Genomic DNA, 144,179 nt, shown 5'->3' on the forward strand with positions numbered 1-144,179 from the left:
GAAGCCTGCCAATCACATGGAGAGCAGCAGGAACCCCGGGTGTTCAGTGGTGTCAGAGCCCAGTACGAGGCTCACTCACCCTCCGCCAAGGGCCACCATTCAGGTGGAGGACAGCTCTGTCAAGACCTTCCAGATGGCTCCTGAGAGAATGCGGGAAACTTCCAGTGATACCTTATTCTGCTCAGGAAAATAAGAACCACCAATTTAAACATGTAAGCAGACACCCCAATATCCTTCCATATGCCTCAAAACCATCTCAAGTATGATAGCACCCGAGATATTCTCAGCATCAGTACCCTGCTTGTGTCCTTCAGAACAGTCACGATAATATGTAATTATTTGGTTTGCTTGTTTTTGTCTTTCCTCCAAAATGAGGTTATCTTTTCATTGCCGTTTCCCCAGCAACTGGCAAAATGCCCAGAGCAGAGCTGGATCATCAGTAAGGGTGGGGGGAAGGGCATATTTCTGAGATGGCATTTACTTATTACCAGGGACTAAAGCGATTTGGAACGGTCTTCAGTGTCTGGGAAACTGACTCAAAAGTTTTACAGTAATGCTGATGAAATAAGTGTTGTATTGATATCTAAGTAAATATATGCTATGGTCAGTTCTTTAAAAAACAGTAATAATGCAAAATGTGATTTTTTTTCTGACAACTTTTATTAAAAATTATAGGTATGATTTGCTATTATCTTTTAGGACTTGGCAGTTTTCTTTACTCAATGGCATCACAGAAGGAAGAAATATACATAATAAGCATAAATCAGATAGTTTTAAATCAGATAGTTTAATATTTGGGGATCTTTGTACAACTCTCCCAGCATCTCTAATCCATTAACTGAAACCTCTCACTAGACAATGTGCAGGTTCCGAACAATTTAAAGTCACACCAACATAGCGTGGAGCTAAATGATCACCCTGGTGGGAAGGGAAGCAGCTGTAATCCTGTGCTTTAGGAGCTGGTCCGAGGGGCTGCCTTTCGGGCAGCTCCCTGCAGGGTGAGTGCACCAGCCTGGAACAAACAGGTGGGTGCATTAGAGCTCTGATGTCATGCTTACCTGGGCAGGTCACGGAGGCTCTCTGGGTCTGAGCTTCCTCGTTTGTAAAAAGGGGCCGACAGACGCCACTACCTGACATGAGGAGGAAAACACGTGTGTCTCATGCTCAGTGGAGCCAAGGTACACGACGCAAGTTTCAGGTGGTTGGTGCTGCCGTGACACCGCCATAGACCGGGAGGGTTAGGACAACAAACATTTATTGCTGGCAGTTCTGTAGGTTGGAAAGGCTGAGACCAAGGTGCAGATTTGGTCATCTTCTCCCTATAACCTCACCTGGCAGAAGGGATGCTCAAGCTCTCTGGGGCCTCTTTCCTTCATAAAAGGCGCTCATCCCAATCACAAGGGGTCCACCCTCATGACCTCATCCCCTCCCAATCTCACCGCCTTAGGTTTCAACACATGAACTTTACAGGGACACAGACATGCAGACCAAAGCAGGGCTCCCCACCTGACTCCCTTCTAGAACATCTGAACCAAGCTGTGTGCCTTCAGTGATTTGGAAGCATCAGGGCTGCTCGGCTCCGATGGGAAGACAAACTGCTGCCTCTAGAACAGCACTCCTTCTCTGGTGCTTTTATTCCATCAGTGAGTCTTTTTCTTTTTAATCTGAACTTTGTACTTTCCTCTTCTCCTGCCTCTGCATCTTCAGAAACCTCATCACTGATCCCACCACAGGTCTTGGGACACCAGACACATGCACTTTGATCTTGGGTTTCAGTGTGGACACTTGGCAGGTACTTGAATCCTTGACCTCCTTTCATAAAGGGCCACATTTAAACCACTGCCCATCTATTCTTTTCTGTAGTGAGATATATTTAAAACATACTGTTAGTGCTTTCTCAAATATAGTCTCCAAACATCAGGCCCATGACCTAAGTTTTCAGACTCTAAAGCCCTGTCTTTGGTTTGGAGGAATTTTTCAGAAGGTCCAAGTCCTCTTTGAGTCTGCTCCCTCTGATGATTTCCTTCAGGTTTTTTTTTTTTTATATTTATTTATTTGGCTGCACTGGGTCTTAGTTGTGGATTTTTTTTTTTTTTTTTTTTAGTTGTGGCATGTGGGATCTAGCTCCCTGACCAGGGATTGAACCTGGGCCCCATGCATTGAGAGCAGAGTCTTAGCCACTGGACCACCGGGGAAGTCCCATGACTCCCTTCATTTTATGACATGAGTGCCAATTCTTGTAACCACCCTCCTGTCCTCCTTAGCTCTGCTCGAAAGGGAGAAGAGGAGGTGGGCATATGGGCAGGAAGCATGGCTACCGATGGTTCTTTTAAGGCTGATTACTAGCAAGGAAGGAAGGAGTAATTCCAGAGAAAGAGCCCTGGGAACTCTGAGCAACATTCTGCACATTTTATCAATGGGAACACCCAAATTACACTCTCCTCCCACTTTACCTCTTACTTTAAAAATAAGCTGTTTCTCCCACACATCCAATGGTTCTGTGAAATATGTTGTGTCTCTTCCGTACTTGTTTCCTGAACTTGGAATGCTTTCTCCCTAGCAACTTTCAGCCACCATCTACTGAAATCTAGGTCATCTTTGAAGACTCAGATTGAACGAGCTTTTCTTAGTCACCTTGCTAGAAGGACTCTCTCTCCCTGGACTCTTACGGTTCTTGTCAACGTCATGCTCCCACCACAAACCATCCTATGCGGGAGTCATCTGTGTGTATGTTTGATCCCAGTCCAGAAACGGCTCCTCTGGGGACTGGCATTTCTCACACATCCCTGTGTGCCCAATACCCCTCAATCCTCTGACCAGCTCTCCCAGTGAACCAGCTGGTCAACACAAAACACACATGCGGGAGACACATGGGATGGTGAGCACGGGCAGGAGTGTGGATGCCCACTGACCACCACGTCACCAGTCACGAGGTCCCACTCTGCCCGTTCCTACAACTTCTGTCCCGGAGCCCAAGATGTCTTCATAAGCTGGGTGCAACATCCCACACCAACTATGGCAAAAGTCAGCCTGGGAACTTTCTCGCTTTGGTTAAGTGCCATAAGTATGTTGGGAAAGAGAGAAAATGAAGCTCATAAAAATACCAAGGACAACATGGATGAGTTTTAAATCTATGCCTGGAATGAGAATTAGTGAGAGCAGAGAGCAAACTAAGGCAAACACTATTCTGCTGCCATCTCCATCGAGGGCACTATTCTCCAAATTGATGCTGAAGAGGAGAAGCTATTAGTATTTGAAATCCTGGACTGATAAGGGAAGAGTGTGAGACATCTGTTTAAAATCAGTTCACGTGAAATATACCCATGTCTGTGGATGGATCACAGAACTACCGGCAGGAATGATGCGACAGACCAGAGGTTGAAGAACCTGCTGTTTTCCCAAGAGGGAATAAAGCAGATTCCAGAAATTCCAAAATAGTGGTGTAATGTAAAACTTGCACAAAATTTGGAATAATAGTCATACTCCTAACAATTGCTGGTTTCTTTTCAACTTTTAAAAATTAGAAAAAAAAATGTTTTTATTTGGCTGCATCAGATCTTCATTGCGGGCATGCAGACCTATTGGAATCTTCCTACACCAGGGATTGAACCCATGTCCCCTGCATTGTAAGGCAGATTCTTTACCACTGAGCCACCAGGGAAGTCTACTTTTCAACTCTTTTGATTCAACAAAGTATCCTACCCAAGAACTTCCTCTCCTTTGTGATAGGATTGTCAGAACAACTAGTCAAGGAACTAACAGTAAAACAACAGCTGATCTTTAGAGTGATCAGTGGTATGGACTGAAGGTAACAGATAATACAGCGTTCACGCTTTGCTGGATTTGGCTCCAAGAGCTTTGTATACTTTGTTCATCTATTTGACCCTTGTAATGAGCCTGTAGGGTAGGTACTGACATCATCCAGATTGGGTAGATGGGAACACTGAGGCCAGGTTAAAGCAATTTGCCTAAAGGTCATAGTGATAGGATTCCAACCAGCAGTGTGGCCTCCAAGCTGTGCTTCCCACATTAGGCTACACTGCCTTACCTGTAAATGGCAAGGCTGCTCAGAAGGGGAAGTGGGAATCCTCCCTTTTCCATACAGGTGTGTGAACTTGCCCTTCCACTTCCATACAGACAAGAGAAAAGGGTGGAAACCATCTGGCCTGCTCTGCCCTCTGACCCACTCACTTCTCTAAAAGGAGGAGGGTGACTTTCTGGTTGCCAAAGTTGGAGATACTATTGAGCATCGTAGGCATCCGGACACAAAACTTGACACAGAAAGGGAGCTTGTAGCTAAAGCTGGGTAAATTCCAGAGCTGATATTCAAAATATCTTAATCATCAGTTCATCACCAGACCAACAGACTAGGGCAGCCACAACAGCAGCGAGCTGGAGCTGACCGTGGTATGTCAACAGGGTATTCGGAGAGCCCTGGTGCTGTCTGTGTGTCCCCAGCCAGCCTCCTCAGTGACAGATAAGCTATGCTGATTTCCATCAGTCTGGTTTTGATGTCTTTTCAATTTGTTCTGGTCTCAGAGGGGAAGGACAAGGATGTAAGTAATCATCACCACCAAACCCCAACAGTCCTCTGCACTTTTCAAGTGATATTCCCAATACTAAAGTCAGTTTTTGATGACATTTTGAAGGTGATATTAACAAACCAGAACATACTCAAAGCCAGGGTCAGGCCTGCACTAGGAACCGTGTGGTATGAAGTGGAGGAAGGGACAAGGGGCTGTTCATTTCCTCACTTCTATCGTGGGTATGGACGGACCCAGTAAGTCAGACTGGGGAAGGCGTGGGGGGTGGCGGGGTGCGGTGCGGGGCAGGACCTGGGATGTGAAATGGTCTTTGGCAAAGAAACTGACAGAGGTGGACCCTTGTTACTCTAGACTAGGGGTCACAGAACTGCAGCCATAGGTCTTCTGTTTTGCAAATAAAGTTCTACTGGAACACAGCCAGGGCCAACCATTTACATATTATCTGTGTAATTACCTGTGTAATAGGCTGCTTTTGAGCTCTACCAAAGGTGGTTGAGCGGTGTGGACAGCAAAGCCTAAAACAGGCAGTAGCTAACTCTTTACAGAAAAAAATGTGCAAACCTCTGGTCTAGATCTAGGGAAGTAATTCTAACGGCTTGGGGAGAGGAAGGGGGAGAGGAGGGAAGAAAAAGGAGTGGGCTCAGAGCTGGGGTCTTTAGTATGGAAACCAGGGAAGGCTTAGAGGAAGGAAGTGGGGTGCAGCCACCACCATGCCTAACGACGTGGGGATCCCTCCTAATAAGAGCTGAGCCACAGTATAACCTTCCAAACTGAATTATTTACATCATTTTTTCGGGTGACTTCCTAGATGGTGAAGAAAACAGACTTTTCTCCAGTCTTTCAGAATTAGTAGCATATTAACAATGTAAAACCAAGCACAGGTAATCAAAAATGTTTTAATGATTAATTTTAGAGATTATTTAACATTGTGGGTATATCCAGATGAGCTTAAGCACACTTTGACAGCACACTATTGAATGTTATAGTTTCTGTGTTGAAATATGTAAAGACATTCTCAAACTAGTACCTAGGAAGACATACATTTACAAATATACACATTCTAGATTTGATAAGGTAAATGTAAACAGATGCCGTGACTCCTTCCAAACAGAAAACCCACAAGACTAATTAAGAGAACCCAACTGGCTCCCTGTAACATGAATGTGCAAAATTAAAGCATGATAAACTGATATTTACATAAATATCAAACCATTCATTTATACATTGTCAATGACCTTCTCAGATGTGTCACGAGTGGTTCAATGAATGTTTTTTTCCTCCAGTGGAGAAGGTATTCAGAGGCTAAATTTCAACACTTTAAAATGACACACACACAACAGTCTTTATCTGTTTGACCACTGCTTCTAGGGTATGAGACATGATTTTAGGATAAGCAGTCTTATTTTTAAACAAGCATTTCTAAACAAATCTTTAGTCGGAGCAGGAAAAAAAAAACCTTACAGGTGCTATTAGATTCACATTAACCAAATCATCTCTACTCAGTTCTCCAGTTCTCTCATGCTGCAGCTATCTGCTTAATTTTACCTTGAATTTTTCTAAGGTCCTTCCCACCCCAGCCCTCCCCATTCATTATGGTAAGCTAGGCACATTTTCAAAGGAAGTTTGTGTCAAAACAGATAGATAGCAGTATAGAAATCAATCCAAATTTGGACCCTGGCAACCAGTCCCCCCACTGCTCATCTATGGGCCTCTGTCAAATGGTTAACTGTTTAGTCATGTCTCTTGAAAAGTATACATCTTCTCTAAGTGGAAAGCAAAATGGGCTTTGTTTCCTGTATAAAAACACTTACACTTTGGAAATTTAAAATGGCCTACTCATCCTACACACTTCCTGAAATCTTGAAGACAAAGAATATATATTTAAGTTTCATCAAGACTGCTTTAGCTCCTCCCTCCCTTTTTACATTATTAACAGTGGCACTCAAAATAAAAAAATAAGATCTGTTAAAAAGTTAAACTGACTGTTCCACTAGATCTGAACCTGCCTGATTTAAAGCCACATTACAAAAACTGAAGGTGCCGATTTCACACGGACAAGTCACCTGAAGTTCTGTGTCACACGTTAAGTTTCATAATCACGGTTGTTGACTTTTCTGAACGGAGCTATTAGAAATGAATAAAAACTTGAAACATACCCTAATTGAACTAATAAGCTTTGGGCCCTGCTTTTTCAATTTTAAGGCATGTGTGTTTCTCTACTGTAACAACATTATACAAATTTACAATCACATGCATGATCTACAGTAAAAAAAAAAAAAAAGAAAAGTTTGGATTACAGTGTTATTAAATTGTGAATCACAATTCAGCACCTATCATGTTATAACTAATAAGGCAACAGCAGTGTCGTGTACTACAATAACACGCCCTCCACAGTCTAGCGCAGGGGTCGGTGAGAGCCCAGAAATGTTAAAAAATCTTACGTCTAATTGGATAATCTGTCTACGTTTTCTAGGGGTTTGGAACTGATGGAAGAGGTCCTACGTGAGTCACACTATTGTAGGCTGACTAGTTACAGCAGCTGTTAACGAGCATCGGGCACAACTCAGATGTGCTTACAATCAGATGATGCGGTTCAGAGGCTGCCAACCCTCGGACCTCAGTCCTTCCGCTGCTTCCGCTGTTTCACATTGTTCTCCAGGGAAGAAAAGCTGCTGGTGTGGCCGTTCACGGCGGCCACAGAGCCGTTCTGGTGGTCCTTTTGGTGCTCTCTCCTCCGGGAGACCCCCTTCTTGTTATAGGTCTGCAACACATAAGGGCAGATGGGGGCCACAGCAGGGATGGGGGTTGGGGTGGGGCCCAGCCACATCCCTAATGCCGGGGTTAGAGCCTCTGGGGACCGGTGTTACCATATTAAGAAACAATGTCTGTGGTCAAGTGATCTGGAAAATGTGTTTTTTTTTTTTTTTTTTTGCCACTGGTTTCAATCATTCTTTCATTTTCTGAGGTTCAGCCTGGGTATGTTCACTGAATTATGGGCAGAGGTATGGATGCTATTTGACAATTAGATTGAAAATACAATTTACACTTCACTCGGCTCTGCCCTGCTGTCTCCTGCTGTCACTCACATCCTCTGCCTTCAAAACTGTCTCATGGCTTCAGCAACTGTCTTGGCCCCTTACTTACAAAGCACTCTGCCATGAATGGCAGTCAAAACAGGTGTGACTTCAGCTTCATTGGGCCCCATCTTTTCTTTAACCTGCCTTGTATCTGTCACTGCCCTGAAGTGTAGCATGAGCTACCAGCCAGGCAGGAGGAAGATGCAACTCAGAGCCGCCACCCCAGATATGTCTGGGAAAAGTCTGTCTGGAGGGGGCGCAGGGAGGGGCAAGTGTGCTGGGCACCCCTCGGCCGGGCATGGAAGGGGGTGGTGCTGCTGCATGTGAGCTGGCTTTCCTGCCTCTGCTCAGGGCCTCTTATTTTGCTCCTGTTCAGCCCCTGTGCCTGCCCGGAGCCAGGCCCTGCTGAGCAGACACACACGAGACCCAGGGGTAATGAGATGTAGGAGAGCCAACAGCGACCACACAAGGTCAGGGTATCAACCCTAAACAGACCCTTCTGTGGGCAGAAACCTATACCACATCACGCACTTTGGAATGATTTGCGCCCCCAAGCCTGAGCAGTGGGGAGAGGAAGTGTAAGAAAACTGGGGAAAAGGGCTGATTTCTATCTGTAGCTGGGTACTGTAATGGAAAATTATTCAGATATTTAATTTAGCCCTGGGGTTTAGGGCAGTGGGGCTGAGAGACTGAGATTGAGACTCACTATGCCATGTCTGCAGCAGCCCCAGGGAAGCAGAACGGGACAGCTCTGCTTTCCCACAGGGACCCGGAGCCTCTTGTGCCAAAGCCCCAGAACTCCAAGGTCTGGCCAGACTTCAGCACCTTCCACAGTGGCAGTGACCCCACCTCCACCCCGCTCCCGCCAAAGCAGGGGCTCCTCAATAAAGGAATGAATGAGGGCCTTGGCTGCAAGGACCCCAAATCCCAACCACCACAGAAGAGTGAGATTTACCTGAATGTAGAAGTTTGTGAAGAGGGCGATCAGAGAAATCATGTATCCGATCTGGAAATACAACCAACCGAGAGGGAAGGTGCACGGCCAGACGACCCCACAGCTGGTCTGGATGATGGTCAGCACGAACTGAAGCTGGGTGGGGAGCAGACATAGCTGAATATGCGGCCATGGCCCACGGTCAAGGTGTCTGCCAAATGGGTGCTCTACCCTGCACCCCTGAGTTTGGGGATGAACACTTACTAACCTTTCTGTAGGTACAGAGGTCATTTCAAAATCAGGAGGCATACGCTAAACGTATCCCAAACCTGTTATGCATCTGTATTTGTCTTACGTATACACTCCTCCCTTTCCAACTGCTTAAGTCACCTTCTCTAAAGCTCGGGGAATAGCCAGCAACACTTTCATTGTATATTTGGAAGTGCTAGGAGTAGATTTACAACATACACACATCAAAATCCTTATGTTGTACATTGTAAACTTATACCGTATTATATGTGAATTAGCTTTCAATGAAGCTGGAAGGAGGAAAAAAGGAAACATGTTTAAAAAACCCAACACACACACACGTCAGGAATGCAGTACAGGGGATGTTTATTCTTCACAAAGGAAGGATGGGCATGGGGTGTATGTTTAGAGGGACCAGGAACCTCACTGCAGGATGTGCAATCTCATGGGACCCTTTCCCCATCCTTATCCGTGGACCTTCTGATTTGGTGAAGGCTGGGGTTGGGAGACAGACTTACTCTCTTCCTAGGATATAATGCTAATTCCGTAGATTGTTTCTGACTGGTACATCTTGGGAAGCAGGGAAACAGCGAGAAGGGGTTAAGATAAGCAACAGCTGCTGGACGGGCATCTTTAAGGGGTGACAGTGAAGGACCAGGCTCTGCCCACTGGATTTCGGGCCACCTTTCAGTGTTTCTATGCAGGGAACTGTTTTTTTTTTTGTTGTTGTTTCCTTTTTTTAAGGTAAGTATTCTAGACTGAGAAATAACTGTAGTGGCGCATAGAATAAATACTGGCAAACTGGCTGCAATCTTCCACTTCAAAGGGCAGAGGTCAACAGGAGACCAGCTCTCCAGCCTGCTCTAACTGTGGCTTCAGCAGAACCACACTCCGGGCAGCAAGTCAACCCTGGCATCACTTCTCATGTGTAAGGAGGAGGCTGATGAACAGTGACCCTTCCTCACAGGTGGGTGAGGGGACATAACAAGCACTGTCCAGAAGCCGGCAAAGAGGTGCTAATGAAACACCACACACATAAGCAGCTCAGAAGGTCTTCTCAAATTTTCTTTTTTCCCCAGATGGTTATTTTTCAATATTGAAGAATGACAACTGACACAGAGGGATCTGAATCAGCTTGGTTTCCTTAGAAAAGAATGTGTTAAGAAGGCAAGACCAGGGCTAAGAGTTTAATATCTAATGTCAACAAGTCAGCTAGCCCTAGACTATCGCCTCCGCATCCTCCTCTATAAAGTAGGGATAGTAACATGAAATTAGGCTACTAGAACAATTCCTGTAAAACTGCTCGCTTGACATGAGCACGTGGTAAGCTCAAGGAAGGTCAGCATTTGAACAGTAATGATAGTATTATTAATCAGTTTATGAAAGAAATCACAAGAGGAGAGGAAAAGGCTGTATAGTATACTGACAACCAAGGAAAGCTTTAACAAGGACGGCGGGAAATGACCATCAAGTACAAACAGCTGCTGGGACATGGGCCCAGGAAGGGGGCTGTCACCCGGGGCACCGCAGTGCCATCCCCGCCACCACACGGGCTGAACGGTCACCCAGCACCTGCATCCTTGCTGCCTAGTAACCTACTAGCACCCTGGGCTCGTCTGGTGGGCTACAGTCCACAGGGTTGCAAAAAGTCAATTCATGACTGAATCGACTTAGCAAACCCTGGACTTGTGCTCCTCCCAGCAAATCCTGGCACTCCGGAAACACAGGTACACAGATTGCACCTTGGATTTAGATTATAATTAGAAAACACGCACACACATGGATGTTCTGTGCACAAAGAAGAAAGAGCTGAACTTAAAGTCAGAGAATTAAGTTTAGTCTTTGTTCTCCAATTCAACCAGCTGCCTGCCCACCGGCGTGGTGTCTCCATCGACTGAAATGGATGGAATTCCCCGCTCTGCTTACTTCAAGGTGTTTAACTGGATCGAGAGAGAGGGAGGATGTGAAGGGCACCTCTCAGGAGCTAGTCAACAACACTGAAGCCAGGAGGTCAGCAAGGGGAGCCCAGGAAAAGCTGGGTGTACCCCAGGCAGCAAGTCCTGGCGGGAAGAGGCCGCATTACTCACCAGCTGCCCCTGCGTGATGTACTTCTTCCACCAGAGGTACGGCCGCATGGACGGGATGGACGACAGGCCGTAGTACGAATACATGAGGACGTGGATGAAGCTGTTAAGTGTGGCGCCAAAGTAAGCTGTAGGAACAGAGGGAATTGGCGAGGAGGATACATCAGTGTTCCGTATGTGACAGGTAACAAAACCCAAGATTCTTTTTAAATTCAAAAATGAAAAAAAAAAAAAAAAAGAATGTTTTTGAACAGGCAAACACTGCACCAGCAAGCTGGCACTGCATGGGCGTGTGATCAGAAATCAATTTCCATCTGGGCTGGCAGCCTTCAAGAGGCTTTAAGCCCAGGGTCAGCTACCAGGTGGGCATTCAGCCAGGAGTCAGGAACCACCCACCCCGCTGTGGCAGCTAAAGGCTTTGCCGCCAGGCTCCCACCTACTCCCAGAGGATGCTGCCCAAGTGCCTCCGATATGGCAGTGAAGCCTTGGGGAAAGATAGCCGCAAAGGGTGGGATGCTCAAAGCTGGCCGTCTCTACACATTTGCTGAGGTCTGGGGAGGAGGGCTGTGGTGCAGAGGCCATATATTCTTATCAGTAAGAGAGAGTCTAGAGCCCAGTTCCTTAGAGATGAGACACCCGTTATTTACGTCACAATTTGTCATTTCCAGTAGAACCACCCGGTCTTTTTTCAGACTCTCCGTCCTCTGCCCCCATGGCCAGCAACCAAGCAAAGCAACCAGCTTTCCCCTCCCTCTGTGGTCAGGCTGGGCTATGACAGTAACTGGGGGTGTGACCTTCGACGAGTCACATCCATTCTCTGCTTGTTTCTCATTTGTCATCCTGTGGGATCTGACAGTTAAAGCCTTCTTCCAGTGGGGCTTTCCAGGTAGCTCCTGGTAAAGAATCTGTCTGCAATGCAGGAGACCCAGGTTCAGTCCCTGGGCCAGGAAGATCGCCCTGGGAAAGGGAACGGCTACCCGCTCCAGTATTCTTGCCTGGGAAACTCCACGGACAGAGGAACCTGGCAGGCTACAGTCCTTGGGGTTACAAGCAGTTGGATAAAACTGGGTGACTAACACACTTTAAAATGTGGGCAGGTGCCATTTCTATTAGAAAGTTAGGGCAGGTAACCTACAGCCAGGAGGCGTGAGCTCTACCAACCCTTCTACTGTCTCAGGGTTCTCCCTAAGTGGAAGGAGCTGTACTTGGAAAGCCCTTGCTGGTTCTAGATTCCTCTGACTATGTGCATCCTGGTGGGCTAAGTTAATCAAGGGTGGTGCTATCCTGCGGGAAAACACGTGAGCAGACTGAGAGGATCAAGTTTGTCGGTGATGGATATCAGGAACTCTGACTGGGCCATATTAGCCCTCCTGGGCTGAACTCGACGGGGACAAATTAATCATAGGCAACTATGGGACACTTCCAGATCACAAGCTTTCCACATCCTTCTTAGAGAATTTACTTCAAATGTTGGTGTTTGTCCCAGAAGCTGCCCAGCTAAACACGTTTCAGAAACGTGAGGGTCACTATGTCAGAGGATGTGCAGACACCCTGAGGTACTGCAGCAAAAGTTTGTTCTCTGGAACCCACTCCTTGGCGCGATTCCATCTTCCTAGTCTGTCCCTGCCGTGTCAAACACCTTCCAAATGTGTACACAAACAAGGATGAACATCCTGGAACAGAGAATTCTGTCCAGATTTGTTCAAGTGCCCCATGCTGGGAATCTGGTCTTTCCTCATCCTGCCACATCAGCAAAGGATGTGCCTCAAATCAGAGAAAGGATCTGTCGGCTTGCTGAGTGCACAGGCCACGCGGAGTGTCATTAAAGGCAATCTGGACACCACAGTCAAAGGCCTGACCTAGAAACCTGCAGAAGCAGCACCTTTCCTTTCAGAGCCTTAGTTTCAACTCAGCCTCTCTGCTCACACCTGTCCCCAGAGCCGTTCAGACTCACAGTGGCCGCAGGGGACCCAGTTCATCACGAACCACCAGATGTTCAGCATGCTGGCGTGGTGGTACACGTGCAGGACTGTGATCTGGTGGTTGTTCTTGCGGAGGATGAAGAAGAAGGTATCCATGAACTCGATGAGCTTGGAGAAGTAGTACCACCACAGCACGCGGATGATCTAGGACGAAGGGGCCGTCAGTGTCTCTCGTTGGGTTGTGCGCCCACCCTAGGACCTCACCGCCCCACTGGCCCCGCTGAAGCTAGTCTCTCTGCAGGGCCTTTGACCAGAACACCTGGGGGGTTGGGGGGGTTGTGAAGGCAGGGCAAGCTCTACAAGGGCTTCACGCCCTTCACGACTTTTAACAAATTCCTGTAGGCTGCCTGTTCCCTCTGGAGCCATCAGGGGGAGGAAAACCATGAGAAAGGCACTTCCGATTTCAGGAGCTGGTGTGGAGCACGTGACAGGACACACGGCAGAATCGGAAAGAAATCTAGATATCCAGTGCTGTGCCTTGCCCAGTTAAATGCCATACAGGGGGTTCTTCACGGGGGCTCTGAGGAAGTGACTGCCAGGCTGAGGGTAGACTGCAGCCTTTTATTAAAAACAAAACCCTGAAAAATACTCCAATGTGGAAGCTGGACTCTACAGATCACACTCAGGTGATGATTAAAGACGTCACCCCGATGAACCTGTTTGTGTAAACAGAGAGCAAATACTGGTAAGCGCATGCACGCTGTCTTCCCTGGAAGTTGTTAACAGGACTCACTTTTGCAGACAGGGAGATTTTAGTTCCCCTCCTATACTTTCCAGGCTGCTTAATTTCCCTTACCACAGGCACACACTGCTTTTAAAATTCTTTCTAAAATATGTCCACAGGGATTACCTGGACGGCCATCTTGTCTCTTGTATAATTTCTTTATTAAGAAAACTAAGAGCCAGTACCTTCATGTCGGCTTCTCCTCCACTGCGTGTGCCCTGACAGAAGAAGTTGTACTGGCCTTCCCATATTCCCGTCACTAACTGGGGAAAAAAGGAAAAAAGAGAGAAAAAGCCAATCACCAACAAAATCAAAACCAGAAGATGCCCTATTCAATTAGACTTCATAGTTTGAGAGTCTGTGCAGACTGTGGGCTGTGCGGAGTCAAGGGTGCTCTGGGCAAGAAAATCGAGCTGACAGGAGGGTGAGCCGGGGCGAGTCCACTAGGGACTCAGTTTCCTGAGGGCGGGCCCAGAGCCCCGGCAGCCGCCTCCACAGGCCCTGCTTGGCCAGGCCGCCTTTCTTCAGAACCCTCCGTCACAAGCACCTCCCCGGTCCTGAGGCCCAAGGGATCCAAACATCTGTGGGCTCCTCTCTGATCAGATCAGGGTCTTGCCCTGCCACAGCCTCGGGGGAAACCACTGGCTTTCTCAAACCTGAATGTGTAGGCCCAGAATGAAGTCAAGGGCATGTCGAAAGGCAGATGGGATGGGCGTCCAGCAGGTCTGGGGTGGGGCCCAAGAATTCCTATTTCTCGTAGGTTCCCAGGTGAACCTCAGGCTGGTCTGGAGCCCTCACTTAAGAGAAGCACTGCTGCCAGCCTGGGGCAACTGAGCCCAGCCTCAGCCTCTTCCCTGTTTCCTGCGTCACCTGCAGATCCATGGCTCAGACCTCCGAGAACTGAGCTGTGCCCACAGAGAGGATCCTGACCTGGGAGGGGCAGAGTGCAGGGTCACCAGCTCTCCGTGGGGGCCTCAGCTGCCACACCAGGTCATTCATTACCTGCTGGGGGAGACCTAAGGGCCTGTTCCAGAGGGAACGTGTGATCCGAGCCCCTGTGCATGTCCACACTGTCTACCCACTACATTCCAGCCAGCCAGCCACCCATGAGATGTGCCTCTTTCTCCACGTAGGCTGCAGCTCACCACCTCCTTCTGAAGCTTTGGCATCCTCAAGTGTTCCTGGCGGCCCTCCCTCTGGTGGTCAACAGGGCAGGGGAGGAGAAATTAGAGGTGGTCTACCTCATGCCTGAGCTCATCCGTGGATCCCACATGAGGAACCGGCCCCGGGGCCTCAGTGTGTGGTTCTTAGCATGTTCCCCAGTCCAGCTGCATGAGCATCACAAGGGAACTCAAGTGACATGCAAGTGCCAGGGCCCCAGCTGGACTGTCAGAACCAAAACCCCAGAGAATCTAACACTGTGGTTTATAAAATGTGGTTCCCACCCAACAGCAGCCTCTCCCAGGAGTGCCCAGGAATTTGCTAGAAATATAGAATCTTGGGCCCAACCCTAGACCTACCAAATCAGACATTGTTGGGTGTGAAATTCCATGGTGTAAAAACAGGCTGTTTAGGTGATTTTCAATGCAACTGATATTTCACAACCACTGGCTTTAAACAGTGGTTCCCATCCCAGCTGTATGATAGGCTCACCGGGGGAACTTTTAAAAATGACTAATGCCTGGCCTCCTCCAGGCCGCTGTGGGGCCTTTCACAACACACTCAAGGCAACTGGGATGTGCAACTAGGAGTGGGAGCCACTGGTTCCACGCTGAGTCCAGGAAGAAACAGTTCGCCTACCAGTGTTGTGAGAAAGAGCAACTGAGACACAAGAGAATCTCAAGGTTCTCCCACAGAGCATTACTGGGGCGGGGGTTGCATACAGGGAACATCAGCTGATCACAAGGGCCTGAGGACAAACAGTTCAACTTCCATCCAGTCTGACCTCAGAGATAGAAGCTAGCAGTGGTTGTAGCCACTGTGCTCACTCTTAACACCCTGCCTCAATCTGACTTTCCTTCTACTAACTTCCTTTCTGTTATTTTTGCTTTGCACTGTCACCTTCTGCACCTGAAAAAAGCACAAGTTATATGGCCAAAGACAAGCACAGTGATTCAGAACACATCATTTTATAATGAAAATAATCCAGGAGTAGGGAGCAGAATTTAGCAAGTCACCTAAATCCCCCTAGCCCTTGATCATGTCTTACTCTAAGAGGAGGAGGGTGGATTGAATTATTTTCAAAGGTTCTGTTTTAATTTTTTACAGTACTACGTTAAGATTTTTTGAAAACAGAGGTCACATGTAAGCTATACTCTACTATCTTCGAAAAACCAGACCCACAGAGAATTTATTGGAAGGTGTAGTATCTTTCTGGTCTTTCCCTTCCTAAAGTCATATCAGTTAAGCATACTGCATACAGACCTATTACAAGTCCCAGCAATTATGAAATAAAGCCTGAGTTTAAAGCAGAGACAGAGAGAGAGTGTGTGTGTGTAGCACTTATGCTAGGCTGGAAACCTGAAGGGAGACAGAACTCAGCGTTCTTTGCTGCCCTTCCTTCTATCCTATGAGGGAACTGATAAATTATCTTCTGCGCTGGAGGGTACGGAAAAAGAACTTTTTGGAACTCCACTGGATTAAAGGATGGAGACAAAGAAGCCCAGGTCACAGATGTGATCCTCTCCCAGGTGGGATACGTTCTCCAAGGGCAAAATCTGTTTCTCTTCTATAAAAGTGCACCACATCCCCACCTCCGCCGCACCTTGAGCCCAGTGGGCTGTTTCCTGAATTGATGTTTCTGATCACAGGAGCAGCGAATAGAGACAGCGTAGAAACTTCAAAGCGAACTCAACACCACTTCTGGGCATCTGCTTTAAGTACATGCACTTCTTCCCCCTGACAGTAAGAAGGGGCAAATGTTTTCAAATACACCAGAAGAGAATGTAAAGTCTTTGTTCACAGAAGCCTTCTCTTAAAAACAGAAACTTGAAGGACCTCCCTGGTGGTCTAGTGGTTAAGACTCCTCCTTTCAAAGCTGGGGACGTGGTTCAATCCCTGGTCCAGGAATTAAGATCCCGCCTGCTGTGGGGCAACTAAGCCCCCAAGTCACAATGAAGAGCTCTCCCAGCCAAAGAAATTTTAAGGAACAATAATAATAAGTTAGTTAGTGCTTGGGCTCAGTAGTGTCCGACTCTTGGCAACCCCAAGGTCTGTAGCCTGCTAGGCTCCCCTGTCCATCGGGTTATCCAGGCAAGAATACTGGAGTGGGTTGCCATTTCCTCCTCCAGGGGATCTTCCCGACCCAGGTATCAAACTTGAGTCTCCTGAATTGGCAGATTCTTTCAATGCACCACCTGGGAAGCCCTCCAAATAAAGGTAGACTTAAAGAAAAAAGAAACTTGTAGTTCTTTCATATCATCAATGGCAGTGTGGGCGGGGGCACGTGCACTTAAATACCATAAAACAGGAAACCAATAAAACTTTATTTACAAAAACAGACAGCAGTTCTTTAGGTCTTTGTTTCCTCACTCCTCAAATAGGATAAAGACTGTCTCCTGTTCCGCCTGTCATGGGAAGTTAATGAGATGAAGTGTGGAAGGCTTATATCACCCAGCCTGGTAGAAAAGATAACCACAGTAACTGCTGGAAACCATTCCTTTATCCTTTTCAACTGCAATGCTCTCTGTCTCCAGCTCTCAAAATGTTCTCTATCCTTCAAAGGTCTGCTAAAATTCTATTTTCTTCATGACTGCTCCCATGAGCACTCCAGCTCAAGCCTGGTCTCCTGCCTTGGGCCTACCCTTCCAAGACTTATACTTATCTGCTCATGTGATCTTTAAGCCCTGTGTCACTGGCTCTGTCTTACGCTCTGCTGTCTTAAGCTCTTGGCGGCACTGGCTGCAGCTCCCTCAGCCACAAAATCCAGCACAGGGGGTACTCATACATAGGAGATGCTGAACAAATATCTGCTCAACTAACCACAGAGTTCAAGGTGCTGCTTCTTGTTCCTTAAATCTAGACCTGATGCTTTATTTGCAGGAAAAAAAAAAGTCTTCTGTTCACAAGGTGAAAATCAGTCCTTCAACTAAACAGAAAATTAACAAGGAAACACAAACCTTAAATGACACAATGGACCACCTAGACCTAATTGATATCTATAGGACATTTCACCCCAAAACAATCAACTTCACCTTTTTCTCAAGTGCACACGGAACATTCTCCAGAATAGATCACATCCTGGGCCATAAATCTGGTCTTGGAAAATTCAAAAAAATTGAAATCATTCCAGTCATCTTTTCTGACCACAGTGCAGTAAGATTAGATCTCAATTACAGGAAAAAAATTGTTAAAACTTCAAACATATGGAGGCTAAATAACACTCTTCTGAATAACCAACAAATCATAGAAGAAATCAAAAAAGAAATCAAAATATGTATAGAAATGAATGAAAATGAAAACACAACAACCCAAAACCTGTGGGACACTGTAAAAGCAGTGCTAAGGGGAAGGTTCATAACATTACAGGCTTACATCAAGAAACAAGAAAAAAACCAAATAAATAACCTAACTCTACACCTAAAGCAATTAGAGAAGGAAGAAATGAAGAACCCCAGGGTTAGCAGAAGGAAACAAATCTTAAAAATTAGGGCAGAAATAAATGCAAAAGAAACTAAAGAGACCATAGCAAAAATCAACAAAGCTAAAAGCTGGTTTTTTGAAAAAATAAACAAAATTGACAAACCATTAGCAAAACTCATTAAGAAACAAAGAGAGAAGAACCAAATTAACAAAATTAGAAATGAAAATGGAGAGATCACAACAGACAACACTGAAATACAAAGGATCATAAGAGACTACTACCAGCAGCTCTATGCCAATAAAATGGACAACTTGGATGAAATGGACAAATTCTTAGAAAAGTATAACTTTCCAAAACTGAATCAGGAAGAAATAGAAGATCTTAACAGAACCATCACAAGCAAGGAAATCGAAACTGTAATCAAAAATCTTCCAGCAAACAAAAGCCCAGGACCAGATGGCTTCACAGCTGAATTCTACCAAAAATTTAGAGAAGAGCTAACACCTATCTTACTCAAACTCTTCCAGAAAATTGCAGAAGAAGGTAAGCTTCCAAACTCATTCTATGAGGCCACCATCACCCTAATTCCAAAACCAGACAAAGATGCCACAAAAAAAGAAAACTACAGGCCAATATCACTGATGAACATAGATGCAAAAATCCTTAACAAAATTCTAGCAAACAGAATCCAACAACATATTAAAAAAATCATACACCATGACCAAGTGGGCTTTATCCCAGGAATGCAAGGATTCTTTAATATCCGCAAATCAATCAATGTAATACACCACATTAACAAATTGAAAGATAAAAACCATATGATTATCTCAATAGATGCAGAGAAAGCCTTTGACAAAATTCAACACTCATTTATGATTAAAACTCTCCAAAAAGCAGGAATAGAAGGAACATACCTCAACATAATAAAAGCTATATATGACAAACCCACAGCAAGCATCACCCTCAATGGTGAAAAATTGAAAGCATTTCCCCTGAAATCAGGAACAAGACAAGGGTGCCCACTCTCACCACTACTATTCAACATAGTGTTGGAAGTTCTGGCCACAGCAATCAGAGCAGAAAAAGAAGTAAAAGGAATCCAGATAGGAAAAGAAGAAGTGAAACTCTCACTGTTTGCAGATGACATGATCCTCTACATAGAAAACCCTAAAGACTCTACCAGAAAATTACTAGAGCTAATCAATGAATATAGTAAAGTTGCAGGATATAAAATTAACACACAGAAATCCCTTGCATTCCTATATACTAACAATGAAAAAACAGAAAGAGAAATTAAGGAAACAATACCATTCACCATTGCAACAAAAAGAATAAAATACTTAGGAGTATATCTACCTAAAGAAACAAAAGACCTATACATAGAAAACTATAAAACACTGATGAAAGAAATCAAAGAGGACACAAACAGATGGAGAAACATACCGTGTTCATGGATTGGAAGAATCAATATTGTCAAAATGGCTATTCTACCCAAAGCTGTCTATAGATTCAATGCAATCCCTATCAAGCTACCAACGGTATTTTTCACAGAACTAGACCAAAGAATTTCACAATTTGTATGGAAATACAAAAAACCTCGAATAGCCAAAGTAGTCTTGAGAAAGAAGAATGGAACTGGAGGAATCAACCTGCCTGACTTCAGACTCTACTACAAAGCCACAGTCATCAAGACAGTATGGTACTGGCACAAAGACAGAAATATAGATCAATGGAACAGAATAGAAAGCCCAGAGATAAATCCACGAACCTATGGACACCTTATCTTGAACAAAGGAGGCAAGGATATACAATGGAAAAAAGACAACCTCTTTAACAAGTGGTGCTGGGAAAACTGGTCAACCACTTGTAAAAGAATGAAACTAGAACACTTTCTAACACCATACACAAAAATAAACTCAAAATGGATTAAAGATCTAAATGTAAGACCAGAAACTATAAAACTCCTAGAGGAGAACATAGGCAAAACACTCTCCGACATAAACCACAGCAAGATCCTCTATGACCCACCTCCCAGAATATTGGAAATAAAAGCAAAACTAAACAAATGGGACCTAATGAAACTTAAAAGCTTTTGCACTACAAAGGAAACTATAAGTAAGGTGAAAAGACAGCCCTCAGATTGGGAGAAAATAATAGCAAATGAAGAAACAGACAAAGGATTAATCTCAAAAATATACAAGCAACTCCTGAAGCTCAATTCCAGAAAAATAAATCACCCAACCAAAAAATGGGCCAAAGAACTAAACAGACATTTCTCCAAAGAAGACATACAGATGGCTAACAAACACATGAAAAGATGCTCAACATCACTCATTATTAGAGAAATGCAAATCAAAACCACAATGAGGTACCATTACACGCCAGTCAGGATGGCTGCTATCCAAAAGTCTACAAGCAATAAATGCTGGAGAGGGTGTGGAGAAAAGGGAACCCTCTTACACTGTTGGTGGGAATGCAAACTAGTACAGCCGCTATGGAAAACAGTGTGGAGATTTCTTAAAAAACTGGAAATAGAACTGCCATATGACCCAGCAATCCCACTTCTGGGCATACACACTGAGGAAACCAGATCTGAAAGAGACACGTGCACCCCAATGTTCATCGCAGCACTGTTTATAATAGCCAGGACATGGAAGCAACCTAGATGCCCATCAGCAGATGAATGGATAAGGAAGCTGTGGTACATATACACCATGGAATATTACTCAGCCGTTAAAAAGAATTCATTTGAACCAGTCCTAATGAGATGGATGAAGCTGGAGCCCTTATATAGAGTGAAGTAAGCCAGAAAGATAAAGAACATTACAGCATACTAACACATATATATGGAATTTAGAAAGATGGTAACGATAACCCTATATGCAAAACAGAAAAAGAGACACAGAAATACAGAACAGACTTTTGAACTCTGTGGGAGAATGTGAGGGTGTGATATTTCAAAAGAACAGCATGTATACTATCTATGGTGAAACAGATCACCAGCCCAGGTGGGATGCATGAGACAAGTGCTCCAGCCTGGTGCACTGGGAGGACTCGGGGGAATCGGGTGGAGAGGGAGGTGGGAGCGGGGATCGGGATGGGGAATACGTGTAAATCCATGGCTGATTCATATCAATGTATGACAAAACCCACTGAAATATTGTGAAGTGATTGGCCTCCAACTAATAAAAAAAAAAAAAAAAGATTTAAAAAAAAAAAAAAGAAAATCAGTCCTCATCAGATGTCCTACTGGGGACATGGAAAGTTTAAATTCTTGAATATCCCTGGCTTCAAAAGAGATAGGACAAAAAAGCAGCGGTGGGGGACAGGGGGCAGGATAACTTAACACATGGGGATCGAGCACCGGAGTTTGAGTTGACTTGTCTAAGCATCTCTGCCACCTTTTGTAAAAGTGGCCGGTATCAGGATCCTGGTCTCTCTGTTCCCATCAGAAGAAAACAGTGTGTCTGAGTAACAGCCCAGAGGCTCTCAGAGCCAAGGCCTGGCCTCCCCTCCAGCCTGCGAGGAGTGCTTCGGAGGAGACAATGCTCTCTCCAGGCCTGGCTTCCTCCCAAGAGTGGCTCTGGTCTGTCCCTGAAGGTTCAGCACACTGCAGCCTGGGGGAGGACCCAGGGGGCGGGGCCAGCGGTGTGGCACCGGGAGTGAGGGCAGCGGGGCTCAACCTTGACTTCTGAGAATCACCCTGAGAGGGCAAGGCTGTGCTCCAATGGAGAAGCAGGCCACAGCGAGCAGCTGGCCAGCACCCTCTGCAGCCCTTGATTCCGCCAGCCACTCCAAGAGCAACCGAGGCAGCTCCAGGCACCCTACACCTGGCTTTTCCCAATTAACCAAGACACACACAGCACTGCGGAGAAGCATCGCGCCCCTTCTCTGGAGTAAAGCAAACTTCAATCAGGCTAGGAGCATGTGCAGAGCGATAATTAAAGCCCAGCTAGAAGCTTTCTTCTCTCCTTATGAAGCAAATTCAATAAGCAAAGTGGTTTCATGCATCTTTTCAAAGAAGAAAACTGAGGGGAACATCACCACTGGGTCTGGATGATGCAGTTCATGGAGTGAACCATCACGAGTTGATTTTCTAGGAGAGAGATGACTTTTCTCATCTAATACCACAATTTAACCACAAACGGGGCACATACCCTGTAGTACGATAACCACTTCCATGGCACTTACTGAAATACTACCACAGCATCTCAAGAACACAAGGTCATCCGAAACACTTTAAGCAGAAAACTGTCATCCTGTGTGGCCCTCATCAGTCACTCACTTGACATCCCAAGATCTCAGAGCAACAAGATGATCCCTTTTGAAAAGGGGCTAATGGTTTTAGTGATGAGAGTTTGATGAGCTGTGTGGTTATATCCATCTGAGCAGAAATGAAATGAAACGTAATGAGAACAGACACTAGCCATGCTGAAATTCAACCATCCCAGGACCCGAGGGACTTTGCTAAAACGAGCAACACCACCGATAGTGTGTGAGGCTGACGTCTTCACAGATTTGACTGCCCCTGTGGGCGTGTACAAGTGTGTACTTGTTAGACCTGGAACAAGTTCATGTTTTTACTAAGGAAACAGATGAATACCGAAGTGTGTGGTCTGAAGTCACACAGCTTCTCATGGCGCTGGTGGGATCAGCACCTGAGAAATCCTGACTCTGGGTTCAAATGTGATCTCCAACAGCACTTCCAAGCTCCTCTGACCTTCTTTGTCTGTTCTGAGTTCTTAATGAAAACACAACAGAGATACGCTAACCATGAATAATTTTATGAAAAAGCAGACCTTTCACTGGATCTTTACCTTCAGCAGATGCTTGGTTTAAAATGAACCATAAGACCTAGAGACTGTCATACTGAGTAAAGTAAGTCAGACAGAAGGAGAAATATCATATGACATCCCTTACATGTGGAATCTAAAATGAAATGATACAAATCAACTTAGAAAGAGACTCACAGACTTAGAGAATGAACTTAGGCTTGCTGGAGGGGGGAAGGAGGGGGGTGGGGAAGAGATAGTCAGGGAGTTTGGGATGGACATACACACACTGCTATATTTAAAATGGATAACCACAACGACCTCCGGTACAGCACATGGAACTCTGCTCAATGTTACGTGGCAGCCTAGACGGAAAGGGAGTTTGGGGAAGAATGGATGCATGCATATGGATGGCTGAGTCCCTTCGCTGTTCATCCGAAACTATCACAACATTGTTAATCAACTCTACCCCAATACAAAAAGTCTAAAAAAATTAAAAAAATAAAATGAACCATCAGCTACTCCCAACGGAAAAGTACCTTTTCTCTAGGGTTTAGCTAGTCAATCTTGACAGTGCTATTATAGAAAAGGGTCAAATCAAAGCATGTGGGTGTGAATTTCACATCTCTCCTGTCCAGAGCAGAAGGATGCCCACTAAGATAATTTCATACCCATGACCTCCAAATGTGCTTTTTTCCACTTAGGACCAGAAACACCCCTGGGTTACAGCTGATTGCAATACTCTTGGTTACGTCATAAGGACAGGCTCTGGGCACTAGAGGCGGCTTCAGAACAAAGCACGAAGAAACAGCTTGTCCCCAGACCAGCCTGACACAGGTATGTCTGGCACTCATCCTTCAGCCTCGGGCCCTGTTTTATGCTGCAGTTTCTTTCTCTCACTGTTCAGTCTCCTGAGTGGTGGTTTCTGGTAGGCTGCTTCCACATGTCCCACAAAAAACACTCATTATTTTATGGGGCTGCTGGTGGCTGGGAGAGAAAACCCAAGCTGAGACAGTGTTCTGAGAAGGTGATGCACAATGGCATGAATCTCAGACTCGAACCCCAGGTCCACCCAGGACTTTGCCTCTGCAGGATGGGGTCAGTAACCGTGTGATGAACACTGAGTGAGTGGGACCAGTACCAGGCACAAGGCAGGTACTGTATATGTCTTTGCTGTGATTCCAGACAAGCGTCTGCTCTTCCTGCCCAAATACTAGAAGGCTCATGACTAGGTCTGCTCCTGCTGTATACAGAAGCCCCAGCAGAGCATCCTCTGTGTAATTTAAAGAGGGATCTCCAGCTTACCTACTGACTCCTGCTTTGCAAACTGAGTCTGCTTTAGCTGAGCATTTGTAGACTGGTACCCTGTTATACTTTATTTTTAGGGCTCCAAAATCACTCCAGATGGTGACTGCAGCCATGAAATTAAAAGACGCTCACTGCTTGGAAGGAAAGTTATGACCAACCTAGATAGCATATTAAAAAGCAGAGACATTATTTTGCCAACAAAGGTCCGTCTAGTCAAGGCTATGGTTTTTCCAGTGGTCATGTATAGATGTGAGAGTTGTACTGTGAAGAAAGCTGAGTGCCGAAAAATTGATGCTTTTGAACTATGGTGTTGGAGAAGACCCTTGAGAGTCCCTTGGACTGCAAGGAGATCCAACCAGTCCATCCTAAAGGAGATAAGTCCTGGGTGTTCACTGGAAGGACTAATGCTGAAGCTGACACTCCAATACTTTGGCCACCCCATGTGAAGAGTCGACTCATTGGAAAAGACCCTGATGCTCGGAGGCGCTGGGGGCAGGAGGAGAAGGGGACGACAGAGGATGGGATGGCTGGATAGCATCACCGACTCAATGGACATGAGTTTGAGTGGACTCTGGGAGTTGGTGATGGACAGGGAGGCCTGGCGTGCTGCAATTCATGGGGTCGCCAAGAGTCAGACACTGACTGAGCGACTGAACTGAACTGAACCTTGTTATACCGGGCTTCCCTGGTGGGTCAACAGTAAAGAATCTGCCTGCAATGCAGGAGATGTGGGTTCGATCCCTGGGTCAGGAAGATCCCTTGGAGAAGGAAATGGCAACCCTAGAGAAGGAAATGACAACCCACTCCAGGATTCATGGAAATCCAAGGACAGAGGAGCCTGCCGGGCTACAGTCCATGGGGTTGCAGAGAGATGGAAATGACTGGGTGCCTGAACAGCCTACCACCATCTTGTTAACACCAGCTGCAAGGCCGGGTTACCAAGGTCTAAGAAGAGTCTAGCCTGGCTCTGGACCAACGCCAAAGCTTCGTTTCTACTGAAAGGCCTTCCCTCCCTGTCCCCTGGGTGTGCGGCTCAGGCAGAGGCTGTCTGGGCTGCATCCTTCTCTCTGAGTGCCCACTGCAGGCGTTCTCTAGGGCAGTGCCAGGTGAATGCATGGGCAAGTAACTGAGGCAATGCTTCCCCCCGAGAGAGGTTTCTTTCTGAGCAAGGAATTTCAGCTGTCAGGGAACTGTGTGTGAGAAGTGTTTGAGGCAACAGTCAGGTCTTTCTTGTAAGTATTAATATCACCAACATTTCAGCCTCTCTATACCTCTGTTCAATAGGCAAAAGCAGAAGAGTACTAAATGTCTTTTTCAAAATATTTTTGTAAACAAAATCATTTTAAAATAAAATGCAATAATTACTTGCCCAGGTCTTTTAAGTGTTTTTCCAAATCTGGTTTTTCCCACAATAACCTATCTATTTTAGGAAAGCCTGAAGGGAAAGAAAAACAAGGTTGTTTAGAATATAATGTTTCCAGAGCAACTGCTCTGCAGCTCTATTGAGGACCTTCAAAGCCAGAGGCGGGGAGGCAGGGCTGCCAGGTGCCTGGGGAGACGTGTCGACAGCACTGCCTCCAAAATTACAGACAGGCTGGAAAATAAAACACCTGTCCCATCAAATGCTCGATGTCTTTCATCTTCCCTGTAAAGAAGTCTCGGACGTTTTGATGAGAAGATTCAAATTAAAAAATGACTTCTGTTCTCGCAGTGCAGCCAACTGGACTAAAGCACAACCATCACCCCCACTGTGAGCACAACGCACAAATGCTATGGGGACCAGCAGAGGAGCTCCAGCACCACTGATGCCTAACTGCAAGGGGAGTCTAGTGTCAGCGGCTCAGTCGTGTCTGAATCTTTGCGATCCCATGGACTGCGGCCCGCCAGGCTCCTCCGTCCATGGAATTCTCCAGTCAAGAATACTGGAGTGAGTAGCCATTCCCTTCTCCAGGGCATCTTGCCAATTCAAGGATGGAACCTGCGTCTCCCACATTGCAGGCAGGTTCTTTACCGTCTGAGCCACCAGGGAAGCCCTGATATAAAGGTGCTGCTTCCCTGAGAAAGAACTCAGAAAAGAGGAAGTGAGCTTATGTTCAAGTCCTTTTAAAAAAATCTCTCTTCTCTGGAGCAGATACATTTACCTGAGATGACCCCACCGATATCAGCTTCAGATGCTTACACAGGACACCCAACAAACCGTCCAGTTTTTGTTTTTAAAAAGAAGGTCAACATAGATATAATAATTGTCCCAGAGGCATGACCTCACAGATACAGCTGAAAGAACACTTTTTAAAGACTATTTTTAAAAGCAATACCAGCAAATGGTTAAGTTTGAGACCCAGTCACCTCCAACCACGGATAAAAAAGAAAAGTTTCCAGGTTATGGAGTGCAAAAAAGAACAAGCAGTGAATTTTTAGAGATATAAGATGCATAGTAACTGAAGCTAGAAATGGATGAAATAGCAGATTAGACATGGTTGAGAGTACAAGTGAATTAGAGGAATGCAGAAGAGAAAGAAAGATGCAAAAACTCGAGAGAGAGTACACAGGTGTGAGAACGTCCAGCACACGTCTAACAGGAGCTCCAGATGGAGCTGATGGAGGAGGAGGAGAAGTATGGAGAAGACAATGCCTGAGGACTTTCCAAAATTAAGAAATATATGAATCCTTGGCTTGGATGCACACCATCCTGAGACAAGTAAGAGTGAACTACTATTTAGATACATTTTGTTTTTATTCTTAAACACAAGTTTAACACAAGTTTAACAAAAATGGGACTGCGGCAGACTTCTCTGGAATAAATGTGCAATGTGCTGGGGGAAAATAACTGCTAACTTAGAATTCTATGTCCTGCTAAAATATATTCAAGTATATATACACAGACATGATACTCAGGGACTAAGAGTTTACCTTTCACAGAAAAGGAACTACTTCAGAAGAAAACTGAAGCTCAAAGCAAAGAAGAGGTTTCACAGATGAACCGTGTACCAAAAAACAAACAAAAAAATCAGTAAGCACGGACTGTAATGATGACTGTTTAGGGTCTCAGAAAGAGGTGGAATGAAACCCTGACAACAATATCATGGATGATGGGGGCTCAAAGCCCAAATCATCTATGATCCTTGCATTGTTCAGGAGTAGACACAGCAATTCACTTTAGAATTTATTAAGTCAAAGGTGCATGTTGAAAAGTTACAAATAACTACTAAATAGTAAGTAACTTTTAAATCAGCAAAATGAAAAAAAAGTTCAACAGAAAGCAGGAAAGAAAGCAAAAGAGCAAAGAAAACTTACACACAGAAGGTGAGAGAAATCATTCTAAAAATAATAATGAGCATACTAAGTGAAAATGGATTAAAATTTCCCTACTACAAGTGTCAAGATTCAATCATTAACTCCTAAGTGTATGCCTGGCGAAAATCACTCACTCCACTCATATAGGCACAGGGGACACATTCAAGAACATTCAATGCAGCATTGTTTTTTTTTGGGGGGGAGGTTTCTGATCAGAGAGAAAAAAAGTACTTTTTAGTTCCTTCTTAACTGCAAAAGCCCTTTACCTCAAATGCCAACATATAATTTCTAGCTAGTAAAGCACGTGAGAACCGCAGCCTAGGAGAATAAATAGAAAATAACAAAACTCTGCTTATGTACTATATCAAAAAAATACAAAATGCAAAATAAGAATGAAGTTTCTGTGAAGGAGAAAGATAGTGTTGGGAGATGATTCTTCAAGGATCTCAACTCAACATTGTTAAACCGGAAACAACCTACATGTCCGCCCAAAGAAGAATGGATCAAGTGACTTAATAAATTCTAACAGTTAAGTAACAAAGAGGAGTTAAAACTAATGAATGAAATCCCTAAGAGTCAACATATATTCTCAAAACATAATGCTGACTGAAAAAAGCTACTTGAAAAAGAGTATATATAAAGCCATATACCACTCATGTAAGTTTAAAAAAAAACTGTCTCCAAATATCCTATAAGTTGTCACATATATACATACATATGTGGAAAATGTACAGAAACATAGCCAGGAAAGAAACATGCACTTTGGAAGAAAGTTACATCTGTGAAGGGGCTACACTTCTGATACCTTTTTGTTATGTTTTCTTTTTAAACAAAAAATTCAAACCCGTAATGTCAATATTTGTTAGGTACTTAGATAAATATTTCTGTGATTTTATTTTCCATATTCTGAAGTAGTTTCAAACTTACAATTATAAGTAGATTGAAAAAGGAAAGAAAAAAAATTAGTTGTGAATCTATGCCAATTCAGATCACCGATCCAGTTAGCGACCAATCATTTTCTAAAATTACATTTTAAATGTTCTGAATCTTTCATTCATGTCATTGAATTTTCTCACACTACTTCACCAACACACAGTTCTCACTGCAAGGGAATAAACACTCAAAAAACAATCGTGCTTTTAGTCTGTGATTTATCTTTGTTACAGTATTAATAAAACATGGTTCCAACATTTGCTTTTTTCTGTCTCAATGCTTGGAGCCATGCTAACAACGGGACACAAAAGATGCGGAAGGAACACTGTGACCACAGTCAGTGAGGTGCATGTGAAGGACAGGCTGGAGGGCACATCCCCAGGACACCGTGATGGGGAGAAGGCGTCGGGCTCCTTGGGACCATGAGGAGGCAGGAGAGTCTGGGATCACTGCTTCAGAGCCAAGCCCTCAAGAGGACACAGAGGAACTGACCTTGAGACAGGTCCTCAGAAATGAGACAGGGACTGTCAAACTGAGGCGGGCTTGGGTCTGAAGAAACTGGGAGTTTCTAGGGGGCAGAGACCCAAAGAAAGGAAGAACCTGGTCTTGGGGGTTTGAGTGGACAGGATACAGGAAGGCAGCCAGCAGTTCTCTTCATTCAAGTTCAAGGTCTACGCGCTGACTCTGCTTCCCACTGCTAGTGCCGAGTCCGATTCCTGCACGGGACGCTCCCCTCTGGACTGTGACAAACCAAGCAATTAGATCCTCCCTGCGTTGGTGACAAGAGCCCAGAGCCCAGGGGAGCATGGCAGACACGCCAGCAAAGTCCCAGGTCAGGACAGAGCAGCCACCTGAGGGTCTGAGATGTTAACTAAGGAGTTATTCTGCTGGCTGAGAACAACAGGGGAAACCCGCGTCCAGTGCAGCCCTGAATAACGAGAGAAAAGTCACAGTCTGGCAGGTGGGGATTCTCTGATCTTGTGGATGAGGGAGGAGAAAGACATATGGATGATCTGAAAACACAGTGGGGCTTTCATTCAGATGAAACATGCCCTGCCCCTCGGGGGTAGGGTGGGTAGAAAGGCTTGCAAGATTTTTATGTCTGCTGTGAGCACACAGTTTTACAAAGCTGCGTAAGTAATGCAAAATTAGTTGTTTCTCTTTTGTAACTTGACACTTTATTTTCAAGCCTTTACCACTGACTGTGATCTCAGACAACACCTAATCCCAATCTAAAACATATCGTTGTTCAAACATACAATACTTCTAATTCAGAGATCTGTGACCTTTTTCCTGGAAATGAACATCAAGTTCATGAGGTAATTAGAAGTAAAGCCATAGGTATACCTATGGCTGATTAATGTTGATGCTTGGCAGAAACAAACACAATTATCCTTCAATTAAAAATAAATAAATTTAATTATTAAAAAAAAAAGGCAAGCCATGTCTCTCCTTTTGATTTTCTTTCTACCAAATGCATAAACTATATCTTAAACTGAATTTCACGGTTTTAAGATAGTCATTTGGTTATTTTCCTTCTTCAGGTCATTTTAAAGCTTCAATGACTCCCCTTTCATTTTCTTTTTATCTCCCTCTTTCAAATAAGATTTCTCTTGTCTACTTGCAACAGTTAACTTTATTTATATTAACCCAGAACTTTGCCAAGCAGGTATGAATTCATACCACAGGATTAAACAAACAAAAATATCAATGGTTACATATTTATTTTTAAAATTCTTTACAGACTCAAATACACAGATAAGCAGGAGAGTAAATAAAGACTAATGGTCATGACCACACCAATGGTGTGACCACAGGCAATGGCTCCAACTCTTGTCACATTTCCCTGAAGTGAGGGGCCAGCTGGGATCCCTTTTATTTGTTCGGTTATAAAACTCCATAATTGTCCTATGTTTCAGTATTCACTGGACTAAGTGCTAAAAAAAAGAAAAAAGGGAAAAACCAGTAGCTACGATCAAATTTAAAAGTTGACAAAAGATATGTTATCAGGATATTCCTGAAGGGTTTATGTAAGTACAGGAAAAAAAAAAGTCAGACAAAATCCAAAGTAAATATCATCTAATGTGGATACTAGGGTTAATTTTCAACTTGAGAATATCTGCTCTGGCTCTATTTTTATAAACTTGATTTAAGGATTATTGTTCCCTTATCCATTACCTCTCTATGTATTCTAAGTTGTGAGCTAAACACATTTAACCTCTTTTGTATATTTCCTACATCTCCACATTCAGAGCTTAGATACTGCTCAACATTTTCTAATGTTCCCACCAAGCTGTCTCGGAGGAAAAACTGGTCCTTCCTATTACAACGCTCTTATTAACAGATCCCCAAATTCAGTCACATGCACTTGGCATGTGACCCAGCACTTTCTTCCCCTCTTTACCAGCCAATTAGCTGTTTGAGAGGTTAAATTATGAAGTTGTGATTATATCTCTAGGGTTTGAGAAATATATAAGGCAGATAACTTAAGTTCTATAAGATTTAGCAGTCTTAAATACTTTTTCTCTAGAATATTGCTATGTGTAATAATTAACTCTATAAGAGCCTTCATAAGGAAATGGCTCTCTTATCTATCAAGTATGGGAAAGCATGCGGTTCGCTCTGAGACACCTGACTGCTCACTGCGGCTTTGTTCCTGGAACAGAGAGATGAGCACAGGGCTGGGCCCAGGCCTGTCACTGCCCCTGCCTCCAGGCCCGCAATCTCCATCTCGGAGGCTAATTAAACTGCTTTCGTTCTAGAACAGGACAGAAAAGAAGCAAAAAAAGGGAGTTGTAAGCATTTCACAGACTGTTGGCATAAAAGCAATGAGAATAGCATCTATAAACTCTTCATCATAAAACCTTTACCTTGCCTTATGAAATTCACGTGGGGGGACCTGACCCAGGCCTTCCTCTGTGGCAGCGTCTCTAACCATCAGACACTTTGCTTCCCCCTAGCTCCTGCATCACAGACCCCCGCCCATCCCCACACAGTCAGGCAGACCCCCCATCACAGCTCGAGGCTAGTGGGGAAATCACTGCAAGATTCATATTAATTTCTCTCCTTTTCCTCTCCTTGGAGAATTAAAGTCACCATGAAAGGTTAAAAATCTAAACAGGAGTACTTGTAAGTGTTTGTTTTATGTATGTCATCATTCTCCGCCCCAAAGATTTAGTAGTCGTTTTGTGCTGTAAACCTAAACAGTGTAGTTCTGCTTCTAAAATGCATATAAATCGTGCTTATCCCAGAGAGAGCTTTCCTCTCCTTCTACTTTAAAGCCTCACTGTGCTGTCAAAACAGCAGGCTTAAGTGCTGATTCTGATGTTATCTCTCACTCTTACTTAAGCCTTTGAGATCATCAAATTTGGTTTTCAACATCTTTGTTTTATAGAAGCAACAATCTGGCCTGAACTTACACAGACCATTCAAACCCTAAACACCAACTTCACTATCTACTCTTCTCAGCTCTTTATAAAAATAACTTATCCAATCTCTAAGCTGTTGACAGTGATCAGATCAAGATGGAGAGAGGCGGGCTGACCACAATTACACCAGACGCAGACTCTCCCCACTTCCTCCCCCCATTGCCTCCCAATAAGAATCAGGCATTTACTAAATGCTTCCTAATAAAATGCTCACAGATCTGTTTTTGTGCATTCTCTTCAATTTCTACTCTGTATTTTGCTTGCATGAGAGCGTTTCTGAAAATGTTTAATTCTGAGTATAACACAAAACATACATAACAAAAGAATCAGTAGCAAAGGCTTCTATTTTAGATATTTCAGAAGGCACATCTGTACAAATAACTCTAGTGTTTTGAAAAACTGATTTTAGAACATCCTCAAAACGCATTCCTGTACCTGTCCTCCCCTCCACCACCCCACCGCTGGCCTTCTCCAGTTAGGACTGAGATTCAGGCAGTGACACAGCTACCCTGAAGCAAGAGGAAGCCGTGCCGGCCTCTGCCTTACCTCACAGAACATATAGAGAGACAGCAGAGTGAGTCCGAGGTTGTACACCACTAAAATCCCCCGGCAGGAGAACGGTTGCCTCGTCTTCATATATTTTGGTCCCAGCCACACGATTAGCAAGTACAGAATGGAGCAGACCAAGGTGGGGACATAATTGTCCAGAAGAAACCATCCTTTTACTCGAGTATCTGGAAAGTTGTAAAAGAAAAAACATTCAGTGATAATAAGGTAGATATAAAAATAATAAACAATGTGCTTTGAATATGAAAAAATTCTCTCTAACCGCAATGTTCCCAAGCCAAAAAAGCAACTCGAAGAGGAACTGAGTCTTCAGTATGTAAGCTCAAGGTGAGGCTCTCATTCATGTTCTAAACAATAATGTGCATATTATCAGGGGCTTTGCTAAATGACTCATAAAATCTGTTCTTAAGAATCTTAAAGAAAATGAGAAAGCTCAATTTTTCACTAACTGGATTGATTAACCAGGCTTGCTAAATTACGCATGGGTCAAGGAAACCCTAGAAATGGCAATCTTTGAGCTCCGAAGCTCTCCATGTCAGCCCACTGTCAGCCAGTCTGCCTAGCATGTGCGGACTCAGAAAACGTGCCACTTGGCCAGCTCAGAGATCGTCCCTGATTCAATAGGCCTCGTTTGCGGAGTGCGATGGTCAACAGCAGCAGGGGCGATAACTTTTTAAAAAGTTAGTGAAGCAGCAATGACCAGATAAGAGAAGAGCAGAAGTGTGAGAGAGACCTACTTTATTGACTCAAGGACATTACTGATGCAGAGGGACCTCCTACCTCCCTTTCTTTCCCCTCCCCTCGGCAGGAAGGAGGAGGAAAAGGACAGTGGACCAGCCCCTTCTTTGACCTCCTGGCTCCGTCATCTCGCTACTCTCTCTCCAGGGCTCTTTCCCTTGACCTTGCAGGACAAGCACAGCCTAAGTAGAACATACGTCCACTTGGGGAACCACTGTCAGTCTCCTTTCTTGCAGACACCCTAAGTTCTCCCAGTGTCTCTTTTTCTTGGCTTCAGAGGGAGACTCCCTCCACCCTCTCCCCACTGATGCTAGGGTGATGATGATGGTGGTTTCACTGATAAGTGCTTCTCAGAAGCCCTGTGGGGAAGCGGCTGCCCCAGCAAACTCATCAGTAACAAGAGGATTCTTAACACCTTTTGTTCTCAGCTCTGGGCCTTAAGCTGTCAATTCTGAGAACACAAGTTTCTACTTAGCAACTAACATCAGACCCTTATGTATGTTTATGTGTACATAACACAAACACAGTGAATGCACCTATGAAAACCCCCCATTTCCTTTTATTTAAAGCTATTTTGCATCTTGCAAATTTAATTTTAATTAAATTTAATTTTCTAACAGATCTTCATTTTCCTACGTCACCAAGTATCCAAGTACTTCCTGGGTGGCTGGTCCCAACCCCAGGTGGTAAATCCTTAGGGAGCTAGTCAATCATGAAGCCCTAACTCACCCCTGGGGTACTGGTTCAGATAAGAGCATGTGGAGCACTGTGGCCACTGAGCTTGAAGTGCTTTGGGGAAGAGTCTTCTGGTTCTTAAGACCATGCAAAGGATCAGACTTTTTCCACCTCCTCTGTTGGTGCAGCCTGGAGCTTCAGCAGCCAATCTGCAACCACAAGAGATTGGGGGACCTGACCTGAGCACAGAGCTGCTCACACACTGAGGATGTAAGGCAGGAAATGATAAGAACAGGGTCCTTGGGTAACATCATAGAGCCCCTAAAATAACTCAGATCACATAATGTTGCTCTTGCTGTTGTTTGGTTGCTAAGTTGTGTCTGACTCTCTGCGATCCCATGGGCTGCAGTGTGTCAGGCTTCCCTGTCCTTACAACAGCTCAAACTCATGTCCACTGAGTCTGTGATGTCATTCAACCGTCTCATCTTGTCATCCCCTTCCCCTCCTGCCCTCAATCATTCCCAGCATCAGGGTCTTTTCCAATGAGTTGGCTCTTTGTATCAGGTGGTCAAAGTGTTGGAGCTTCAGCTTCAGTCCTTCCAATGTAAGCTAATAATTTTTATTACTGTTTCAGCCATTTAAAATTGGAATTTTGATCCCACAACACTGAAAGAAGGCATCATACCAACATGAGCACAGACGATTGGATCTGGCTTGTTCTTTTCCAGGGCCCACACACAGTAACTGAGCTTGTTCCCTATGGAACAAGTTTTGACAAGCAATGCCGCTAAGCAGCCTCTTTATACATATCTCTGCTGAGTCAAACGGCATGTGCATTTTAATTTCAACAGAAAACAAAACTGCCCTCCAGAGAGGTTACCCTGTTAAGACTTTCTCCACTTCCTATTATCACAGATGGCAAAAGCCTTATTGCATCTCTGCCTTACTAACAGATGAAGTTCCTTTTATTGTTTTCTTTGTATTTTAAAAACCATGAGTAAAATGGAGACTCTATCTGTTTAAAAGCCTCTGGGAGTTTTCCTATGAATTTTTCTGTGAACCTCCCAAGTTCCCTCTTTACAGGTGAGACGTTAGAGATGACATTAGAAGAAGGTGTAATATTTGGAGCTGACTTACTTGTTCTAAAGGACAATGAAAGATGAGGAGAGTAAGAAGTGAGCTCAGGCACATATACTTATCCAGTGATGTGACATATCATAAAAAGACGTTAGAAAGCCCTTAGAACTGTAAAACAGGAAGGGTTTTAAACCCCTATTGCAGCAGTGCATTTTGAAAATCGGATTCAGCTAGAGACTCACGAGAACTGAGCAACCTGTGCCACCAACAGTGGTGAAATCTGTGGCATGCTCAGGCTATAAGCTTGCAACATAATCCGACCTCCACTGAAGTCAGCAGAGGGTCCCAGCACCTGTGTCTCTGCCCCAGCTGTCAGGGGACCTTGCACCTGTTCACGACCTCAGGACTCCAAGCCCCTGGTATCTAATCACTGGAAAATGCGCATGGTTTCTAGACTGTCTTCATGCAATATTCACAAGTTGCCTATAACAAGGAGTGGGAGGAAGGATGGGAGAGCAAGACTCAAAACCACCTTACCTCGGGGGCCGAGCCATGCCCGGAAATAGGTGCTAAGCGATGCATCGAAGTGCTCCATTTTAAAACCTATTAAGAAAAAGAGACATTGATTAATCTCTACTCATAATGCCTTCTGTAGTTTTTTTTTTTTCCCCATAAAACATGAACAAATTCTTTTCAGAGAAGACACTCTGGACAAGATTAAGTTCCTCATGTTCAAACAACTTCTTTTTTAAACTCACAAAACTCACAAAGTGCTAAGTTCTCATTTGAAAAGCAAAAGGAAAGACACAATCCCGTGAATTCACTTTATAAATAAGTGAAGCGCCAGTTTTCTGTGCTTCTTTTCTCAGCTCCATAAAAATTCTCTCTGTGAAGCTGAAGTCTCAGAAGGGAGAAGGACAGAACCGGATAGAAAGCGGGCAGAAGGGGGAAAGTCCATCAGGGCAAACAGGACTACCATGGGGAGAAAATGGTTCCTCTGCCGGGTGTTTTTATTAATTACTGTCCTAACATACTTCATGTCCACAGCAAAAAATGCAAACATTTAAAATGAAAAGAGGCAGTAAGAAAAATTTCATCATTCTGGTCCAACACAATCCCTCAGACCCACTGTTAGAAGGAGCTTACTGGTACCATTTCTTAGGTATACTTCTGGAGGTTTCTCTCCTCTATGCACAAAAGATGACACAGGCTGAATCAGAGCTTCTGTAATTGTTGGTTGCAACCCATTAAAATTGATACATGATCAAGTCAACTTTGCATTAAAAATAACAAACTGATCATAATAATCAAAGTGCTCTCTCCTTAGGGAGAATGAATAAATACTGCCATGAATCTTCAGTGTTACTGTACCTTTATTTATGGGTATGATGTAAACTACATTCTTACGGAGGTAAGCACAAAAAGAAAAAAGTTGGAAAAACGCGTACACTGAGTACTGCAAGTATTACGACATCTTGGAGATTGTCTCTAACCACAGTGGTTAGAGACCTACCTCCATCCTCAAAGATTTTATAGCTCCCTACTACTTATCCCCCATTTGAGATTTACATTTACAAGTTAGCGACGCATCTTTTCATCTGTGCCATTTATTTACTATATGTTCTATATGAAAGTCAGGAGGCACATGTTTAATTGTCTTGGTCATTACTATCACAGAAATAACCACAAGTATTTTTCCTTCCAAGGGCAAAGGCAAAATAGGTTTCATCAACTAGCAGTTTAATGCAACGTCTCTCCCTTGGCTGGCCACGCTGAAGCCTATGTCTTATCCTTTGTCTAATTTCATGGATTAACTAGTTTGGAATTACCTAATGGATTCTAGTAGTTACAACAACTGAATCAACCCAGCCTGGCTGTGAGAGGCATGGGCATAGCCATCAATGACATCTTGAAAGCCACAGCTACTTGGGTTCTGTTCCAACATCTGTCCTTCCCTGGGGGTTGACTCAGGAGGTCACGGACTCCCTTCAGCCAATAAGCCACCAGCTCCCCACACACCGAAATGCCAACAATTAGACATGCCACCTTTGCCCCTCAGCAGTTACACAACCAGACAGAAGCACGACAGGCTGGCAGGGGGTTAAGCGGTTTCATGTGGGCTTTTTATCAGACAACCTGGGTTTGAAACCCATTTTCTCCACTTACCAGTAACATGATCTGGGACCACAGGAGTTATTTAACCTCCTAGCTGCTGCTGTCTAGTCGCTCAGTTGTGTCTGACTCTCTTGCAACCCCACAGACTGTCGCCCTCCAGGCTCCTCTGTCCATGGAATTCTCCAGGCAAGAATACTGGAGTGGGTTGCCATTTCCTCCTCCAGGGGATCTTCCTGACCCAAAGACTGAGCTTGCATCTCCTGCACTGGCAGGAGGATTCTTTACTGCTGAGACACCACAGAAAGTCCCTCCCATGTTCCTACCTGCCACATGTGGGAAATAATAATTGCCCCTTGGGGGCAAAAATTCCAGGCTGGGGCAGGAACACACACGTGTAAAATACGTAAAGTAAATGTTGGCATGGAAAAAGAAAGCACAGTAAAGGGGATGGGATCGTGGAGCAAAAATTTCCTTTGGAAAATGAAGTTGCCACTTGCAGAAGGTAACCACAGAGCAAAGAGAAAGGGCACTCCAGTTCAAGGGCCGGCTGGGGGCAGTGGCCAGGAGACATCTGTCCCCCACCCCCCCCCCCACCCCCCGCCCACCAGGGTTCACAGAAATCAACCCCAAGGCGTGGGCAGCACGTGGCCAGAGGCTGGCCGGAGAGGCGGCACCTTAGCTGTGCTCATAGCCTGTCCCCACATCCCCCTGCAGCCAGCTCCCCAGCTGCCCAGCCACTGCAGAGCAGGACAAAAGGTCCCAGCGAGTGAACTCCTCCCGCCGGGTGGCCCGCCCCGCTGGGTGAACTGGGCACTTGCTGAGCGGCCTGTGGGCTGAGCTGTATTCTTTTGTACTTTTCTAAAAGAAGAGGAGAGGCGCGGGGCCCTGCCAAGCCCTTGACACTCTGCCTGGTGATCGGGGATCACGGGAACGGCATGACCCACTTTGCACAATGTCCAAGTGCATGGCCGGGTCTGCGGCCCGCCTACCCACAGCAGATTCCCATCTTCTCAGCCACCCGTGGGCCGGGAACGTCACTTCACCACCAGAGTCATCCTACTGGCGGCTCGGGGCGAGCTCGGCCACGCAGGCACCCAGCTGCTCTGGACAATCGTACTGGCAGGGACCAAGCCCAGGCACTGGGCCACGCGAGAGGAGCTCTGGTCCCGAGCTCAGCAAAGAATAAGCCATTCTTTGATGTGACTGGTTCCCCACACTGAGACGGGAAAAGGGGATGCCAGCCCTCCCAGGAGGCTGGCCATGCTGACACCGGGCCAAGCATCACCTCCCCACCCTCTTTAACCAGGAGTCTCTGGCACCCCCCCAACCTACGGGGGCTTCCAGAACCACAGGTCATGATGGGGAGGGGTCGGATCCATTAAAGAAAAAAAAAAAATCTAACCACGACAGTATCCCCAAGTTCTTCACCAGGTCAAGGGCCACACACACAAAACGAGGACAAGGAAAACACACTAAGGGTCGAAACAGAGGCGGGTACATTAGAACAGATTTTGAAGAATCCCTCTTACGCACATTTTCCAAAAGACACTGTCTGTTGAACGTCACCCCCCACTATCAAATTCTAGTGTTTCTGGTAACCATTTGGCTGTATTACAATTGTGTCTCACTAAGAAAACAAATTACTAACTAGGGCTAGGAATTACTCTGTATTAAAAAGAGGATGCGAGAGTTCATTGCACCCTCACCTAAATCAAGGATTAGTTCTGTGGCCCCGGGCAAGTTCCTGGCACACCTGCTAAGTATTTCAGGATTGAGATTAGCCTTAATAAGGGCCTAACTTCAAGAGATGTGTCGAAACTGCCAGAGCTCAGAATATTAAAAAACCTGGAATAGACAGCAGAGTACAAAAGGCCAAAACCCGAACCCCCTAAAGAGAACCGGGCTCCTGTGGACAATCCATTTGTCCAGGAGTCAGCTCTGCCCAGGAGACGTGCCAGGTGAGTCACCTGCATGACGCTGAACAAGCATTCTTTTTTCACTATGATCTAGAATCACACAGAATTTGCTGGAGGCTTGAAATAAGATATTACAACAAGTTTCCCAGCAAACCAGTCCCGCCTCTCCCTTCCCACTTGGCCCTGGAGAGGGACAACAAACTGCAAGCAAACAGGCGGAGCGGGTGGTCACAAGGGAAGGTGGCTGGGTTAAAGAGAGCTGCTTCCATCACAATTCTCGAGATGAAGTTATGAGTTTCAGTTAGAATGCAAATGCTAATCATCTTGGCCATTTATACCTGGAGCAGGAAAAAGCGAGAAAGCTGCTGAGCACATGAAAAGTACCATGATCTTAAGGCAAATCTGCTTTAAAAGTTACCAAGATTTTTAAAAAATTACTATAGTAAAGGAGGTTAATTTTCATAAACCCACAGCTAGGCTTCTTGCTGACACTAAAGCTTAGCAGTGAAGATTTATTTTCAGGGTCAAGGCTTGGTTTCTCTTGCTGCCAAGGCAGAGGTAGCAGGGAGCAGCCAGTCTGCTTTGAAAGCCCCCTTTCCTGTAAAAATCAGTCAAGTCACACTGCTCCCAGTTTAAAAGTGTGTTTACAGCAAACACTTAACTACTGTTAACTTCCTCATCATGCCCTGTTCTATTTGTTTACTCATTTAGAATCTCACCGTCGGGCTAAAAATGAGTCAGCTAAGCCAAGCTTCCAGCTCCCAGGGGTCAGGAGAAGTCTCCCTCCACTTTCTGTTCTCTGACCCATTCACCCCCTTAACAGTCCACTCCTGTCAAGCAGGCAGGGGAATGCTGTTCAGATCGCTGCCAACGCCACAGAACATTAAATGGTGCTTTAATTTGGTAGTTACAACACTGTTTCTTGAATTTCCAAAGGTTTTTCTCAGCTGGAGAAAATCAGCTTAGGAGTGAGAGGAGGAAGCTAACCACACCTGCTCAGAAATGTTCAAATATAAAGCTATCCTAAAGACCCTCTGGGGGAAAAACATCCAAGTACTTCCAGATAGGCAAGCAATTTGATGACAGAATCCCTTCACAAAGCCAGCATTTAAATAGATGTTAACTCCAGATTACATCTTGGCTTGGAAGAAATTGTCTGCCACATCAACAGTGGCCTCCTCACTCTGACAACTCCGGAATCTATGCCTTTTCTCCTTCCCCCACAGACTTCTCATACTTTCTTACCCTTGTTCTAAGGGCATGCCCAACTCCTGTTAATGCTCTGATGGAGTCGTTTTCTCTGACTGTACACGTCAGAGAGGACATGGCTCTGTCTGGGCTTCAGACAAGTCGCTGCAAAGCTGGGGCACCGCCAATTCCGGCTGCAGTCAGCACCGTGGTTAAAGGCTGAGGCCCTCGTTCTGGTGTAATGGACAATCGACGGGAAACTAAGTGCTGCCACACTCAAGTATTCCCTTACACAAAAATCAGACAGGTTAGGGACTTCCCCGGTGGTCCAGTGGTTAAGAATCTGCCTTCCAATGCCAGGGCCACGGGTTTGATTCCTGGTCAGGGAACTAAAATCCCACATGCCACGGGGCAGCTAGAGAAGCCTGCAAGGAAAAATCCCGACTGCGGCAACTAAGACCCATCTAAGTCACATAAGTAAATAAATATAAAAACTTTTTTTTCAATTAAAAAAAATTAGGTTAAAAGGGAAGCCCCCTCCATTGTCTCCAGCTCCTTGACTGTCCACCAGTTAACTGAAAAGCACTATTCTAATCACTGCCAGAGAAGGACATTCCATTCTTTTAAAGCGGTGGAGGATCACCCAGTGGCTCTTTCTTAAAGGAATCATCTGTGGTCCTTCCTCCCCGTTCTGTTTATGCTCTTTCCAAGGCCCAGGTTAGATGTCAAATGACTTCCCCTTGGCCTCTGGTAGCTTCTGGGGTATTCTTGTTCACAGCTAAAGAATACAACATATCATCAAAGTTCTTCTCCTACTGAAGACCCCACACACCAACCCACTTACCCCACAAGCATCTGGAGAAGGGTTCACTGTAGAAAATTACTCTTGGATGACTTAATTTTCATTTGAAATCAGGAGAATAAGACAGGTGACATCTGGCTTGGGTTGAAGCACACTGTCATTTCGAAGACGACAAAGCAAATCTAGACCCAGAAAGCCCCTTGCCTGTGGATGCAGACCGGGCTGCTGTGGATGGATGGAGAGCTCTGCTCCCCCAAAGAGCTTAGAAAACAGAAACTCGTCAATTCGCACAAGGCTGCGGGGAGACAAGGCAAAAGGTCAAGTGTCGGGATCAAGTCGTCCGGTGACTGGTTTTATTTCTGTGCTCGCAGTGATGCAGAGAACGACTCCCCTTCATACCACCAGTCATTGGAAAGGCAGCTGACTCACTAAGTTAACAAATGTTTAACAAGCACCTACTGTGTGCCAGGCAGTGTATGCTTGCTAGGAAAACGGCAGAGATGGACATCCCTCTGCCCTCCTGAAACAAAGTGGTAAGCAGTGTATTCACCCATGATGCTTGGATAAGAGACCCTAGAAATTTCTGGTGGCTCAGATGATAAAGAATCTGCCTGCCAATGCAAGAGACCTGGGTTTGATCCCTAGGCTGGGAAGATCCCCTGGAGAAGGGAATAGCAACCCACTCTAGTATTCTTGCCTGGAGAATTCCATGGACAGAGGAGCCTAGAGGGCTAGTCCATGGGGTTGCAAAGAGTCGGACACAACTGAGCGACTAAGATATAAGACCTATTTGGGAAGTCAGTAGGAAAATGGTGGCAATTCACCTTGGCATCATTTTCAAATACCCAGCATTACTTTCACTATCTTAATCAGTGATAAAATTACAGGCTTATGTTTAAAGTGCTGTGACTGTCAGTCACGCTGTAATTATGTGCTCATTTGTTCACAATCCCCATTAAACTCCAAGCTCTTCAAGGGCAGAACCTCTGGCCTTCTCGTTTGTATCTTCAGAGCCTGGAGCTATGCCTGACAAACTGCTAATTCCTGGCTGAAAACATGAATGAACAAACCCACATCTCAGAATCACCCAGAAGCTTTAAAAAACAAAATTTTCAGGGACCCACTTCTAGAAAATGATTCAGCAGTCAAGGGACTGAGAAATTTTTTTTTTTTTTGAAGTTCCTTAGGTAATTTTGATGAGTAACCTTCTCTGGGAACCACTTCTGTGTATATAAACTGGGCTTTTGGACACTAATGAAATCTGCAGCAGACAGTATCCATATTACGTATCACAATGACAGTCTAGACTAGGGCAGTAGTCAAGGACAAAATGTTTTTGATTCTTACAAATTAAGTTACAACTCCCTGTTTGTTCTAGCTCTACCAGCAGGAGCAGGGGATGGGGTGGGGAGGTCATCTCTAAGCCCATTTAGTTAGAGATCAGTTATATTTTTAAAACATAGTATCACATAGCATATATACCATACAGTCAGCACGTATCCGTGTCCACTCTGGAGTGCTGTTATAAAGAATACTCCCCAGTAGTAGCTGGCTGTTGCTGTTGTTCAGTTGCTAAGTCATGTCCGACTCTCTGTGACCCCATGGACTGTAGCCCATCAGGCTCCTTTGTCCATGGGATTTCCCAGGCAAGAATACTAGAGTGGGTTGTCATTTCCTCCTCCAGGGGATCATCCTGATCCAGGGATTGAACCCAACTCTCCTGCACTGGCAGGCAGATTCTTTACCACTTAGCCTCCAGGGAAGCCCGTAACCAGCACTTCCCAGGCTGACAGGTGTGAATGGCGGCCAGGTCTGCAAAGCTCAGCCAGGGAGCATCTGCCATGCTCCCTGTGACCCCCAGCAGCTGTTCTTGGCACAGGATGGATTCAGTAACCACGTGCCTGGTCACACTGATCTGGGTAATACAAAGGTCCCACCGAGTGGCTTCCAATGCCAGAATTCATGGCACATACCTGCCCACAGCCAACTAGACGTCCTGCCTGGAAGGACGCAAGGTGGACAATGGGAAGAATCTGGACCCTGGCCAAGTGGCAGGCTCAGACTCTGTTACTGTCAGTCCTCAGTCCTATACTGAGACACTTCCGATCGGTTTCACTTCCTGGATTAGAAGACTGAGATGTCTTCACGTGAACTTGGCATCTGCGGAAGGCAGCCCCTAAGATGGTCCCCAGCGATCCTCCCCTGCACTGGACCAGGGCCGTGGGCGTGACCAGTGGAACACAGCAAAAGGGATGGGGTGTCCCTTCTGGGATGAGGTTATAAGAGCCACTGTGACTGGCATCATGGTCAGTGTGTGTCTAAGATGACTAGCTGCTTCAGGGGATGCCAGCTGCCCTGTCGTGAGCCATTCTACTCAGGGCGGGGGGCATGCACAAAGAAACTGAGGCCTCTGCCAATGACCGCCTCGTAAGTAAGGAAGCAGACCCTCTGGACTGGGCCTGCCGGTGACTGCGGCCCCACAGCCAACTCATCACAGAGCCTGAACCAGAACCAGCCAGCTGAGCTTCTCGGGGCCTCCTGACCCTCAGAGACTGCGTGGGATAATAAATGTCTGCTGTTTTAAGCTGCTGCATTCTGCAGTAACCTATTACTTAGCAATAGAGTAAACGAACAGGTCAGTGGGGGTTACAGGCGGTGTTTCAAAGCCAACTCCCCTTTCCCTTGCTGATTTTCCTTCTGGTTACCACACTCAACCGAGGCACTGATTAGAAACTTGGCCCTAAAACACACTCACACACCTTGATTTAACTAGAACTGGGAAGGAAATGAAAAGGCTTGTATACTCTAAAGCATAGAATCTGGTTATGAAAAGAGTATAAAACTTTCATTGCTAGTCTGAAGCTTGACAGACAAGGGATCTAACATTTATTATCTATTACACACCCAGATTTTCAAAGACTCAGTGGAGACTTATCCCCATTTTCTACATGAGGAAATTAAAGTTCAGAGACTTTGAGTAACCTGGCCAAACAACAAACAGATCTATTTAGTTATTTGTAGGTTTATATGACTTAAAGCGGCCAAGTGTCCTAGTTTATTGGAACTTGGTTTCCTGGGACTCGATATGAGGGGAGAAAAAAAAAAGGCACTTAGGATAAGAGTTGGTTACTCTACTATGTATGAATCTTGTGCTCTCTGCAAACCACCACACAGCTGATTTTTTTTTTAAAGTACTTTTTAAAAGCTATCATTTTGACAGCTTGTGATCTGCAATGAATTTTGAAATGTAACCAATGAAAATGAAAACCACAAGCCTTTCTAGCCTTTAATCTCACAGGATCCAAGAAAGACTTTTTCCCCCACAAAAAAGTCAAACAATTGTTGTTATGATAAAAGCCAGCAAGGAGAATTTTCAGCCTGAGATTTTGCAATTGGGTCCACAGAGGATGAGTAGGCAACCGCTCGCCCCATCCAGCCTCCTGGGCCCTTGCAGATATGCAACCAAGTCAGGTGCTCTGGCATGAGCTGTAGGCAGGGCCACAGTCTCCTCTTTCTCTATACAGCCCAGAGAGAGCCTGCTGACACCACTGGGAAGTCCTGTATTAGCAATGCCCAAGGGATCTCCCTACGTGGTAGGTCAGGGGCCCACCTATCAGCAAGGTAGTACCATCCCAATAGCTCTGGCCCTTTCACCTTTAAAAAGATCCACATAATACCCACCAGAATGCTGTGATCATAAACACAATTGTTGGTGAGGACATGGAGAAACTGGAACACTCATACATCATTTGGGACTGTCAAATCATACATCTGCTGTGGAAAATAGCTTGGTAGGTCCTAAAAAAGTGAAACACAGCGCTACCATATGACCCAGTAATTCTATTCCTAGGTATAAGCGCAGAAGAAATGAAGACAGATGTCCACATAAAACCCTGCACACAAATATTCACAGCAGCGATATTTATCATAGCCTCCCCCAAAAGGTGAAACCCCAATTTCCACCAACTGATGAATAAACAAAAAGCAGTATTGTATGTTTTTCAGCCGTAAAAAGGAATGAAGTATTGATACATGCTGCAGCACAGATGAACCTTGAAAACATCATGCTAAATTACACAAGTCGGACACAAAAGGTCACATGTTATACGATTCCATTTTGTAGGCAATGTCCAGAATCGGCAAATCCATACAGACACAAAGTACATTAGTGGTTGCCAGGGGCTGGGGAGGGGAGGATGGGAAATAATTGCCCCTGTTGGGGTTTTTGAGGTAATGAAAATGCTCTGGAATTAGATGCACTTAAAATTAAAAATAAACATTAAAAAAACCAGAGATACTTTTTTAAAAAGCCGTAAAATTCTGCATTCTCAAGCTCACTTGTAGAAATCCTTATACTAATAAAATAACAGCAGAAGTGCATTAGGATTTACTTATATGATTGTCATCAGTGATATCAGCAGCAGAAAAATTGGGGGGGGGGTTTAAATATCCATCTAAAAGAAATTTGCTAAATTATGGGACAGGCACACAATTAAACAGTATGCTGTTATTAAAATGAAGCTCCTGGGCATTTATCCCAGAGAAAAGCCTGACACTCCCACAAAAGCCTGTACATGAATGCTCAGAGCAGCTTTATCTGTAACAGCACCAAATCAGAAACACCCAAGGTGGTCCTCAAAAGGTAATTAACAAACCCTGGGTACATGGCATCACTGAATACTTCTCAGCAACAAAAAGAACCCATTTCTGATACATGTAACAACCCAGATGAATCCCCAGAAAGTTAACGTGAGTGGAAAAAAGCCAACACACTTATACAACATTTTGAAATGACAAAATTACAGAGATGGAAAAGAGATAAGTGGTTGCCAAGGGTTAGAGATGGAGTGAAGGCAGGAAAGAAGGGGATGTGGCTATAAAAGGGCAACATGGACGGATGGAAACATTCTACTTTTCTCTAACAATGTCAGCAACAGGTTGTGGTACCAAACTACAGTTCTGCATCATGTTACCAGGGAGGAGAAATTAAGTAAAGGGTACTTGGGATCTAGGATCTGTGTGTTATTTCTTATAACTGCTTATCAACCTGAAATTACCTCAAAATAACTAATTACATTTTTTAAAAAAGATCCACAAAAGTGAGGGAAAAAAAAAAACCCAATAAACAAGGGTAAGCAACCAACGTTTCAAAAAATTCAAACACCTCCCTCGCACCTCCTACTGACACAGAGTTGTGACTTTCTGGCATCCTAAGAGTTTCTGCCAGAAGGGAACAGTGTGAACTATGACCTCATTTATGAAAACTTAACCTTTTACCTAAATGTTGGAGTTCCCACTATTTTAATTTTCATATCTGTCTAATTTAGCTTTCCAATATGATTTACCCAAACTACTCGGGTGATGGGAGTACTCTTTGAGCAGTTTAATGTTTTAATTTTTTTTGGGCAGTGCCTCTAGGCATATGGGATCTTCCTTCCCTGACCAGGGATTGAACCTATGCCCCCCTGCCGTGGATGCATGCAGTCTTAACTACTGGACTGCCAGGGAAGTCCCCAGTCTAATGTTTTGACTAACTTCAAGGGACCATACCTCTCACACAGGCTTGTTTTCAGAGAGTAAGAAAATCATTAAGCATACCAAATAAAATCTTCCCGAATAAAATCAAAGCTTTGATTATTCGGGGGCATTCTGTGATCCTGAAGGGTTCCAGAGTCAGAATTCTGAACGCCCCATCCCATCTAACAGAACCATGGATGAGCAGGCACAGATAACTGGGATACATCTGTAAATCTATTATGCTTGTCTGGTTTTAAATAAGAACTTCATGTCCTCCGTTATTTCTGTGCCACTTTCTATTCTCCTACACAGAACATAGAAAACTTTAGGTAGCAATAGTTTTGAGCTGTCACATTCTAGATGTTTTTTTATAAAAATATAAAGAAAAGCTTATTCCATCATGAAAAATAAAAACTGCTTTCTTCTGTCTTTGGGGCCATTTTCTTGTCAATCCAATGAAAAACACAGAGGTGAAGAAGCACTTTTATAAAGTGGAGGAGTTCTACCATTCTGGGATTCCAGTTCCCTGGGTGTGTTGCAGTGTAGGTGGCAAGTCGTGTTCTGCAGGGGGCCCTGGTGCCCCTGGATGGGAAGGAGGCTTCAACACCCACAGCTGCCCAGAGCAGAGACACTGGCCAGCAAGGGCTGTGGGGACTTTTGTAACCCTCTCTGGAAATTCTCCAGCAAGATTAGATCTCTTCTGAGCAAAGCTTTTCTCCTTTTCACCAAGTGCTACTTTCAACGACTGTGCCACTGTGTTTAAAACCCCCTTGATGACCATTAAGGGTGAAATACAGAGAATGAGGCCCTAAGGTGATTCCATTTTAGTGGAACTCCAAGTATTTCAGCAAGTCACATGAGTGTAACTGAATATTCCGACTGGCTGAGAACAAGATTTTCCCTTCATTTCAATTCTCCCCAAGTAACAGCATTCAACTCCAAGCTGTCATAAAAGCCATTTTGCTGTAACAAAATGAAGATTCAGAAGCCAGTGATTGAATTAGCATGAAGTCAATTAGGTGCCCACCTACAGCCAGAACATGGAAAGAGAGGCACTAACAGGTCTGAAAGTGAAAATGAAGGACACAGTTAAGGAGGAGAAAAACATACTTACGCATAGAACTTGCAAGACATCTTTCCAGGAGAGCTCAATCAGGAAATTTCAAGAAAAGAATTTAGGCGGTAAAATGGCACACATTACTATTTAGCAACAGGGCTTTCGTGGGCATCAAATGTGTTTAAGGAATCACAGTAAAGGCAGAGATAGGCAATGTGGTCCTTTGATCAGAAATCAAGCTATCGTCCAGCTGGGATTCAACATTCTTAGCTCATTTAAAAACACAGATGTTCCAAGACAAGACATTTAACTGGGGGGGCGGGGGGAGGACAGATATAAAAGAATACATGATATCCTACTTTGATCTGGGAAGATTATCACATGTTCCTAGAAAGAACCAAATAAATGCACTTGAAGAAAATTAATAGGACTACAGAAGCAGTGACATGTAAATGTATTATGGCTTTCTCCAATGATGATCTTCATATACATGAACAATTTAATATATGCCCTCAGGTTGGAGAAGGGAAGGGAGTGTGTCTTGATCAGCTCAGACTGCTGTAACAAAAATACTATAGACAGGTGGTTTAAACAACAGACCTTTTAATTCTCACAGTTTGAGGGGCTGGCAAGACCAAGGTCAAGGTTCATTGAAACCTTCCCAAAGGCCTCACCTCCAAAGATCATCAGACTGAGAGCTAGGGTTTCAATATATGAACCATGGAAGGGAGGGCGGGGGTGGAAGGAAGACATACAAACATTCAGTCTATAATAACAAAGAGGTGGTTTTAAGAGATAAAGGGAATGGCTGTTTACAGAGTCTAAAGAAAATTGCTACTTTTAAAAAACCTAGCCTCTAAAGTGAATCATTTTCATTCATTCACTCCCTCAAGTTATCAAAACACATAATCTCTACTTTACAAAAGGGCTGTGTTCCAGATAGTTGCTGTTCTCCCGTGCATCCTCAGTTGTGTCCAGCTCTCTGAGACCCCATGGACTGTAGCCTGCCAGGCTCCACTGTTCATGGAACTTTCCAGGCAGGAAAACTGAAGTGGGTTGCCATTTCCTTCTCCAAGGGATCTTCCCAATCCAGGGATCAGTCTGTCTTTTACGTCCTCTGAATAGGCAGGCGGATTCTTTACCACTGTGCCACGCTGGGAAGCCCTGTGTTCCTGATGCTAATTTATAAACTAGTCAACTGGCCTTTGGAAAATTCTATTTTCTGTATTCTATTTTCCATAGAAATTGTGATATTTGTAGCTCTAGACCTTTTGGGGATTCCACGCCAATTGTAAAAATACAATTAAAGCAAAAGTTAAAAAAAAAATAAGGAAAAGGTGACCTTCTCTCTATCCCCAGATGACAGACAGTTTGGGTAAAACTGACAGTCTCCCACATTCTAGGAACCCTCAATTTCCAAATTAGGAACCCTCGCTGTAAATGGCTGACAGATCTCCAGCTGAGCCCTAGACTAATACTGAACTCATAATGAAGTGCCAGCTATTCCTACAAGAAAAGAATCTCGTGTAATGTTTGTCGTGTGAGTTACTACCTTCCAGGTTCTGACACTTTCACAGTACAGTGCGATCTTCAGTGAGTTGTACAGACTTCAGTTTCTTGATCCATAACATGTGTGATAATGCCTTCATCCCACAGGATTCTTGTGAGATTTTATGAGACCCTTGGGGGCAATGCATGGGCACCTCAATTCAACTCCAAGCTGTCAAGACACACGTGGCAGCTGTCTTTATGATCATCAAACAGACATTCCCAGCATTGTGGGAGGCACTGGGACACGGATCATAGGACAGTAGAGCCGCCTCCAGAGAAGTCAGAGTCTCACCAGGGAGACAGAAGTGGTAACAAGCTGGAACAAGCTGGAGGAGAGGCCCTGACAAAGGATGTGCAGCGTCTACGCAGGGACCGGTGGGTCACAGGGGCACGTGTGAGGTTTGCCAGTGGGAAATGGGATGGGAGGAGGAGAGAGGAAAGTGAAAACCTATGTTGGAGAAGCAGGTAAGAGCGCTAGTGTTTGCTTTTACACTGGGGGTGGGTGGAAGGCTGGAAAGAGGGTAATTATCAAGGCTGTCAGAAGACTGTCCATGCAGGAGATGGAGGGCACTGTGAGGCCACAGCAGGGGAGGGAATCAGGCAGGGGCCATAGGAGAGATGTCGGGAAAGCGAGGTGAGGGAGAGGAGGAAACCCACGGGTTCTGACTCTGCAACCCACAGGCACGATAGTCAATGAGTCAGGGAGCATAGCATCATGGGGAGGGGAGAAGGGAGATAGGGAAAGTTCTGAGGATGTTAAGAAATGTACTGCCAGCTACTAATTTTATTCACCACAGACCCATCGTGCCTGCTGAGTCAGGAGGCAGGCCGTGCATTGAGAGTTACGGAGTGCAAACTAGTGAATGTTCTCTGTAACGACATGTTCTCTTGTAGGGAAAAATCTGTGAGATGAACTGGGCACTGAGTCTGTCATGTTAAGTATAAGAAGCTCAAGGTTAAATAAGCTAGGACCTAAGCTACACATGTGTTTAGGGATTTGTGCTCTTGCTAAGAAAACACCAAGCCAGCTACACTCTAACATAAATTACACACTTCAGGGAGGTTGAAATATTTAGCAAATTGCTATTTCACTCCACTAAATGGTGTGCTAATGACGGCTATGAAAAAAGTTTTCCAAAGTTACTCCCCCATCCCATCTCTCCAAAAGAATCTGAAAGCCACTTAGGACAGCCCAGCCCACCTTTAAAATGATTTTTCTTATTTTCAAGTCCTTTTCTCTGAAGAGCAGCATGATGATGCTAATGGCAACTAGCAGTCCTTACTACGTGCCAGTCATTCTGCTATAATTGTACAAGGATGGCCTCACTTGACCTCCACCAGCCCTTTCCACATCCCCTTCTCACAGGGGAGTACACTGGGGCAGAGGGCACTTAAGTCCTTTATCCAAGGTCATGTCCATAGCAGGCAGACTGACTCCAGAGCCTGTTCTCTTAACCACTCACTCTAGTTCCTATGTTACAGTAAAAATAAAACAGGGATGTTTATTACAGAAACTTGAAAAAATAGAAGAGGGCTTTTTTGGGGGGGGGAGGGGGAGGGGTTCATTTTAAAGTAGAAAGAAAAAGTCTTTGAGAGTGTGGCAAAATCTATGATCCTCTTTCTGCTGTTTACAAACAGTGATCTTAGGCAAGTCAACCTCTGAAAGCCTCAATCGGCTCACCTGGAGTATTCCCTTCAAATGGAAGTAAAAATAATACCTAATTGGATGAAATGGTTAGTGTGTAGCATTTAACACAGAGCTGTGGTGTTGGAGAAGACTCTCGAGAGTCTCTTGGACTGCAAGGAGATCCAACCAGTCCATCCTAAAGCAAATCAGTCCTGAATATTCATTGGAAGGACTGATGCTGAAGCTGAAACTCCAATACTCTGGCCACCTGATGCAAAGAACTGACTCATTTGAAAAGACCCTGATGCTGGGAAAGATTGAAGGCGGGATGAGAAGGGGATGACAGAGGATGAGATAGTTGGATGGCATTACTGACTTGATGGACATGAGTTTGACTAAGCTCTGGGAGCTGGTGATGGACAGGGAAGCCTGGTGTGCTGTGATCCATGGGGTCTCAAAGAGTTGGACATGACTGAGCGACTAAACTGATACTAACACTATATAATAAATATAGAAATGAAATATATTTCAGTTTTTTGTGTGCTTAAACAAAGCATATACTTGTATAATCTTGCATTTCAACACTGCAGCAATTACTTTCTTCATAAACCTAATCTGAGCTTTGGAGTAAGTAATATTTACATAAATGTCTTCATTATTCTGTTATTAATCATTTAGTCTGTTTCCAAATCTTTAGCATTCTTAAATAAGGTTGTGATGAACATCTTTGCACATAAAACTTTAATTGTGTATTATTTTCTTGAATGAGATTCCCAGAAGTTGGCCAATTATGTCAAAGAGTCTTCATATAATATATCTTGCAAAATTTCTTTCCAAAACATTTTCACCTATTAATGTTCCCACCTGCAGGGAATTTGTGAGTAGTCTATAAAACTGCATCCTGGCCAGGACTGGGTAATGTTATGAAGGAAAAAGAGGTGTTATTTCCCAGTCTGATACAACATGTTCTATGTTATTAAAAATATAAATCATACAGAAAGCCCAATAGCTGAATAAACATAAAATATATGTATGTAGTCATTTCTGGCTAATGGTTATAAAAGAAAAATGAATAATAAATTCTGTGTATCATCTATTTTCTGAAAGATTGATTTGTGAATATAAACTGGTATTTAATTGGTCACTTAAAGTTTTTCTGGGCTTCCCTGGTAGCTCAGTTGGTAAAGAATCTGCCTGTAGTGCAAGGGACCCAGGTTCGATCCCTGGGTTGGGAAGATTCCCTGGAGAAGGAAATGGCAACCCACTCCAGTATTCTTGCCTGGAAAATCCCATGGACAGAGGAGCCTGGTGGGCTGCAGTCCATGGGGTTGCTAAGAGTTGGGCACGACGACTAACTCACACAGGTTATTAGTAAATGGAACTGTCTGCATTCCACAAAGATCCTCCCGTAAGCCCAGGAATTCAGTCTAGCTAACAATTTTTAAACCAGAGAAGCATGCATCTTACACACACAATAGTGATCTTGCATTTAAAAAAGTACACACCAAGTGTTTAAGTTTCTATTTTGCCTAGGAACATGGGCTGTTTCTTAAAAAACAGAATCTACAAACCCAGTCACAAAGGACCCCCACAAAACACCGGTAAACCCAGTTCTAGTAACAGAGGCTCATAAAACTAGCTTTTAAAAAGCTAAGTGTTTTCTGTGTTTAAGAACTTTAAGTAAGATGATGCTTCCAAGTGGTTTTTAACTGTGTAATAACATCCTGGAGAGGACAGGCCACTGTTTGCTCATTAGTAGCCACGCCAGCCAAATTCAGTTTATGTCATTAGTATTATTGTCAGTAAAAAGCATCATAAAACAGCTTTTTTTTTTTTTCCGAATCCCATGTGGAGGCACTGCAGTCAGAAAAATAGTTTGACTTGCTCAGAGAGAAAGTGCCCATGCATTTCACAGGATACAAATGAGAAGCCCCAAGGAGTCCTCTCACCCATACCCAGAACAAAAAAGTTGAACCCAAAGCTTCAATTGAGAATCAACCAACTGTTACCTGCATCATAAAAATCCTCCCGACGATAAGTGGGCCACCCTTGGGGGAAAGGAAGCCCCAGTGAAAGAAAGCCTCGATCCACAAAATGTCAGGCGGGCACTGGGATAAGCCACCCCAGGTCTAATAGGATGAAACAGCGTTAACTCTGGCCTGATTCGTTCCAGGATCAAACAAACCTTGGATCATCACAGGCTGCAATGCCTCACTAATGAGTTAAGAGGATTTTGTTACAAAAATCGTGATATTCTTCCTTTAGAGAATCCCTGCCATCAGGGTGGTTAAGATCATTAAATATAAAAAACACAATGATGACCATGAGAATAGTAACTAAGACTGAACACTCAGTGTGTTTAAGTGTCACTCCAGGCACCCTGACATGCACCACTTTTTTCAAATCTTTCGTAACCTTGCAAAGGGTCTTTTGCCCATTTTACAGAGGAGGGAATGGAGGCTCACACCCTGGAAGGTACTATACACGATGACAGAGCCTGTACTTGCTTCAGAGGATACAAACTAAGCTCTTAACTACTTCTCAAACTAAAATCAGACTAAGTTCAACTTTGCCAGGAAAATACAAAAACGCATCCCAAAGCCACCTACAAATATGTGTAACACACTGCTGGGTTCTAAGTTAACAAACTAAGGTTTTGTAAGGAATGATTTATGCTCAAGGCATCCTAACTACCAAGACAGACGTGTGCAAAGCAGAATATCCCTGGGCCCATGGTTACAACACACTTGATTTTGTTTTTCTTCCCCATTCAAATGAACCAGAAAGAAGTTTGGCGTCCTGCACGCAGCATCAGTGCGGTCCTATTAAATCTCATGTAGCAAGCCTGCTTAGAAATGATAGAAGAGCAAATAAAGGTGATAACGTAATTTCAGTGAGTCTATGACTGAAAGAAAATCTCACATGGAAACTTCTGGTTTGAGTCCCCTGCGGGATAAAATGATATGGAATGTGAAATGTGTCTACCATGTGCAGCCCTGGTAGAGCCAAGATGAGTAATGAATCCTCAAATTTCTTTAAAATATTTTTCCAGGAGTCAGGTACAGATGTGAGCTGGACCATAAAGAAGGCTGAGCAATGAAGAATTGATGCTTTTGAACTGTGGTATTGGAGAAGACTCTTGAGAGTCCCTTGGACTGCAAGGAGAGCCAACCAGTCCTAAAGGAGATCAGTCCTAGGTGTTCATTGGAAGGACTGATGCTGAAGCTCCAATACTTTGGCCACCTGATGTAAAGAGCTGACTCAATGGAAAAGACTCTGATGCTGGGAAAGGTTGAGGGCAACAGGAGAGGGGGGCGACAGAGGATGAGATGGTTGGACGGCATCACCGACTCAATGGACATGAATCTGAGCAAACTCTGGGAGATAGTGAAGGACAGGGAAGCCTGGCGTGCTGCAGTTCATGGGGATGCAAAGAACTGGACAAAACTTAATGACTGTGTATGCTTAGTTGCTTAGTCATGTCCGACTCTTGTAATCCCACAGACTATAACCTGCCAGGCTCCTGCATCCACGGGATTCTCCAGACAAGAATACTGGAGTGGGTTTCCATTTCCCTCTCCAGGGGATCTCCCTGACCCAGGAATCGAACCCAGGTCTCCTGCATTGCAGGCAGATTCTTTACTGACTGAGCTAAAAGGGAAGCCTGACTTAGTGACTGGAGGACGACAAACAACAACAACGGAACATATAATCAGTTACAGATCTATCTCTAGATATTACATCAACTGATGTAATGAAAAATATACATTTTTTTTAGAATCCACAACTGTCCAGTCTATTAGAACAAGGATATACAGGTAAAAGATATAAAAAATAAAGACACCTACAGCAATGCGTTTGGGATAATGATCTAGTCTTAGGCCAAAAGAAAAAGCTGAGGAATGCTCTATCATCAGATCAGCATATTTCCATCTACAAAGAGGATCAAGAAACAGTAGAAATAGCTTGAGGTTTGACACAGAAGAACTTTCAGAGATGTGCAAACAGCAGAGATGGCCTGTGGGGACATTGCATAAATAAGCACTCTCCCTCAAAGGCTGGAAGTACAGATTAACCTGAGACCAAGGATTATTTTTTGGACACTAATAACCCCACTCTCTTGAAAAAGATAGAAAGGCACTGTGCTAAAGGTTGCCAGGTCTCCTGACTCTGTTCTGCCCCCAGGCCCAGTTTCCAAGGTAAAGATCCCAGCAGCGGGTTGATTTCTGTCAGGAAGGTTGGTGCCCAGCTGGTCCTTCAGGATGCCGTGTGCGTCACACTCTGTTTACTCCTGACCACCCTCAGGGGTTTAGGGTCCTGTCCAAGAACAAAACCATGTATGGAGAAAAACTACAGCACTGGAGAATCATTTGGGTATTACTCTTCAGAACAAATTCTAGGTTAAGATAGCTATTACTGTGTCACAAACCAGGCACATGATACTTACATCCAAGTGTCAAACTATCTATTCCAGTGCCCACATCTCATCTATCACGGGAACTGAGGATAGGAGCCCGCTGTGGATGCACAAGCGTCCCAACCGTTTACATACACTCTTCTTGTTGGAGTGGACTGGGAGGAATCTACAACTGTCCAGTCTATCTGGAATCACATGCATGTAGAAAATTAAGACCACAAGGAACCTGGTAAAAGAAAAGCAGCGAACACAGAGTGGGGGAGGGAGAGATCTGGGGCTGGGGCACCCAGGGAGACCTCCCCGGAGGAGTGGAGCTGGGGCCCATCCTTAAAAGAGCAGTGGGAGTGGTCAGGCCAAGGGATTTGGGAAAAGGGCTTCCCTGGTAGCTCAGATGGTAAAGAATCTGCCTGCAATGCAGGAGACCTGGGTTCGATCCCTGAGTCGGGAAGATCCCCGGGAGAAGGGATATGGCAACCCACTCCAGTATTCTTGCCTGGAAAATTCCATGGACAGACCATGGGGTTGCAAAGAGTTGGACACAACTGAGTGACCAACGCTTCACCCCACTTCATGCCAAAGGAAGGACACAATCCAAGAGCAGAGGGAAAAGGGGGCTGCCACGCCCTGAGAAGGATGAAGCGGTCACATGGGCTATGATTCCACCTTCACCAGAAAGCTGACAGCAATGATTTAAAGCATTCTGAAACATGTGAACGCTCCGTAAATGTTAAATGAATTGATTCTCAGCGGAATGGGGGCAGACTTCATACAGGTGGCATGGGGCCAGGTTATTAACGGTTAACAAGTCAAAGACCTAAGAGGCCGAATGTGGATGGCTGTTTGAGGCTGAAACACAGCATGCAAGGAGGCGTGGAAGGATACAGGGGGTGAGCGCGGTGCACGTGGGCAACAGCACCATCTCTAAGTGTGCTGATGCTTCCCCCGCACCTCACACACATCCACCTCTCCCAGCCACACCACCACCCCTGACCGTGTTCTTCCTCCGGGTTCCCCAGATGGCCAGTCTCACCTATCACCCTGTTCCCGCCGTCTGCCGCCCCCCATTTCCGCCCTGCACCAGAGCCACCAAAACCGACAGCCCCACTACTGCCTGAAGCCTCTCAACGACGGTGCTCCTTGTTCTGTGCTCCTTGTTCTCTGCAGACAACCCACACCCCTCATTTGCTTAGGGCCCCTCCATCACTGGCTCACCCCGGCTCCCAGCCCAAGCCTGCCCTCCCTGCCCTGCCCACAGCCCGACCACACCCGCCTCCTGCCACCTTCTCCTTTCTGCATGCGGGCCCTGCGCAGGGCAAGTTCCCTCTGCCTCGTGCCCCTCATCCCCCTGCCCTCACCTCTGCGTAAAGGTCCTCAGAGAAATCTCCCCTGACTCCTCTCCCCCAAAGCCCCAGGCTTGGTGAGGTTCCTCTGTTTACACTCGAATCACATCCCAGATACGATCAGCCCTCGAGGGCAAGGTTCACATGGACGGACAGCTTGGCGCTGGGCCCATCACAAGGCGGGGTGGATGAGTGGTGCACGGTCGCTGGGCTGGAGAGCAGACTGGGGACAAGATGGGGAAGATTTGAAAGTCCTCTGACCTTTATGTCATTGGGCAATGACAGCCTGGTCCCACGTGGCCTCGCTGGCAACACCGCAGTCTCCATCACTGCTCCCAGCACCACCCAGGGCAGCTGACTCAGCTTTAAGACCTTCATCAAAGGGCAGCAGCAAAAAAGGCTGGGTCTACTTTCCACCCCCCTGCTTCTGGATGTGTGAGAAGCCCCCAGGCCAGCAGGACTGCTTCATCACCTAGCTCAGCAGGACGACATGGCTTCCACCGCACTGGCTCGGAAGCTCGGTCTGTCCACTGGTTCACGCAGCAGGCGGGACGGTGCCCCTGGTCTGTATGCGAAAGACGGTCCCTCGCTACAGATGGGCTCTGACTCAGAGCCCCAAATTTATCCCAGTTAGAAACAGGACACTCCTCCCCCTCTTAAGGGAGGTTCCTCCCCACCCACTCTTCCCCCTTTACCCCCCTGGCAGCCAATTCACTCCTGGCAATTACCATCACCAGATCCAGAACTTCGATGCCTGCCCCCTCCATCCCAGCGCTGGCTCCTGGGGTGCATCTTCAGTCAACTATCCCACAGATACTCTTGCTGCCACATCCTCCCCTGTGGAGCCTTCATCCTGGACAAATCTAACTAGCTGAACTGACATGTTCTACTGAGATTCAGGCTTGTCAGTATGAATTCCCTGAAACTCTCTCTCTCCTTCAAATGTCAAGGTGCTTGTTACCTGCTACACGTGGATGAAACTCCACACATTATGCCAAGTGAAAGAAAACAAGATGCCAAAGGCTACATATTGTATGATTCTCTTTATACAAAATATGCAGACTTTGTTGTTCAGTTGTGCAATTGTGTCCAACTCTTTGCAACCCCATGCACTGTAGCACGCCAGGCTTCCCTGTCCTTAGAGGAGCTCAAACTCATGTCCATCGAGTCAGTGATGCCATCCAACCAATTCATCCTCTGTCGTCCCCTTCTCCTCCTGCCTTCAATCTTTCCCAGCATCAGGGTCTAAAGATAGAAAGATCAGTGTTGCCCAAAGGTTGGGGGTGGGGAAGGGCAGGGCAGAGAATGGCTGATGGGCACAGGGTCTCCTCTGGGGGGTGAAAATGATCTGGGATTAGACAGAGGTGGCTGGGGTACCACAGTGTGGGTGAACTACATGCCACTGAATTGTCCACTTTAAAATGGTTCATTTCAGGGACTTTCCTGGCTGTCCAGTAGTTAAGACTGTGAGCTTCCACTGCAGGGGGCACAATGCAGGCTTGATCTCTGATCGGGAACTAAGATCCCGCATGCCATGCTGTGAGGCCAAAAAATCTTTTCAAAAAAGTTTATTTCCTATTATATGATTTTTGCTTCAAAAAAAAAAAAAGCTACTTTTCCCCTCCCAATCCATAAAGGGAGGCTCAGCATCTCCTACTTGCCTGCCTCCTTCAAGAACTGACTGCTCAACTCTACTTCCCCCTTTATCTTCAATTTTTTATTAGCTGATAAGTCTGTTCAAGTCTCCCCAACCTAAAATCCTTCTCTCAACTCTATTCTACCCTTGAACATCACCTAGAACTGTCTTAAGATTTCATAAAAAGCAGTCAACTTCAAACAGCCTTCACTTTCTTAGTTCTGTTTCTGGTGGTAAAACAGTCTACAGATGCTGAAATCTACATGCTACAAACACTTCTAAAAGTGACAGGTAAGATATACACAAAACTCCTATAAAAATGCATGGGTGAACTTGCAAGAAACTCTGAGGTCAAGATGGAGGCAGGCATGAGTCAGTAAAAGGAAGCTCTCAGATTCCCTGGGAGTTGTATCCTCTGGGGAGACGGGAGCCACACAGGGCTATTTAAAGGTAAATTAAAAGGAAGTGGAAAAACTCTGTTGCATTAGCCATATTCCAAGTGCTATAGTAACTACTACCCATGACTGGTGACTACTATATTGGACAATGCAAAACATATCCCACAGAAACACCTGAGCACGTGGAAGCGAGCGGCTCATTGTGCACGGCACCTGATTCAAGACATCACAGAAACTGAGGTTATAAACAGCCTGAAGGAAGTCCCCAGAGTAAAGGACAGGGCAGGCGGATGCCGTGTTGACAGTTCCCAAAAGCAGAACGCTACATGGTCAGACATACAAAAAGGCCAGAAGGACCTTCTGGTAACACAAGAAAACAATGAAGCTTAAATGGTTACACAGAACAAGGTGGAGATGTGGGGATGTGATGCTTGGCTTCCCTGATGGCTCAGAGGGTAAGCAAAATCATTGTTAAAATCAACAGTAATTAAAAAAAAAAAAAAGTTAAGAAGTATCTATCAAACAGACATGAACAAAAAAGAAATTAGCTATTTTGAAAACGATTCTAAAAGACAGCCAATCGGAAGGCCCAAATACAATAATGTACAGAGGGCAAAGAGAATGAGATTTAAAAAACAAAGTGAACATCTAAAAAGGTATTTACACCACACTGAGACCTTCTTAAGTTACTCCTTTCTGTTCTGGATTTTAATTTTAAAAACTGACAATCTGGCATTTATGCAAGCAACCAGCATTGCCAGAGGACATAAATTTACTTTTAAATATTACCCTAAGGGTGGTACTTACAGACCTTAAAATGACCAAAACCAGTATACCCGATGAAGTTCACATGTGAAGGTGACCTTCAGAGATCCTCCTGTGACGTAAATCAAGAAATTTACTTAGGCAAACGGACTCAGGAGGCTAGAGTTGATGAAATAACACCCTCCACCCCAAGGATGTTTTCATAGCCAAGTAGAAGGTTGGCTCTTATTTTAAAATAAAGTAAATAGGGTCTAGGTAGAACAGGGGTTCTCGGGTCCTTCTCAAGGGTTCTGTAAGATCAAGAATATTTTTGTAATGTTACCAAGAGATGACTTTTTCAATCTCATCTCATCATTAAGTGACCTAGAAGCTACAGGACGTGTGATATCTCAGCAGACTGAATGCAGAAGCAGAGAAGAGGAGCCAGCTGTCTTTCATTAAGCCAGACACCAAAGTGATGGGCAAAAACCTCAAACTGTTTTCACTAAAGTTTTGAAAAAAAAAATTTTTTTTTCATGAAAATATAGATCATGTTACCATGTAATAGCAATGGCTATTTTTAGATGTTGCTAATTATTTTAAAAATCAATGTCTAATAGGATGAATGTCAACAGGTAAAACCCACATAAACAAAAGCTCTCTGAGGTTCTCACCTTTTAAAAGTGCAAGTCCTAAGAACAAAAAGTCTGAGAGCTGCTGTATTAAAAATTGCAAACATAATTTCTCCTCCTCTGTAAGGTTTCATCCCTAAACTGGCATTATAAATTTGGCTTCTCAACTTATATGCAAAATTCCCAAATACCTCAAAAAGCACCAGTGAGCAACAATGAATAAAATGTACAATATATATAATTAACAGCACTCTGTGAAGTAAGTTCTTACCGATTTCTCAGTAAATCAGACTGTATATAGCAGGCTGGGCTGATTTTCACATTAGCATTGGGCTAAAACCTCTGAATGTTTCTTTAGCATGATACTAACTTTCCTTTCCAATGAAGATACTCTTCATGGAAACTCACTCACCAAAACCTAAAGTTTTAAGTAATAAATAAGACCTGCGCATCCCGTGGTGAAGTCACATTAGGTAGAATGTATTAACTCATCAGCCCATATACAGATGCTAAAGAGCTTAAGTACTAACACACGTATCATACATATATGAGAGAAAGAGAAAGCTCAGAATCAGCATTTTTCTGCCACAACAAAACACCTTTTAAAAAACCACACTTTCCATTTGCCTATCACCTCAGTTGTCCAATTGTCACTGGGTCTTCAGTTCTCTGATTCATGATGCTAACGGGCTCAACGGAGCTTTACGCAGGAGGTTTCCCAGCCTACTCAAGGGAGCTTGTCTTTCCTGTCCGGGGTTCACTTTCTTCTTCCTCTAAACCGTGTGTCAGTGGCAGGTACGTCCCTGACATCACCTGGGGAATGCAATTACCAACAGGAAAGCAGGGTCCCCACTGAATGGAGAAAAGCAGGTCAGCAGAGACAGAATGAATAAGAGTAAGAGGGAGAAATTTACAGGCCACACCCTTCCCTCCAAAATAAGAATCTGAGAGTGACATTACAGAGCTCCAAGCATGACTGCCATCGTTTATTCCTTTGACAGAGAGCAGTGCTAACCTGAGAATGAAATCCATGTGCCACTGAACACTCAGTTGCTATAAAGGTGCATCACGCCCTCCCATCTGTCTGTGAAGAAACCCAGGGCTTTCAGACTAGAGCTCAGGGCATTCAATTCACCTCAGGTCAAGGCCACAGAACAGCTATTTGCAGGTTTCTCTATAAAATGTTTTTCTATTTGCTTTCTGAGATTGGAATACATCAGAGAAAATGACTGCACGCCAAGCTGACCATCTCATTAAGGGAAACAATTTGATTTCAAGAGAAAAGAAACATCATGACTGTTTCGAGGGGACAGTAGCTGAAATGTCAAGAAGCGGCTCTGGGGATGGGACCAACACGTCCTCTCCCACCTCCTGATCAACACTGCTTAACTCTGCTGTACTTGGTTACACTTCCTGGATACTGTGGGGGCTCTGTCTTACCAGGGTACCAACTGATGTGAAAGACAACGCACGAGGTAGCACCCACAAGTCTTATTTAACCAAATCAACCGGCAAAGGGAAGAAGAGAAAGTTGAGTTGGTTAACTTAGAATGAATGGGATCTTCATTCTAAGAAGAAGGAAATAATCTTATTTCCTTTTCTGGAGAATGAAATGGAACTCCTTGAAAGTAAACTAATTTTCTTCACATGTGGTTTATGGACATTATGCATGGTAACTCACTTCAGTCGTGTCTGACTCTCTGTGACCCTGTGAACTGCAGCCCGCCAGGCTCCTCTGTCTATGGGATTCTCCCGGCAAGAATACTGGAGTAGGAAGCCATGCCCTTCTGCAGGGCATCTTCCCGACCCAGGGATTAAACCCGTGTCTCTTACGTCTCCTGCACTGGCAGGTGGATTCTTTATGACTAGCGCCACCATTATCGGTCAACTCATCTTATAGGCTTTAAATTTTTATCAAAGTTAAATTTAGTACAATCTTCACTGAAAACGTGTAAATGCAAATGACATGGTGCAACTGCCACCAAGTAGAAGGTCAGTGATCAGAGAGGGAAGACAGCAGCAACAGACAAGTAGGAAGGCAATGAGTGTGGTGCTACAGACAAACACCTCCATCGCCGATACACTTGTCACTTCAATCACTGCAACCAAGTTCATTATAAAGAACGAAGGAATTCAGAAACCAAGGACTTTCAAGACGTAACCAAGTCTAAAACAAGTGTATATATAGTTCAGTGGCAAACTGATATTTAAAAAAACAAATTTTATTATCTAGCAAGTACCATCCATTTCCCTTTTGCTAGGACAAGCCAAGTGTTGTTTAGGCTCCATCCTCCCCAGCTCAGTAGGTGAGATCTGATAGGGTCAGGACCCGGGGTGTGTATGTGTGGTGGGGGGTAGTGACCACTAATGACTGGCTGGCTGACAGACCAACGGGAGCCACAGAGGCTTCTGGGAAGATGACATGCAACACAAGGTGAACTATGCAAGGGTCGTGAGATTATGTTATTTCTAGTTTTTTAAAACAATAATTTAGTATTGACTTATTTTTATTTGCTAAAATTTTTTTAAAGGTTCATAGAATTCAAGTGGCAGAAAAAAAAATGTAGACAAAAAACACTAAGAAAAAACTTCTTAATGTTAAGGAATGTGACCTATTAAATCCTTCAAAAGAGCTGCTGAGTTTCTTCACCATAAAAAAATTTAAAGAAAAGGAACAGATAAGTCATGACCAATGACACACAGTCCTGTATCCCCAACCCCACACTCAAGCGCTGTTTCCACGCGCTTGTGCCACCGACATATACATGGTGCGTCTGCACCTCAGACCCAACAAGCCAAGCCTCCCTGCCTCCTGACTCCATCCAGGTGATTCTGCTCTTGTCCAGTCACCTTCCAGGAACCCAGTCCTGAAAGCACGCTCCCCCCTGCATGGATCCCAAGCCAGCCCTGTGACTCCAGTCACCCTACCCCCATCCTGTCCTATCACCTCTTTGCCAGAACCTCCCTTTGCCTATCAACTCCCTGGCCTCCAGAACCTCCCCGCATCCAATCCATCTAATCCTTACATCTTTCACACTGATCTCTTAAAGCTCAACTCATTCACTCAGCACACACTTACTGACCGTGTCTCTAGTAACCAAGGTAACCAAGGACCACAAACTTAGTGGCTTGTTGTTGTATTAGTTGCTCAGTCATGTCCAATTGTGTGACCCCATGGACTGCAGCCCACCAGGCTCCTCTGTCCACAGAATTCTCCAGGCAAGAATACTGCAGCAGGTTGCTGTTCCTTTCTCCAGGGGATCTTCATGACCCAAGGATCGAACCTAGGTCTCCCGCACTGCAGGCAGATTCTTTACCGTCTGAGCCACCAAGGAAGCCCCAGAAGTTCTTTTAACAACACAAGTGTATCTCATAGGTCAGAAGTCCAAAACGGGTCTCGCTGGACTAAAATCAAGGCATGGGCCTGACTGATTTTTGGAGGCTTTATGGGAGAATCCTTCTCCTGGCCTTTTCCAGCTTCTACAGGCTGCCTTCTATCACTCCACTCACAGTCACCTCCTCCGTCCTCAAGGTCAGCAACATTGGGCCCAGACTCCTCACACCCCATCCTTCTCACTCTTTCCAACCCCCCTCCTCCACATTTAAGGACCCTTGAAAAGTGAAAGTTGCTCAGTCATGTCCTACTCTTTGCGACCCCATGGACTACATAGTCCAAGGAATTCTCTAGGCCAGAATACTGGAGTGGGTAATCTTTCCCTTCTCCAGGGGATCTTCCCAACCCAGGGACCAAATCCAGGTCTCCTGCCTTGCAGGTGGATTCTTTACCAGCTGAGCCATGAGGGAAGCCCCTTCAGGACCCTTGGGGGTTGGTTATACTGAGCCCACCTGGAAAACCTAGGACACTCCATCTGCAGCCTTAATTCTCCACACAGTCACAAGTGATGGGAAACTGGGACACATCTTTGAGGGACTTTATTCTGCTGCCCACAAGCACCTGATATGAGGACCTGGGCATGGCCAACATGAAACGCAGACTTTGCCGTCAAGCTCCAGTCAGTCCTTTAATACCAAATGTTAATTGGCCCCCAGTGCTTAAAGAGTTAAGCCTAAACCACTTAATCTTACAGGGAAGCCTTCCTTGATTTCGAAACACTCCCGCGGGATTTACTTTATCTCCCTGAAGTCCCCTCGTACTGATCTCAACCTGCAGAACTGGGAGCGCCCAGCTCACCCACTTCTGCCCACAGCCACCCCAGGGCCTGCACCGCGCTCGCCCCGGCAGACGCTCTCCGCGCTCCAGCTCACACACCACCTGCCCTCTCCGACGCCCAACAAAGCCCTGTGGCCCCAGCTGGCCATTCGGCAGGGACACAAAGAGTTCAGGCAGGGGGGGTGCCCCAGCGCTGCCGCCAGCTGACTGTGCGGCCCGGCCCCGCCATCTGATCTCTCCGCCTTGCTTTCATCAGCTGTCCGGTGAAAAGCAGCCCAAACTATTTCTAAATCTGCTCCCAGTTCTAGGAAATCCTCCATCCCGAAAGCCACTATCCAATCAAGGTCAGCATCACATCATCTGAACTACTGCACTCCCTCCTGATGGAGGGTCCCTGCCTCTGGTCTTGGCATTGCTTCCCACTTCCCAAAACGCATCTTTCCAGGTTACGCCTCTCAAAACCAGTTAAAGGCTCTTAGGACAATGCTCAGATCCCTCAATGTGGCCTCAGGCCCCTGCATCCTCCTTTGCTTCTCCTTATAATCAGTTCCTCATGTGCTACCTGCCTCCTCCTTCACAGCCTCTGCCTGAACGCCCGCTTCCGCTCTCCAGCAGGCAGATGTCTGCTCAGTCTCCCGGCACCCTTCCCCGGCCCCCTGGGTCTGATTTAGGGGGTCCCTTTCTGTCTGCCCACAGCACCCCACACTGCGCTGTCAGTGCTCGTCACTATGGTACCAGCATCTGTTCCCTGTCAGTCTCTTCCACAGACTCCGACTTCCATGTGGGTGGCACAGTCACTCTTGTCCACCCTAGTACAGGCCGGGGGGCGGTCACCAGGATTCCGGGTACAGCAGCAGGACTCTGAGCTGCCCACAGCCACTCAGAACCAAGATGAGATTTCTCAGTCTGTCTGCAGATTCGTGAGGCTGCATGTTTAAAGTCCTGGCTAACGGAGACATAAGCGACACTGTCGAGGGTTGGTTTCTGGGAACGTCCCTTAAGAGAAAACACGACTGAATCCTCAGCCCCTTCTACTGTGTCTCCTTCTCCATCCTGCTGCCTCTGAGCCCGACACACAGTGAGCTAGGAGCCTGCAGCTGGTCATCCTTGTACCCTTTCCCCAGCCCTTTGTGCAAAATACAACTAACACCTTGTTTTGAGATGCCATCAGTGGAGCCATTATTCTGGGGTCTCTGTCACTTGCACTCAAACCTAGTGGCAACACACAGCCCTCCCCACAGCACCAACAATGATCTACTGCGCCAGCTTCACACCTCGCCTCTCCCACTGGGTTACGATCTGTCAGTAGGTGTACTGTCGTGTGTCTCTGCAGGATCCAAGCACTAGAGCAGAGGGCAGCAGAGAACATGATGGGGAGTAAGTGCATATGGCCAGTGAATCAGTGACCACGTGGCAACTGAAGCAGACAGGCTCCGTCCAACCTACATGGGCCACCTTAACTTGGCTCAGTGTTGAGGCCAACCAAAATTAGGTTAAAAAGAGAGTGTCAGTTTCGACCATTATTTGACCAGGGAATAGCCGAAAGGTTAGACACCGGCGTGCGTTCTCTTCCTTCTCTGGACACAGTGCCACAATAAATCCCTGGTTCATTCCACCTAAAAGCTCTACCAGGTAACATGCAAATAAAATAAGCAAGGCCCTTTAACACAGCACGTTGAAACAGCAACCTCTGCTCCTGGCAGACGGCCGGGGGACGTCTAGCAATTTGCTCTATTCCCTCAGGCTGGTTGGGGGAACAGCAACCCTAAGCGGGGACTCCAGCCCCCTAAGGCTGCTGTCTCCCAGGGCCGGCTTCCCCGGGTGGGCTCCTCATCTGTACAGTGTTACAAACTCTCAAACTCCTCAGGCTATTGAGGCATACTCACCCTTCACAAAGCCATAAGCACAGATTCCAGAACTGATTATACCCAGAAGGTACACAGAGAAAGAAACATTTATGCAAATAATTGCCAGATACCTACCACATGCCAGACAGCACACAGGTACCAAGGATACACATGGAACATGCCAGACCTGGAGCAGAGAGGGGAGGAAAGCACTCGTTGTCCTCCCCTGATGAGGAGGAGGCTGACGCACACAGAGGTCAGCTGGCTATAACCAAGGTTACAAGAGTCAGAAGGGGTAGGAACAGGTAACTGAGTAAACAGCATCAGAGGTTTCAGGGTGTGTGAGTCTGACTTACAAGGAACAGGGCCTTTTCTGCTGTTTTGTTGGCTTTGCTTTCGTGTGTTTTTGTCAGTGGGGAGCAATCGAGGAAGCAGTGCTGAGCAGAGATGGAGCTGACAGGGCAGGTGGCGAGAAGTGAGTCTGTGGGGTGTTCAGAGTAGGAAGTGCAGGCAGGAAGTGAAGCGGGATCAAGGATGGCCCTAAGGGAAAGTAAACGAAGCTTTCAGTATGGAGTGTGTGGATCCCACTGACGTGTCAGAAGATCTCCGTGACAGCCAGGTTGGGACCTGAACACAGAGGCAGAAAGGAGTCAGGGGAAGCCAGCTGCCAAGGGCTGGCGTGCTGTGAAGGCAGGGCGGCAGCGGACACAGCAGAGCCCGAATGGACAACACTTGGTGACTGACAGAGGAAAGGAGGAAGGATGTGGTTGATAGGAGAAGGACCCTGGCACCGATGGCCTGGGCAAACTGGTGATGGGGATGCTCCGGGTCGTGCCGGCAGACGGGAGACAGGTTTGGAGGGTGACCAAGTGAATCAGCTGATGAGAAGTTGGAGCTTCTGATGAATCTGGAGCTCAGAAGACAGAAGTGGATTAGAAATAAATGTCTGAGATGGACAGCAGGTGGGCAGGTGGATACGTGAATCCGTGGACAAGGAAATCACCCACTGAGATTGGGTTTCCAACAGTACTTTGCAATGATTCACCTACATTTTGAATTTTGGAAGTCCTTTATAACATGCCAGTCTCATTTGTAAAAAGATGGTAAACTCAAGCATGGAGCTCCGTACCAGGGCCGGATGTAGGGCACTCACCATCACTCTGTATTCAGAGCCACCTTCCTCTGGGGTTACTGAGCCTCTTCCAAACTACCATGTCTTGCAAAGCAAACAGGAAGGAGCTGTCATAACAAGCACAGTACATAAAGCATTCTCCGGGACATGAGGTCCCGAAACACTGTATTTAAGGGCTTATTTGGAGAAGCTCTGACCTGTTTCACAAGGCAACCACCTTCTTGGATGAAGCAGACTTGCAGACAATCAACGGCTGCACTGATGAGGACAGGCAATCCTCTGCAAGTCTCTAACTGGTCCCTTAAAGACCCAGTTTCAGGAGACTGAGCTCTACTTCAACCCCATTTCTAACATACAAATCAGACTGCAATTGCAAGTGGCCGGGAGATAAAACATTTAAGAGGCTTTTAAGCAACATCATCTGCTGTGAGCAGCTGCTTGTAATTCTAAATCTGACTGCAGCCTCTTAACTGATGTGATTCCTTGAATATTCAAAATAAATTATCATGTTCTCCAAGATAATCCATTACAAAATATACAAAGGCAGTGTTACAGCCTCAGCTGAAATGAAAAGAGAATGGAGGGACATAATTAACAGAGATAAGTTATGCACCCCCTAGAGAGAAAAGGTCTTAGATTTTAAATTCAAACAGTGTAACGTAAGTAAGGATATGACAGGAAAACACATTTCTTTTTTATAAAAAAAAAAATTCAATCTAAACCCCCACATTTTATAATTGCTCAGGTGCGGGGTGCGAGGGGGGTGATAAGAGGAACAGGCAGAGTTAAAATGTATTTAAAAAAGGAAAAAACCTACTATCATGTGGCATATTTAAAAGCAAACACAACCCAGTAATTATCTATCATCTCCTCTACAGCCAATGGTTATTTTACCACCTGGTTACATTCCATGCTAATATATAAACCATTCTGAATTCTGTGATCCTCGTATTTTAGGGATTATGGTACTTAGAGCCATCATAATATTGTCAGACCTAGGGACCCACACCCAGAAAGAAAACTAAGAAGTCCTAAAAGAGAAAGAATCCCAGGAGAACTAAAGGGGTGGGGAAGGTGTTAGTCTCAACAACCTGAACAAGCAGCCTTTAAATCAGGCCCGTGTCAGAACGACCTAGATGTTCTCAAAACACACACCATGTACATCTCTACCCAAGGGAAAGCAGGAGGCTCCCTAGAGGATGAGGGTGCCCTTCCCTCCCAGCCCACACCGCTCAGGTCTTACACAACTTGTAGATCAAACCCAGGTGGGCCTGGGGCCAGACAAGGAAACTGATGCTGGACACCTTCGACCAGGCTGGATCTGAACCCTGCCTCTGCCACCTGCTAGCTGGGAGGCCTTGAACAAGTCACCTAACTTTCTGTGCCTTAGTTTCCTCATCTGTAAAACTGGGGGTACCTACCTCATGGGGGGGCTTTGGTGGTGAAGTACCTTAGAAAAGTACCTAACATGTAGTATATTTAGCACCCACAGATCAGCCTCATCTTCCTCCTAAGTCCCAAAGTATTACACTGCTCAACTGCAGCATCACTTATTCTTCTGAAGAACATTATTCAGCTGACTCAATCTTCTATTATAAACAATGCTTCAGTGAACGTCCTAGTCAATAGAGAGATTTTTTTTTTAATGATGCTCACCAAATTCAGTCAGTCCCCTACTTAACTTTTATGTATAATACTGATAGTCTCAACAGCCCCTCCGCCCCAAAGTAGGCACAGAAGTCTCAGAGGTGCAGCGATTGGCCCACCAATGCCTGCCAAGTTCCCAGGGCACAGCTGGACCCCTGGTTCCATGCAGCTACTAACCTGAAAGGCCTCTTCTCCAGTCCCCTTCCTACTGCTCTGCTAACTTTTAAAAGATGTAGTACTTTTAATAAATGCACTTTAGATCCATAGTAAACATTTGGAAGTTTTGTAAGAGGTAAACTCAAGCTTTCACAAAGGTACACATCAGCTCAAACACAGGGTAGACACAAGTGTCAACAGCTCCTATAAATATTAAGGTAATGTACTTTTTCTGCCAAAGCCTGAAGCAGAGGTACCCTAAATGCTACCCACAAGGGACATTAGCACATGGCGAAACTTCCCAGTGAAGCAAATGAATAATTACTGAATTCGGTGTCATGAGAACTATTCTTTGGGGAAGGAGAAATTCACAACAATTACTTTGTAGGAGCATGTGCCGTGCCAAGACAAAAGGAACAGGTACTCCAGGATTCAGGATAACTCAGATAAGGACCAGAGTGGCCAACTCTCCAGTGTGGCTCTAATTAGGCCTGTTTAGTATACACGTATCAGAGGTTAGGTCTGACAGGGTGAAAGTGTTGACAACAGGGGAAGAATTGTAACATAGAGATGGAACCTGTAACCAGCATATGCTCACAAGAGGGCGTGAACTTAGTATTAGGACTGTCATTTGAAGCTGCAGTTGTTTCAAGAAAATGGTTATTCTAACCAGAGAAAGCATGAGAGTCCCAGCACTAGAGATCTTAAGTGAAAAACTGTTCTCTAAACCCCAGTCAGCAAGAAGACATCAAACGAAAGGTACTGAAGTCTAACAAGATACAAGGAACACTGAGGTTATCACACACCACTGCGCTCAAATGGGACCAGAAGGGACGCGGGCAGGGAGGACAGGATTCAGTCTTCCTAAAAACTCCGCAAGTATGACTATTTTCAATCCAGGGGCCACACAATTTTAAAAGCAAATGTATTCGAGTCAAATACAAGTATCCTCATGGAGGAAACATTCCAGAAGGAACCAAGCAGCTTGGTAATGGTAACATTTATGGGTTGAAATCAGGGTGGGATGAGAAGGCGCGTCTATGACACAAACCCCAACATGAGGAGGATCTACCTTTCTGAACAACTAACTCTGCTAGGCCGGAATAACTCCAGCGGTTACGTTTAACTTCTTAAAGAGAAAACTGTAATTTCCACCCCTGATTTCTGACATCTACCTTTCAAAGACCTAAAGGATTTCAACTTTCATTCTCTATCCCTGATCAAACAGAAGCAAAGGATTTGCTCTCTGCAAAAGCGAAAATAAAAAATTTTTGTTCTGAAAGGATCCTGAAATTCACCTTGGTATAACTGTTTAGTTTTAAAGTAAAGGGCCAACACCCAGAGTTGATTTAAGGTTGATGGCCAGTTTAGGATAACAAACCAGGGCAGCCAGGTTCTATACAAGGATGAGGCACCCTAACCAAACCACTGTGCCTTCCAAACCTCTCAGATTACTTCCGTTACAATAAACAAAGGAATATGCATGTGCTTTACTATAATCCTGTATTACAATGTTTATTTTATGTGAGTTTAGGTAATTCAGTGGATGAGAGGACCCAGAGGTCTTGGTTCTTACTCTGCCAGCAACTGACTCCACAAGTTCACCAATACTGAGACTTTCCTTTTCTCATCCACAAGCACGTTGATTTCAGCAATATTAAAATGGGAAAGAGGGCTCGTGTGATTTTACCATGTCACTGATTACAAGCTTTATCACTAGCCAGGTATGTTAAAATGTGAAAAACTGTCTGAAAATTGATGAGATGTGGTGGAAACACGTCCTTCGAATGTAGCAGACAGACACTGGCTGCAAAGAGGAATGGGGACCAGAGGGGGAGAAAGGGCCTGTCTGGATGGATCAGGGGCCCTTGAGATGCTTCCACTGCAGAACAAAGCCTCCTCTCCCTCCCTCTATGACACTGCAGTTCTTCTAACCCCCAAGCCTGAGAGCACCGTTCCTCTTGCTGGCCCTCAATCCGGCTGGTCTTCAAGTTGCATAGATCTTCTCCTAGAGACAGTCTCAAAAGATTAGCGCGCTCCAGCCTGTGCTTGTGGCCATGGCTCCAGCCGAGGCCTCACCGCTGCCCCGGCCTACTCCAACAGCCTCCAAGTCCGCCCTCATATCCCCTGTGTCCATCCTCACCAATCCATCCCACGCATTCTGACAATACTCATGTCCCTGGAGCACAACATTCACGATACACTCCTTCCAGTCCCAAAGCCTCAGTGGTCTTGTGACATCTCAGGAAAGACAATAGGCTAGGAGGGCAAGACCACCCAGGCTAGAATGCTTTGTGACCTTGGGCAAGCATCTAAACTTCTGAGCCTCCATTTCCTCACCTGTAAAGTGAGAATGCTTAGAGTACCAACTAATAGTACTTGAGAAAAATCCATGTAAAGGCTCAGTGCAGAGTCTGACACGTAGTAATAGTTTAATAAAAGTTAGCCCTTATTATCAACAACTTGTCCTTCTAACCTTTCTTTCCACTTCTGCCTGTCAGCTTCATGCATCTGGGCTACTTGCTTTAATGTCCAATGGTGCACTTGTCTGCTCTCTAAACTTTCTCTCCTAGAATGCCCGTCCTCTGTGCACCTGTAAGATTCCTCTATGAAGGGTAAGGTGAAATTCAAATGTGGATTCCATTCTGTTTCATTTAACTGAATCCTCTCTTTGATGGGGCCTGACATCCTTAGAGGCCCTTATAGTTGATACTGGCAAACACCACTATATCCACAGAGAAATTCCCTGAAGGTGTAGTTTAGCAGCCAGGTAGGTGAGGTGAAACTTAAATCCACATCCTCAGTTTGGGATGGGATCCAGGATATCAGATTTCCACTCTTCTAGTTATTACTTCAAGTAACCAAGGCCTAAATCAAGGCCAAGGACCCTCTCTGGAAAGTGGTGGAAGTTCCCATATGTGAATATGGTAACAGGGGGTTCTAGACTGTAACTGGCAGTCATCTTGCAAGATCAGCCAATGGACATAACAAACATCTGAGAAGACTTCAGAGAAACAGAACATAAGTTTTGCCTCTGGGACTTTTCAGGTCGGGTGGTCATTTAAGCCCATCTGGCACTGGGTTCTCTGTCTCTTGCATCCTAACCAACTGGGCAGTGTGAGGTGTTGATAACCTGGCAAGTTCTGCCATAAAGCTTTCCCAGATACAGTAAGACAAGTCCCTCCCCCCCTCAGAAATCTGCTTCTGATCCCCTTCTAGTCTAAGGTGCAGATTAAGTACAGTGTAAAAGGATTAAAGTATAAGCCACTTCAGAAAGCCCTTTGGAGTCAGAAACTGTGTTGTTCAGCTTTGTATACAACCCCAAGACACACACACAGCACACACTCAGTAACTGACAAGCCAATAAATTAATAGAGTGAATCAAATGTGGGCTAAAAGGAAAGAACAGACTTTACAGATGTGAAAGATGGCAAATTGTTAACCTTGGATGGCTTGAAGATGAACCTTTAGTCATGAGGTTAGATTTTTAAGTTACAGAGTAACAGAGTTACATAAAGGGCAGGGCCCACTGAACAAATCCAAGCAGCACAAGGACAGAGGAAGGGGCAGCTAAGTTGCAGGAGACAGATCTACATGATTTGGACAAGTCACCTGGCATCTCTGGGCCTCAGTTCTCAATTCTTTATAAAACAGGTAGGGGATATCACTTCCCACAGGGAGGCTGTAAGAATTATCTATGGAAAGCAACTATTAATAGGAAGGTGCCCACATCAGTAATACCTGAAACTGAATGTATGCAAAGACAAACCCATTGGGTAACTAATGGAAACAGTAACTGTTCCCATCAGTAACATAAGAGTTGGTAGGCACAAAGGAGGGCTTAAAAATAATTAGAATTTTTCTTAGGGGAGAGGGACAGGATGTGGCTGAGTGAGGGGCTGAGTAAAAAGTAGAACCATCATTCATACTCTCTACTATCTACTTAGGCATCAAAGTCACCCTAGAAGATGGTAAACAGCTTTGCTGTGATTTCTGTAATTCAAGTTGGAAATAAGACACCCCAGGACTGATACTCACTTCTACAAACAGAAGGACAATCAACAGTTATGCTGAGAGAAAACAAGGAGGTAGTAGCAAAGAGATCCTTGCAAACATCCCCAAATTAAAAATTCTGACACCTCCCCCCCCACGCCCCAAAGAAAAAGCTCAGTTGATCCCAGGGAAAGGGATAACTCACCTCATTTTCAACTGCGGCTTTGCTGGAATACGTGTCTGTGAAAACCCAGTTTTAAATATTTTCTCAGTTATTTGAGATTCTCCAGCTTTATTCCGGGCCACATCTGCTAAACCTCACTTCCCCTTCCCCAAGAAGAAAAATAAGTGAAGAAGAAACATTTATCAAACCACTATTTGGCAAGCCCCCATCCTGGGCACTTTCAACTGTATCATATCATGGAATCCCTAACAGTTCTGCAACATGAAACCCGTGGACAGAAACGATTTCGAAATTGAGTCAAGAAGCTGAGGACAGAATCTGAAGTAATGTTGAATAATGAAGTAATGAAGTACTGTTCTTGAAAAAAAAATCTGACCATCAAATCTTAATACATTCTCTACTTTCACTTTCAGCTAAGTTCTGTTCTATATTCTGTAAAACTAGCCATCAGTAACCATCAGTAACATTCCTCCTTTCGTTTTCAGTTAGAAACAAACAAACAAAAAAAAAAATGCGAAAAACAATCTGTCCAGAAAAACTTCCTGCCGATGAAAAGTTATAATCTAGGGTAAGAATGTAAAAGGGACATGAGTGACATTTCTCTTTCAAGTACTGAGATTTCCCTGGAGAATCGCGAACAGCATCCAAGCGGACAGAAAAAGTGATGCTCTTGTCCCCTCACCGCGGATGGAAAGTTATAGGGTTCATCCACAGCCACCGAACGCCAGACAGGTTGTGTCCGTATCTCTAGATTCTGCCCCAAGTGCTGTTGGCTGAGAGGTGCAAGCAAAACAAGTGCAAACCAACAGGTTATCTACTGAGTGGTTAGGGAAACAAAACCTAAGTTACAAAACCTAACAAGCAACACGAGCTCTTCCGTGCCACCCCATAAAGAAAGCACTTCCTGCCACCGGTCCCGCTATTAAAGAATTAAGGCTCACTCTCCCGTCGCAACCCTAGGTTCCGCAGCCCAGCTCGTAGGTCATGCACTGGATTCTTCCATTCGGGACTCCCCACCCCCACCCCAAAGTGGGCCAAGTGCATCATCCAAATTTGCAATCAAGAAGCCAAGAGCTGAGCTCAACTACAGTCGTGAGCAGGGGAAACCATCACCCTAAAAGTGCAAGGGCACGGAACGGTTGGTTGCAAGACACAGTTCTGAAGAGCAAGTCTTGCTCCAGGCACGACTCCCTCTACCCCGAGGCGGGCTTGTGAACGCTGGGGTAGGGTGGGGGGCGAATCTTATCTGCGTTTAAACTGTAAAAGAGGACTTTTCCTTGCTACTCGCAGCAGACACAACCCGGCCGCGAGCCGCTCCAGCCCGCGACCCCACCGCTCTCGCGCCCCGATTCCCTCAAGAGCAGCCCAGGTGGTTCCCGAGTCCCCGCCCCCGCGCTTCCCCACCGGCCTCATCCTCTCCGAGGACCGCTGGCTATCTGGTTTTAATAAAAACCGAAGCGTTCCCAGGCTAGCAGGCTCGCCTCCGGGGCGGGGGCAGAGGCGGGAGGGCAAGAGAGAAAACGAAAGGCCCGAGGGGACCGACCCGCGCCGCGACCCCCCGGCCCCGCGGTGGTTCTCCCGGCTCACGCGGGTTTTGTTCTCCGAGGAAGCGCGATCGCTCTCGGGGCTCTTCCCTGGACCTCCGGCCGCGCGTTCCTCTAGTCCGGGCGGGTGAACCCGAGCGCAGAGCCCACCCGCCCTGCCTCCCGTAGACGAACCGGGTGCGTTCCCGCCGCGCCAGTCAGTGGGCACATCGCCTGCCGGCGGCTTCCACCGCTGAACAGGTGAGACAGCATCGCGCCGAAACGGCCGAGATGCCTGCCGTCGCGCCCTGAGACCCGGGTCCGGCGGGCTCCTTCGCCACGCGGTCGCAGCGCGGGCCGGGCCGGCAGTAGCTCGTGCGCACCGGTTCAGAACCCAACCGCCGGGTTGCATCCCTCGGTCCCGGCCGCGAGCCGGCGCGGGTGTCATGGCCGAGCGGCGGCCGGCCGAAGTTTTCCGGAGCCGCCCGCTTACCTCTTAGGCCGAGCGCAGCGGCGGCTCGGAGAAGCGGCTAGGCGGCGGTGGCGGCGGAGCCCGGGGACCAGCCGAGCGGGGAGGAGGCTTGAGAGAGGTATCGGCCAGCAGGAGCAGCGGCGATGGGAAGAGGAAGGCGCCGGGTATCTACAATCAGAACGTGGGCTGACCGTGACGTCACAATGGCGCGGCCAGCCAATCGCCGTCCGGAGGCCGAATCTAGCGCTATGATGTCATGCGGCCCGGGAGCCAATCGTGAGACAATAGAACTTTCGTGATTGTAAATTCCAGAATCCGATGCAGTGGAGAGCCGTGGTCCGGGTTGGTCCCCTCTGGTTCACGTGTCTCTGGGTGATTTTATCCGCTTTCTTCCTAATAAGCCTGCGTGGAACGCAGAGCCTGCGCAATAGCACCGGTGAAGTTCCTGATGCCCTGAACTCTGCTTCTCTCAGTGCCAGGCGTGGCAGGGTTGTGTGGCTGCGTTTGGACGGCAGACGCCCACTGTGGTGCTGTCTCCTGGCGGGTTCTGGAAGGGAGCTAGTTCTTGATTTCAGGTGAAAGGGTTAAATGCCTCCGGAGAGTACCAGAGCTAACGAAATAGGTCAGCAACAAAAAAAGCGCTGGAAACTGATGCTATAGCTTAACTCCCTGTTGGTAGATTTACCGTGATTTTTGTTAGGGATTCTGATTTTCCCTTAGTGATCACTGCCAACTCCATTTCTCCTCAAGACTTTTTGTAGGAAATAAGGTGATGGAGTAAGTGACATCGTTTCAACTAGACAAATACAAGCACAAAAGACAAAGTGCTTTGTGTTCAGGGCATGAGTAGATCCTTGCTGTTTTTCATTGATATTTGGATAATTTAAGGCCTTCATCATCCTAGTATCCTATGCTTTCTTCATATCAGGTCTCAGAAATTAAACCTTTCTCCCAGTGCACTCTAATTGTACTTCTGTTACCCAGTGCCCATGGGTCCAACACAGCCACCTATTTAATGCAGACAAATTTATTTTACATACTTAACAATGTGATGTTTATCATGTGCCAGGTGTGTTCCAGGCACTGGGCCATTGCCCATTGCCTTAAGAATTTTTGTTCGAAGTATATACAAATTAGATAATGTAAACATACACAAATAACTGAATTTTTAAATATCTGATTGCCATTCTACTCCACCAACACTGACTGCAGTTTTCGATATTATGCTTGGTGTAAAAAACTGCAAGAATTCCCTCCCCATGTAAAATGATACAGTCAGGAAACAACTACTGTGTAGAATGGTAAACTGCCTTGACAGAAGCCAAGATACATAAATTGATGAATAACTTTCTGTCAAGGGGCATGTGAAAAAGCATCTGTCAGAGGCATAGAAGAGTTGAGCAAAGATGCCTCCCTTACTCTTTACTCTTCTGCTGGAAGTTCAAGGCCAGAGCTGGTTCAACTCTGTCACCCTATCCAAATCTATCTTTCCAGGTTTTAAAACTTTCAAATGTAACTTGATATTCCAAAAATCTCAAGTTTTATACCACACAGAATTGTTTTTATTGTTTACCTATCAAAATGTTTTAAACCCATACTATCAAAATATCTGTTGTTGTTGGTTAGTCCTTCAGTTGTGTTCAACTCTTTGCGACCCCATGGACTATAGCATGCCAGGCTCCTCTGTCCATGGAATTCTCCAGGCAAGAATACTGGAGTAGGTTGCCATTTCCTTCTCTAGGGGATCTTCCTGAACCAGGAATTGAACCCAGGTCTCCTGCATTGCAGGCAGATTCTTTACTATCTGAGCCACCAAATCTGTATTTATTTTTAATTATGGACTTATATGGGCTTCCCGGGTGGTGCTAGTGGTAAAGAATCCACCTGCCAATGCAGGAGACATAAGAGGCCTGAGTTCGATCTGTGGGGTTGGAAAGATCCCTTGGAGAAGGGCATGGCAACCCACTCCAGTATTCTTGCCTGGAGAATCCCATGGATGGAGGAGCCTGATGTGCTTACAGTCCATAGGGTTGCACCGAGTCAGACACAACTGAAGAGATTTAGCATGCATGCACATGGACTTATGTAACTGTCATCATACATTAAATATTAAATATTTTTTTCTCATTTTAAGATAAAAGTAAATATAAAGTTTATTGTAATTTTATTCCTATCTCCCAAAGGATGTTTTTTCACATGCTTTTGACAGACGCTTTAGTTATTATCTGTGTATCTCGGTTTCCATTAGGGCGTTTTTCACTCTGCATTGTAATTTCCTGACTGTCACATCGTGTTCAGTCTGTAGGGTGCTTGTACCTCCACTTTGAAGACCCCTACTTTAGATTGTAAAGTCTATTGGAAGGGAGTTTACTGTGTGTTGAATTTTGATCATTATTTATTCTCAGATATTACAGTCCTGATAAATAATAAGAGCTTAGTAAATATGTTTTAATAAGTATGTGAGCTCTTATCCTTGCCTCACTATCATCACATTGGTACTTCCATTTCCTGCTCCAGAACTCGAAAACTCTCTCAGATATATATGTCCCAAGACTGTTGACTCCTCTCAAACTTAAGCTAGTAAGGTCGTGCTCTTATTCTCTCCCCATCCAGAGACTTAGGGTTCCCAATACATGTATAATTCAGGGAGGAACTTCTGCCCCCACCTAACTCATCTCACACCCTGCAGTGTAAACTGGCTGCCATGACCTCAGTATGAGTTACTCCATCTGGTTGCACCATCATATTCGTGGATAAAGTTGTAAGAAATGGCTCTCCAACTTAACTGTGGCTATTTTTTTTTTTTTTCCAAAATCAAAAGAATGGCTAGGATTCCATGCCAGAGTTCAAGAAAAGTATGTTAGTGTCAGAATCAACTTCCTTGCCAAGTTGGGTCCTACACGCTGTGGTGAAGTCATTCCAAACCTAACAAGCAACCTGTCAAAAGTGAACCCAAGTAGGTGCCATACAAAGCCCTGTAACTCCTGCTTGATTCCATAAAGCATCCATGGTAATCCCCCAAAAAGTGATCGTTGAATTACCTTCATGTAATAGTTGACTATTTTATTCCTTCTCCTCTTCCTCCTCCTGCTTTTCTTCTGGCAACATTTTCCCTTCAGTGATCCCAGACCTCCTCCAACCATACACTTCCATTTGTATCAGAAGGTTGCTTCAGTATTGAGAAATATTGGAAATGTTTTTCTATTGTTACAGTATCTGAAGTTGAATTAGGAAATACGATTGAAAGTTTCACCAGCATTCCATTTGAAGGAGTGTTGTTTGATTTAAAGATGAAATACTATATGTGCTGAGAAGGTATTTGCACAACTCAGTGAAACCTGTCCTTCGTAATAAAATATAAGCCCCTGTTTGCCTCTGGACATTTGAATTCTGATTAAAATATAGGCCAGGTATAAACTAGTTAACTGGTAGCTCAGATGGTAAAGAATCTGCCTGTAATGCAGGAGACCCAGGTTTGATTCCTGGTTTGGGAAGATCCCCTGAGGGTGGACATGGCAACCCACTCCAGTATTCTTGCCTGGAGAATTTCATAAACAGAGGAACCTGGAAGGTACGGTCCATGGCGTCCCAAAGAATCAGACATGGCTGAGTGACTAATACTTTCACTTTCGCAAGCTAGTTTATAGCTAAGGGTGACGCTATTCAATCTCTGCCTTTTGTTTTTCTTGCCTGTGATTCTACTTTTTTCTTCTTTTCTAATTTGTGTTTTCTGTTATCTTGTTGCTGGGGTTCCCATTGGCCTGCTTTGTCTTTGCTGGAGAGAGAGATTAAAAGGCAGTTTCGTTTCCTTCTCAGACCTTGGAATTAGTTCTATGCTTCCATTGTTACTTTGCTGCCACTCCTCTTTATTGCTGGTCGACATGTACCCAGATTTATCTCTAGTCCTCTCATCTTGATGGATGTGAGCTACTGGAGGGCTCTGCCCATGCCTGGCTACCATGTTGCTACCCAACAGCTAGCAGAACCTCTGGCAAATAGCAGACGCTCATAAATATCTGCCAAATGTAAACAATTTAAACTATTTCTGGATTCTCTGGTCTTGTCTTCTCCACTTCATTTTAGAGTATTTAGTTCTCTCTCTAGGAGCAACTGGATAATGAAAGAAAGGATCTGTGTCCTCATCTTTATCTTTACTTCCCAGGTGATGTTATCACTGCCCCTTTAATGGCTTTAGATTCCATCTATAATCTACTAACTCTCAAATGTATTTTATCCAGCCTGGACCTTTCCCTTGAATTCCAGACTTATATTCTTAACTGCCTATTAATGACTCCTTCTCTTGGGTGTCTGTTTAAAAGGTATCTCAAACTGAGAATAATAAAAAAATGAGCTCTTGGTTTTTCCCCAGACTTGCTCCCCCTGGGGTGTTCTCAAAACAAACACCTTAGAGTTATGTGTAACTCCTCTCTCTCTTTCACATCTTATCTCCATGCATCAGCAAAATCCTGCCCAGAATAATCTAACCCAGAAATCTCCGAGTCTTGCATCCTGGCTTCATTCTGATCTCTATAAGTGTCCTCTTTTTGGGGAGTTCTCCTTGATCACTCTCTAAATTTGTAACATCTCCCTCTTTGCCTCCCCCATTATGGAAGCTTTTCCTCTTTTTTTTTCCTCTCCCTAGCACTTATTGTCAGACATAGCATAGGTTCACTTTTAATATTTATTTATCTTCATGCCATTAACTTACTGAGAGCACAGACTGTTCTCTTCACCACTGCTTGAAACCTCAGCACTTGGAACACTGCTTGGCACCTGGTAGGACCTCAGGTAATACTTACACTTATTCAGTGGATAAATTGAGGAACAAATGAATAGAAAACTGAAATGCAGATCCATAAGATATGTTTGTACTAGGTACCACTTGGCCAAAAATGAAGTCTAAGAAAAAAAATACCAAGTACAATAATTTAAAAAATTACTCTTGATGGGTATTATTTTTCTGTTCTGTTTTTTCCTGCCACCTTTCTGAAATGTTAAAATCTGAAAAGTTAGGGATTTCCCTGGTGGTCCAGTGGTTAAGAATCTGCTTGCCAGTGCAGGGGACATGGGTTCAATCCCTGGTCCTGGAAGATCCCACATGACGCGGAACAGCTAAGCCTGTGCGTGCACCCCAACTATTGAGCCTGTGCTCTAGAGCCCGTGAGCCGCAGCTACTGAAGCCCACGTGTCGACAGCCAGTGCTCCACGATAAGAGAAGCCACTGTGATGAGAAGCACGAGCACCACAACTAGAGAGTAGCCCCCGGGGCTCTCCACAACTAGAGAAAAGCCCACACGCAGCAATGAAAACCCAGTGCAGCCAGAAATAAGTAAATAAATAAAATTTTAAAAAATCTGAAAAGTTAACACATTCTAAGAGGATACCTAACCTTTTAAAAGCACTGTTTTAAAAGAGGATAAAAGACTGTAACTCTGGTTATGATGAAAAAGGCATACCATTGTCTTAAATTGGTATGAATTTGGGATGTCTTAACTGTGGTGTTGGAGATTCTTGAGAGTCCCTTGGACTGCAAGGAGATCAAAGCAGTCTCTCCTAAAGGTAATCAGTCCTGAATATTCATTGGAAGGACTGATGCTGAAGCTGAAGCTCTAATACTTTGGCCACCTGATGCAAAGAACTGACTCATTGGAAAAGAGCCTAATGCTAGGAAAGATTGAAGCCAGGAGAAGAAGGGGACAGCAGAGGATGAGATGGTTGGATGGCATCACTGACTCAATGGAAATGAGTTTGAGTAAGGTCGGGGTGATGGTGATGGTGATTGGTGATGGACAGGGAAGTCTGGCGTGCTGCAGTCCATGGGGACACAGAGTCAGACACGACTGAGCGACTGAACTGACTGATTGATTCTTCTATAAATGTATCAGTTATCTTGAATATCAAGTACTTTCTCTTGAAATAGAGACTGTTATGGTAATCATTTAGATGATGAGTCAAATTGGGCACCAGTTCTTTCTCTTTTTACTACTCATACATTTCTAAAACCTTTTCCATTTACACTCTCCTTTTATCCTTTCAGCACCATAATGTGATGAGAAAATTGGGCCAGAAAAGACTTAAGTGACACACCCAAGGTTACAAAGGCAGTTAGTGCAGAAGTAAGATTGAATTCAGGTCTCAGTCCTCAACCTCTTTACAAGCTCAGCTATGCTAAAGACATGATCTTATACCAGGAAAGCTTCTCAATGTGTCTTTTACTTTTCTGGTTATCGAAAGAGAAATGTCTTAATTGATATATTTCATTCTACAACATATGAAAGAGCTAAAGAATTCTAGAAAGTAGACAAAAGCAGATGATAATCACACTTCTAGGTAAAAACTATGTGCAACTGGCAAAGAGCAGTGATGTGGTTCTGTTGTTAAGAGCATGTTTGTGTGGACTATGTCCTACTTGAGCAGTGGGTTCTAGAAGTGTTCTAGACGGCTTGGATGTTGGTGATATAGTACAGAATATGCTTTGCTCTAATTCTGACATTTATAAAACAAGTTTCCCAAACATTAGGCATAATTGGTTTAATTATCCTAGGTTATGCACTGTGTTAGTTTTATGCATAACATATCATAAAATTTATTCCTCTTGTGTACCCACAGAGCTAGATGTGTTCTTACATGTCAAAAACTGGCAATGCCATTTCATTTCACAATCTCAAATTTCCTCAAGAATCAATATGGCATCTTAAGTCTCAAATTAAATCTACAAGTGTATGTTGCTGTGCAGTTATGTCTGCAAACTATTGCTTGGCGTCTGGTGGTGAAGCACATTAAAAAATTTTTTTTTCATATATTCCCTAATGTCCAGTTTACTCAGTCGACTCCCTTTCGGGTTTAATGGTTTTGTAGTATTGTCTTCTGATCTGAATGTTTAAATGATGCATTGACTTGCATCAGATGTATTTCAATAGAATGAATACATCCTATTGTCAGATTGATACCCTATACACATAAAGTTATTTAAAGTCTAGAAAATTAGAAGTACAATAATATCTTGTTATTTGTGTATTTTTCTGATCAGTAAGATTAATTTCTACATAGTCTTAATCTGTATCTAATCTTTTCATTTTTCTCTGCAACTTCCTGCACCCTTTTTACTTTCTGATGTGACCTAGGACAAAATGTTTCTTTCCTATTCTCCCTGTAATCAGAGCATTCTGTACGGGCCTTTGTTTTATCACTTATAATGTTAATATTGTAATCATTTGCTTATACTTCTCTTCTTTAAAGCCAGAAGATGTGTCATTTATTTTTGTTCCTCTAGCATTATGCTATGCCAGAAACATAATAGATATTCAATGAATGTTTACTGAACAAGGTTTCCAAAGACTGTTTACTTTCTTATTGATAAAGACATCAAATAAAACAGAGTAGGCTGTTTCAGGATACGCATGAGAGACTTTGGGAAGGCCCAAGTTTATTTCGGCAGTTAAATGTTCTTTCATAATGTAGTACGCAGCTTCTGAAAGTGCCTCCAGTAATCTCTGGCACCTGATATTCATGTCTATGGACTAGACCTAGTAACTTGCTCCTAACAGAAAGAACATGGCAAAAATGAAGGAATGATATTTCCAAGATTAGATAGGAAAAAAGTGACTTCTGGGATTTCCACAGTTGTCTGGTGGCTAAGACTCCAAGCTCCCAGTGCAGGGGGCCCGGGTTTGATCCCTGGTCAGGAAACTAAATCCCACATTCCACAACTAAGAGCTTGCATGCCAAAGCCAAATGATTCCATATGCTGCAAGGAAGATCAAAGCTTCTGTGAGCTGCAACTTTGATCCAGCACCACCAAATAAATAAATATAGCTTCTTGACTTGCAGGCTTTTTTGAAACAAGTACCGTGTTGGAAATGCTCACATAACAAGAAACTAAGGGTGGCCTCTAGCCAATAGACAACTAGGAACTCGAATCCTCAATGTGACAGTCTACAAGGAACAGAATCCTGACACCAACCACTTGGGTGAGCTTGGAAGTGGATCCTTACCCACTGAAGCCTTGAGATGATTACAGGCCCTGAGGGCATCTTTTATCCTGACTTGTGGGCATCTTGGGTATAGTCTGTGAGAAGCCCTGGAGCAGAGAACCCACCTAAGTAAGCAACACACTGATTTCTCATCTATAGAAGCTTTGATTTAAAAATGTGAGAATTCCCTGGCAGTCCAGTGGTTGGGACTTGGCGCTTTCACTGCCATATTGTTGTTTTTGTTCAGTTGCTAAGTCATGTCCAACTCTTTGTGACCCCATGAATTGCAGTACGCCAGGCTTCCCTGTCCTTCTCTATTGTCCAGAGTTTGCTCAAACTCACATCCATTGAGTCGATGATGCTATCCAACAATTTCATCCTCTGTAACCCCCTTTTCCTCTTTGCCTCACTGCTCTGGTCTGGGTTCAATCCCTGGTTGGGGAACTAAGATCCCTCAAGCCAAGTGGCTTGACAGAAAAGAAAAAAGAAAAAAAACCCAAAAAACTGTTGTTTCAAGCCACTGTTTTGAGATAATTGTTACAAACCAATAGATATGCATCCTATGGGGGTGCTAGTGGTAAAGAATCTGCCTGCCAATGCAGGAGACACGAGACACAGGTAGGGAAGATCCCCTGGAGGAGGGCATGGCAACCCACTCCAATATTCATGTCTGGAGACTCCCCATGGACAGAGGAGTCTGGCGGGCTACAGTCCATGGGGTTGCAAAGGAGTCAGACACGACTGAATCAACTGAGCACGTACACATGAAGATAACATCAGTAGTTTACTTTTAAAAACAGAAATCAGAGACAGAAGAATTGAAATAAAATCTATTTACCTTACTTGTCAGAACAATCTAGGTATGCCTAGTATTTTGATAACTAGGTCAATATTCCAGCTGCAAGAACTTGCCTTTCCCATTATGGTTTTCTGTTATCACACAAAACAATTTTACACATTTGGGGAGAGGCTGCCACATTTGAAAAGGAGGAGATAGCGATCAAGACAGGCCATCCTGGAAACAAATTAAACTGCTACTGCACTGAATGAGGGCTTACTGGAAAGAGACCCTCATTTTCGTTCTGACATCAATAAACATTTTTTCAAGTCAGGGGGTTAGTCAAGTGCCTCCAATTTTTATTTATTACTTTGAATTAGTTTTTATTCCAATACCAAAGAAAGGCAATGCCAAGGAATGTTCAAACTACAGTGCAATTGCACTCATTTCACATACTAGCAAGATAATGTTCAAAATCCATCAAGTTAGGGTTCAACAGTACCTGAACTGAGACTTTCCAGATGTACTAGATGGATTTAGAAAAGGCAGAGGAACCAGAGATCAAATTGCCAACATCTGTTGGATCATAGAAAAAGCAAGGGAACTGCAAAAAACCCTAACTACTTCTGCCTCATTGGCTACGCTAAAGCCTTTGACTGTGTGGATCACAACAAACTGTGGAAAATTCTTATGGGATGGGAATACCAGACCACCATACAAGTTTCTCTGAAACTTGTATGCAGGTCAAGAAGCAACAGTTAGAACCAGACATGGAACAAGGGACTGGTTCAAAATTGGGAAAGGAATATGTCAAGGCTGTATATTGTCACCTTGCTTATTGAACTTATATGCAGAATACATCATGTGAAATGCTGGGATGGATGACTCAGAAGATGCAATCAAGATTGCTGGGAGAAATATCAACAACCTCAGATGTGCAAATGATACCACTCTAATGAAAGAAAGCAAAGAGGAACAAAAGAATCTCTTGATGAAAGTGAAACAGGAGAGTGAAAAAACTGGCTTAAAACTCAACATTCAGAAAACTAAGATTATGGCATCCAGTCCCATCACTTCAAGGCAAATAGTTGGGGAAAATGTGGAAATAGTGACAGATTTTATTTTCTTGGGCTCCAAAATCACTGCAGATAGTGACTGCAACCATGAAATTAAAAGACACTTGCTCCTTGGAAGAAAAGCTATAAGAAACCTAGACAGCATATTAAAAAGCAGAGACATCATCTTGCTGACAAAAGTCTGTTTAGTCAAAGCTATGGTTTTCCAGTAGTCATGTACAGATGTGCGAGCTGGACCATAAAGAAAGCTGAGTGTGGAAGAATTGATGTATTCGAATTGTGGCGTTAGAGAAGACTCTTGAGAGTCCCCTGGACAGCAAGAAGATCAAACCAGTCAATCCTAAAGGAATCAATCCTGAATATCCACTGGAAGGACTGATGCTGAAGCTGAAACTCCAATACTTTGGCCACCGGATGTGAAGAGTCAACTCATTGGAAAAGACCTTGATGCTGGGAAAGACTGAGGACAAGAGGAGAAGAAGGGGGAGACAGAGGAGGAGATGGTTGAATGGCATCACCGGCTCAGTGGACGTGAGTTTGAGCAAATTCTGGGAGACAGTGAAGGACAGGGAAGCCTGGTGTGGTGCAGTTCATGGGGTTGCAGAGTTGGACACGACTTAGCCACTGAACAACAACTTTGAATTGAGGCATTACAGGTTACTATCAAAACACAAACACAAACACAAACATTATATGGTAAGAATAGTGTATTGTACTTTCATTCACTAATGAGTGTACCCATTCAGTTTACTGGATCAGCCAATTAAGAAGTAACTAAGCTCTGAAAGCATGAAAGCCTGGAAAGTTGGGTTGTAGTTAAATAAATCAGGAAAAATTCCCATAGATTAGGGGTTAGGGGGTGCTATAGCACAAGAAAGAAAAAAATGAATATTCAAGGTACATTCATGAATAGCCTGTTCACTTTTTAAGTTAACTAGGGCATTTTGCAGGGTATCTGAAAGTCACTGGATACTACGTTGATACTTATTGTTTTTAGAGGACATGGTGTGTGCCAAAAACTGAGATAATAAAACTACAATACTTGGTTAAAAATAAAAGATGATGTACCTTAAGAAGTGCTTAAAAAGGTGCCACAGAAATTCAGATATTGGAGAGAATGACAAAAGGGTCTTGAGGCAGCAGAGCCTTTGCAAAGGCTGTAGTTAAAAGACTGCCCATCTCTCCCTTTCCCGTCTCAACTTAAAAAACCCTTTTTTTCAGATTGGTCTCTCCTATTACCCCGGCTAAAATCAGTCCCGTCTCAGGAGTCGCTCTTGCCTTGGCCATTAGTTTACGCTGAGTTCACAGCACTTTACACAACCTGCGATCGTTCTGCTTACTAATTTTATCCCTTCCTTCCCAACTAGCCTTTAAACTTCGGCATGGCAGAAACAAGTCCGCCTTGTTCACTGGGGTGTGCCGGGCATAAAGTATGTGCTCCATAGACACTTGCGGGATGACCCAGTGTAAAATGTGAAGTCAAAACAAGGTATTGGTGGAGGGATGGAAAAACGCTGCGTGTCCGGACATGGATTCCTAACGTAGCCCTTCCTCCGAAGAGCTCCGAGCCATCTTTACACAACGTGCTCCGAGCCTCCAGGAGGGATCCTCGGGGGTGGACAGGCGCTGTGTCGCCAGTCAGAGGGGCGGGCGCGGCTTTTCCTCCCCCACCCCAACATCCCGCCCCCGAGTCTGGACCGCACCCCTCCTGATCCTCCATCACTTCCGGGCCCCCGCACCCTCACCCGGCCCGGGGACCAGAGCCCGTCCCGGACCCCTCCTCCACTCGCAGGGCGTGGGGACCGTTAACTGCCCGCAGCCGCGCAGGGCGGTGCCGCCCCCGCCCGGCGCCCTCCGCAGCACCAGCCCAGCTCGACCGCCGCGGTCACCCCATTCATCCAGCGGCCGTGCCCGCCAATCACCGCGCGCCCATGGCGCCGCATCTGGCGGTGGGCGGGGCCGCGCCCGGTGCGCGCTCTCGTCCTCTCCCCGCCAGGGCTCGCGCAGGCCGGGGTCACTCCCCGGCAGTGGCCAGCCTCCGCCCCTCGGTGACCCTGCGGGGACTTGGGTGGGGGTGAGGAGGCTCGGGGTGACGGGGCGGAGAGCGGCGCAGCCTGGAAGGCGGGGTCTTGGGTTCTGAGGGTAGTCAGGGCCTCGGAGGAAGAATGGAAAGTGGTCCTCATCTCGCAGCAGCCAGCCCCTCAAGAGAAACCCTAAGATCCCTTCTTAGGAGTTGAACATGGACATCCTGGATGAAAGCCAGGGGTCCTAGCCCCCGGACCTCCAGGTCTGGAGGCTAGAAACAAAGTGGGCAGCTCTCTCCTCGCCTCCTCGTCCCCCCGCACCCCCCCCGCCAAAGCAAAAAATGTTTCAAAGAGGCAAACACTGCAGACACACGTACAAAGTTTATTGTTAGGGACACAGCACAACATATGGGAAACCACACAGACAAGCAGTTTATTTAAGTCAGAAGCAAGACAGAAATATATACTCCGAGAAACAGGGTGTGGGCATCCTCTCTGGTGAGGAGGAACATAGTAAAGAGATGATTTTCATTTTTATTTTAAAGGATTTCATTTTCCCAGTTAGACATTTGAAAAAAAAAAACTTTTTTTTTTTGGCTGAGACACATGGTTTGCAAGATCTTAGTCCCTGTCCAGGGATGGAACGGTGCCCCCTGCAGTGGGAGCTCAGAGTCTTAACTAGTGGATCTTCAGGGTAGTCCCGTAAAGAGGTGAGGCAATGGCACCCCACTCCAGTACTCTTGCCTGGAAAATCCCATGGATGGAGGAACCTGGTAGTCTGTGGTCCATGGGGTTGCTAACAGTCGACTGAGCGACTTCACATTCACTTTTCACTTTCATGCATTGGAGAAGGAAATGGCAACCCACTCCAGTGTTCTTGCCTGGAGAATCCCAGGGACCGGGGAGCCTGGTGGACTGCCGTCTATGGGGTCGCACAGAGTTGGACAGGACTGAAGTGACTTAGCAGCAGTAGCAAAATAAAGAGGTAGTTTAAATCCCTCATATAGCATAATCCTTCTGGGTCTTTGTTTACCTTTGACCAATTATCTCATTTCTTTTTCACACGTGACCAGTCTTAGGACACTTGCCAGCATGTGTGTGCATCTTTTTGCTAAGATGGATCCCACTACAGAAGCCTGTGAAGGTATGTCCACCATTATTATGGGGTGGTGTCCTCTCGCATATTAATCCCCATGGAGCTTTACCACAGATGTGCACCTAAGGAAGTTTTCCTTGACCTCAGGAGTGGTAATCTTATCTCTTTACTTCAGCAGAGCTCGGCTTCTGCCACTCTCTTTGTTCTTGGAGTATCTGGGTGAGAACAAAGTTTGTTTTACTCCACTTGACAAAACACCAGCTGTCCGACCCAGGGTCCCATTTGTTTCCTACTTCAGTCCTGACTGCAGTGGCCCCATGCCCCTTGGACCCAGAGAGCCCTGAGGAACATCCAGACTGGCACAGAGGATGCTCCCAGTCCTGAGATGGGCCATTGGGTAGAATTGCATGGGGTGGGAGAAAACGGGAAGATGAATGAACAAGAAAACGTGTCTTTGGGCAGCTCAACCCAAGTGTGATGCTAGGGAAGGGCTGGCGGAGAAGCTTGAAGTCCTTAGGCATCTTTCACAATCATCTTTTATAACCCAGGAATTAGCCTGCATCGTAGACTTTGCTAATGCTTGTCCAGGCGGCTGAAAGCAGGGGTAACACAAAAGGCTGCTTCTGTTCAGGTAAAGTTACGTTTATTTTTGTATCTTCAAAAATTGATGATGTTGACAATATCTCTCCTAGTATGTTTCATAAATGGGCTTTTGGTTTTCTTCTGAACTATCTACCGTAATGTCTTATTCACCATTAGGTGAAGGATTAAGAGGAAAACTAGTGGCTTTTCTGTTGGTGACAAAGGTCACTCTCTCCTCCCTCTCACCCAAAACCTTAAGGCACAGAAAGCAGTTTGTCCACAAATGCTACTAGATAGTTTCACTTCTCACCTAATCCCCCTAACCAGTCTGTAGTGATAGATATTATCACCTGCTTTAGACATCAAAACAGGCTCAGATATTAATCTGGCTAAAGTCAGTTTGTATGTCACAAAGTCTGGGCTCTTTCCACACTTCTTCACCCCCAGATGATGGAATCCACAATAAATGGAAGGTAGAAAGGAATCTAACGCTTCTGGTGCCCTTAGCTAAGGTTGGCACATCTAGTCCAGTGCTGGCACTTCTTAGAGTTGGATTTTCATTGCTTGCAAACTCTGTGAAGTACAGAGTTTCTGTGCCAGAACTTCGAAATGTAGGAGGAGAGTTCCTTGAAGCTCTGCTGAAATACTAGGTCACATGTGAGCTGATGCCTTTTACGATCCTAGCCTGACTTGAAACAAAAGCCCTTTTTATAATTAAGTATTGCCATCTCGGATGTGGGAGGACTGCCCAGATCTTGCTCAGGACCTTCAGTCTTTGTGGCAACCGGAGTACAGAAAAGTTGGATCAAAGAGTTAATTAGGTCACAGAATGCTTTTTGGAGAAAATGGCAAACTATGATTCAATTTTGACCTCAATCTGATTTAACAATTGTCAGGGTGGGGGCTGATTGCTCCACATTCCAGGCTATGGATACACAAAAATTGGGTGAGAAGTTTTTCTTGTCAACTGGGAAAGGTTGCAATTAGAGTGAGGTGCGTTAATGAGCTGAGTGTATGAATGAAAAACAGTAAACATAGGCAGTACACACAATGACAATAGATAAATATGAGGCAAGAATTACAGTTCAGCTTTGACCAAGCATTGTAGGGCAAAAGGTTGAAGAAGAAGAGAAGGATTCTTTAGGCTCCAAGCTGAAGAGTCAGGAATTTTCTTCACCAAACAGTCAGGGCGGGCTTTAAAGAAATGCCAGGAACTTGCCTGGTGGTCCAGTGGTTCACCTTCCAATGCAGGGGGATCAGGGAGCTAAGAACTAACATTATACATGTCTCATGCCCCAAAGATCAAAACATAGAACAGAAGCAGTATAGTAACAAATTCAATAAAGACTTTAATAATGGTCTGCATCCAAAAAAATCTTAAAAAAATAGAAAGAAATGCCAGTCCAACAGTTTAACTTATATGCAGCCTAATTCTTAAACACTTTTTTTTTTTTTTAACAGCTTTCCTATTGCATTTGGTACAAAATCTCAAATCTTTACTTTGATATAAATAGCTGTACAAGCTGGGTCCTGCTTACCTGCCCATCCGCCCCACTGTCTTCACTGGGTTGAGCTTACCTCCCCATCAGGGCCACAGAGTCTGTACTTGCACCGTACTCACCTCTGTTTCACGGAGCTGGAACTTTCTCTCCACCCTAGGCCTTTATACTAGGGTGGAGTACTGACCCCCTACCTGTCACCTTACTACCTTGCCCTCTTCTCTTCCCTGTTCCCAACTCATCTGTCCTTCCTTCTCAGATTCAGTTTCTTCCTCTGAGAAGCTTCTTTTCTACATAAAGTCCACTATTATAACTCCTTTCAGATCTTTTTTTTTTCTCCAGGTATTTATCAAAACTTTTAAGATATTGTTTTTCATGTGACTCTCTTGACATCTGCTTGTCCTGTCATCACACCTTTTTTTTTTCCCCCCATAAAGTTTATAACTATAGCTTGTTTTTGGTGTCTGCTGGCCCCACCTGTTTTTGGGCTCTGTGCAGACATGGAGAAAATTTGTTTCTCATTATATCCAGTGGTTAGCACAATGGTTGGCCCATTGTCAGTGCTCAATAAATATTTCTCGAGTTAATGATCAGGGTCAGTTGTTGGGAAATAGTGGGAAGGAGGCTGGGTAAGGTTGGATGGAGCAGACTAAGTGGGTCAAAGAGAGGCGTTTCTACTCAGTTGATTAGACCTGCGACTGGTCAGTATAGGAGCCATTGGCCACATGTGGGTATTGAGCACTTGAAATGTGACTGAGGAACTGAATTTTAAATTCTATTTCATTTTAATTAATTTACATGTTCTTAAGTATATTTTGGGCTTCCCAGGTGGCGCTAGTGGTAAAGAACCTGCCTGCCAGTACAGGAGATGTAAAGTGATGCATGTTTGATCTCTGGGTCCAGAAGATCCCCGGGAGGAGGTCATAGCTAACCACTGGAGAATCCCTTAGACAGAGGAGCCTGGCGGGCTACAGCCCATAAGTTTGCAAAGAGTCGGATACCACTGAAGTGACTTAACACACACACAAAGTATATTTAGAACAATGTGGGTATGTGAATCTTACTTTTTCAGCTATAAATTTTATGAAATGTAAACAGAGATCAGTTTTTGCTGAAAATTTTATCATCTGAATTGAGAAGTACCCTAAATACCCTGGATTTTGAAAACTCACACACACAAAAATACTGTAAAGTATCTCCTTTTTTCCTATTGATTACATGTTGAAATCATAATATTTTGGATATATTAGGTTAAGTAAAATATATTTTTAGAATTGGTTTCACTAATTCTGGAATATGCCTAAAGAATTGAAAATGGGACCAGACAGATATTTGTATACCAATGTTCATAGCAGTGTTATTCATAATAATCAAAAGATGGTCACACCCAAGTTTCCATCAACAGATGACTCAATAACCAAAATGTGATGTATGTAATGAAATATTATTCAGCCTCAAAGAGGCATAATGTTCTGACACAGGGTACTACAGAGATGAACCTTGAAAACATTATACTAAGTGAAATAAGCCAGCCATAAAGGGAAAAATATTATATGATTTCATTCACATGAGTAGTCAAATTTATAGAGACAGAAAGTAGAATGAAGATTATAGGGGTCTAGGGAAGAGGGAGATGGGCAGTTAGTATTTAATGAGTACAGAATTTCTGTTTGGGATGATGAAAACCTTCTGGAAATGGACAGTGATGATGGTTGCACAATATTGTGTACTTTAATGCCACTGAACTGTACATTAAAAAGTGGTTAAAGTTTGAATTTTATGTATACTTTACCACAGTGAATTTTGAAAAATTGATTTTCCTTTTTAAAAATATGGCTTCTAAAACAATTATCCGCCAATTAAAATTAAATTTAAAAACACACACACACACACAGAATATGACTTCTAGAAAATTTAAAAATTATATAAGTGGCTTTCTCCTTATGTTCTATTAGATGGCACTAGGTGAAACAATTGGGAGCCCCTGGGGGAGGATGAGTAAATTTCTGCGATGAAGGTTTCACTAATGTCCATGACACCAGGACGTCTGTTTTACAGGGAGGGCAGGAGGGTAGCAGATACTGATGAACCCAAGAATTTAGAATTTGGTGGAATATGCTATGTATAAAAAGGCGTATGAGGAAAAGCCTGGGTGGAAGGAGAGCGTGCACAGTAAGATTCAATATAGGTGGGGCTTCGTTTGTGGCTGAAATGAGAACCTTCTGCAGATAGTATTTCCTTTACTGTAACAGGATAAGTTGACAGTAAGCCCAGTGTAATGTTCCTTAATTGTTATGGGATCAAATGAGTACCTAGTGTGAAAGAGCTTTCTAATCTGAGGCAAGAGGCTCAAGTGAGGTGAGAGATATAGGTGAGGCACAAGTAATGTTAATCACAAGCATGAGATTCTTTTTCACTGTGATCATAGTGATGCTTTCTATTTGTTCTGGCTTCTGGAGAGAAGCTTAATCTTTGGGGCTATTTCTACCAGTGCCGCATGTTTGATCTTTTGCATAAAACTGTGAGAAGGTTCACTTGTTATGACTCCTTGATAAGTCAACTATAGAAACCCACTTTTCCAGACTTCTCTGGTGGTCAGTGGTTCCGCCTACATGACTCCACTGCAGGGGTCACAGATTTGATTCCTGGTTGGTGAATTAACATCCAGCTTTCTGAGTGGCATGGCCAAAATAAAAAGAGAAAAGAAACCCACTTTTCAAAACATTGTACTGTTTTAAGTTTAAGAATGTTCTTGGAGAATGACTGTCTTCATGTGTCCAACATTGTCCTATTTGTGAGGTTTTCAACCACGCAGAAGCCAGGCAAATACTGACCCAAACACAGAATGTGCACTAGCCCCGCGGACAAATCATATGGGAGAAGATGGAGAGACACCAGTTAAGACAAATTCCACTGTTGGACATTGTCTGACACTCAGAAGCCAGTGTGAGACCCAAGACCCAGAACTGGTGCAGGGCTGATCTTGTGGGTTCTCAGGGATTTGAGCCTGACCCCAGCATGTGCTTTTGAACTGTGGGGTTGGAGAAGGTTCCTGAGAGTCCCTTGGACTGCAAGGAGATCCAACCAGTCCATCTTAAAGGAAATCAGCCCTGATATTCACTGGAAGGACTGATGCTGGAGCTGAAGCTCCAATACTTTGGCCACCTAATGCGAAGAGACAACTCATTGGAAAAGACCCTGATGCTGGGAAAAGTTGAAGGCAGGAGGAGAAGGGGATGACAGAGGGTGTGATGGTTGGATGGCATCACTGACTCAATGGACATGAGTTTGAGCAAGCTTTGGGTGATGGTGAAGAACAGGGAAGCCTGGCATTCTGTAGTCCATGGGGTCGCAGACAGTTGGACAGGACTGAGCGACTGAACAGCAGCAACAACCAGCACATCCTTACAGCCCTCCACACAGTTTAGGAAACAGCCCAGGTCTTTGAGCTTGTCCCAGATGAAGGATGGCCATCACCAGGGCTGGACACCAGGTCCAGCCTGTGCAGAATGATGTAGGCATCTACAGAAGTAAGATTTCATCTGAGTTGGGCTGAAACTGACTCTAACCCTGGGAATATAAGGGGAAAACTCAAGTTCACAGAAGAAAAGTTCATTCTCTATGCCTAGAATATGAATTCAATACTCTACAAAAAAAAAAAAAAATGCAGGGATATTCTCTGTGCAAATGAAATCAGACGCATAGTAAATGCTAAACTGTTTTGTACCAAATAAGTTTTTATCCTCTCTATTTATATTTATTGCTGTTTTTAGATTAGTGTAGCTTGGTTCTTTTTAAAGATCTCTGTAAGGTCTAAGATTATATCCTTGTCTGACTATTTCAATAGTTATCAGCATTCAGTACCTGGACCAACCATCTATAGCATTGTTGTTTTGTTGCTGGTATGGAGGGGGTGAGTAAGGAGTATATTTTCAATACTACCCAAATTCCCACATCCTAATCTCAATGAAAATTGTGTCTTTGATGGGACTTTATTCTTAACTTCTATTGTAATGGTCAGATCATGGCTAGGACTTAGCATTATGTTTTTAGATATCACAAGTCCTTGAGTTACTAATGTGAGTTATTCCTGTTTGTCAGTTCTGAAAAGAAAGCTATTTCTGTCCTTTATTTAAGACATTCCATGAGTGTGACTCAGACGGGCCTGCAACGCAGGAGACGGGGTTTCAATCCCTGGATCGGGAAGATCCCCTGGAGAAGGGAGTGGCTACCCACTCCAGTATTCTTGCCTGGACAGAGGATTCCGTGGACAGAGGAGCCTGGTGGGCTGCAGTCCATGGGATCACAAAGAGTCAGACACAACTGAGTGACTAACACTTTCACTTTCATGGCTATGTTTGCTCTTGACCATGTAGGAATTAGAGGTAGTTATCTGAAAATAGAGAAGCATCCACTTTGGCTCGAGTCTCTTAAGTAACAACTGGTTTAATTTAACTTGATGATGATTCTAGCATCCATCACCTCCCACTTCAATGGAAAATGTGAGCATTATAGGGAAATGAAGAGGCATGGGGAAGAAGCATTCCTATTAAATGCTTCTATTGTCTAAGATTAATCTTACAGATATGGCACCAAACAAGAGACTATGAAAAATCACTATTATATAAATTAGCAAGTTTCTTGACTCATTTCTTATTTTTAATGCTAGAGAATACATTTCAACAAGAGATACTAAGGGACTATGGAATAATCTAAACCCTTTATTCTAGTAATAACTACATCATATAAATGTCAAGGTTCCTTAGCTTTTTTAGTGGCTCTGGGAAAGCTCTAGTGATATTATATGTAACGTGATTACAGTGTCTGCACACTAAATTGTCCTCGTGTGGACATTTCTGGGTTCTAAACTTATGGTAGTAGTTATTGTAGTCATTGATTTTTATGAGCAAAATTAATGGTTATAGTTTTGTATTGTTTCTTGGTCTTTGTCTCTTGACAAGAAGCCATCTTCCTAAAATCATGTGAATATTTACATAGTAATGTTAATTAGAACTTTAATAGGAACAAAATAGAATACAACAAACATAGAATAGAGTAGTGGTTACAACATAGGAAGGGGCACAGAGGGGAGGAGGGGAGCGGGGGCCAAGTGAGAGGGATACCAACAGTGGGTGATGGACGGAAACTATCAATAAATTTGGGGTGGAAAACATGCTATAGGGCATACAGAAGTGGAATATAATGTTGTACACATGAAACTTGAGTTATAAACCAATGTTATAAGCCAATGTGACTGTAATAAAAAATTTAAAGATAAAAGCAGACAACATCAACACTCCGTGCTGAGCAGATCCCATCCTGATCCTAGGTCATCTTGAGCACCCTCTCTGGGACAGGGCAGCGGCTTTGGCTGAGAGATGCTGGAAAGTCTGCTGTGGCTGGCGGTTCCAGTCACCCTCCTAATCCTGAGAAAAAGCAGGAGAATACAGGTGTTCCTGTTGAGTCAGAGAATGCTCAAGTTAAAAACGATGATCCATCACCTCTCTTGAAGGGACACAGAGTCACACCTCCTGAGCTGTCTCACTCTGCAATTAATGATGATGTGCTATTAGAAGCCAACCTCAGAATTAGTAAATAAAGCACAGACGATGAAAACAAGACAAAGCTTATCATCGACAACAAAGAAAAAGAGCCAACAGAATCATGGGCCACAGTCCTAACTCTTATGATACTAGAGATATGAAAAAAAAAAAAATACTGCCCAGCTGGGAGACAGGAAGCAGCTAGTTACTATGCAAAGAAAAGGGAAACTGCAAAAAAGGATGAGGAGAGAAGAAAGCGTGTGGTTGAAAACATACGTTTGTGGTCAGAAAGAGCGGGAGCTGGTGTAGTACTTGATGCTGGGGGAGTATTTGCTTCCTCTGGGGCAACGATCGGATATTCTAAGGAAAAATGAAAAAGTTTTCATTTACAATTACAAACATGCACTACTTGTAATTGTACCAGACTCCACCAGGCATGAACTTCTTTCCAGGGGAAAAAAAAAAAAGGAAGATTTGCGTGTGGGAGGAGATGGACACTGACCAGTTTGCTGCACAGCCTGGCTCTCACGTTCCACTTATCGGAGAACTTACCGCTGACAGTTTGGAAGAAAATGCATATTCGTTTTTAGCAATAAACTAAAAAGAGTAGTACTAAAAAATCTAGGAGTTGCAAAAGACGTTTGTGCAAGTGCTCCCATTAGTCACTGAAGCATTTATTATTTTTTTTTTTTTAGCTTTTTATTTTTTTTTTTTATTTTTTTATTTTATTTATTTTTTTTTTCCAGTGGGTTTTGTCATACATTGATATGAATCAGCCATGGATTTACATGTATTCCCAATCCCGATCCCCCCTCCCACCTCCCTCTCCACCCGATTCCTCTGGGTCTTCCCAGTGCACCAGGCCGGAGCACTTGTCTCGTGCATCCCACCTGGGCTGGTGATCTGTTTCACCATAGATAGCATACATGCTGTTCTTTTGAAATATCCCACCCTCACATTCTCCCACAAAGTTCAAAAGTCTGTTCTGTATTTCTGTGTCTCTTTTTCTGTTCTGCATATAGGGTTATCGTTATCACCTTTCTAAATTCCATATACATGTGTCAGTATGCTGTAATGTTCTTTATCTTTCTGGCTTACTTCACTCTGTATAATGGGCTCCAGCTTCATCCATCTCATTAGGACTGGTTCAAATGAATTCTTTTTCATGGCTGAGTAATATTCCATGGTGTATATGTACCACAGCTTCCTTATCCATTCATCTGCTGATGGGCATCTAGGTTGCTTCCATGTCCTGGCTATTATAAACAGTGCTGCGATGAACATTGGGGTGCACGTGTCTCTTTCAGATCTGGTTTCCTCAGTGTGTATGCCCAGAAGTGGGATTGCTGGGTCATATGGCAGTTCTATTTCCAGTTTTTTAAGAAATCTCCACACTGTTTTCCATAGCGGCTGTACTAGTTTGCATTCCCACCAACAGTGTAAGAGGGTTCCCTTTTCTCCACACCCTCTCCAGCATTTATTGCTTGTAGACTTTTGGATAGCAGCCATCCTGACTGGTGTGTAATGGTACCTCATTGTGGTTTTGATTTGCATTTCTCTAATAATGAGTGATGTTGAGCATCTTTTCATGTGTTTGTTAGCCATCTGTATGTCTTCTTTGGAGAAATGTCTGTTTAGTTCTTTGGCCCATTTTTTGATTGGGTCATTTATTTTTCTGGAATTGAGCTTCAGGAGTTGCTTGTATATTTTTGAGATTAATCCTTTGTCTGTTTCTTCATTTGCTGTTATTTTCTCCCAATCTGAGGGCTGTCTTTTCACCTTACTTATAGTTTCCTTTGTAGTGCAAAAGCTTTTAAGTTTCATTAGGTCCCATTTGTTTAGTTTTGCTTTTATTTCCAATATTCTGGGAGGTGGGTCATAGAGGATCTTGCTGTGATTTATGTCGGAGAGTGTTTTGCCTATGTTCTCCTCTAGGAGTTTTATAGTTTCTGGTCTTACATTTAGATCTTTAATCCATTTTGAGTTTATTTTTGTGTATGGTGTTAGAAAGTGTTCTAGTTTCATTCTTTTACAAGTGGTTGACCAGTTTTCCCAGCACCACTTGTTAAAGAGGTTGTCTTTTTTCCATTGTACATCCTTGCCTCCTTTGTCAAAGATAAGGTGTCCATAGGTTCGTGGATTTATCTCTGGGCTTTCTATTCTGTTCCATTGATCTATATTTCTGTCTTTGTGCCAGTACCATACTGTCTTGATGACTGTGGCTTTGTAGTAGAGTCTGAAGTCAGGCAGGTTGATTCCTCCAGCTCCATTCTTCTTTCTCAAGATTACTTTGGCTAGTCGAGGTTTTTTGTATTTCCATACAAATTGTGAAATTCTTTGGTCTAGTTCTGTGAAAAATACCGTTGGTAGCTTGATAGGGATTGCATTGAATCTATAGACAGCTTTGGGTAGAATAGCCATTTTGACAATATTAATTCTTCCAATCCATGAACACGGTATGTTTCTCCATCTGTTTGTGTCCTCTTTGATTTCTTTCATCAGTGTTTTATAGTTTTCTATGTATAGGTCCTTTGTTTCTTTAGGTAGATATACTCCTAAGTATTTTATTCTTTTTGTTGCAATGGTGAATGGTATTGTTTCCTTAATTTCTCTTTCTGTTTTTTCATTGTTAGTATATAGGAATGCAAGGGATTTCTGTGTGTTAATTTTATATCCTGCAACTTTACTATATTCATTGATTAGCTCTAGTAATTTTCTGGTAGAGTCTTTAGGGTTTTCTATGTAGAGGATCATGTCATCTGCAAACAGTGAGAGTTTTACTTCTTCTTTTCCTATCTGGATTCCTTTTACTTCTTTTTCTACTCTGATTGCTGTGGCCAGAACTTCCAACACTATGTTGAATAGTAGTGGTGAGAGTGGGCACCCTTGTCTTGTTCCTGATTTCAGGGGAAATGCCTTCAATTTTTCACCATTGAGGGTGATGCTTGCTGTGGGTTTGTCATATATAGCTTTTATTATGTTGAGGTATGTTCCTTCTATTCCTGCTTTTTGGAGAGTTTTAATCATAAATGAGTGTTGAATTTTGTCAAAGGCTTTTTCTGCATCTATTGAGATAATCATATGGTTTTTATCTTTCAATTTGTTAATGTGGTGTATTACATTGATTGATTTGCGGATATTAAAGAATCCTTGCATTCCTGGGATAAAGCCCATTTGGTCATGATGTATGATTTTTTTAATATGTTGTTGGATTCTGTTTGCTAGAATTTTGTTAAGGATTTTTGCATCTATGTTCATCAGTGATATTGGCCTGTAGTTTTCTTTTTTTGTGGCATCTTTGTCTGGTTTTGGAATTAGGGTGATGGTGGCCTCATAGAATGAGTTTGGAAGCTTACCTTCTTCTGCAATTTTCTGGAAGAGTTTGAGTAAGATAGGTGTTAGCTCTTCTCTAAATTTTTGGTAGAATTCAGCTGTGAAGCCATCTGGTCCTGGGCTTCTGTTTGCTGGAAGATTTTTGATGACAGTTTCGATTTCCTTGCTTGTGATGGTTCTGTTAAGATCTTCTATTTCTTCCTGGTTCAGTTTTGGAAAGTTATACTTTTCTAAGAATTTGTCCATTTCATCCAAGTTGTCCATTTTATTGGCATAGAGCTGCTGGTAGTAGTCTCTTATGATCCTTTGTATTTCAGTGTTGTCTGTTGTGATCTCTCCATTTTCATTTCTAATTTTGTTAATTTGGTTTTTCTCTGTTTCTTAATGAGTTTTGCTAATGGTTTGTCAATTTTGTTTATTTTTTCAAAAAACCAGCTTTTAGCTTTGTTGATTTTTGCTATGGTCTCTTTAGTTTCTTTTGCATTTATTTCTGCCCTGATTTTTAAGATTTCTTTCCTTCTGCTAACTCTGGGGTTCTTCATTTCTTCCTTCTCTAATTGCTTTAGGCGTAGAGTTAGGTTATTTAATTGGTTTTTTTTCCTGTTTCTTGATGTAAGCCTGTAGTGCTATGAACCTTCCCCTTAGCACTGCTTTTACAGTGTCCCATAGGTTTTGGGTTGTTGTGTTTTCATTTTCATTCATTTCTATACATATTTTGATTTCTTTTTTGATTTCTTCTATGATTTGTTGGTTATTCAGAAGCGTGTTATTTAGCCTCCATATGTTTGAAATTTTAACAATTTTTTCCCTGTAATTGAGATCTAATCTTACTGCACTGTGGTCAGAAAAGATGACTGGAATGATTTCAATTTTTTTGAATTTTCCAAGACCAGATTTATGGCCCAGGATGTGATCTATTCTGGAGAATGTTCCGTGTGCACTTGAGAAAAAGGTGAAGTTGATTGTTTTGGGGTGAAATGTCCTATAGATATCAATTAGTTCTAGCTGGTCCATTGTGTCATTTAAGGTTTGTGTTTCCTTGTTAATTTTCTGTTTAGTTGATCTATCCATAGTTGTGAGTGGGGTATTAAAGTCTCCCACTATTATTGTGTTACTATTAATTTCTTCTTTCATACTCGTTAGCGTTTGCCGTACATATTGCGGTGCTCCTATGTTGGGTGCATATATATTTATAATTGTTATATCTTCTTTTTTGATTGATCCTTTGATCATTATGTAGTGTCCTTCTTTGTCTCTTTTCACTTCCTTTATTTGAAAGTCTATTTTATCTGATATGAGTATTGCGACTCCTGCTTTCTTTTGGTCTCCGTTTGCATGAAATATTTTTTTCCAGCCCTTCACTTTTAGTCTGTATGTGTCTCTTGTTTTGAGGTGGGTCTCTTGTAGACAGCATATATAGGGGTCTTGTTTTTGTATCCATTCAGCCAATCTTTGTCTTTTGGTTGGGGCATTCAACCCATTTACATTTAGGGTAATTATTGATAGGTGTGGTCCCGTTGCCATTTACTTTGTTGTTTTGGGTTCACGTTTGTACAACCTTTCTGCATTTCCTGTCTAGAGAAGATCCTTTAGCATTTGTTGAAGAGCTGGTTTGGTGGTGCTGAATTCTCTCAGCTTTTGCTTATCTGTAAAGCTTTTGAATTCTCCTTCATATCTGAATGAGATCCTTGCTGGATACAGTAATCTAGGTTGTAGGTTATTGTCACTGAAGCATTTAAAGAAGCTGCCCTGGGGACTTCCTGGAAGTTCAGTGGTTAAGACTCCATGTTTTGGGTGTGATCCATGATCAGGGAACTAAGACCCCACATGCCCAGCAGTGAAGTCAAGGGGAAAAAAAAAGAGAGAGAAGCTGACCTCAACTGGCAAGCTGCCTGGGAACTGACTGCGCCAGAGAAAGCCTACTGACTTGGTATTTCAGATCATTCAGAAGCAGAAATGAGAGATCACCAAAGTGTGCACATCTCCATTCTATAAGTAAAGTCTGTGGCTCATTCACTCAGTCGTGTCTGATTCTTGCAAACCCATGGACTGCAGCCTGCCAGGCTTCTCTGTTCATGGGATTTTCCAGACAAGAATACCAGGGTGGGTTGCCATGCTTTCCTCCCAGGGGATCTTCCTGACCAAGGGATCAAATCTGAGTCTCCCACATCTCCTGCATTGCCAGGCGGGTTCTTTACCATTGAGCCACCTAGGAATTTCAAATATAGTGTACAGTATGTCCAAGTATCCCAAATAATCTTTGTCAATCTTTTTCTTCGATGTTTTTAGGCAAGTATTTTCACCTACACATCTCATGTCATTCCCTAGGAATAAATTCCCTAAGATTTTGGTAGTATATTCATCATACTTGGGTGCACATTGAGTTAACACTTCCTAGATGTCTCTGAATTTCATGATTTCAATAGATATTTTTGGTATTTAAGAAACAAACATTTTTTAATTAAAAAAAAAGTTTCCTAGTCTATCCTATTCTAACCATTAGGGCTCACCCCCAAAGGACTATATAGTCTTTGCCTTCTTCAGGTCTGGATGGCTCCTGTGCCTGTCTTATAAAATACTGTATTTCACCTTTTATCGTTGCTTGTATTTATTTGCTTCATCAGCATGAAAGCTATTAAAGGCAAGATTTGTCTTATTTATCTTTGTATGATCTCTAACACGTAACAAGTGGTAGGACCTCTGGAAATACAGGTTGAGCTAATTGAACATAATTACTTGGCATAAATGATATGAGTTGTGCTGTCCTAGATAACTGGTACAAAATATCCAAAATTGCTTTCATTATGTTCTTCACATCTGTCAAAAGCCTGCTTATTGCCCTGAATTTTTTTTTTTTTTTTTGGCTGTGCCAAGCAGCATGCAGGATCTTAGTTCCCCAACCAGGAATCAAACCTGTATCCCCTGCATTGTGAGCACAGAGTCTTCACTACTGGACCACCAAGGGAAGTCCCTGCCCTGAATTTTAGATAATGAATTCTACCAAACGTTTCCCAGATACTCATCACTTTCATGAATTCTCTCCTGCAGCCACGACATTCTGTTTTTACTAGCTGTGAGTCCATAATTTCATCATGGACCTGTGTAAACACCCTCTGATTCGTCTTCCTCCCATCTGGTGATTCCTTCTCACTACTGCCAAAGTAACTTCTTAATCCAGGTAGAATCTTATTTTTCCTCCTCAAAAACCTCAAAACACTCTCAGTTACCCAAAACTTAAATGGCCTTTCCTGAAACCCTCTGCTCTGATCTCAAACCAGGCCTAAATGCGCAGCTTTCAGCTCCACAAGCCTCATTCTGGCCACATGACTCAGTGCCCTGCTGTCAAAATTTTGCACACTTTTTTTTCATTCTCTGTTGCCCTAATTAGTTCCCTGAAATTCCAAAACTTCTTCTGAAGCTCAGATTTATGCAGACTCAAGTTTAACAGAAAGAGGTAGAAGGGCCGTGTCAAACTTCTTTAGCTGTTAGAGGTCACACATTTCTTTCACAGTAAGAGGACAGGACTGAAGCTACAAGCAGAGACACTTAACACCAGGCCCGGGGCATACCTCCATAGGGGCATCAAACTCCTAGAAAGCGAAAAAGCACTGATGCATTTTGATTTTGGAAGGGCAGGCCTTTGTGTCTGTTTCCTTCCCTTATACCCAAACTCGGTGAGTGCCTTTGGTAAAGCAAAAATGGGTTCTTGAGCTCAACTCCCAGTGTAGGTGGCCCTCAAACAATACAGGTTTGAACTGCATGGGTCCACTTAAAGGCAGATTTTTTTCAATTGTCAATACCACAGTACTATTGATCTGAGGTTGGTTGAATCCAAGGATGCAGAGGAAGCTGGGTTAGAGAGGGCCCACTGTAAAGTTATGTTTGGATTTTGGACTTTGGGGCATCAGTATGCCTGACCTCCCTCCCTGTTCAAGGGTCAGCTGTATTTTGAATTCAATAGGTTTGGTTCAATTTGCACTGAGTACCAATGACTTAGGCAATGGCTGTGGTGCAGTCATTTAACGGACATTTTATAAAAAGATAATGTAGCAAGGGAAAAACATTACTGTTAACTAGAAGGTTAAGAAAAAGTAGAGCCAGGGAAATCCCTGGAGGTCTAGTGGTTAGGCCTCAGAGCTTCTACTGCAGGGGGCACGAGTTCACTCCTTAGTCAGGGAACTAGGATCCTACATGCCACGTGACGAGGCCAAAAAAACAAAAACAAAAGGTGGAACCAAAATTGCACAACTGTGTAAAGGATGCATGTTCAAATTGACAAGAAAGATTCAGTTAGTTTAGTCGCTCGGTCATGTCCGACTCTGTGCAACCCCGTGGACTGCAGCATGTCAGGCTTCCCTGTCCATCACCAACTCCCCAAGCTTACTCAAACTCATATCCATTGAGTTAGTGATGCCATCTGACCATCTCATCCTCTGTCATCCCCTTCTCCCGCCTTCAGTCTTTCCCAGCATCAGGGTCTTTTTCTAGTGAGTCAGTTCTTCGCATCAGGTGGCCAAAGTATTGGACTTTCAGCTTCAGCATCAGTCCTTCCAATGAATATTCAGGACTGATTTCCTTTAAGATAGACTGGTTGGATCTCCTTGCATTCCAAGGGGCTGTCAAGAGTCTTCTCCAACACCACGGTTCAAAAGTATCAAGTCTTTGGTGCTCAGCTATCTTTATAATCCAACTCTCACATCCATACATGACTACTGGAAAAACCATAGCTTTGACAAGACGGACCTTTGTTGACAAAGTAATGCCTCTACTTTTTAATATGCTGTCTAGGTTAGTCATAACTTTTCTTCCAAGGAGAAAGTGCCTTTTAATTTCATGGCTACAGTCACCATCTTCAGTAATTTTGGACCCCAAGAAAATAAAGTCTGTCACTGTTTCCATTGTTTCCCCATCTATTTGCCATGAAGTGATGGGACCAGATGCTATGATCTTAGTTTTCTAAATGTTGAATTTTAAGCCAACTTTTTCACTGTCCTCTTTCACTTTCATCAAGAAGCTCTTTAGTTCTTCTTTGCTTTCTGCCATAAGGGTGGTGTCATCTGCATATCTGAGGTTACTGTTATTTCTCCCAGCAGTCTTGATTCCAGCCTATGCTTCATCCAGCCCAGCGTTTCTCATGATGTACTCTGCATATAAGTTAAATAAGCAGGGTGACAAAAAAGGTACAAGATCAATATTAAAGGACAGTTTGATTTGTTAATCTATAATACTGAGAGTGAATCATTGTCTTCCTTTTATATGGAGGGCTATAATGTTGCTTAGCTGATTTTTTAGAAGTTTTTCATAATTTTACTTATTTATTCATTTATCAATTTTTGGCTGTGTTGGGCCTTCATTGCTGTGTGGGCTACTCTTCATTGTGGTGCCCAGGTTTAGTTGCTTTGAGGCTTGTGGGGTCTTCCCAGATCAGGGATCAAACCTGTCTCCTGCTTTGGCCAGTGGATTCTATTTATTCTATTCTACTGTTGTTGTTTTTTGACTTTTATTTATTTTTAACTAAAGGATCATTGCTTTACAATATTGTGTTGGTTTCTGCCATTTATCAACGTGAGTCAGCCGTGGTATGCATATGTCCCCTCCCTATTGAACCCCCTTCTACCTCCCACCCCATCCCACCCCTCTAGGATGTCACAGAGCACCGCTTCACCACAGCTTCTTTATCCATTCATCTGTCGATGAACATTCAGTTGTTTCCTTATCTTAGCTATTGCAAATAGTGGTGCTGTGAACATATGGGTGATATATATTTTCAAATTAGTGTTTGTGTATTCTTGGAATAAATACCCAGAAGTGGGGTTGCTAGATCATATGCTAGTTCTATTTTTAACTTTCTGAGGACACTCTCTACTGTCTTCCATAGTGGCTGCACCAATTTACACTCCCATCAATAGCGTATAAGAGTTTTCTTTTAAATATATGCTGGTTCCAACTGTTTGGCTTAAGAATCTAAGTTTAAAAAAAGTTCTACTTTCTTTTTGTATGTATCTGTTTATAAAAGTAATGCAGATTCATGTAGAAAACTATAATTGTAGAATGTTAAAATTTGAAGAAAATAACCCAACCTACCCATGCTATCACAATTCACTATTAATGTTTTATTTTATTGACTTCCTGTCTTTTTTCTTTTGTTTATAAAAACATAATTTATACACATTTACTTTAGTATGTATATATATATATATATATATATATATGCATGCATACTTAGTTGCTTCAGTCATGTCTAACTCTTTGCAAGTCCTTGGACTATAGCCCGCCAGATTCCTCTGTCCATGGGATTTCCCAGACAAGACTACTGGAGTGAGTTGCCATGCCCTTCTCCAGGGGATCTTCCCAACCCAGGGATCAAACTCAGGTCTCCTGCATTGCAGGCAAATTCTTTACTGCTGAGGAAGCCCATGTAAGTATGTTTATAAATATAAAACATAGTAAATTTTCACTGTAATTTTGTAATTTTGCTCAGCAAATTTTGTGTTTTTTTAATGTTTAAACAATAAATGCCTTGTACTTTGGAGTTGCCTGTGTTTCCCTCTGTTACACATTTACTTGATACAAGAACCCTAGCGTCTGGTCAGCATGGGACCTTTGGCCCCATTTCATTAAGTACAGCGGATGCCTAGGAGGGAGAATTATGCCACTTTTCCAATTTTTCTAGAGTATCCTAGTGCATATACATTCATTTCAATAGTCTAGTGTATAGTTTGATTATTCTAATGCAAGACTGGATAGAAATGAGCGATTCTAAGTTGTGCCAGAAGCTGTTTCATAAAAGACTTGGACCCACCTGGGGCCCTCCCATTAAATATACCCATGCAGTGGTCTACGCAGGCCTTAAAAATTACTTTCACAGAATTTATCCTCACTTAGTCAAATGCTCAGAATCTCTAGTTGCTGCAGTCGTATTCATATAAACCCAGCTGTTTCTAGGGTTCAAGATTGGCTGCAGCTAGGAGTAAAGACTAGTGCATTCAGGGAGTAGGAAATTAAAAGAGTGAATCACCCACCATCTCTTCCACCTTCTTTCTTTTTTGAAACATTGCTTGTGGCCATGTCAGTGAAACCCAGACCTACAACTTCAATTGTGTTTCTAGAAAACCATATATAAGTGGCCACTCTGATAGGTTCTTATCAGAGTCAGCTGGGAAGAGGGAAAAATCATTTCTACACTTTACTGACATCTGTGGAATTCACTAAGTAAGGTGGGTCAATAATTAAAGACAAGTGTCTGAAAATTCAGAAAAGACTTTTTTTTTTGTCCTGTAAAGAATAGCCTGATTAGCTGAAATTAACTCTGATGTCAACTACAACAATCGCCAAATCCATAGCCACCCCCCAACCCCATGTCAATTCAATTGTCAGTTGTAGGCATTAAATACTCTTATAGCTAATTTAGGCAGAAAAGCTTGGGTGTGTATTTTATTTTATTTTTTTTAAAGGGATATCTACTTCATTTCCCTGTTTATTTGTTTTAAATTATTTATTTATTTTTTCATTTATTTTTATTAGTTGGAGGCTAATTACTTTACAATATTGTAGTGGATTTTGTCATACATTGACATGAATCAGCCATGGATTTACATGTATTCCCCATCCAAATCCCCCCTCCCACCTCCCTCCCCACCCCATCCCTCTGGGTCTTCCCAGTGCACCAGCCCTGAGCACTTGTCTCATGCATCCAACCTGGGCTGGTGATCTGTTTCACCCTTGATAATATACATGTTTCGATGCTGTTCTCTCAGAACATCCCACCCTCGCCTTCTCCCACAGAGTCCAAAAGTCTGTTCTGTACATCTGTGTCTCCTTTTCTGTTTTGCATATAGGGTTATCGTTACCATCTTTCTAAATTCCATATAGATGCGTTAGTATACTGTATTGGTCTTTACCTTTCTGGCTTACTTCACTCTGTATAATGGGCTCCAGTTTCATCCACCTCATTAGAACTGATTCAAATGAATTCTTTTTAATGGCTGAGTAATATTCCATGGTGTATATGTACCACAGCTTCCTTATCCATTCGTCTGCTGATGAGCATCTAGGTTGCTTCCATGTCCTGGCTATTATAAACAGTGCTGCGATGAACATTGGGGTGCACATGTCTCTTTCAGATCTGGTTTCCTCAGTGTGTATGCCCAGAAGTGGGATTGCTGGGTCATATGGCAGTTCTATTTCCAGTTTTTTTTTTTTTCCCATCGCAGCACTGTTTATTTATTTATTTATTTATTTATTGTTATTTTTATTATTATTATTTTTTTTTTCCAGTGGGTTTTGTCATACATTGATATGAATCAGCCATGGATTTACATGTATTCCCAATCCCGATCCCCCCTCCCACCTCCCTCTCCACCCGATTCCTCTGGGTCTTCCCAGTGCACCAGGCCGGAGCACTTGTCTCGTGCATCCCACCTGGGCTGGTGATCTGTTTCACCATAGATAGCATACATGCTGTTCTTTTGAAATATCCCACCCTCACATTCTCCCACAAAGTTCAAAAGTCTGTTCTGTATTTCTGTGTCTCTTTTTCTGTTCTGCATATAGGGTTATCGTTATCACCTTTCTAAATTCCATATACATGTGTCAGTATGCTGTAATGTTCTTTATCTTTCTGGCTTACTTCACTCTGTATAATGGGCTCCAGCTTCATCCATCTCATTAGGACTGGTTCAAATGAATTCTTTTTCATGGCTGAGTAATATTCCATGGTGTATATGTACCACAGCTTCCTTATCCATTCATCTGCTGATGGGCATCTAGGTTGCTTCCATGTCCTGGCTATTATAAACAGTGCTGCGATGAACATTGGGGTGCACGTGTCTCTTTCAGATCTGGTTTCCTCAGTGTGTATGCCCAGAAGTGGGATTGCTGGGTCATATGGCAGTTCTATTTCCAGTTTTTTAAGAAATCTCCACACTGTTTTCCATAGCGGCTGTACTAGTTTGCATTCCCACCAACAGTGTAAGAGGGTTCCCTTTTCTCCACACCCTCTCCAGCATTTATTGCTTGTAGACTTTTGGATAGCAGCCATCCTGACTGGCGTGTAATGGTACCTCATTGTGGTTTTGATTTGCATTTCTCTAATAATGAGTGATGTTGAGCATCTTTTCATGTGTTTGTTAGCCATCTGTATGTCTTCTTTGGAGAAATGTCTGTTTAGTTCTTTGGCCCATTTTTTGATTGGGTCATTTATTTTTCTGGAATTGAGCTTCAGGAGTTGCTTGTATATTTTTGAGATTAATCCTTTGTCTGTTTCTTCATTTGCTGTTATTTTCTCCCAATCTGAGGGCTGTCTTTTCACCTTACTTATAGTTTCCTTTGTAGTGCAAAAGCTTTTAAGTTTCATTAGGTCCCATTTGTTTAGTTTTGCTTTTATTTCCAATATTCTGGGAGGTGGGTCATAGAGGATCTTGCTGTGATTTATGTCGGAGAGTGTTTTGCCTATGTTCTCCTCTAGGAGTTTTATAGTTTCTGGTCTTACATTTAGATCTTTAATCCATTTTGAGTTTATTTTTGTGTATGGTGTTAGAAAGTGTTCTAGTTTCATTCTTTTACAAGTGGTTGACCAGTTTTCCCAGCACCACTTGTTAAAGAGGTTGTCTTTTTTCCATTGTGTATTCTTGCCTCCTTTGTCAAAGATAAGGTGTCCATAGGTTCGTGGATTTATCTCTGGGCTTTCTATTCTGTTCCATTGATCTATATTTCTGTCTTTGTGCCAGTACCACACTGTCTTGATGACTGTGGCTTTGTAGTATAGTCTGAAGTCAGGCAGCCTGATTCCTCCAGTTCCATTCTTCTTTCTCAAGATTACTTTGGCTATTCGAGGTTTTTTGTATTTCCATACAAATTGTGAAATTATTTGTTCTAGTTCTGTGAAACATACCATTGGTAGCTTGATAGGGATTGCGTTGAATCTATAGAGTACTTTGGGTAGTATAGTCATTTTGACAATATTGATTCTTCCAATCCATGAACACGGTATGTTTCTCCATCTGTTTGTGTCCTCTTTGATTTCTTTCATCAGTGTTTTATAGTTTTCTATGTATAGGTCTTTTGTTTCTTTAGGTAGATATACTCCTAAATATTTTATTCTCTTTGTTGCAATGGTGAATGGTACTGTTTCCTTAATTTCTCTTTCTGTTTTCTCATTGTTAGTGTATAGGAATGCAAGGGATTTCTGTGTGTTAATTTTATATCCTGCAACTTTACTATATTCATTGATTAGCTCTAGTAATTTTCTGGTAGAGTCTTTAGGGTTTTCTATGTAGAGGATCATGTCATCTGCAAACAGCGAGAGTTTCACTTCTTCTTTTCCTATCTGGATTCCTTTTACTTCTTTTTCTGCTCTGATTGCTATGGCCAAAACTTCCAAAACTATGCTGAATAGTAGTGGTGAGAGTGGTGGTGCACATTTTGAAATACTCAGTGAGTGAAGTGAAAGTCGCTCAGTCATGTCTGACTCTTTGTGACCCCATGGACTACACAGTCCATGGAATTCTCCAGGCCAGAATACTGGAGTGGGTAGCTATTCCCTTCTCCAGGGGATCTTCCCAATGCAGGGATCGAACCCAGGTCTTCTGCATTGCAAGCGGATTCTTTATCAGCTGAACTACAAGGAAATACCCAGAGGATAAATAAATATTGGGTCAAGAGATATATGCATGTTTTTATTGTAACACTTATCTAACATGCATTATCTCTTGACCCAATATTTTCACTATTAATATCCTCTGGATATTTCATGCACAAAATTACGTATATAATTACATATATGTCTGCAAAAGGAAAGGTGTGTATGTATGTATGTTTGTACAAGGTTTTTTTTTCAGCCTTGATTCTTTTGTTGCTTAAACAACGATAACCAGCATTTATTATTTTTTAATGAAAAATAGATATTAAAGTTGATGTTTCACTCATGTGTTGTGAGCATGTGTACACATACATGTACACACACATGCACATACACACACAGGACCTTATCTATTTCTGATAATTCTTCCTAAAATCACCTTACAGGGCAATTGTTTTATTTTTTTAAAAAAGGCTTGTTTTTTTGTTTTAAGATACATTTCATCCCAGATCCTCTAGAAAGCAGTCAGAGGCAAAAAAAAAAAAGTGCTGACTCTTTATTTGGAATTGCAGTTCCCAGGACTTGAGGGTGAGGCGTAAAGGGTGGGTAAGGCCAGGAAAATTGTGAAGCAACACAGCAGTTCTCACTGGCTGATCTTTCGTAATAAAGTGCAAAGGGACTCAGCTGGTGGTTGGGCTGGCATTGAGGCTGGAGGAAGAGGAGGGAAGGGAAGGGAGAGGGAGGGAGGAGCTGGGCCTCTGAGTCGTTTGCAGGAGAGACAAAATTGGGGGAGTTTTCTTTCCAGTCCTTGAGGGCTTCCCAGATGGCACTAGTGGTAAGCTTTCACGCACATCTCTTGCTTCTTAGTGGTTAAGATTCATCCCGTGCCCCTGAAGTGCAAGCATAGCGTCCTAACCACTGGACAGTCAGGGAATTCCCTCCACTGACCTTCTTAGCTGTTTTCCCTTTATCAGACATACAATCTCGTCTGCCTGTCCTTGGCCATACTCTGAGCTCTAACTACATATACTGTAGAGTTTTCCTCTTAAGACTGTGGTGAGGATGGTCTTGGGGACCCCCAGCAGTGTTTCCTGCACACATTAACAACCCCTTAGAGAGGTCTCTCTGACTGTCGTTCCTAAATATCACTGTCTTTCATCACCCTGTAGCTCCTTAACCGGCTTTATATCATCACTGTTATTGTTAACTGTGGGACTGTGGTACTTTAGTTCTTAGCATCACTGCCACTTGATGGTACCATATACATCTTTGTTTGCTGTCTCCTCACTTGGACTGCAGGCTCCACAGAAGGCAGGCCTTCATGTGGCTTTGTTTTCTATTGTATCCCTGGTGCCTAGATCAGTGTTGGGCACTTAGTAGGTCATCGGTAACCAGGAGCATGCAGGAGGAGGATCTTCATTGATTCTATGCCCCTTTCATGCCTAAAAAAGGTAATTACTATTCATTTCCTAAATATAAACACCACCTAAGCAGCCCTTGTATAATCAGTATAATGTATTTCTTGGGTTCCTCCTGTTTGTTTTTAGAATGATCAAATGTTATATCAAGATACAGGACCCATTAGGTGATCTAATCAATCCTTTACAAATAAAAGGATAACTTAGGTTCATCACAAAAGCTGCAAAAGTTAAGGAGGAATAGAAGGACTTGATTCCTTAAGGTTACAATCTAAGAAGGAAGGAGAAGATATAAGAAAAAGGGAAATAGTTTGAGGCAGTACATTATTATGTGTCGAATTATATGTGTAAGTTCATAATTAGGATTTTATAATCTCATAAAGGGCGTCCCTGGTGGCTTAGATGGTAAAGAATCTGCCTGTAATGTGGGAGACCTAGGTTTGATCCCTGGGTCAAGAAGATCCTCTGGAGAAGGGAAAGGCTACCCACTCCAGTATTCTCACCTGGAGAATTCTATGGACAGATGACTGTTTAAGCAAATGACATCTTTACAGTGTTCAATAAAGACCAAAGCAATGTGAATTACGGTAGGGGGATGAGCCTGGGGAGCAGACTAGAGGGAAGGATTTATTTTGTCTCGAAAAGTTGCTGTGGTTTCTGGAGGAAGGGGCAGTTAAGCTCAAGTTGAAAGTATGCAAAGAGTGCTGGTTAGACATGGAGGTATAAGGATTGAAGGCATAATGCAGAGGGAACCATACAAATAATCATATGGAGCAACAAAAGTGCTGAGAACAGTTGAAACATGACAACTCTCTGGCATCTCAAAGGCGGGACAGGGACTTGGGCCAGAGAGGGAAGGAGGCAGAAGAAGGTCTTGGGGCAGACTGTGCCTCTGTGCTGAGGGTTTGGAGTACTTTATCAGTTAAAAAATGGGGAGACCCTGAGGGATTTTCACTGGGAATGTGATAAGATCAGATCTGTGTCTTAGGTGATTCTGATAGAAGGTGAATGACACATTGGATGGCGAGGAGAGCTGGAAACAATGAAGAAACTTTTGAGGTTGATGGCTATGGCGTGTGTTGCTGGAGATCTGAATTAGGAAATCTCTGGAAATGAAGTAACACTTCTAAGGTGTTTAGAGATATCTCAGAAGTAAATTGATTGGAAGGACTCAGGGATTTGGGAAAGTGCTCAGAGGAGTGTTTATAGATAACTACAGATTGTATTGTCGGGTCAGTGAGAATGTCAAGACCACAATTTTCAGGTTGTGGTCTTAGCCAGGCAGGCTAGGGGAGGAACAACAAAAAAACATACGCACAATGCCCCCCCCCCCCCCAAAGATAACATAAAACCCTGAAAAGTTAAAAAAAAAAAGTGCATCTCTACCTCCACCCTCATCCTCAAAGTGATTCAAGTCCTTTGTGTTCCAAGGGTCTCACACAGAAGTGGCATGTGGATGAGCCCAGCTACGCTAATTCAGTGTTTTTAAACTCCCCTCTTCCTGATGCACAAAAGTCTTTTGGGGTTTGCACACAGTCCCCTTGTTGCTCTGGACAGAGCCTTTCCTTGGCCAAGTTGGAGAAGAGGCCATTGCAACTAAGAATGGCAACTTAACCATCTGTGACTAAACCCAGAGAAGGTGATTCCCTGGGTTGCCTGCCTGCATGTGTAGTCACTTCAGCTGTGTTTGACTCTTTATGATCTTATGGACTGTAGCCCACCAGGCTTCTCTGTCCATGTGATTCTCCAGGCAAGAATATTGGAGTGGGTTGCCTTGCCCTCCTCCAGGGGATCTTCCCAGCCCAGGGATCAAACCCACATCCCTGCAACTCCTGCATTGCAGGTGGATTCTTTACCTACTGAACCACCCAGGAAACCTGATTCCTTGGATTACTGACTCTCTAACCATCTAGACTAGTCTCAGCGCTCCCTTTGCTTCTTTGTGATCCTTACCCCTCCACTCTCACCAAACTTGTCATTCAAATGATGTTGGTGCCCACCACTGATTTCCAACCCTGACAAAACTGCTTTAGGCTGAATGTCAACTTCCACAAGACCCTGAACCTCAATATATGCTTGTTGTAACACATTAGAAAGCTAAATGACACACCCACAGATGCCATGATAGTTCCAAGACATGGACCATGGGTTTCATCAGATTCTCAAAGGGATCTATTGTCCCAAATAGATTAAGTGGAAAGAATATGGGATCTGGAAGGAAAAGAAAATCACCCAAATCTTTCCTGGCTGAGTGATGGAGTTGAGGGAGACTGCTGCCCATCTCCTCAGCAGAGTGGACTGAGTTGGTCCTGCTGATCTGGTTCCCTCCTCTTAAGGATGGGAAAGGTATGACCTACACCAGGCTCAGTCATGTCTGACTCCTTGTGAGCCTATGAACTGTAGCCCACCAGGCTTCTCTGTCCACAGAATTCTCCAGGCCAAGGAATTGATGCTTTCAAATTGTGGTGCTGGAGAAGACTCTTGAGAATCCCTTGGCTTGTGAGGAGATCAAACCAGTCAATCCTAAAGGAAATCAACCCTGAATATCCATTGGAAGGACTGATGCTAAAGCTGAAGTTCCAATACTTTGGCCACCTGATGCAAAGAGCTGACTCATTGGAAAAGACCCTGATGCTGGGAAAGACTGAAGGCAAGAAGAGAAGGGGATGACAGAGGATGAGATGGTTGGATGGCATCAATGGACATGAGTTTGAGCAAACTCTGGGAAATAGTGAAGGACAGGGAAGCCTGGCATGCTGTGGTCCATGGGTTCGAAAAGAGCTGGACATGACTTAGCAACTGAACAGCAAAAACACCAGGCTGGCCCAGGGAGAAAATAACTCAGCCACTCCCTTGGTGTCCGTCACAGTGTCTCACAGTTTGAGTTGGAACAGCTGTGGTGCACACACTTTCTGCTCTGTCTGCACTCCTTCACTCCCTGTTGTTACAGATTCGCCCCTGGACTTCACCAGCTTCCCCTGCAGAGACTCCTCTCTCAGTTCTTACAGCTGCCTCCTCACAGAGGTCTTGGCTCAAGTGTTGCTGCTTCCCTTGGTTCCTCTAGTCAGCACCATTCAAAGACCTACGATGGGAGCCACAAATGTAATTCTAAGTTTTTCTCTTGCCATATAAACAATGTCAAAAGTAACAGGTGAAATTGATTTTAATAACCTATTTTATTTCATCCAGTATGTCTAAAATATCCCTTAAACTTGTAATCAAGATAAACATTGTGATTAGGATACGTTACATTCTCTTTTGGTACTAAGTCTTCAAAATTCAGTGTGCATCTTGACTTATGACTTATCTTAATGTGTCTGAGCCATATTTCAAATGCTCAATAGACACATACAAGCTAGTGGCAACTATATTGGACCACCCTATGCAAAGCCTCTGCCACCTTCCAACTCAAAAGCCCTGTTTTATTGCTTTCGTAGCACTTACCACAATCTAAAATGAGCCTATTATTTGTTCTTTATTGCTTACTGTTTGTTTTTACTCCTAAAATGTAAGCTTCATGAGGGCAGAGATTTTAAACTGTTCACCGCTGTGTGCCCAGTCATCAGTACTCTGTAAGTACTTTTTAAATGGATAAATGAGTGAATGTTTCCTTGCTAAAGAGATGAATAAATAATCAATAATTAAAAAACTGGATGAAATTGCCTGGTCTCTAGAGGCATTTGAATATGTGACCCCTGCTTTAGCCAATCACCTGACTTTTCTGAGCCTCTATAAAGTGGGAATAATTTTATCAATTTCATAGGGTTGTAAGTATTAAATAATAATGGGTGTGAAGTTGTTTCATGAAATATAATGCTCTCTGTAAATGGCTGTTATTATTAGTGTCTTGCCCACATGTAGATAGTAATTGGGCAAGTAATAGGCTTTGTTATCTACCTAATTACTGTCTATGATAGCAGATATCTATGATAGACCAGAGGATGAGATGATTGGATGGCATCACCAACTCAATGGATGTGAGTTTGAGCAAGCTCCAGGAGATGGTGAAGGACATGGAAGCCTGGTATGTTGCAGTCCATGGGGCCGCAAAGAGTCAGACACCCTGAGTGACTGAACAACAACAAATGATAGGTTAGTAAATTTAGATAGTAAGAGTGTGTAAGAGTGGGGTTTTGGAATCATGGCATCCTGGCCCTGCCACTCACCAGTCACGTGACCTGGACATGCTGTTCACACTTTCTGACCTACTAAAACAGAATCTGCAAGGAAGGGGGCTGGCAAGCTGGATTTTTAACAAATGTCCCAAGTGATTCTCATTATCAAGCAAGTTTGGGAAACACAGGATATGAAATTACTGCTCTGCCAGGGTTATCCGTGATTCCAGCTAAGACACGGTTACCTTGTTAACCCCTTGCATCTAAGTTCGTGCCCAGCTTTGGACAGATTTGTGAGCAGCCTTGAGAAAGATGATAGCATCTTATCAGCTAGATCGGCAGTATCACCCTTGTGGTCCTGGGGTGACAGAAGCTGCTGCCAACCACTCCCCTCCTCTCCCTTGAAGGCTGATGGCATCAATTACCTGGTCATGGTGTGCTTTTCAGATCAGAAACTAAAGTCATGACAGAAGGCTTTAGGAAGGAGCAGCAGACTCATTCTCCCTTAGAAAGGTCAGATATCTAAAAGAGGGATTCCTGGTGGGGGCCACCTAGAAGGCACTTGCCACTGTTGACAGGCCCCCACGTAGAACGTCAGGGACCAGTGTGAAAGCCTTGTGGGTTGTGCCAGTCCTTTTGGGTTGGAGTATAGGACAATCAGAAGCCTGCAAATGGAGCATATAAAATCTTTGCTCTCTAAGGTGAATTTTTAAAATATTTATTGCCCTCTTCTAATTTCCTTTAGGCATTATTTAATATTTGGTAAATATTTAGTACTTGAAAGTTCCCCCCACTGGCCACCTAAAACATACCATCCTCAACTTCACTGATAGTAAGAGACTTCTAATACCATCTTTTTATCTTTTATTTTCTTTCATCTATCTAGTTAACAAGTATCCAAAAGTCAACACACTATGTTGGCAAGAATATGGGAATTAGATACTCTTTTACATTGCTGATGAGAGTATAAATTGGTCCAAATTCTTCAGTGGATTGTGGGGGAGGGTGTAATTCAGCAATAAATATAAAAATTATGATTGTATATATCCTTGAATCCAGTCATTTCAGTTCTATCATTTGCCTGTTAACATATATGCCAAATATCACATATTCATATACACAATGAAATGCTATTCAGCCTTAAAAAGAAATGAAGTTCTGATATATGCTACGACGTGGATGAACCCTGGCTCAATGAAGTAAGTGACATTAGCCATAACTAGTTTATAAATGGGCTTCCCTGGTAGCTCAGCTGGCAAAGATTCTGCCTGCAATGTGGGAGACCTGGTTTCAATCCCTGGGTTGGGAAGATTCCCTGGAGAAGGGCATGGCAACCCACTCCAGTGTTCTTGCCTGGAGAATCCCATGGACAGAGGAGCCTGGCGGGCTACAGTCCATGGGGTTGCAAAGAGTCGGACACGCTGAGTGACTAAGCATATGCACATACACAGCTTATAAATAAATGGCTAAGTGAAATGGCACAGTTCAAAAGGACAAGCATTATATCAGGTACCTAGAGTAGTCAAGTATATAGAGACGGAAAGTAGAATAATGGTTACTAGGGCCTGTTGGGGAGGAAGGAATGAGGAGTTACTGTTTAATGAGTATAGAGTTTCAGTTTGGGCTAATGAAACAGTCTGGAGACGGGTGGTGGTAATGGTTGCACAATAATGTCAGTGTACTTAATGTCACTGAATCATACACTTAAAATGTAATTTTATGTTGGGTATATTCTACCACAATAAAAAATCCTATGTGCAAGGTTACTCATGATATTATCTGCTATTTATGTTACATCACATTACAGTACAGTATCCATAACAGTATTGTTTATAATAACAAGATTGGAAACAACCTAAATATCCATCAGCAGAGGACTGGCCACATGTAGCTCACTGGTATATTCTTACAGTGAGATTCTATGCAGCTGTTAAAAAGGAAGTTCTTTGTACATTGACATATGTACTCAGTATTGTCTATTTTCCTCTCCAAATTCACTATTCACCCTCTCTGCCTCGTTTTGGTCCCTGGAAGGCTGCCTTTTTTGGAATGGATCTACTGGGCCCCATTGCCCTTTCCCTCCGTTGTTGAGGCCCAGGGGAATTATCAGCAGGCGTTAGTTCCTTGGCTCTCTCTCCCCTAGAGCTCTGGTTGCCAGTGGCAGTGTTCCTCTCCCCAAAACCATAGCTCTTACTGGGTAGGGTTCTGGCAACATTGCCCCCCTCCCAGGTCCAGTTGTAGAGGAAGCTTCTCACTGTCGCCAGCCTTGGCGTTCTGCACCGTCCCTCGTTGGGGTGTGGTATTATTTATTGAAGTCTAGGCTCATCAACAACACACAGTCACTGAGAGTGATATGTTGTAACTTCTGTGGAATTCTGTACAGAGAGCCCCAAGTCTTACGGAGAGAGAAATGCTTCCATGGATTGTTTATGTGCAATCTACAAAGCCACCTATTAATGATGTGTGCGTCATCAGCTGCTTCAGTTGTGTCTGACTCTTTGTGACCCTGTGGACTGTAGCTTGCCAGGGTGTTTAGTCCTTGGGATTCTCCAGGCACAAATACTGGGGTGGGTTGCCATGCCCTTCTCCAGGGGATCTTCCCAACCCAGGGATTGAACCAGCATCTCCTGCATTACAGGTGGATTCTTTACTGCTGAGCCAACCGGGAATCTCCCTGTTAATCATATACCCCAGGAAATTTACAGCTTCCTCTACAACTGGACCTGGGTGGGGGGCAAGGTTGCCAGAACACTACCCAGTAGGAGCTATGGTCTTTGGGTGAGGAACACAGCCACAGGCAGCCGGAGCTCCAGAAGGCTTGTTTCCTAAGACTTTTGGAAGTACATTCTTAGTGAAAGGAGCACCAGCATCTCTGAAAAGTCCTGAGGCGGCTATTCTCCGTGGACTGGAAATGAGGGTAGAAGATGTTGCGGTGAGGATAATGGAATCTGGGAACATGGAAGGCAAGGGGGCAACAACAGACAAGGAGGGTACATTACAACAACAAGCCAGGAGGGCTCTTTACAGGAAATAAGGACCTCTAGGGATCTGTGATAGTGGCCAATTGTGATACCCTTAGGAATGAAATAGATGGACAGACTTCTAAGGTACTGCTTGACCTGATGTGCATAAAAAAAAAAAAATTCTTGAAAAGGTAGGCAGACATCTGCCCTAGTCTTTTGTTCAGTTTCCAGATCTAAGACAATCCACAGGCTGTGGAGCCGCTTGATTGAGAAGGACCTAAAACCCATTACAGAAAGACTCAGAAATGTGGCCACAAACCTTCCATGGAGAAACCTGCAGTCATTTATTGGGTGATGATGCAACAGAAAAAGCTTATGCCCAGACCTTCCTGGAGTTACTAAATACTGGCTCTAACATGAGGCTAATTTCTGGAGACCGAAAATGTCATTGTGATCCCCCTGTTGAGAAGAGACCTACAGAGTCTCGGTGATCAATGAAATCTTGTTCCAAACACATTGCAAAGTGGGCCCAGTGGCATGCTGGACCCATCCTGTGCTCATTTCTTTTGTCCCAGGTGGTAGAGTGGTTACAGATATATTTGGCAAAATTGATGGACCCTCATATTGGATCCCTGACCCACAGAGTGAAGGCCGTTAGGTAGAAAGGGGTCAAATAAAAGCTCCTAGTACTTCCCCATCCTGACCTCCAACCGAAGACAGCAACTGAAAAGCAGTACCACATCCCTAGGGGAGGGATGAGTAACTCAGTCAAAAACTTGAAAAAACACGGAATGAGTAATTCCTACCATCTTGCCACATAACTCACCTGTTTGAGCAATACAAAAGCCAGAGAGTCTGGGAGAATGTAGGTTGTTTATTCGGGAGTAGTGCCAATCTCAGTTGAGGTTTTGGATATGGCATCTTTCCTGGCACAGGTGAGCACCTTACCACCCAGTACCATTATTTTGCTATATATTTATCATAGATGTTTTGCACACGGCTGTCACCAAAGATAATTGAGTATAGTTTGTCTTCTTGGAGCAGAGAGGTTAGTGCCTTAACTGTTTTACCCAAGGGACTGTGTCCATTCTGTTTCTGTCATGACACAGTCCAGGAAGAACTTGATCATCTTATTGGTTAGCTATATTGATAAAGTTATATTAATTGGACATGGTGATCTGGGCACTAGCCAGGACCCTAGATGCCACTTTAAAGAACATGCATGTCAGAGGATGGGAATTAAATGCAGCAAGGGGCTTGATGCTCCTGTGGACATCCAGGGGACCGGTGCATGTTCAGACAACCCCCTTAAAGAGAGAGAAAAGTTGCTTCACTTTGAACTTTGCACCATGCTTTGAGGGCCTCTTGATTTTGGAGGCAACATCTATCACCTTTGGGTGTGATGCTCTGACCTAGATACTGGGTCAGTTTTGTGTGGCGCTCAATGAGAAGACTTGAGCAAGTCGAGGCTATGGTATACAATGCCCTGCCACTTGAGCCTTATAACCCAGCAGACCTGGTGGCTTTGGAAGTGTCTGTGGCAGATGGGGACGCTGCAGTGAGCCTCTGGTAGGACCAGGGAAAGCATCACAACCCAGGTCCCTAGAGTGACAGGGTTGGGGTGTGGTCCCTTTGGACAACTGTTCCCTCTTTGAGAAGCAGCTCCTGGATTATTCCTGGGTCTTAGTAAAGATTGGATGACTATCTGATTGTGGCAGGTAACTCTGTGTCCCAGATTACCTACCATGGATTGCTTGTTGTCAGAGCCACAAAATCACAAGATTGGACGTGTGCAGCAGTCTTCCAATGTTAAATGTGAGTGGAATAGGGAAGACCAGGTGGAGGAGGTCTGGAAGGCAGCTCAGACTCCCACGATGCCTGGGCTAGTGTGTTGCTAGCTCCCACTCAGCTTATACCTTGGGCCACCTGGGGATTCCCTAGGAACAGTGAACAGAGGAGTAAAGACACAGGCCGGCTTCACATCTGGGCCTGCATGGTGTGCTGACATAGGCAGATTCAGACACTGCTCTCTCAGCCTCGGTTAGAGGTAGCCCTGAAAGTGAGCTCAGGGCAAATTTTCCCAGTGGACAGGAACATCAGGTGGACGTTTGGTTGTCCACTTGGCGCGGGAGGAGAAATGATCTGAGGTTTGTATCAATCCTAATTTACAGGCAATGGTTAATGTATGGGTCTGCTTTTCAGGGAAAGAACAAGACTGGAAGACTGGGGACAAAGAAATCCAGGGGAAGAGTTATCTGGGGTGAGTGGACACAGAATGTGAAATTATTTTTGACCCGAGCGAAAGCTCTGCAAAGGGCATGCATTGCAGAGGAGTTTCTCAATAATCCGGGGGACGAGATGCTCATTGCTCTGCAGGTCGGTCATCCCCCCTCCCCAGTCACTCCTGTTCTTGCTCAAGGGGGCATTGTACAACACCACCGTGGCAGCGGGGACGTCACCCACCCAGGTGACGTGGTCACTGTGGCTGGAGTGCTCAGCCTCTTGATAGCGGACACCAAGGTGAGCGCCTCACATGGTCCATTCCCGAGGGGTCAGCTAGGTATCTGGTACAGGCTGATTATGTGAGAATCCTTTCATCACAGAGAGGGCAGCAATCTGTTCCTAATGAACAGATACATATTCAGGTTATGGATTTACTTTCTGTTTTCACAATCCTTCTCCTGGCATTTGTTTGGCTGAAAGGAGATTTTATCAGTTATCATAGTACTGATTCAGCACTGACCCTGACCTGAGTCACATCTTAAGACAAAGATGTGACCCACTGGGCTAATGCTCTCAGAATGTGCCGGTCTTATGTGGTCTATCACCCAGAGCAGATAGCTTGAAAGAATGGTAGAAGTTCTACTGAAAGTTGAGGTGCTGTATGGAATACTCGCCTTGACCCAGGGACCACTCCACTGTGGTGTCTGCGTTATAGTCAGAAACCAGGGCTCAAAGAACCAAAGGGTAGACATAGAAATGGCCTCTCTCATTATTCCTTAGAACTCACTTTCAAAATTTTCTCTGTCTCTGTAACCTTAGACTCAGGATTTTGGAGGCCTAGGTATCCGAGGAAGAAATTCTTTTCTAGGTCACATAGTCAGGCAGTCTTGTTAAACTGAAAATGGAGACCTTCTCGCTCTGGCCCATTTTTGGCTCCTGTGTTTTTTTTTTTTTTTTTTTTTAATTTCAATAAATCATTCACTGAATGAACCAAAAAACTTTATTTTTTAAAAACAGAAAACATCATGAAATGCTAGCTATATTGACTGATGTTTGAGTGCTAAATCTACCTTGGGTTCCTGAGATAAATCTTACTTGACCATGAAAACTGTGCATATTTTTTTCCAATTTTTCATGAAAACTAAACATTGTTTTCAGCTTATAAAGAAATTATTGAAGCATATTTCAGTTACAATGTGTTAATTTCTGCTGTACAATATAGTGACTCAGTTATACATACATACATACATATATATATATATATATACTCTTTTTCATATTCTTTTCCATTATGGCTTATCATAGGATATTGAATATAGTTCCCTGTGCTATACAGTAGGACTTTGTTGTTTATCCATCCTATATATACCAATTTACATCTACTAACCCTGAACTCCCAATACTTTCCTCTCCTACCCCTTACCCACTTGGTGACCACAAGTCAGTTCTTTTTCTTTAATTTATTAATTTTCAATTGGAGGGTAATTGTTTTACAATATTGTGTTGGTTTCTGTCATACATCAACATAAATCAACTGTAGATATACATATGTCCTTTCCCTCTTGAAACTCCCTCCCACCTCCCACCCCATCCCAACCTTCTAGGGTGTCACAGAGTACCAGGTTTGAGCTCCCTGCGTCATGCAGCAAATTCCCACTGGCTATCTGTTTTACACATGGTACTGTATATGTTTCCATGCTACTCTCTCAAATTGTCCCACCCTCTCCCTCCCCCATTATGTCCACAAGTCTGGTCTCTATGTTTGCATCTCCATTGCTGCCCCGCAGATGGGTTCATCAGTACCATCTTTCTAGATTCCATATATAAGCATCAATATACAATATTTGTTTTTCTCTTTCTTACTTCACTCTGAATAATAGGCTGTAGGTTCAAGCACCTCATTCGGATTGACTCAAATGCCCGCAAGTCAGTTCTTCATGTCTGTGAGTCGGTTTCTGTTTCATAGATATGTTCATTTGTGTCCTTATACATTGCTTTTAAAATTGGGTTTCTTCATGTATATTATCAAGGGTGAAACAGATCACCAGCCCAGGTGGGATGCATGAGACAAGTGCTCGGGCCTGGTGCACTGGGAAGACCCAGAGGGATGGGGTGGGGAGGGAGGCGGGAGGGGGGATCGGGATGGGAAATACATGTAAAGCCATGGCTGATTCATGTCAATGTATGGCAAAAACCACTACAATATTGTAAAGTAATTAGCCTCCAACTAATAAAAATAAATGGAAAAAAAATAAAATTGGGTTTCTTATAAGATTTTACCTCCATGGCAAGTCACAAAAGCCACTGAGATTAGCATTCTTTCTTCTGTTATATAGAGTTTCACATTAAAATATAAATTCTGCAAAAGTAAAAAGAAAACCAGGTAACATGAAAGTACTAAAGTTCTATGTAGTATCCATATTCATTGCAGAAAAAAATTGCTGGAATTTTCAAAACATCAAATAAATAAGCCAACTCAATGGTTACAGCTATAATTTCCAACGAATATACAGATTTTTGTTCAAAGTCCATGCTTGATTTCTTTAATTTCTGTTTACTGTTATTCACATATATTCCCTATGCCTGTTTACCATCAAATGGGGCTACTTAAAAGTCAAATTGGGCTACGTCTTGATTTCAAAAAGACAGAGAAGAGGTGACTCTGCTGTCTGGGGAGATGACTCTCAATTAATAATGAGAATGCCGTTTGCTGCCACACAGTGGAGATGAGGGAGACTCTATTTGAAACCCAGGGTATTCACTTGAGTGATCAATCAAAATAAAACCCCCAAAGACCAAAGAACTATAGGAATGAGGTTTGGCTAGATTATATCTCCTATAGCAAAAGTACCATGAACTAGATGGCTTATACAATGAATGCTTATTTTTCACAGTTTAGGGGGCCAGGAAGGCCAAGATCATGGCCTCAGCATATTCAGAGGTTGGTGAGGGCCCACTTTCTGGTTCATACACAGTGTGTTTTTGCTTTGTCCTCACATGGTTGAAGGGATGAAAGATCTCTGTGGTGCCTTTTTTATGAAGGTACTCATCACCTTGTGACCTAATCACCCCCTAAAGTCTCCACCTCCCAAGACGGTCACCCTGGAGCTTAGAATTTCAACATATGAATTTTAATTAACTGATTAACTGATAAGCAAAATGTGGTATAGTCATGCGATAGAATATTATTCAGCCTTAAAATGGAATGAAATATTGATACATGCTACAACAGGGATGAACCTTAAAAATGTTATTCTAAGTAAAATAAGGCAGACATAAAAGGCCACGTATTGTATGATTGCTTTTATATGAATATAAATGTCCAGAATAGGCAAATTAATAGAGGTGGGTTGTCTACATGAAAAGTAGACAGTGATTGACAAAGCTTGGAGAAAAGGAGAAATTGGGAGAAACTGCTAGCAGGTATGGGATTTCATTTTCAGATAACAGAAATGTTCTGGAATTAGATAGTGGTGATGGTTGTACAATACATGAATATACTAAAAACCATTGAATTGCATACTCTGTGTGTGTGTGTGTGTCTGTGTGTCTGTGTGGCTGGGCTGTGTGGCATGCAGAATCTTAGTTCCTCTACCAGGGATGATACCCAGGCCCTGCTACAGTGAAAGTCTTAACCACCGGACTACCAGGAAATTTCCTGTCTAATGACTTATTGTTGAGCATCTTTCCACGTGCTTACTGATCACTTGTATATCTTCTTTGAACTGTCTATTCACACTCTTACCAATTTTTTTAATGGAATTTTTTGTTGTTGTTGTTGTATCATTAGAGTTCTTTATGTATTTTAGATAATAGACCCTTATCTGAAATATGATCTGCAGATCTTGCTTCCCATTCTATGAATTTGTTTTCCAATTTCTTGATGGTATTGTTTGCCACACAGAAAATTTAAATTTTGATGAAGTTCAATTTATCTATTTTTTCTAAAACTGGTGCTTTTAGTGTCATATCTAAGAAGCTGTGGCTTACTCCAGAGTCTCAGAGATTTACAAAAAGGATTCTAAGAGTTTTATAGGTTCAACTGTTTTGTTTAGGTCTTTTTTCTATTTTGAGTTAGTTTTTGTATATGGTGTGATGGCAAAGTCTAAATTCATTCTTTCCATGTGGATAGTCACTTGACTCAGGATCACATTTTGAAAAGACTATTCTTTTCCTATTCAGTGGTCTTAGTACTTTTGTTAAAAATTGATTGAATATAAATGTATGGGTTTATTTCTGGACTTTTGATCTGTTAACATCCCATTGATCTATATATGGTCTATATACCCTGTCTTTATGAAAGTAGCATAGTATTTTGATAACTATTGGTTGGTAATGAGTTTTAAAATCAAGAGATGTGAGTCCTTCAACTTTAGTCTTCTTTTTCAGTGGTTTTCTTTCCTCTTTGGGATCCTTGGCATTTTCATATGAACTTCAGGATCAATATGCCCATTTCTGCAAAAAAAAAAAAAAAAAAGCTGTTGAAATTTTGATAGAGATTGCATTGAATTTGTTGATCACCCTGTGTTTTATTTAAATTGCTCATTTAGGAGAGCAATGTAGTGGCTGAAGTTTAATGTATTGGAATATGACTGAATAATATTACCTTATGAACACATGGTAGCTGAGGGGACTTTGTATGTTCCCCGTATTGGGGACAGTTTTTCTCTTCTAAACAAAAGACACTGCTGAGGAGTAACATGGGTGAGTAGTACCATATATTTCCTGTTTTTCCCTCTTGATGCACTCTGACTTTCTCCATATTGCTCTGGGCTCCAGGGCGGTGAACTCTGTGAAACGCATCAGCCAAGCTTCCTGGCCCTCTAGCTTTTGCTTGGATTCAGGAAATAGGAGGCACCAGCAGGAGATTGGAGAATAGGAAGAAAGCAATTAGGATATTCCTCAGGCTCCCTCCCTGCTGAGGTGAAGGTTGGAAGCAGCTATTTTTTTAATCAAAAGCCATTCTTCTGTTGGGTAGCCCTGTCCTGTAGCAATAAATCTGAGTTCTTACAACCAGTCCATTGACTTGTCTTTTCAGGCCTAAGCTGACTAGTGGCTTCCCACCATGGCTTCCTCTTCCCTTATTGATTTCTCCTGCTGCTGCTGCTGCTGCTGCTGCTAAGTGGCTTCAGTCGTGTCCGACTCTGTGCGACCCCACAGACAGCAGCCCACCAGGCTCCCCCATCCCTGGGATTCTCCAGGCAAGAACACTGGAGTGGGTTGCCATTTCCTTCTCCAATGCATGAAAGTGAAAAGTGAAAGTGAAGTCGCTCAGTCGTGTCAGACTCTTTGCGATCCCGTGGACTGCAGCCTACCAGGCTCCTCCGTCCATGGGATTTTCCAGGCAAGAGTACTGGAGTGGGGTGCCGTTGCTTTCTCCGAGCCTGCCCAAATCTTTATAGACAGTGCTGGTATTTTTCCCTTAACACCTGTTTGTAGTGAGCCATCTACTTCTTGTCTTCCCTGGCAGTACAAAATGGAAAGACCTACAAGATAAATCCTTCAGTCAAAGAAGCAAAATATGGAACAATGTGATATTGAATTATGTAATCTTCTATTATTTTGGTAACAGAAAGGGTAAGGGAGACTTAATCTTCATAGTTTTAAAACTATTGTATTAGCTAGGAATTAAGGCAATGGCACCCCACTCCAGTACTCTTGCCTGGAAAATCCCATGGATGGAGGAGCCTGGTGGGCTGCGGTTCACGGGGTCGCTAAGAGTCGGACATGACTGAGCGACTTCACTTTCACTTTTCACTTTCACACATTGGAGAAGGAAATGGAAACCCACTCCAGTGTTCTTGCCTGGAGAATCCCAGGGACAGGGGAGCCTGATGGGCTGCTGTCTATGGGATCACACAGAGTTGGACATGACTGAAGCGACTTAGCAGCAGTAGCAGCAGCAGATTTAGCTTCAAGTGATAATACTCAAAAAGAACAGTGGCTTAAAAAAGATAAAATTTGAGGGACTGGTGGTCCAGTGGTTAAGACTCTGTGCTTTCAATGCAGAAAGTGCAGTTACGATCCTTGGCTGGGAAACTAAGATCCCACTTGCCTTGCAATGTGGCAAAAAAAAAAAAAAAAAAAGATAAAAAATCATTTTTCCCTGTAAATATCTGGAGGAAGGTGTTCCAGAATGGAGACAGGGCCCTGTTACTTGACACACTCATAGGGCTAGTTTCCTTCTAGCTCACCTGCCCTCCGTTCTTGGGGCATGGCCTTGTCCTTGGTCCAAGGGAGCATCCCCTTTCAGGCAGTGGGATGGAAGATGAGAAGAAGAAGGGACAATGGGCAAAGAAGATTCCTGGAACCTGCCATACCTGGGCACACCTAGCTACATTGAACCCTGGGCAGTGTAGTTTTCATTCCTGGCACCCATTTGCTCCAGTAAAAATTCTACTGCTATTTGAGAAGAGAATTGATATTGGGAGTAATTAACAGTTTTTTGAGTCACATATATACATTTAAAATAACTCAGGAGGGATGTTAAGAAACTAGTAGCAATGGCTCCCTGTGGAGAGGGTTTGCACATGACCACCTGCAAAGGGCGATGAGGGGTAACAGTGGCAGAGAGAGATGTACACGTGCTGTTACATAGTTTGATTTGTGAACCATGTATACATATGACCTATCACAAACTTTATCGATTGATTTAAAAGTTCCTCCCTAAAGATAAGTAAAGAGAGAGGACTTCCCTGGTGGTCCAGTGGTTAAGAAGCTACCTGTCCATGTGGAGGACATGGGTTTGATCCCTGGTCTGGGGAGATTCCACATGGTGGGGAGACCAAGCACATGGGCCACAACTGCTGAGCCTGCCCTCTAGCACGTGTGGGCCAGAACTGCTGAGCCCACGTGCCGCAGCTCCTGAAGCCCGGGTGCTTTAGAGACTGTGCTCCACAAAAAGAGAAGTCACTGCAGTGAGAAGCCCCTGCACTGCAACTAGAGAGTAGCTCCCGCTTGCTGAAACTAGAGAAAGCCCATGTTCAGCAACAAAGACCCCAGCGCAGCCAAAAATAAAGAAATAAATGAAATTTTAAAAAAGAGAAAAAAGAAAAATGTTTCATTCAGTCTCAACTTTGGACAGGACAAAGGAGCCATGAAGTCCAGTTGGCTAATGGCCTCAGTGATTAGAATGACCTCATTGAAAGAGGAGGGTGTGATCAAGGTGTATTAGTTTTCTCTTGCTGTGTAGTAAATATCAAGAATTTGGCAGCTCAAAATAGCAGAAATTTATTATCTTGCCATTTCTGTACATCAGCAGTCTGAAAAGTTTTGACTGAGTCCTCTGTTGAGGGCCTCATGAGGTTGAAATCAAGATGGTTGATGACTGGGGACTCCTCTGGTAGCCCAGTGGTTAAGAATCCACCATCCAGTGCAGGGGACATGGGTTCGATCCCTGGTCAGGGAACTTAGGCTCCACACGCCTCAAGGCAGCTAAGCCCTGCGCTCTAGGGCTGCCATGCCACAGCTAGAGAGAAGCTCATGTGCCGCAACTAAGACTCAATGCAGTCAAATAAATAAATATTAAAGAAAGACAAAAGAAAAAGTTTTGGAGATCTGTTGCACAGCAACGTTTATATACTTAACATTACTGGACTGTTCACTTGAAAATTGTTAAGATGGTAAATTTTATGTAATATAATTTTAAAAACTCCACTGTGCCATTTAATATAACCTTATCCCAGGAGTAATATCTCATCGTATTCACAGATCCTACCATACTCCAAGGAGAGGGGATTACACACTGTTCAGGGGTCATCTTAGGATTCTGCCTACCACATAGTAGGAATAACACAAGTCCCTTTCCCTGAGACCTTTCCTATCTGGATTTTCACTTCCCAGCTATGAACTTTAGAGGTTCTGGATTTTACTTAAGAGAGACAGGATTTCCTTCTTTTATAATATTGGATGATGCCTGAGTACCACTGCTCTTGGTAGAAATTTATTTTCCAGGGTAGAATCACCACTCATTTGTGGTATGTCCTTTGTGTTAAGACTTACCTCCTTGCGGCTACTATGGGTTTGTCCACCTTGGATAACCATCAAAACTTATCTGGGGAAATCTTATTTTTAGTGGAGAAATATTTTCTTAAGAGTTAATGGTTTGAACACACATAGGAAATAGGGAAAGGTAAGGACTTAGAAGCATTGTTTCTAACACTTTTAACCTTGTCCCAGATCTCAAAGATTGAACAATGCTGCTGCTGCTAAGTCGCTTCAGTTGTGTCCGACTCTGTGCGATCCCATGGACGGAGGAGCCTGGTGGGTTGAAGTACTGGAGTGGGTTGCCATTGCTTTCTCCAATGCATGAAAGTGAAAAGTGAAAGTGAAGTCACTCAGTTGTGTTTGACTCTGTGCGACCCCATGGACTGCAGCCCACCAGGCTCCTTCATCCATGGGATTTTCCAGGCAAGAGTACTGGAGTGGGGTGCCATTGCCTTCTCCGGGATTGAACAATACCCATGGAAAAATCTGAGTCTGAATAATATAAAGGCTCAGTAATTACTTTTAAAGGTTAGAAAACTGAGAGGATTGTGAATACAGCATTGTATTCAGCAAAGATACACAAACACAGGTATAATGGCTGGTTTACCAAGGGAGCTTAATGTAATCAGAGTCTATAAAGCATAATTCTAACTACAAGAGAGGTGGACAATAAACCAAGCAGTTGATGCTTAATTCATAGCCCTAGTATTCTAAAAGCAAAGCAAAAAGTTTTGTATATCTATATATAGCTTCTGGACCTTTTGGCTAAGATCAAGTGTAGTATGGGGGCTTCCCTGGTGGCTCAGTAGTAAAGAATCTGCCTGCCAATGCAGGAGATGCAAGGAATGCAGGTTTGATCTCTGGGTCTGGAAGATCCCCTGGAGAAGAAAATGGTAACCATTCCAGTATTCTTGTCTGAAAAGTTCCATGGACAGAGGAGCCTGGCAGGCTACAGTCCATGGGGTTGCAAAGACTCAGATATGACTGTGTATATATAATATATATATACATATTTATGCATATATATATATAATTTCTGCAGAAATTATAAATTATACATATTTCTGCAGAAATATATATATAATTTTTAAAATATGTGATATAAAAATATATAGCTTGTATGAAGAGAGAAGACCCCTGTAAACTTTCTTCCTCTTAAATTAGTATGTGAACTTTAAAGAGCATACCAGCTGCCCACAGTTTTCCCATCTCAGCTTCTCTTTCCCAGTGTCCTCATTTTAAGAAGTCAAGCAACTGACATTGTTCTTGTGGGAAGGGAGATTAGTGTAGTCAGTTTAATGATTTGGATCATTAACCTGTTAGATGACCCCAAATTTTACTCAGCTTAATGTTCCAAAAATATCACAAGGAGTCTGAAGGGCCATTTTTCTCAGCAAATGAAAGCCTGAAGAGACTGCATCTTGGCTGTTTGCCTCCCCAGAACGCCAGAAAATACCTTAGTTAGAAAATAGAAGTCATACCTCTTCCCCAGACAAGACGCTTTTAATTTTTCAGGAACACTCGGTGATTTGTTGCCGAAACCATAGCCCAGTTTCAAAGCTATTCTCGTCAGAGAACCACTTTGATGTTTCTAAGCAATCCGTGGATTGGTACGTTGGGGTGTCAATGATAGCTTGTCCCATCTCAGACCAGTTTTTCACCCTGAGACATGAAGATATGCTAATGAAGTGTCTTAGTTGATCATAATTGTGCTGGGGAGGGGCCTGCTGATGCGAGCTCCTTTTGGCAGAAGGTCTGTCTACATAATAAGGAGTCTGACTGTATGGTCTGTGGACAGGCACATTATAGGATAAATTCTCTTCCACTCTGAATCCATCTTGGATAATATTATTTCTCCTTTGGCTTTGCCTGAAGGCTCTTTAAGCAATCTCTATACTCTAGGGATATTGTCTAAACTGATAGGCACTTTAAACCACTTTATCCCTGCCTTGTCTGAGGCCATGCATCTCCTATAAGAAAGTAATGAGACATTCAGATCAGCTTAGAAAATTATCTGATAACCATTCTCTCCCAAGTACCACTTACTACTTGATTTTTTTCTAATTTCTGTCCTGTTGATTTTGTATTTAGATTTTCCCCCTCTCTGCCAGATCTTTTCTGGTTTTAAGCTGATAAGTCCATCAGGTTTTGGGATTTGGCTTCTCCCTGATTTGGTGTTGGGATGTGAACTTGCAGCCTAGAGTCCAGAGCCTGCAGGTGTGGGCTGTTCTGGGAGAGAGTCCTGAGACTTGGGAGCTTTCTTGGGGTGAATTGCTTTCTTGAGGCAATATTCACTTCTGTCCCCAGTCCTGTCTGTTTTGGAAGGCAGTTCTTTGTGGTATTTCCCATACTTTTTGGACCATCTGTTCAAGGATGTTTGAAGAGCAAATAACCTTGGAAGCTAGAGATAAGAAAGCTTAGAAATGTCTCCTTCCCCAGATCCTTTCCAGGTTAGTAAAAAGTCTTCCTCTCCTTGGAGCGATTTGCTTACATTCCAGAGGAAAATTAAAACCTCTTTCTTCCTCTGAAGGGGACAATGGGCAGGTCGGCAGAAGCCTTATATAAATCAGTTTTTCCTGTGGAGACTTTTGTTTTTGTAAAGATAGTAAAGAATACCATTGAGTTATTAAAAAAGAAATAAAATAGTAAAAAAAAAAAAATCAGTTTTTCCTAATTTGGGGATTTCTCTCTTGTGATGCACTCCAGTGACTGCCTATGTGACATCTGGTCCCCACTGTATCACCTTGTGGGGATTGGGGCTTTAGGAACTGATGCAAGATATTGCTTTGGATGTTCATTTTCTTATGTTCTTTCTTACTAATAAAGAGTTTCGTCTGTGTTCAAAGGGTGTATGCTTCTCTATCTTTCTTTGTATACAAAACCGTACATAGCAGCCTTACTGCTGCTGCTGCTAGTTGTGTCTGACTCTGTGAAACCCCATAGATGGCAGGCCACCAGGCTCCTCTGTCCCTGGGATTCTCCAGGCAAGAACACTGGAGTGGGTTGCCATTTCCTTCTCCAATGCATGAAAATGAAAGGTGAAAGTGAAGTCGCTCAGTTGTGTCCAACTCTTAGCGACCTCATGGACTGCAGCCTACTAGGCTCCTCCGTCCACAGGATTTTCCAGGCAAGAGTACTGGAGTGGGGTGCCATTGCCTTCTCTGAGCAGCCTTACTAGTTAGCTTGCAAATATGATAAGGTCTGTAACCCTTCAGTTTCTGACTGAGTAGTCTCCCTCAGTATTCCAAATTCTGAAATAGAAGAATGCGGTGAATGGGATCACAAATTCTGGAAGAAAATAAAATTCAAGCCCCATTCCAGTTTCTTATAATATGTATGTTTACATGTAGAAGACTTATCTGTAATCTAACCACACGTACTCTGGAACATTCTCATGATTCTACTTTAGGAGATCCAAGATGTTTGTGCTTCTCATTTTCTGTAATGAGAAAGAGCTTTCATGAGTAATAACATCCCAGAAATGAAAAAGGGGGATAAAGACAATAAGAAAACATTTACACCTGAAATATGAAGGAAAGCAGTTTACTTTGTCATAGAAATAGATTAAACACAGCACTGCATTTTGGCACTATTGCTCAGAGGATTTTATGAAACTGATTTCAATAAATCAATCAGTGAAAAACAAAGCAAGACAGAAACAAACAATAAGCTAATGGGAAGGTATGTCCAATTAGTAAAAATAGGAAGTATTTTGGTTTCTCTGGAATAAAAGAATATTGAAGTCTCTGGAGATGGTGAGATATTTTCTCTTTATAGAAATGTCTTAAACACCACCAGGTGAAGTATGAGAGTTGAATTAGGAGTAATAGAAATGAACCTTCTAGGTTCCTAAAAATTCACATGTCTTCTGTCATTTATCTCCTTTGCAAAATAAGTTAGAGGTTCCATTTTGTCTTGAAGCTTTGCACTTAAACCCAAAGTGAGCAGCACAGTACTAAATAGTAATTGGTGAAATATAATTTTTTAAATCTATTTTTTTATTAGACTATTGATTTTGTACTGGAGATGAACAATATTTTGGTAGTTTCAGGTAGACAGCAAAGGGACTCAGCCATACATATGCATATATCAATTCTCCCCCAAACTCCCTTGCATCCAGGCTTCCACATAGCATTGAGCAGAGTTCCCTGTGCTACATAGTATGTCCTCCTTGCTTATCCGTTTTAAATATAACAATATGTACCTGTTCATCCCAAAGTCCCTAACTATCCCTTCCCCCTAGGCTTCCCCCTGGCAAGAGTAAGTTCGTTCTCTAAGTCTGTGACTCTGATTTGTAAATAAGTTCGTTTGTATCATGTCTTTATTCTGCATGTAAGGGATGGATGACTGTAATTTTTAATGAAATTGCCTGCGCGTATTTGTTGTAACATCTGAGGAGAACAAAATTATGTTTAGTGGGTAGTAGGGTAGTAGCTCAGAGCTAAAAGAGAAGAATGCTTGAAATCAATACATTCCACCATTGTGTTAGGATATTTTTGGTGTGGTCACAAGAAGTAAGGCTTTTGCAGGCAAAACGAAGACTGCACATAGAATTTAGTGGTGACCCTGACCTTAAAGACCACACGGAGCAAATAAGAGTCATTGGCTCTTGTTTGTTTGATAGTCTCCAGAGACTATCATGGCCAAGACTAGAAGAATATGTGCCCCCTACACTGTGCAACTCCCCGACACTTGATCTGTCTTCACTACCCATTAGGTGGAACTCTCAGGCGGGCCAGGTAGGACATTACCTGTGAAGAGTTTGAAGAAGAGTTTCAGAAATAATGTTTCTTGGGCTCTTTTCTGTACTTGACATTAGGATGGACTTATGGCTAGGACCATCGGCTTTGCAATCAATCGTACCTGGACTTGAATCATTACTGAGTCCAAGCTGGTACTGCTCACCACAGTCCAATAAATTGAGAGACAAGTTGTTGGGTCAAAGAATAGCAACTTTATCTGGAAAGCCAGCAGATGAAGAAGATGGTGGACTAGTGTCCCAAAGAAACATCTTACCCAAGTTGGAATTCAGGCTTTTTTTTATATTAAAAGGGGAGGGAGTGTAGTTGGTTTTTGCAAACTTCTTGATGTCAGAATTCTTTGTTCTTGCAGCTGTCCATGCAGGTCAGGTCATGATGCTCTTCTAAATCTCCAACAAGACAAATGTTCTCTGTTTTTCAAATTTTTATCTCTGTATGAATGGAAAAGTCATATTTTTTTTAAAGGTCAGAGCTTTAAGAATGGGCTGTCCTGTGTATGTCAGTCTATAGGCAACATTCTTAACTTGTAGCAGAAACAATAGGATACAAAAGTTAAAGTAAAAGAAGCAGATCCAATATGGCATCAAATTTGTTCTTTCCTATTACAAATCTTGGTTTTGCTTCTGACCCCAGGTAAGTTATTTAATTCTCTGAACTCCTCAGTGTTCTTGTCTGTATGCCTAGTTGCTCAGTCATGTCCAACTCTCCTCGGCCCCGTAGACTATGTAGCCTGCCGCATCCCTCTGTCCATGGAATTTTCCAAGCAAGAATACTGAAGTGGGTTGCCATTTCCTGCTCCAGGGGGTCTTCCCCACCCAGGAATCAAACCCGTGTCTCTTCATTGGCAGGCAGATTCTTTACCACTAGGGCCACCTGGGAATCTCTCTTATAAAGGGCACAAAATAAAAATATTATTTATAAAGAGCATGAGATGTATGTGTGTAGTGCTTAACATAGTGCTTGGCAAGTAATAGGCATGGAATAAGTGATTAACATCACAATGATCAGATACATAGCACTGAACTAGGAACATTGTTCATATTCAAATTTTGAGGCACAACTTTGAGGTAGACCTCCATGTTATGTTCTCTTTTCTTAATTGTTCTCTGGTTCTATCATGTCCCACTTTGTACTTCTCCATGCCCCAGAGACCTGCTTCCTGCTCAATCTTATCTTCTTGACTTTACACTGATTTTCTCCTTACTCTGAACAGCAAAAGTGAAAGTGTTAGTCACTCAGTCGTGTCCAACTCTTTGAGACCCTGTGGACTACTATAGCTCACCAGGCTCCTCTGTCCATGGGAGTCTCCAGGCAAGAATGCTGGAGTAAGTTGCCATGCCCTTCTCCAGGGGATCTTCCCGACCCAGGGATCAAACCCATGTCTCTTACCTCTCCTGCATTGCCGGCAGATTCTTTACTGTCTGAGCCACCAGGGAAATTGAAGTCAACTCTTCTTTCATTCCATTCCAAGTCCTCTTCCTGCCCCATGGAGACTCCTCAGATTTCTTTAGTTCTCAAAGATACCTTCCTTTTTCAAAATATTGAGCTATCTCTTGCATCCAGAAGCCACTTAATTGATTGCTCTGTACCTTCATGTATGCTTTTCAGTCTCCCCAAATATACTATATGCTTCTGTAAGATTCCACTCGTTTTTTGGCTGTCATAGCAGCGTGCTGAAACTATCAGAGGAACTTACTGAATAATTAACAGGCAAGTTGATATACTGTGCCCGCCAATGACACAAGCCTAGTTCAAGAGCAATTCAAGATTTTAGAGACCCGTTATTTCCAAATCAAATCAGTACACGTGATTTGTCAAGTACAGGTAGACCTAAGGGAACGTGGAGCAGAAGATCTGAAATTTCAACTGTTCCTGAAGATTCAGGAGGTTTCTTCATGATTCAGGTAGAGAATAAGCATCAATGTAGGAAATTACTTTTCTCGGTGAATCTTTTTGGCATGCAAGCTTCATTGTTTCCCTTCTCTGGTTGTTTCTTCTTTTCCCCCCTCCTTTTCCTCTTCCTCCTTGTCTTCCTCCTTCTTCCTTGCCCTTCTCCTACTGTAGAAGAACTGGGACTATAACACTGCCTGGGATAAATGAATAGATAAGGAGAATCTTAAAGTAACTTTAAATTAAAATTTTTTACTTTAGTATAGTTAACCTACAGTGTTGTGTTAGTTTCAGATGTTCAGTAAAGTGACTCTAATTTAAACTTTAAATTTTATAAGAATGATTTGGGTGGTAAGTGTGACTCCTATATACTCCTATAAAGCACATATAAATACACTTTCTGCAATAGAAGTGCTCTCCAAAAAATTGAGTGTAAGTTGATTTCTGGAAAGGCTTATCTTATTTTGAATCTATAGAAGATCTTCACAGACATTCTATAGTGATTACTTTTGTCAAGACATGGGTATATTAGTTGTGTATTGCTGTATAAAAAATTATCCTGACATTTGACAGCTTAAAACAACAATGTATATCATCCCTCAGTCTCTGGGTCAGGAATCTGGTGCTGCTTATCTGGATCCTGTGATTGAGGCTTTCTATTATCAAGGTGTCAGCAGAGCTGCAGTCATCTCCAGGTCAATTATAAATGGATTCATTTCCAAGTTCACACATTTGGTTGTTGGCTGGAGGCTTCCTATAGTTCCTTACTTGTCGGTCACTCCATAGGCCAGCTCACAACATGGACACTTGCTTCACCAGAGCAAGCAGATGAGCAGAGCCAGAGAGAGAAAGAAAACCAGCGAGGGAGAGTCATAGTTGTTTATAACTTAATCTGAGAAGTTATACTTTTTTGCACCCTTTTTTTGCACCCATCACCTTTTTTGCACCCTTTTTATTAGACGTGACACCCTAGATCCAGCCCACACTTCCGGCTTGGGGTGTATATGCAAAGGCAAGGAGACCACGGAGTGTGGATCCTAGGCAGCTGTCCCAGAAGACAAGAGACAAAGGCAAACAATTGCTTTTGTTAATCTGGACTTTTGCATTTCAAATTTATGTGACACATCTCAGTGCAAAGTGGAGTTGAGAACTTCCTAATTTATGTTTCATCTGCTTGCATCCCTTAAGAAAATCCTTGTGGAGACAACTTAGTCATTTAGAGTTAACGTTCTCTTTCTCCAGGCTCATTCACAAAATTATAGGTTAAATCAGAAAGAAGCAAAGATCAAAAAAGGAAGAAGCTGGAACTAAAATTTTTTCTTACTATAAAAAATTTTCATGATACAGAAAAGTTGAGAAGGAATATAATAAACTGCCAAGTACCCATTACTCAGAAGAAACAGCTCTGGCATTTAATGAGCACCCGTACAAGTCATTGTACAAAACGTTTCCAGAACATCATTTTCATTTCACCCAACAAGCTAGTAAAATAAATGTCATTTTTCTTAAGGATAAGATAAATATTTGTATGGAGAACACTGATAGTCAGGATGGGGTAAAAAAAAAAAATTGTTCAATGTTATATAACCGGTAGAGCTGGGATTTATCGTATTTTATTCATTTACTTCCTCCAATTTTATTTCTTTTTCAGTATCACTCCTTTTCCTCTTCCAACTTTCTTTATTTTTATTTTTTTATTATTTATTTGTTTTTGGCCATGCTGGGTTTTCATTGTGGCGCGCAGGCTTTCTCTAGTTGGTGAGTGGGGGCTCCTCTTCGCTTCAGGGCGTGGACATCTCACTGAGGATGACTTCTCTTGTTGCGAGCACAGGCTCTAGGTGTGTGGGCTTCAGTAGTTGCAGCACTTGGGCTCAGTAGTTGTGGCACAGGGGCTTAGTTGCTCTGCAACATGTGGAATCTTCCTGGACCAGGAATTGAACCCATATACCCTGCATTGGCAGGCGGATTCTTATCCACTCTACCACCAGGAAGTCCTCAAATGCTTTATCATGATTTAAATAATTTGATTCTCTGAATAAGAGTACATTCACACTTATAACATCACTTGGTTAGAAAATATTGAAATGGAGTACAACATTTGAGATGGTAAGGAATCCACCTGCAGTGTGGGAGATCTGGCTTCGATCCCTGGGTTAGGAAAATCCCCTGGAGGAGGGCATTCCAACCGACTCAGTCATCTTGCCTGGAGAATCCCCATGGACCGAGGAACCTGGCAGGCTGCAGTCCATGGGGTCACAAAGACGGACACAACTGAGTGACTAAACACAGCACACATTTCACGACGACTGGTTTTAATCAGTTAAAGCTGGATAAATGACCCAGAACTCTGTGTGAATGTGCAGCAGACTCTCTTCGAGTCTAACTGAAGATTCTTTCTTTTCTTTTTTTTTTTTACTAAGTTTTGGTTGTGCTGGATCTTCCTCCAGGCATGGGGCTGTCTAGTTGTGGTGCGTGGGTTTAGTTGCCCCTTGGCATGTGAGACCTTAATTCCCTGACCACGGATTGAACCAGTGTCCCCTGCATTGGAAGGTGGATTCTTAACCACTGGACTATCAGGGAAGTCTCCAAAGATTCTTTCTTGACTGATGAGAACTGGGACTTGCACAGACCTATGAACACATTCTTTTCTATCCAGCTTGTGAGCTTTTACTCTTCAATAGTATAAGCACTAAGAGCCGCACCTGCCCCTTTATTTATTTTTATACCCACTCCCTCCCCACCTCAGTGAACATCTTCACTGGTGCCTGTTCCCTTGCCTAGCAAATGAATACACTTAGAGCTTACTTTATGGATCATCGTAGTGGTTGTTGACTTTTTCTTAAAAGCAGCAACAAACCGATAAGGTGGTTCTAAAATTTCCCCTATTTCACTCTCGAGGAAAGGCCCAGAGAGACTAAATGATTTATCCAAGATAAGTGTTAGAGCTGGGCCTTGAACTTGGTAGTCTAACTCCATGCTCTTAACAACAACTCTGTGTTGAAATGGTAGGAGAGGAGATGATGAACAGGTATACTCAGAGGGTGACAAATTTCATGGTGGGAAGGGGAGATGACCTCTATTTTCTTATTGAAGTAGAAAGCTTATGATGAATATACAGAATCCAACCCTTCCAGCTGCTTGATTCTCTCTAGCAGTATTCACATGCCTCTGTGTGGCCAAAGGAAATATCCACCCACCTTGGGGAGGAAGCTCTGGGAAGCCTGTGACTGATTCAAAGAACTGGACAGAGAAGGAACCTCTAGAGGAGAAGCAAAGAAGAGGGTAATTGGGTACTGGTGACCAAGGACCCACTTTGCAATGTTCTCTGGTGCTGCCCCTGCTCTTAGAATGGATGGGGGCCTCACTGTTCTGGGTTTGGGGCAGGGAGAGAAGTCTGCCCACACTCAGCTCCAGTTGATAGGGGCTGGCAGGTCACTATCCTGATTTTCTCCCAGGAGTCAGTTTCCTGACTGCCAGATGACACTGGTGCTTGACTGCCTCAAATCACAGTCACCCTGTAACTTGTACTTGGGTGGCTCTGGTTATCGGTCTGTGTATTGCTGAGCTTCATCAGCCCCCACATCTTGGCTGGATTTCCAGTGTCTGCTCCCAGGAGCTGCTAATGTTGTGGCCTGTGAGAGCAGCAGGTGGGAAACAATCTCACGAAAGATATGAGAATACAGGTGAGCTGGATAGAAGCTTCAAAAAAAGAAAAAGGTGCAGGACTTCCCTAGCAGTCCAGTGGTTGGGAAGCTGCACTTACACTTCAGGGAGCAGGGGTTCAATCCCTGGTTGGGGAAAAGAAGATCCCACATGCTGTGGGGTGTGGCCAAAAAATAATAAAAATATTTTTAAAAAAACATGATGCATTGAGAACATAGCAGAAGCATCAATCTTTCAATAAACATTCAACAAAAGCTGATTGCAGAGTAGATACTGGGTTAGAAGACTGAACGGTTCCTAAATAATTGGAGGCAGTGTGGTTTCCTCTTTCAGTTCATCTTTGAAACGACTGATTACCAGTCCTGGTGTGAAGTGCTTATTAAATGATTGTTGAGTAAATTAATAAAAGGAGGGAATGTCTTAGTGTCTTTGCTTATGCTAGTCTTTTTACGTGGAATACTTTCTCTTCTCTAGTGTAACTATCTAAATCCTATTCTTGTTTGAAGGTTTCCTCTCCTCCATGAAGCCTTCTCTGATTAACTCATGATCACAATCACCTCCTCCATCCTAATGTCTGTAGTACAAATGCTGTCTATATTTTGCTCCCATGTCTCTCTCTTTCATTCTGGCTCTTTCTCATACTACATATATATACACACATAAACTTTCCAACAACTGTGTACATTTCCTAAAGGCAGAGACTACCTCTTTTACTTTTTCCCTAAGTGGTGATAGTGGTGGAGAATCTGTCTGCCAGTGTAGGAGACATAAGAGATGAGGGTTCGATCCTTGAGTCAGGAAGATCCCCTGGAGGAGGATATGACACTCCACTCCAGTATTCTTGCCTGGAGAATACCATGGACAGAGGAGCCTGGTGGGCTACAGTCCATGGGGCCTTGGAGAGTTGGACACGACTGAATGACTGAGCACATCTCTTTTACTTTTTTCCTAATGCCTGCAGTTACCCATATGGTGCTAGGTATAATGTATTGCCCTTGGAATACTTACTGATTTAACTTTTTGTTGTCTCCAAAGCAACACTGTCAGAAAAAATGCCAAGGGCTTCTTGTTAACCCAGACTGGATACAGAAAGAACTGTAATGACTTTTCTGCCTAATGCTCCAGCCCTGAAAAAAAATATGTATGCATCTTTGATCCATAAGGGATAAGATTAAGCAGTGAAAATTGAAATGTAAATTAAAGCATCTTTATCTGACAGTATCCTGAAACTGCTGAGGTTTGTATACACGCTCTTCCTGTGAATGTTAAAGATAAATACTTATTATCAGTCCACGTTCAAGTCCAATGTTACTGACCCATGACTGTAGCAACTCACTGATTCTTCTTTGACATACTGTATTGATTTTGTCAAGTTGAAGTTTAAAAATCAATTATTTTTTTTCTCTCTAGTGAATATCATAATGATTTTCCTTTATACTAACCTAAAACTTCTGAGATTTTTTTAAAGGCTAGCAGCAGACTGTGGATGTTCAAATAGACAAAATTCCAAAGTACATGTTTACTATTGACTTAACTTCCAAGACAAGCAGAAGTTAAATTTCATCAGCTCAATTTATACAAACATGAAAGTAGATTCCATATTTGAATTTGAGAGAAGAACAGATGGAAACATGCCAGAAACATTAGTGGGTGGATGGAGGAGACTTTCACAGACAGTCCAGACGTTTTCTTTTCTAAGTCTGACTATCTGTTATTTGTATTTTTATTACTGGTCCTGTCTCAGTCTAAAGGTTTACACCAGAATTTTGTAGCTCTTCAAGGTTGCAGTCTCATTGCCAAACTGCATTTAAGGTCTTATAGGAAATCATGAAGTTGAAACAGTACTTGTTCGACCATAAAATAATTTGATACATTCATGGAAATTCAGTTTTGGGTTAAATGACCTTTGATTTTTTTTTATTCTGTTCCCAGAGTCTATATCAGTTTCTTTTTGATGACCTAAATGCACTTACTAACCATTTTCACCTACCGAAGTCTTACCCCATTCAAACAGGACCTTTTCAGTGATTTTTCTAGCTGAAAGTAATCATCTAATCCTCTGAACATTCCATAGAACTTAACTTGTCACTCTTTTACTTGCCCATGGGATTTCTTAGGTAAGAATACTGGAGTGGGTTGCCATTCCCTTCTCCAGAGGATCTTCCCAACCCGGGAATTGAACCTGCATCTCCTGCATTGGCAGGTGGTTTCTTTACCACTGAGTCACCCAGCAAGCCCCACGGAAGAGGTTACATCTGGGGAAAATGAAAAATATATAAGGCAGAGAATTTGTGTATGTAAGAAAACTAGTTGGGAGCAGAGTGGGTTAAAGTAGGGCATCCTAATTGTCTTCCCTTCCAGGTTGTGGCCACTGTCTACCTATCCTGAGCAATGCTTTTACAACTTAGATCATGTTACTCTTTAAAAAACCTCCTATGGTTTCCCCATCATTGTACTTGGGTGAACTCCAGAGTCCTTACCCTGCCTTACAAGCCCCTGCTGAACTTTCCATCTGTGTCACCTACTGCCTCTTGTCCCCTTGCTCTATCCACTTTAGACATCTTTTTGCTCCTCAAACATGCCAGTCTCACTTTCATTCCAACTTTTCTAGACCTTTCCTTTTCCTACAATACTTTCTCTCGAGTTTCTCTTGTCTGGTTTCTTCTTGTAATAGCAAGTACAGAGGCTCAGAGGTGCTTGATCTGCTTAGGAAAGAGATCACTGTGGCTGGAGCAGGGTAAGCAATGGAAAGAAGGGAGAAATAAAGACTAAGCTGAGGTCAGTGGCAATGTTGGTTGGGACTTGACTGCATTTTTAAAAACTTGGGATTTTATTTTGGATCAGAAGAGAAGCCATAAGGGCTTTTGAGCAGAGGAATGACACAATCTGACATATATTTAAGATCAATTACTTTGACTGCTGTGGGGGAATGCAATACAGAGATTTAGAGTAGACATTAGAAGATGAAGTAATTAGTCCAAATGAGAGATGATGGCATCTTAGATGAAAGTGACAGTTTCTAAATGTTAATTACATCAGAGACTATCCACACAAAACCATTCTGTACCTTTTCCATCGCCATGAAATTGAGGTCCGGCACTGGGCTGCCTTGTCTCTCTCTCTGTTTCCAGGATCCCTTGTAGGTAAGCGTGGCCACATGGCTCAGTTCTCCCCAGTAGAATTGGAGAAGACATGTATCCATCCAGGCTGAGGCTTTCCAACAGTAGGCATGCCTTTCCTAGGCTCTTATCTCCAAGTCAGTTTTGAGCATGCAAATGAGAGCAATGCATAGGAGATGGTAAATAAAAACACTGGAGGGAGCTGGTTTGTGAACGGCCACATGGAGCAAAGTTGCACCAACCTGCTGAGCTGACCCCAGATTGTAATATGAGAAATAAGCTCCTGAATAAACTTTGATTCTCTGTATCAGCAGCCTAGCTTTTGCCTGCTAATTTGTTTATCAAGTCACTTGCCTGTTTTGAATCTCACTTTCCTCATTTGTAAAGTGGAAATAATACTGATATATTCCTTGTAGACTGTGATGATAAATGCATGAGATAATCCAAGTAAAGTACTGAGTGCATTGCCCTTCTCATGTAACCTCATAATAAATGTTTTCTACTTGAATTAATAATGAAGAGAATTGCATCTTTGGTTTGGACAATAATGGATATCAGGTTAGTAAAGCAGATAGGGTTGGTGAACTGATGGACAGACCAATTGAGACAGACTTGCCAGGATTGGAACCCTAGTATTCACATCTTTTTAAAGTTCCCCAGATCGCTTTGGTGAGTGCCTTAGTCTGGGTATGTATACTTTATATTTGCTATATACGTCATGTGGGATCTATTAATTAAATGCCTTATTGCCTTCCTTTGGGAGGAAGATCTGTCGAATATTCCTGATAGTTTCATAAATGCAAGAAAAGAAGAATAATAAACCAAATTAGTCATAAAGCAAATTTTCTGTGGACAGTGATGCTAAAAAATAATACAGGAACAAATAAATAAATAACCAACCAGCCTCATATAAGAGACTTCCATTTTGGGCAATACGGTCATCTACATTCTCTAAAGCTGTCCTCTAGAAAACAATTAGATCCTGAATAAGTGGGTAAATTTTATTGCACTCTTGGGTTCAGGAAAACAAGGGAAATTTCCAGGCACCTAAACCTACTCTAGCTAAACAAATCGGTGAGCTGAAAACATGAGAGGAGTTGTGAGCGGACACATGAAGTGAAGCTGCCTTAAGTGCTGACATCAGTGCTGAATACAGGAGACCAGTTCTTGGATCTGCATATAGTTGGGAGATAAACCTGAGACTTCTGGATTAAACTGGAGATTCTTAGGGTTCCATGTTGGTCCCAGGTTCACAGTGTCCTCAGGCTACTAGCAGAAGCAAATACAAATTGTCTCTGGAAGACAGCTTGCCTCATTTAAGAGCCCAGGATTTCAAGTCATCAGTTTGGTTCAGTTGCTCAGTCATGTCCAACTCTTTGTGACCCCATGGACTGCCGCATGCCAGGCTTCCCTGTCCACTACCAACTCCCAGACCCTGCTGAAATTCATGTCCTTCGAGTTGGTGATGCCATCCAACCATCTCATCCTCTGTCGTCCCCTTCTCCTCCTGCCTTCAATCTTTCCCAGCATCAGGGTCTTTCCCAATGAGTCAGTTCTTCGCATCAGGTGGCCAAAGTATTGGACCTTCACCTTCAGCATCAGTCCTTTCAGTGAATATTCAGCACTGATTCCTTTTAGGATTAACTGGTTGGATCTCCTTGCAGTTCAAGGGACTCTCAAGTCTTCTCCAACACCACGGTTGAAAAGCATCGATTCTTTGGCACTCAGCTTTCTTTAGGGTACAAATCTCACATCCATACATGACTACTGGAAAAACCATAGCTTTGACTAGACAGACCTTTGCTGTCAAGAGAATGTCTCTGCTTTTTAATATGCTGTCTATCTTGGTCATAGCTTTACTTCCAAGGAACAAGCATCTTTTAATTTCATGGCAGCAGTCACCATCTGCAGTGATTTTGGAGCCCAGGAAAATAAAGCCTCTCACTGTTTCCATTGTTTCCCCATCTATTTGCCATGAAGTGATGGGAACAGATGCCATGATCTTTGTTTTTTGAATGTTGAGTTTTAAGCCAGCTTTTCACTCTCCTCTTTCACTTTCATCAAGAGACTCTTCAGTTTCTCTTCACTTTCTGCCATAAGGGTGGTATCATCTGCATATCTGAGGTTATTGGTATTTCTCCTGACAATCTTGATTCCAGCTTGTGCTTCATCCAGCCTGGCATTTTGCATGATGTACACTGCATATAAATTAAATAACCAGGGTGACAATGTACAGTTTTGATGTACTCCTTTCCCAACTTGGAACCAGTCCATTGTTCCATGTCCGGTTCCAACTGTGGCTTCTTAACCTGCGTAGAGGTTCCTCAGGAGGTAGGTAAGGTGGTCTGGTATTCCCATCTCTTTAAGAATTTTCCACAGTTTGTTGTGATCCACACAGTCAAAGTCTTTAGCATAGTCAATAAAGCAGAAGTGTATGTTTTTCTGGAATTCTCTTGCTTTTTCTATTATTCAGTGTTTGTTGACAATTTGATCTCTGGTTCCTCTACCTTGTCTAAATCCAGCTTG

The 144,179-nt window shown here is 43.4% G+C and overlaps 1 protein-coding gene across 1 annotated transcript; it reads right to left on the bottom strand.

Moving 5' to 3' along the window:
• Window positions 1-5,420: 5,420 nt before the first annotated feature.
• On the bottom strand, window positions 5,421-75,304 carry ELOVL5 (ELOVL fatty acid elongase 5). Its single transcript, XM_061146928.1, has 8 exons — window positions 75,055-75,304; window positions 35,506-35,571; window positions 32,458-32,645; window positions 13,780-13,857; window positions 12,843-13,014; window positions 10,892-11,016; window positions 8,577-8,711; window positions 5,421-7,305 (listed from the first exon to the last, which is right to left on the bottom strand). Exons 2-8 carry the CDS (start codon window positions 35,561-35,563, stop codon window positions 7,162-7,164), a joined length of 900 nt encoding a protein of 299 aa, XP_061002911.1. The 5' UTR covers window positions 35,564-35,571; window positions 75,055-75,304; the 3' UTR covers window positions 5,421-7,161.
• Between the last annotated feature and the right edge of the window lie 68,875 nt (window positions 75,305-144,179).

This window comes from Dama dama, chromosome 7 (genome assembly GCF_033118175.1).
Source record: "Dama dama isolate Ldn47 chromosome 7, ASM3311817v1, whole genome shotgun sequence".
Classification (NCBI taxonomy): Eukaryota; Metazoa; Chordata; class Mammalia; order Artiodactyla; family Cervidae; genus Dama; species Dama dama.

Excerpts from the sequence above, each read along its gene's own strand:
- ELOVL5 (XM_061146928.1), bottom strand. The coding sequence starts at position 35,563 with ATGGAGCACTTCGATGCATCGCTTAGCACCTATTTCCGGGCATGGCTC. Across the intron at positions 13,858-32,457 it reads CTCTCTATATGTTCTGTGAG|TTAGTGACGGGAATATGGGA; the intron begins GTAAGGCAGAGG and ends TTTTTTCCCCAG. Across the intron at positions 8,712-10,891 it reads ACATCACGCAGGGGCAGCTG|CTTCAGTTCGTGCTGACCAT; the intron begins GTGAGTAATGCG and ends CTCCCCACCCAG.